This window comes from Gallinula chloropus, assembly GCF_964237585.1.
Source record: "Gallinula chloropus genome assembly, chromosome: 1".
Lineage (NCBI taxonomy): Eukaryota > Metazoa > Chordata > Aves > Gruiformes > Rallidae > Gallinula > Gallinula chloropus.
This window is the reverse complement of record NC_140085.1, coordinates 200,147,238-200,290,151: the sequence shown is the minus strand read 5'-3', so window position 1 is coordinate 200,290,151 and position 142,914 is coordinate 200,147,238. Positions and strand designations below refer to the sequence as shown.

Sequence of the window (142,914 nt, the reverse complement as noted above, 5' to 3'; positions counted from 1 at the left end):
AGGGAGCACCTGGCCAATTATATCTGAGACTGTGGTACATTTTGGAGGCAGAAGAGAAGTTTTGGGGCTCTGCAGGGCTGGCAGGGCTGATGAGGTGCAGGTCAGACCATGAGGAACAGAAGGAGATACAGAGGATACAGGTAATGAAGGGCATCAGTGGCCAGGGCAAATGGGAAAGAATCTCATCTCTGCTGCTTAGCCTCACTGTCTCCATGACATTCACAGCAGATGCTCACTTGTCTAGGTCCTCTCTTTGCTTTGGAAATTCATCACCCTTTCTCAACTCCATCATGTCAGCCTGCAAAAAGCCTGCCTCTGTTTTAAAAAGGCAAGCAAACACCTCCCACGGCCATATGTGGGGTGGAAGGAGAGCAGATCAAAGGGCTCTTGGGAACTTCTGCATCACAAAACCCAGCCCAGAGATCAGGCAGCCCAAGGTGAAGACAGGGATATAGGATCTCCTGCCTTCCCTGCCTGCAACCTCACGGTTTTGGCACCTTGTCACCCCACAGAAGGCAAATGAGCGTGGCAGCCACTCTTGCTCTCGTGGGACAGGGGTGAGCTGTGACTCAGGCTGTGTCCAGCACCTGAGAGTCCCATTCCCACCATGCTGGTCTGGTACTGCAGCAGCTCCTGCTGTGGTGAAGCATGCTGCCAATCTTCCCTGAGCCCAACAGTCACAGGCAGCTTGGAGCTTGCTACAGGAGTCCCCGTGGTCACTGCTGAAAAACCTGAAACATGGCAAGATAAAACCAAACCAAACCAAACCAAACAAAAGAGATAAGGACTACTGGTTCTCTTAGGGCACTAGGTGCCCTTTAAATATAACAGCCTGACGGACTTGCCTAAGCATGCCAAGTGTCAAGGGAGACAAAAACCCTCAGTGGTTCAACGCAATTCATTTTATCCTGTGCACTTCTGACTCAACTTGTTGTCCTGAAAGTGGGATGGTTGCCCCGTGTGCAGTGTGCCAGTACACACACGGTGTGGGGGTGTTTGCTTTATTCCCTGGCTGCGCAGAGGTGGGTGCTGGGTGGCCATTCCACAAAGCCAGCTCACACAATCTACAACATACTCATCTCATTATGGGGTTAGAAAAACCCACCTAAACTTGCGCTAATGGGTTAGTAATTATCACATCATCTAGTATTGGTCAAGCATATTCAAACTAGCAAGTGTGCTCCTTGAAAGGTGTGTGTGGGTCATTTGCACAGTCCTTTAATTGGCTGGGTGGTCCCAAACTCCCCCCTGCCACCTTTACCTTCCCCCTCCTTACTACCCATTTTTGTTGCCTTCAGGCCTCCCTGGATATCCCCCAGCTCTGGCACCTGCTGGGGCAGGAGGTTTCCCCTTTATCACTCTTTTAGCTCTTCTCCTAGGATACTTTTTAGCAAAGTGTGCTTCTTATCAGCCCTTCGGCTCTTCTTCAAAGGCAGAGCTGCAAGCAGAGCAAGGTGGTACACTGAACCCTAAATTAATCAAAGCTTGAGCATTAACCCAGACACACTTCTGTACCTGTGAAGTAAAAAATTCTACTTTATAGACATCAAACTGAAGCCCTCATGCTCCAGGACACGGCAACTCATTCCCCTACTACAGTCTGCAACACAAGGACACAACAAAAAGCTGCAGCGTCAACTTGGTGACCCGCAAAGGGATGTTTTATCCCTGCGCAGTGAAGCTGAAGAGCTCGTATCAACACTGCGATCACACTGGCAACAGAACGAACTTCAGCTCGACAGGGTGATGTTCAACCCTGCTCCCCACCAGCGCTGCTCCCTGCCCCGGGTAGCCGGCTCGGCAGGACAGGCACATCAGCTGGTGTCAAAGACGACTCTCCTCTCCCCTCCCAGCTTTCATTAACAAGCCCCGTGGGACAAAGACGTATTTGTCTGCTCAGTTCCAAGCACAAAAATAAGTTCTGCTTGTGTTAAATCAATATCACAGGAAGCTCAAGGAGCAGAGCTCCTACCTCCTTTGCAAAACCCAGAGGAAACATTCCCCAGGAACGCTTGCTTTACAGCAAAGGAAAAGCTGACTTACCTGTGGCTCGACCAGCCAGTTCTCCTCCTTGTTTTGGGCTGGCTTTGTATACTTAAAAGCTGAATACAGAGGGATTTTGTCCTTAGTGCTGTAGAGGGTTGCGAAGCGTGGCTCTCTGTTGTACTGCTGACAGATTTTCACGTGGAACGGCTCCGTAAATCCTTCGGGTGGGAATTGTCCGGGGAAGAACACATTACACTCAGCAAACCCAGCTTCACCCTCTCCAACAACTCTGCTCTGGGAAAAGCCGGGGAAAACCGAGAGGCAAAGCAGGAATACAACTGACGTCTTCATGGTCCACTCCCTGGAGCCGAGGGAAGCCCCGTCTGCCTCCGCTGCGTACGGCACAGGACCTGCGCTCTGAGTCCATGCAGCAGCCAAGCCAGAAGGCGTCTGGAATTCGGGTGTAGCGTGTGAGGGAAATGAAATACGAAACCACAGCCGATCCCTGCGGGGAGCCAGAGCCTTCCGCAGGCAGCGCGTTGTGAAACCAAACGTGCGCCGAGCTGCGCTGACACAGGCTGCGGACGGCGGCTGCCCGCAGGAGATAATGCCAAGCAGCCTGAAATCATCAGGGCTGGCTGGGGAGAGGAGGCAGGAAGCTGACGGTGGTGGTGCGGGGCTAGAGCTGGGCAGCACCCGCTGTCCGGGCTGGGGCTCAGCGCCCCTGGGGGTGTGGTGTGCTGCATTGCAGCAGAGTCCCCGGCAGGAATTTTGGCTGACGCAGACAGAAATCTTGCTGGGGCTGCCAGGGGGGATGCTGCAAAGTCAGATTCACCACCCCTGAGAAGGCGTTAGCTGCCCCCTCCAGCTGCCAGCCCCACCAAAGGACAGGAAGGGAGAGTGAGAAGAGGGGTAGTAGGGTTTTGGAACTGCTGGGAGCCCGCTTTGCCCTGTTTTGGGGGGTGGGGGTGGGGGGGTGGTGGTGGTGGTGTCTGTCATCACTATTGCTGCCAACCACCTGAGAAAGGCAAACTCCTCATGTCTCTCCTGAAGCTATATGGGCATCCAAACCCCTCCAGCATCACCTCAGCAGACTCTCCCTCACAAGAGATTAAAAGAAGACCCTTGGATCACATACCTCTAAGCAACACTCACCTCCGAGTATTTTGGCCAGACTTACAGAACTGGCCAAACAAAAGATCTACATAAAAGTGATGAAACTTCCTCTGAGTTTATGATCAGCAGAGCGACCATCTGCTGCCTGTGATGCCTCAGCTACTGCTGGGTAAAAGGCTGTGTTCCTCCAGTGGCTGGGAAAATGAATGTTTTCTGGACAGTGGGATGGAAAGGAGACTGCAGAGCAGTTTTCCAGCCTGAAGAAAATGTGCATTTTCCCACCCAAGAAGTTAGATATGATCAGCAGTGTTGCCAGCAACAAAACAAGACACAGGGCCCTTTTATAATGTGATTTCCAAGCAAAAATCTCCAAGTGCTACCAAAGCACAAATGCTTTGCAGGAGAGGTACGTCCGTATGACAAAATGGGACAGCGAGGGGTTAAAGTGTCTGCCCAAGGTCAGAGAAGGAGCCCGTAAAAGCACTAAAAATAGAATGGACTCTAAGACTCATTCCTCTACTCAGAGATGACTTTTAGAAGTATCAAGGCAAGGAAATACGTCAGCACCCCTTGGCGTGGTGGTATCAGCTGGGGGAGACAGAGCGGGGCTGGGCAGGATGGGGAACAACAGGAAATTTAGTAAGTGGGCTTGGTTTGGGTCCAGCCAGATGCCTGGTCACCCAGCCCTGACAGAAAGAGTTAGTCACGTTCAGGAAAGATGATGGAAATGAAAGCACAGGCACAGCCTGGCCCAGAGACAGCAGCTCCAAAAGACAGGCTTAACATTTCGTTTTCTTGGATGTAAAAAGGCTCCTGGGAAAGCAAGAACTGAAGCCAAACCTCAGCTATTAGATGTTTTTCTGATCCCAGGCTCACAATTACCTGGGTAGCAAAAGAAAACATTTTCAAGAGCATGGTGAGCCCCGCTCACCAGGTGATACCTTTACACACCCCACCCCAGGCTGACACGTGTCACTCCAGGATAGGCACTGTCCCAATCCCGTTGGATCTCATTGGCAGCATGAGATGTCTCTAGATGGGCATAACAATGACTGTCACACTGAGTGGATCAATAACTTCCACCAGGAATCCAGCCTCTATCCTGGACCTGCTCATCAACCTCCTGCCTCAAAGTGGCACCTCTGTCTCATGGGACACACAGCCCCAAGCTGTCTTCAGCACCTCAAGGGCTTTTTACCCGCTTTTGGGAACTCTGAGCAGCTCTTTCCCTTCAGGCTGTGAGGTTGGGGTCTGCCAGCCTGCTGGGCTCTGTGTTTACCAGCAGACAGAGAACCCTTGATTCAGCCTGAAGAGCAAGAGCCTCAGGCTCTCATCTCCCATGAAGAGCATCAGTATGAAAGCCAGCATGGACTTCCATCCTTCTACTCCCAATCCCACTTTCTCTCCAAGCAAGGCTGCTCTCAGTTTCTACCTCATTGAAGACAGCTGTTGTGACCCGTGAACGTGGAGCTGTATATTTTTTTCTGTAACATTACTATTACTAACAAGACCAGTGCTATCATCATGGTGTGGCACTCACTGTGCTGAGAAGATAAGGCCAAAGGACTGCCCTGCCCAGGAGGATCACACTCTCAGCCAAGGGATCGCAGACAGAGGAGTCAAACACAGAGAGGTGGAGTTGGTCAGAAGTTTTGATGACTCAGTGCTCCAGCAGCTTATCCTATAGGCAGCAGTAGGGAGTGATGCCTATAGGGACTAATGCCAAGGGGAATATTAAGATCAGATCCAAAACAGCCCTAAGGCTGTTGATGTGAGCAGAAGGGCTCTGGCAAAATGAAGACAGGCTGTGAGAGTTGGGCTTGTTCAGCCTCGAGAAGACTCTGGGGAGACCTAATTGTGGCCTACCAATACTTAAAGGGGTCCTACAGGAAAGTGGGAGAGGGATGGTTCACCAGGGAGTGTAGTGATAGGACACGGGGTGATGGCTTCTAGCTGAAAGGGGTAGGCTTATGTTAGACATTAGGAAGAAATTCTTTACTATGAGGATGGTAATGGCCTGGCACAGGGTGCCCAGAGAGGTTGTGGAAGCAGCATCCCTGGCAGTGTTCAAGGCCAAGTTGGATTTGGGCAACCTGGGCTAGTGGAAGGTGTCCCTGCCCATGGCAGAGGGGTTGGAACTCAATGGGTTTTGGGGTTCCTTCCAACCCAAACCAGTCTGTGGTTTTGTGATTCTATGAAAAGGCATGGTGGGCTAGAAGTGGGCAGCATGAACTGGTGGCAGCAGCTGGATCCAAACCCAGCAGTGCCAGCAGAGCGGGCAAGCACATGATGTTTGACATGGTGGAGGTAAGGGAGCCCAGGTAAGGTGCAAAGATGCAGGTGATGTGGTCAAAGGGACGTGTGAGAAAAGCGAACTCTTGGCAGCAGGCAGAGCTATGTGGGATAACAGAAGAGGCTGCAGGCAATAGGTTGTATGGACACAGAGTTTGCAAGGCAGACCAGAGATAAAGTGTGTTTGGGAAAACAAATTAAAGACAGAGACCGGAGAGAGGGGACGGCAAGAAAAGGGGGCAGGATCCAGAAAATGGTGTTGACCAGAAGGGAAGGAGGATATCTGGCAGAAGTTACAGTTGAGAAGGATCTGCATTCCTTAAAAACTGGGGCACTTAGGAAGGGCTAAAGAGAAAAATGAATCGAAATAGGTGTGAGGAAGCCCAGTAGGTGGATTGTGATGTGTCACGTGAGATGAGAACAAGCTGAGGAAAGCTGTCTCCTTCTTTGGTAAGAAAATGAGCCTAAAACATTAGGAGGAGGAAGGGGGAAGGAGAATGACAGGAGGATTTCATCCATCTTCATTGACCATGGACGACCAGTCCTCCTGTTCCTCAAGTGTCTCAAATACCAAGTCCAATGTCTCAAAGGAAAAAATGCCTCCTTGCAAAACAAACCCAAAAAGCATGGCAGCATCCAAACCCTCTAGCCATGAGGGAGCTGCGGGCTCATTCATGGGCTTTCCCACAGTGTCCCTCCAGCCCTGTCCCTCTGTTCACACGGCCAACACTGGAGTTGCTACAAATAGCAAATCTTTCTCCTCACATGCCTGACCCCTCCAGTCTAGTCTTTCAAAACATTCCTGACTCCAAATATTTTTCTAGGCCAGATCTACTCTCTCCTACCACGACCCCTGGGTGGGACCCCAGTGCTGTATGTGACTGTCCCGTTCTGTTGAGAAGGAGGGGAAGAAGAAAGCGTCTCCAAGGACAAGCAGTCCTAGAGGAGAGGCTTCATCTGATTTAGTGGAGATGCCGAGGACAGGGCTTGGAGCACAGCAGTGCTGGCAGGCATGCCACAGCATGTCAGAGAGCACATCTGCCTACTCATTGTCTCGTGGGGATACAGCCTCTCTTTTAAAATTAGCTTAAAAACTTGGTCTGGGAAAGGAGCCCAGTGCTGAGCTAGGGAGAAAAGCAGGAGTGAAAGAATTTTCCTATTAAAAGTAAGAGTTCTGAGGGCTGGCCAGGCAGAAGGACAACAAAGTCTTTGTGGAAGAGCTTAGTAACATGCTGTTGACATTTAGATTCCCACCAAAAAGCAGGTCTTGATGCCAGTCCCTGCTGCCTTCTTGCTAGGTGTTCACATGGATGTCTTCACACCTTTCCCACGATGCTGCTTGTGCTGGTGAGGAACCAACCATGCTGCTGTGCTGTCACCTTCTGCCGCCATGGTCACAAAGAAGGGTGGGCATGTGAGGGCACAATAGCTGCCTCACGCTGCCAGGGATGCTCACCTGAGAAAAAGGCAGGGAGGGTTAAACCACAGAATTATGGAGGAGGTTGTCTGCAGTGCACAGTCAGAGGATGATGACCAGGAAGGTTGAAGCACCCAAACATGTGGCTCTCCAGGCAATAACACTGTTAAGACAGGGACCGGTTCTGGATTTGTGCAAAAAAATTGCGCAGTGGGAGCCTGCCAGGGACTTTGTAAGTCATGAAGAACAAATGCATTGCACAAATGCTGAATAACATTAATAAAATCTGGAGGCTACATACCCTGGCACTTTATCACAGCCTTCAGGCTCAAGAGATCTCTGTTAATCTTCAGGCTGTTAGAATCAAGCACGATGACAATCTGTACTTGACAGCAGAAGTAGGATGCATTTAGTAGTCCAAAGCCATGTTTTTAATAGTGCAAATGATTAACTACTGAAATGAGTAATTCAGAGATGTGCTGAAAGCTCCAACACTTCCATTCTTTAAATGAAGAGATGCTTTTTAACACACCAACAGCTACAATAAAAGACTTGATGCTTGAAATGTGAATCGTCAGTTGGTCAGAGCCACAGCAGTTCTTTCACACCTTCCATCTGGTTTGGGCAGGAAAGATACCCACTGGCACACTTTGCTTCTAGGTACTACTGCTGACTTGTTATTATTTGTTGTATTTTCGTTTTCAAAAGCGTGTTGTGATTCAGGCAATGCTGAGAGCTTGCCCTGCTACGTGCTGCCTGAAAACAAAGTGTGAGGCAGCTCCGACAGGCTGCATTGACAGAGGGCTGATGAGCGGGAACAGAATCAGATGTATGGGCTTGTTTGGCTTGCATCATCTCAGAAGAGGGAATGAGAAAGCCGTAATCCCTGGGAAAGTTAACCTGCTGGCAGGACCCAGAAGCTTTAATCAAGAGGCAAGATAGCAGCCGCACCCAGGACTGCCTGTCTCCAGTGTTTTGGACTGGGAGGAGGAGCAGCCTGTTCTGCATTTAGGCACTGGCCAGACTCAGTAGCTGAAGGTGAGGTTCAAGTGGTTCCCCAGATTTGATGCTCTCCATGCTGCTCAGATCAGCAGTGGAGATGCCTACATGGAGCCCAGTCATCCCACCAGCCAAAGCACAGAAGTAGACACTGCAAGGTCAGGACTGCATCATCCTACACAGCCAGGAGAGGTGGCATCCTCCAGATGTGCCTCTGTCTGCTGTGAAGTGAGCCCAGGATGTCCTCAGATGGTTTGACAAACATGGGGCAGGACCTAACGTACTCCTGCCACCCCAGGGACTTAGCCTGTGAAACATCAAGTGTGTTGGCTGCGCAAGAGAAGAGAGAACAGGTCTTTCTCCATTCTTCTTTCAGGCCTTAGCCTTGCTACTGAAATACATCTTGCAACTGCTGCTAGGCATGAATGTAATATCACATTTTCCACATAAGCTGCTCCTTGGCCAGAACTGCCTAGGGAAGGATCCAGATGTGAAAAACAGGTCCCAGGATCCCGTCACTGCTGTGAGCACAGGACACAGCTTCTGCCCTCAGCATTCACAGATCAGCATCGGTGTGTCCCAGCCAGGACAAAGTATTTCCCCTGAAAACCGAAAGCAGCAGCCACAGTCACGCTGACAGCAGGGAGGAAGGAAGTACCAGCCTTAAACTAGTGCTTTAGATAAATGGGTGGCTAATTGGGACTGGAGGTTAAACTACAAGTGCAAAACCCAAAGCCCCTGGAGAGCAGACCTGGGAGCCTCCCGATTCTGAAGACAGCTCAGAAGAAGAGAAGAGTCAGACTTTGCAGCGTCTCTGCTGGGGTCTGCTGTATACCTGTCTGACTTGACTTTCTTGAGAGAGGGTATTAAGTTGCCTGTAGCTGTGTAACACTTGTCATACACCGGGCTGAGGAACAGGCGGTCCCCAAACACCTCTTCATCGGATGATGTTCAGGGTACACGTAGCGTCTCACGTCTAGATCTCCTTCCCCACAGTAAAACTCAAGATCTTGGGGCTGGTGTTATTGCTCCCCAGGGGATGGACAATAACAGAAATCAGGGAAGCCAGCATAATGCACAGGGACTCTCATAATCTAGGCAGTCACTAGTGAGAAGACACAAGGCTTTGGCACTGCTTTGCAGGAGGAATTAAAACCCTGCATATCCTCATGATCTGTACCCATGAGTCCTCTCTTGGACGGAGGCACTCAAGAAAAGGTAGCTCTCTCTCTTAAGCTCAGTGTCAGCACGTAGGAGATTGAGGTTTTAGTCTTATCTCCATCAGGAGGCAAGAGAGGTGTGGGGTCAATGCTATCACGCTAGCTCCAGTCACTGTCCTGCTGCCCTGAGCTGATTGCTATTGGACTTTGCACAAATAAACACCTATTCATGAAGTCAGAAGGCAAAACACCACCCGCCCTTTAGTTCTGTAGTGAAAGCACAATGGCAAGAGACTCACGGTCCAGCCTGGCCCATGCTGCTTAGAGTCCCTCTGCACAGCAGCCCCTGCCACACCACCACACTCTCAATCTCCTCTGTGCAGCACCCAAATGAACAGGAACCCCCTGGAGAGTACCCCAGCCCCCTACCCTTCCCCCAGCCCAGGCAGTACATAACCAGCCCACATGTTTCTAACTGAACACCTGACAAGAAGCGCTTTGAAGTCCACCTAGCACAGACCATAGAGCTCATAGCTGGCAAAGACTGGAAGAACTGGTGTTGTTGAAGTAGGCAGGCTGCAGCACAGTGAAAACTTGAAGGGGCAGCGACGCAAATAGCACAGAAAGCACATCCAGCACACGCCAAACATTCCTGTGCAAGCCCTACCCCCACGGGCACCAGATCTGCTGCTGCTTCTCACCACAGCTGCCCGTCCACCCACTGTGCTGCGGTGGGACTTCCCACCGGCAGGATGCACCACCTTGCACAGGACCAGGAGCCCTCCCTCTGCTCCTGCCTAAAGTTTGACATGCAAGGATGGCAAAACAGCGTTGCTAAGGGCATGCTAATGTGGTACAGCAGAGGAGCGATGAGGTGAAGCTGCTCCCTGCACGTGTTTTTCCATGTGAGCAGCATGGGCTGCAGGGACAGACGTGCGATGCGGCTGCTTGTACCACGCTCATAACAGGCAACAGGCCAAGGAGAGTAGGAAAGGGAGGGAGGGAGGGGACCACAGTGTTTGGTTTCAGTTGCTAATCCTCAGCAGCAATGATACAGAAGCAGGCAGAGTCTTGACAAGGTGAGTCATGTCTGCCGACGCGCTTGCAGCACACACCTTCTCGCTGAGCCCCGAGACTGCAGAGGAGCACCCAATGCCCTGTTCTAAAGGCCTCTGATTCTGCAGGCAGGGTCTTGCTTACACCCACAGCAGAGCCCCATTTTCAGCTAAAGGAACTAACTGCCTGCTGCAAATCCCAAATCAGACAACTCCGCTAATTGGGTTTTGACACTCCCAAGAAGCACAAACCACTTAAACTTCAGCTTGACACTTCCCACTCCAGCACCCAAACCACAAAACACAGCTCAAAACCCAGGAAGGGAAGATGTTTTCCCATGCTCATCTTGTCCAGGGAGGGCTTCGGTCCAGGTTACTGATGCTGTAGAAGCAGCTCACCTCATCCCTAGTCCATGGCCCTCAGTACTCAGTGTACAAGCCTAGCTCAAACAGAGGTGAAGGTCTGGTGGTAAAATTATACAGCAAAGCCCTCTGGGCTCTGTAATACAGCAGATCACATGTCACAGCCTGCTGTTACAAGGGATATTGCATCTACAGGTCACAGAGCAAAACCCTTCAGTCCGTTATTGGTGGTTTTGTAAAGAAGGAAATGTGCAGGACTCAAAGCCCCAGCAGCTAAAATATTGTGAATTTGCGATGCAGAACTAAGGGAGAATCAACCTGGCTGATCTCCCTTGTGTGTCGGGGACTGATTGTTTTCCAAGCTCTTGTTCTTTGTTTTCATCTGAATCAGAGCAAACTCGCTTCTGCCCACGTCTGAAGGAAACAATGCGCGTTTAAAACCCCTCCAGTGCCAGAACTGCCTTGGTACTGGGCAAACCCTCTGCACAGTGTGCTAGTTCAGTAACTAAAGGATAACTGCAGGCATCAAAGACATCTTCTTGTTGCTCAGTCCACTGCTAAACAACCTTCTTCCTAGTTAATTTCTGCAGAGGGCACATTAATAGCACCAGATGTGGGATAAAAGTTCTGCAATACCCTAAAAGTCCCAAGAAGGTCTGTAAGGGTTTCCTGTGGTTGGTACACGAAATCACTGGATGGTTTGCTGCACCTATTTTGGTATTTCTTGAATCTGTCCATGCCAAATTATTCCCAAAAAAATTGTACAGTGGAACCAAGACCCTGTATTTTCATTTGATTAATTACCTAACTCGGTCCTGTAAACGCATCTTCAGCGATTCGGAAGTTGCTTCAATTTCTTGTTGTGAGTCTGCCATAATCAATAGAGCATCAAAACATGGGCTCCTCTCTCCATGGGCTGAAGGTCCTGCCAGAAGCCTGCTCCAGTGTGGGCTTCCCATGGGGTCACAGCCTCCTTTCGGTGCATCCACGTGCTCTGGTGTGGGGTCCTCCACAGGCTGCAGGTGGATATCTGCTCCTCCCTCATCCTCCATGGGGTGCAGGGGGACAGCCTGTCTACCATGGTCTTCTCCTCAGGCTGCACCTCCTGCACCTCCTCCCCTTTCTTCACTGACCTTGGTGTTGGCAGAGTTGTTCCTCTCACGGCTCCTCACTCCTCCCTCTGGTTGAATTTGCCCCTTCTATTGGGTTTTTCCCCTCCTTTCTTAACTCTGTTACCCCAGAGGTGCTGCCATCACCACTGATGAGCTTGGCTTTGACCAGCAGCAAGTCCATTTGGAGCCATCTGGCATTGGCTCTGTTGGACATGGGGGAAGCTTCTGGCAGCTTCTCACAGAAGCCACCCCTGTAGCCCCCTGCTATCAAAACCTTGCCATGCAAATCCAAAACACTAGCCAAACATTCCTTTCTGCTGATTTGGCATCTTCCAGGTCCTGTCTTGCATTGAGATGGCAGGTAGGGTGTTGGTGGAGTTGGTGGAGTCGGGGCAGGGGGCATCTGGCTTTTTTGTGTAAGCCCTAACTTTGTCATCGGTGAAACACTTCTGATGTTGTGACCTCATCTGTTTCTGAACGTGGGATACCAGCTTGTGAAAGATCATTCCACATTTGTTTCCTCATCAACCATACTGTAACCCCTTTTGGTTTTGTCAGCTTTCTTTTTTTTCCTGCACCCTAACAGAAGGTCCTGAAATTACAGCCCTAATTTCCCACAAGATATCTGCTGCCCCAACATTTGTGCAGGAGGTTGTGATTCCACCACCTCCCTGCCTTTTAAATCAAACTTAGTCTCAGAGTCTGAGGTTTCACTCAAAATATTCCCATCCTGTTCATAAGGATCCCATGAAGGTTTTGCGGTGAGGGCACAAATTTGGGAACCCTTACTTTTTCCATGTCTTCATTTGTTAGGGATAGGTGCTACCCACCACTCTGTCTTGCAGTCCACAGCACCGCTCTGCTTGAATAGTAATTACAAAAAGCAAAAGTGATGGTAATTACAAAAAGCAAGAGGTCCTGACTTCCCTTTCCAATTCTTTCATTTTGCTCTGTAATGCAACAACTTCACGGTCGAGAGCTGTGGGATGGGTAACTAATAACCACCCCAATCTCCCCGCTACCTTCTGAGAAGAATCTGATGCTGCTTTCCACAGCAACATGTGCATAGTTGTTCCCATTGTCCCCAGTCCCTGACTTTATTGCTGTTCCTGGATCCTGCCGGCTACGCCAGCGTGTGAGCCAACACAGGCAGGATGCAGGAACAGCCACAATGAAAAGGCACAGAGAAAATGTACTTTCATTACCTTGCAAACTGGGGGACCCCTGAGGCAGCACTGGGGCCGGGGTACACAGGTGGGAATGTGGGCAGCAAGAAGCTTGGCCTTTGCTGGAGAATCACTGACCCTGCTGTTACTGCCCGCCAGTCAGGGGCCTACACAGCCGTAGCTTGCCCCTGTGCTTTGATCCTTCTCACAGCAGGGCAGGAATCTCAAGCATGTTCAAGAGGGTGGCTTCGAGTCTATCACGGGCCCATGTTACCTAAACACAGGTGGATGTGGGGATTGATCCTATGGCTGAACTTCTTTCCAATGAGTTTGAGGACTACACTATTGAGATGTTTCTGGAAAGGAACCTGAGTTGGGTTTTAACTTCTTCAGAATGATACTTAGCTGGTTTTTTAATTCTTCTTATAAACTCCTTCTTGTATTCCTGGTTTGGAGACTTGAGATAAATTAGGAGAGTCTGTGTTTTCACACTGGCTGCTCCATTTCTTACCCCTTCATTTATACAAAGTACTGACCTGCATCTTGAAGGTTCATCAGACACTGCAGACTGGCTCCTTTGTCAGCCAGTGAACGGGCTGGACCAGTGCTGCAGGTCCAACGTACTGGGTTTGAACGCACGCTCTGCTTGGTGTGGTTTTCTCTGCCTGCTTCCCTGTGTGCTCAGTAACACAAACTTTAAATCCAGAAGGATCTCATCTAACCTCACCTTATGCTTGGAACAAAACTGCTTACATTGTTTACCCTTGCAACCTTGACATCTCCTGCCTGCCTTTACCACACAGTAATGAAACACAGGGCAGGGTTTTCTGAGATTCCCGAAGACAAGTGAATCACCTTCCAGAGGAACCTGTCATTGTCCACTGAATAGAAAAGGAGCCTTCAAGCCTTCCTAGGCTAGATACCTCACTTACCTGGAGCCCTGGGAGAGTAATCCTGAAGTTAAGGGTGAGCAGAACATTAACTGAGAGCTGACTCAGACAGAAACTATTGATGAAGAGCTAAAATGGGGGGAAAAACTCATAGACCCATATGGTTACCAGCTCCTGATGATGCTCTTGCTAAAAGTCACAGCTGCAGCTGGCTCTTACAGAGACCAGTGCCTGTCCACTCCCTCACGCCCCATAAGTTCACTTGAGGGATACTTCAGTGGTTTCTTTGTTCCACATCAGCATGGAGAAGACAGGGGGGAAACAAGCAAGTCCAAAGCCACTGCAGTGGCTTTGGATGGGTGGCCCTTCCTTCTGTACAACACTGGCTGTTCAGAGTCTGGGCACGGTGCTACTGAGGCTCCTCCCAGCCAGACTGAGTCATCACCAGCCAGCATTAAGAAAATGATAAAATTAGCTTAGCCATTAGTAGAAATGTTTGGCTAATAAATAAAACAGTGGGACATTTTTGCTTAACAGTGGATGCAACGATAGCCAGAGGTATGTCCTGGCTGCTCGCCTGGATGTAAATACTGCACAGCTAAAGTTATTTGCTTTGTCCGAGCACAAAGAAACAAAATCGATTCAGGAGAAACAAGAGAGCCTCCGTGGAGCCAAGCGTGCATCCAAGGCTGCAAGGCCAGGAAGTGAGCTCTGTGTGTCTTGGGGCGTCACTTGTTCCGCCAGCACCCTCCCTCCCCATGTCCCCGAGTGCCTTTTGGTTGACATCACTTGAAAGAGCGCTGGGATCTCAGCAGAGAGCGCACAGGGAAGAGAAAAGCACAGTAAAAAAGCATTCAGACCCAGTATGTCGGACCTGCAGCACTGGTCCAGCCCGTTTTTGATGAAGGTCCTCACTGGCTTGGGCAGAATCCAGATCAGGTGCTCACCCTGTGCCTTTTCTTGCAGGGAATTCCTGCTGACTCCCCATATTTTCCCTCCATTATGAGTAGGTCATAAGGTTTCTTCCTCGCTGCCAGCAGGAATTCACGCCCACTCAATCCACTCAGGACCGGAGCACTGGAGGCATCAAGGGAGACTGCAGCCCAGGGGCTGTGATGGAGCTCAGCAGCACTGAGCTGGAGAGATGGTGCAGTGGGAGGTGGCGGGGAAGAGGTTAAGGGCCACGACGACTTTGTGAGCAGGAGAGGCAGCAGCACAAGGTTTTTACAGCTCCATGGCAGCAGGGAGGGTGTGACTGTGAGCTAAACAGCGCAGGATGGCCTCATCGGAAAGCAGCCCCCACTGACTCACCGCTGAGTCACAGCCATGCCCAGCCTCTGTTCTTTTCCCAATCAAGGAAACAGCAACTTCCCACAAACTTCTTTTAAGGCTGTGTTCAGATGCTGAGCATTCCTGCACCAAGCCTCCAGTCCTGACAATCCCCTGCGCCCTTCCCTCTCTGTATCCCAGCGGGAGGCACAATCCTTCAAAGCACACAGCCTCCCGAGGGAGGAAACGTGCTCCCGTCTCTCCTCTCTGTAGAAATGGGCTTTGGAGCCGCTCAGCCCATGCAGGCTGTGCCCTGGACAGCAAAAGACAGGCTCCTTCAGGAAGGGTGGCAAGGGGAAAACTCCGGCTGGGAGATTTCCACTCTGACACTGAAGCTCTGCTCTGCTGGAAAATGCTCTTGTTCCCGGACCACGCTGCTTTGAAAGAGGAGATTGCACACCCTGATGCTGGACTTTAAGAGTGGGCAGAAGATAGCCCCCGAGTCTGCAGCGGGTGACCCAAAAGTTCAGGAAAGAAAACTGCCTCAACTAAATCCCCATCTGGATTCAGAATCAATCAGTGAAAGCAACAATTAAGAGTGATGTTACGAATGGAATAAAAGGGAACCAGATAGCAAAGAGTATAGGAGAGAAGCTTTAAAGAACAGAAAAATGACACAGGAAACAGGGGAAATTCCCAACGTTGGCAAGGCTAAGAGAGGGTTTTTAAAGTCCATTAAGAAAGTCAGCAACCTTTACAATGCTACAGGCCAAGGAGGAGATGAGAAAAACATTAACAAGGCTCCAAACAGGCACACGGTTTTTATAAATGCTTCTGTTCTCTTTCAGGACACGATGTCTTCTGCAGTCTTGCAATAATCTCAGAGAAAGACCAGCACTTAGGAGAGACCTGCATCCTAGAGCGCCGAGACAGCTGAAGAACACCAGCCTCCTGAAGGGATCCAGAAGCAAATATGAAATTGCACTGAGCATATGTGCAGGTATGTATTGGGTCTGCATGGCACGGGGTTTGTAGCGGGGGGGCTACAGGGGTGGCTTGTGTGAGAGGCTGCCAGGAAGCTCCCCTCCTGTCCAACAAAGCCAGTGCTCCAAAACACACCCAACGCTGGTGAAGGCCAAGCCCATCAGCCATGGTGGCAGTGACTCCGGGGTAACCAAGGTCAGAAGGGAGGAAATAAAAACCCAAAACAAACCACACCAGGAGACATTTCAGACAACTAGAGTGAGAAGACATGAGAGGAACATCTCAGCAGACACCAAGGTCAGTGATGAAGGAGGGCGAGGAGGTGCTCCAGGCACCAGAGCAGAGATTCCCCTGCAGCCCCTGGAAAAGACTATGGTGAGTCAGGCTGTCCCCCTACAGCCCATGGAGGGTGAGGGAGGAGCTCAGAACAGAACAGGTGGATGCCTGAAGGAGGCTGTGACCCTGTGGGGATCAGGCTTCTGTCAGGACCTGCAGCCCATGGAGATCAGAGCCCAGGCTGGAGCAGGTTTGCTGGCAGTACTTGTAACCCTGTGGGGAACCCACACTGGAGCAGTCTGCTCCTAAAAGTCTGCACCCCATGGAAGGGGCTCATGCTGGAGTAGTTGGTGGAGAACTGCAACCTGTGGGAGGGACTCATGTTGGAGAAGTTCATGGAGAACTGTCTCCTGTGGGAGGGAGGGACCCCAGCCTGGAGCAGGGGCAGAGTGTGAGGAATCCTCCCCCTGAGGAGGAAGGAGCAGCAGAGACAACGAGTGATGAACTAACCCCAACCCCCATTCCCCATCCCCCTGTGCTGCTGGGGGGAGGAGGGGGAGAAACAGGGAATGAAGTTGAGCCTGGGAAGAAGGGAGGTCTTTTAAGATTTGAGTTTATTGCTCATTACCCTGCTCTGATTTCACTGGTAATAAATTAAATTAATTTACCCAAGTTGAGTCTGTTTTGCCCATGAGGGTAACTGGTGAGTGATCTCTCCCTGTCCTTATCTTGGCCCGTGAGCCTTTCACTCTCCCCTGCCCAGCTGAGGAGGGCAGGGATAGAACGGCTTTGGGGGGCACCTGGCCTCCAGCCTTGGTCAACCCACCACAGGTTACCATAAAGAATCGGGGCCAGTGCCAAAAAGGTCATGCCAGGGACACCAGCAAGTGATTTTATTTTCAAGACAGATGCCTTTAACACATCTCAGCTCAAAGACCACAGAGTTTTCCCATGCAGAGAGCAAAAACCCCAAGGAGCAAAGAGCCACCATGGACATACACCTGGACTCAAGCACTCGGTGTGGGTAGAAAGGCCAGTGTGACCCTCAGACAGACACACCACCATGTAGAAAGATTGGGCAGGATAGTTGTTTTATCTCTAGTTCTTATTAGTAGAATGGGTGCTGAAACAGCTCTTACATTTTTGATGTTGACAAACTGGATAAAGTGCAAGAAGAAGTCCTCAGATAGCTGGTGGGGTGAAGAAAACAGTTTCAAGAGACTGTAAGAGCCCAGTGTGCTTACCAGATCCAAAGGCAGTTGCAAAACTGGATTACGAAGGATAAATACTTGGTGAGAAAAGAGGCTTTTACCTTTACCAGAGCCAGGCAGTGCAGGCACCTGTGGCTGGGAATACAGCCAGCTGCAATTAGAAACAAGGTGCAGTTTTAAACTGCGAGGGTAATGCATCACTGGAGGAAATGACCAAGGGAAGTGGTGACTTCTCCTGTTTCTCACACTTTCCATGCAATACACAACACCCTTCTAAGAGCTGCCACAGCCAAATCGCTCCACAGAGGCATAGCTGAGGGTGCAACCTCGATGCCAGTCACTGTGTGCACAGAGACCCAGGGCTCAGCGTGCCATGGGAAGAATTAAGCCTTCAGCCTTGAGCTGTTTTGCAATTTGATCTGCCACGGGGAGGGGGAGACCTGGGGTTTTGTCCCTGTCTGGTTGCTTACATTGTGTGATGGTGTTTTAGTGCTCCTGGAACCCAGGATTTCCCACTTGCCTTCTGTCCCACAGGACTTGAACTGGTGCTCCCATCTACACCCTCTTTCTGATGAACCTTTAATTCCTTCTTTTATGCTCAGTCTGCTTCAAAAATGCAGGGAGAACGTCCCTAAATATCCAAACAGCCTAGAGCTGCCCAGCTGTGGCCCTGCCTGTGGCAGGGAGGTTGGAACTCTATGATCCTTGGGGTCCCTTCCAACTCAGGCCATTCTGTGATTCTATGATTCTATGACTGACAGGGCAACGATTCTCCACATACAGGGTCAACCCTGCTCAGGAAAGGGCAATAGGATGTGCCCCAGATGGGCTGAGAGCCTGACAGTGACACCCATGACTGCTGGATGTGCTCTGAGAATAATTATTAGGTGAAATCTCTCTGAGCATACAAGCTGGGGGGTGTATCTCTTAGGCTTTGTTAAGAACATGATGCTCATGGCTTCTCAGACCTAGACTAAGTCCAAACAAGTTTAGATTGGGCTAAGCTCCGTATGTTTAGAGATCTTTACACCCAAAAGTTGTGGACCTGTGAGGGTTAGGTGCCTCTGCAACAAGACCAAGTAGGGATTTTCAGGAGTCTGGACCCAGGCATCTCCACTCCACCAACATCCTTCTTCAGTGCTCAGATCTTCAAAGGAATCCAAACCCTTGTCCATAAAACATGTCTGTAGCTATCTGTGCTTCACCTGGATACACCTGAGCAGGAGGAAGGGAAGCACCTTGCAGGTGTGGGGAACAACTTTGGCCAAAGTCACTAAGCTGTTCCTTTACCATTTGAAGAATCATTTTATCTGCTCAGAGCAGGGACTCCACTACTTTTTTAGCTCTCATCTTCAATTAATCCTCCACACAGGGAACGCTTACCATTTACTATAAAGCAACAGCAGGAGAAACATCTTCAGTTCTTGAGGTCTTTAATCAAGGGTTGATACCTTCTGCCAGATGGGTATTACAACTGAACAGCAGACATAGCATTCGGGACAGGTTACTGAACAAAACACAACATTCTGCTGCACCACAACTGTCAAATTAGTGTAACAGTGTGTTGTAGTTTTGCGTGGTGGGGTTCTGGTGGAGGAGGGGGGCTGCAGGGGTGGCTTCTGCAAGAAGCAGCCAGAAGCTCTCTGCAGGCCCGACAGAGCAAACACCAGCCAGCTCAAGGCCGGAGTCACTGCTGACCAAGGCTGAGCCCATCAGTGATGGTCACAGCACCTCTGGGAATCACATTTAGGAAAAAAAACCCCACAAGCTGCTGCTTTTTGCCCCCAAAGAAGAGAGTGAGAAGATGTAAGAAACTGTGCAGACACCAAGGCCAGGGAAGGGGGGGAGGAGACGCCCCAGGTGCCAGAGAGAAAGATGCCTCTGCAGCCCCTGGAGAAACCCATGGTGGAGCGGGTGTCCCCTGCAGCCCATGGAAAAGGCCGAGACCCCACCTGCAGCCCATGGAGAGGCCCCAAGCTGGAGCAGGTGGAGACATACAGGAGATGCTGTGACCCATGTTGGAGCAAGCCCCTGACAGCACTTCCATGGGCAGAGTGAGAGATGAGTGCCAGAGCAGGTTTGCTGGGGGGAGCTTGTGACCCCCTGGGGGACCAGGCTGGAGCAGTCTGGGCCTGAGAGACTGAGAGACATTCCATGATTGATGGCTGCACCCCATAGCAGTGACCCACGCTGGGGCAGCTGGTGAAGAGCTGAAGCCCCGTGGGAAAGGACTCAACGTTGGAGAAGCTCATAGAGGACTGTCTCCTGTGGGTGGGACCCCACGCTGCAACAGGGGAAGGGTGTGAGGAATGCTCCTCCCTACTTCTCCCCCCGGCTAAGAAGGAAGACAACTTGTGAGGAACTGATCGAGACCCCCATTCCCCCAGTCCCTGCCCCTCCCTGTGCCACAATGCAGGGAAGAAGGGACTAAAGGGACTAAAGGGACTAAAGTGAAGTCTGCTCAGAAGGGAGGGGTGAGGGGAGGTGCTTTAAGATCTGGTCACATTTCTCATTACCCGACTGGTGTCCCTGGCTGTGCAGGGCAGTGTCATAGACTAGAGAGTTTTCTTTCCTTTATTCCATGTTGAGTCTGTTCTGTCCGTGCTGCTCACTGCGGAATGATCTCTCCCTGTCCTTATCTCAACTCCTGAGCCTCTCAACATATATTTTCTCCCCTGTCCAGCTGGAAAGGGGGAGTGACAGAGTGGCTTTGGTGGGCGTCTGGCCTCCAGCCAGGGTCAAACCACCACAGAGTTCCTCCTGGTTCAAAGTCCACAGATTTATAATCTATGAATAACACCACCATCATAGGATGATGCACTGATTTCAGGCTGCTGTGATCTGCAGCCCAACAACACTGCATTCCTGACTGCCCAGCTGGGAAGCCAGACTCCTCTGCCAGGTTTGATCTTAGAGTATAAAATGCCTGTAGTGAAGGAAATCATAAACCCATTTCACAGGGTGTGGACTGAGGCTTGCAGATAAGAAAATGCAAGTGTGAGTATTTGCCTACTGACAGACACAGGTCTTAGCAAAGGACACAGAAATTATTGTTACTATTTACCTGACTTCTGAGTAAAGCTGAAAATTTATGACAAGTTGCTTAAAATAACTGGTTTCTTCGTACACCGAGGGCCCACTTCTTCCAAGTGCTTTCTCCCGTGGCTCCCTAAGGGGGTAATTACCCCCTAGGGGCAATTTACGCTGTTGCTACAGCTCCCCGGATAGCAGTATCTTCGGGGACCTCTTGTGGGCTCTCTTCTAAATTGCACGTTGGATGAAGAGCACTCAGGAAAATGCTGTCGTGTTAAGCTGCAGACACATCAAAGAGCCTTTCACTTCACATGCGTCATACGTATTCAGTTTGATAATAAAATGCATCTAAACCCAACATGAAACACAAGAAAGGAACTGCGTTTAAAAGGGTGACTTTAATCCCCGAACGATGCTCATTTGTGCTTTGTCTTCTTTACAGAGACAGAAGTGAGCATACAGCATGTAAACAAGCTTTCTGTAAGGGGGCAGGATGCGCACACGACTTGCTGGCTGACAGCCGAGCTCAGGCTAATGTTGCTAATGCACACCTCTGCGTGGAGGGAATGACTGAAGTGCTCCCTTGGCCACTGTTTTTACACTTCCCCGCCACCCCTGTGAGGAACCCAACTCTTACCTCCAACCCCTGTCCTCTTACATGGCCCTTCCCTCACACTAACATCCAGGGCAAGCACTTTAAAGCCACCAGCTGCAATTTCACATAATACATAACCCTTTTCCAAGCCTTGTACATAAAGCAAGCAGCCTCTGGGGTGACTTGTCCGACAAAGGCCCCTTGCAAGATATTAACCAGCTAGCTTGTGAGAGAAGACCTGACAGCAGCTCACACTAGCAGGTTACACTTACTGGCTACAGTGTGCCCTCAGGCCCTCACCCTCTGCATACCCACACCCTGGCCCTGCCCCTGTGCCCAGCCAGTCCCCAGCGCTGGGGAGAGCCCTGCAGGCTGCAGGGAGGCCTCACCTGGGCAGGACCAGCACAAGGCCAAGGCCTGGTAGCACCACAGGGCTATTGCCTCTTCCAGGGCCACCCCGAGCCCGCAGGACAGGCGCCCCAGGCTCTCTGTTCCAGGCTGGGCACACAGGACCCCGCTGTGAGGAGGAGGAAGGCAGGAATCACAGAGTTACAAGGTTGGAAAAGACCTTTGAGATCATCGAGTCCAACCATTCCCGTCCTGTGCTAAACCATATCCCTGAGTGCCTCATCGACCCGTCTGTTAAACACATCCAGGGTCGGTGACTCAACCCCCTCCCTGGGCAGCCTGTTCCAGCGCCCAACAACCCTTTTGCTGAAGAATATTTTCCTAACATCTAATCTGAACCTGCCCATGCTCAGCTTCATGCCATTTCCCCTGGTCCTATCTCCTGTCACCTGGCTGAAGAGACCATCGCCCACCTCTCTACAACCTCCCTGCAGGCAGTTGTAGGTGGTGATCAGGTCTCCCCTCAGCCTCCTCCTCTCCAGGCTGAACACCCCCAGCTCCCTCAGCCGCTCCCCACAGGACCCAAACGCCAATGTCACGGTGAGGAGCCCCGCACTGGGCACAGCACTGGCGGAGCCGCGGCCCAGGGCGCGGCCACCGCCCCGGCCCCGCCGGCGGCGCCGCTGCCGCTGCAGCCCCAGCAACCACCGTGACGGGCGCGCGCGGCACTCCCGCCTGCCCTCTCTATGGTAAGTCCTCCGCGGGCAGCCGCTTCCGCCTCGCCGTGCCCATGGCTCCCGCGCGGTGCCTTGTGGGTGCTTGGCGGAGTTATGGTGGCGGCGTAGGGCCGTAGGGCTGGGTTGCGCGGGGCGGCAGGAGGCCGACAAGTAAGTGCCTGCGGAGGCGGCTGGGGATGCGCACGGGGTGGCTGTGGCGGGGTCCCTGAAGGGGAACGGGGCGGGTTCCTGGCGTGGGGACGGGCTGGGGCGTGGAAGGGTCCGGCCCTGAGGGGCAGCCGGGCGGGAGCGTGTCTGAGGGGAGGAGCGGAGGCTGCCTGGGCTGAGGCGGCCGGCGGGCCTCGCGGCGGGGCTCCAGGGGCCGGCGGCAGCGCAGTGCTCCTGCCCTGGGCTCGGGTGTCCGCGGGGGACGCGCTCCCCCGCGAAGGCCGCTTCCTCACAGGGGAGGCGTCGGTGTGAGGATCCCTGAGTAGCGTCAGGTTTGGGTCCTTGCAGCCCAAGCGGAATGCAGGCCGAGTGGAGGGAAGCAGGGACCGTTCCCAGGGGGTTTCTTAATGTTTCTTGAAATGATGTAGCCACATTGGGTCTGGTTCTTCACCTGAATTCACACGCACAGACACACACCCCCACCCCACCCCCCGTTAAAGGCAATTAGCACAGCTAAGGTCTGAGAGCAAGTGGCGTTCTTCGATCGTGGGTCCTACAGAGTCAGTGCCGAGGCAGAGCTGATGTGTCTCGCCGAGCTCCAGCTGACTCGCACCGTGTCACTGGAAGGCATCGGCAGTCCTTAGTCCGTAAGCCAGGGCTACTTACTGCCTTGCTTCTTGTTAAAGATGTTTGTGTTAATTTTGTTTTTCTGTGTGGTAGTTCCGTGTGCTCCCTGGTGGGATGTTGCTTGGAGCAGCCAATCTTGTTTTATGATTTTAACACTGAAGTCGTGTGTGTTGTGATATCAGTAACAGTGAGACAGTAACAAGTGCAAGCAGAGCATCAACAGATAACTCTCACTGGTGATATCACAGAAGCATATGGAGCTTTTTAATATGGTTTAAAATATATTCTTGTCATCCTTTACCAGCCAACCTTTTGGTCAGTAGGACTGGTGGCTTTATCTCATAGGTTTAAGGTTGCACTGGTTGATGGTGCGGCATTTTGGTGTTGGTTGTTGATGTTAAATTCTTGTTATGGTGGTTTAGGATCGCTTCTCTGTGGCAGCACTGAGTGCAGTGAGTGCTGACAAGGTGCCCGCACGGCTGAGGATGTGGTCAGGGTCTGTTTCACTCCTTTGCTGACAGAAGAATCGATTGTAGCTGCTGGAGCTCTGCACAGGTCAATCCCAAAGGACTGTGCTGCAGCGTTAGTGATGGGGTTGTGCCTGTACCAGAGAGCAGAATGGGGCCATGGAGAGGGCTGGAGCATTCAAATTGTGTGATATTTATCAGTATTTAATTATCAATACCATCCTAGGCATGGTATGGTCTGCATCAACCAGAGGTTCTGGTGATGGTACCTAGGTGCAGTTTGAGGAATACTGGAGGGATCGTTCCCCATAGGCAGTCATTTTTAGCGGTCGTTTTTCAGGAGGGGAAAGAATTTAGTTACAAAATGGCACCCTTTACCTAAGGGATAGGGGACCATCTCCTGACCAACTTTTAGTACTTCATAAATGTAGCTTCACATCCCTGGTACTGTGTGTCCCTTTTCAAGCAAGTTGGAATAGACTTTTCTTTGAAAATCTGAACAGTCAATGAAAAACTCCTTCAATTTTGAAGCTGATGTGGCAGGTGATAACTGGTGTTGTGTAGTGGGACTTGATATTGCTGCTATAATTCTAGGAATGATGTAGCTTCTGGTGAATATTTTTGACTCTAAGTTGTAGTAACAACTTTTTATATCCTTGATTCTGCAGTAGTTAAAATGACGACAGCGGCGAGGCCAACGTTTGAACCGGCAAGAGGAGGAAGAGGGAAAGGTGAAGGAGACTTAAGTCAACTATCCAAACAGTATTCCAGCAGAGACCTTCCTTCTCATACTAAAATCAAATACAGGTTAGTATTGTGGTTTTTTTTTCTGGTCTCATGGCAGAACAGGCTGGGAAAGATTTTTTTTTTTTGTTACAAGCAGTGCTCTGAAACTTTCCCCAGTAGATGTTTGTGTGTGTGACACTAAGCGAGCACCAGAGGCTGTGCAGGGCACTGAGTGGGCTGAACATCCCCAAGGGAGACTTAGGAGATTGAATGCATTGCAAGTAATTGGAGAGGTTTAATTTTAATGGGATTATTGCTGCTCCTCGAAGTAAATTGTCAGAAGAAGGTGAGCTTTGGACACCAAGTATTTTGGGCAGTTGGGTGGAAAGAGAAAGTTGTCACTGGGAACAGAAGGAGCCAGCTGAACTCTGGAGGGTGCTGTCACTTGTGGAGCAAGATGGGATTAGAGGAACGACGTTGAGCACGTCTTTAAAAGCAGGAAAACCATATGATAGTCTGGCAAAGGACTGCTGGGGAAGGTCACTAAGAGGAGTCAGGGAATCAAGGAATAGCACTCAGGCAGTAGAATGTGTTGAAAGAGCTGATATTAAGTGCTGTGGTTGGTTCATGCAGGTCCTGGGAGTGAACATTGCTTTAATCAGTGAGAAAGAGAATGGGTTCTTAGGAATATTTTCCTTTTCTTGAAACACATAATAAATCCTGGTTATCCTTTTTGAAAGATTACATGAGATCTGTAGTCAGTGTGATACAGATACTGAGAATTAAATGTCAGCCAAAAAATGGTTTGTGTTTGGCTTTTTTTCCATCTAACTAATGTTACTCTTGTCAGTGAAGTTGCTGTTAGGTTTTATACTCCCACTTTTCTGTTCACCTCTTCCCTACTGCCCCTTTGATTTTGAACAACACGTGTGGATAATGGAGTCAGAGTGCCTTGGAGAATAGGAAACCCACAGCACAAAAAGTGCTGCCAAACGCCTTTCGCTGTGATGGGAAAGCTGCTGGTGGCTGGTTTCTGTAGACAAAGCAGGGCCTGAGACACCAGTCTGGTGCTTTGACAGAAGTGTGTGAGGACAGGTATGTACAGGAATATACAATGCATGTTTTAACAAATCCCTCTGTTGGCGTGCGAGAGGGATGGAGAGGGCATTGAGTGTCCTCTGTTCTTTCTCTCAAATACCTCATACAAAGTTGTCTTTGTTGAATTGCCAGGACTAAATGATTGCAGGAAACATTCAGTGTTTCAGTCCCACTCATGTTGGCTTGAATGACATGGGGTTTGGGGGGATTTTTGCAGCTATATCAGGGATTCCAAGCTCAGGTTTTTAATTACAAAAGCAAATGAAATACTTCATCATAAAGACAAGCTGTGCACACAATGTGTTTATAATGGCTCAAGTCTGGGTTTCTTCCAGACACTCTTATTTCCAGCACTGGGTTCACAGAAAGGTGAAAGGAATTGCTGCTTGGTTTTAGTTTTTAGTTCTTTTCAAGATTTCCACAGAAAATTCAGCACACTGTAGGTGGAATTTAGTGTGGCATAAATATAAATAGTCTGTTGCTTTTGGCCAGTGGGTATGGTATAAAAAAGGGGAAAAAAACCCATGTATTTACAATATGTTTCACTAAAGCTAGTGTTTTGCCTCTCCTTCTAACCTTTTATTTAATGGTCTGGAGATGATCTGGTGTGTCTCTTGGAGGGGAACAGGTTTATAAAAAGTGTGTTCTAATCTTGGGCTTATCTGTGAGCCTTAGAGGCTGTGTTTGCTGCAGCGACTTGGGCTGCTGAGCAAAGTTGCCCATGATGCTAGTGGGTGTCTGCTGGGACACTGGGCTTGGACTGCTGGAGAGCAGAAAGTTTAGACATAGCTACAAGAGGTAGATGTGGCCATTCTGGTTTTGTAGGAATTTATGTAGGGTGTTTTAATCCATTTGAGAGTCACTGAAAGGAGTGTGTGTGTGTAATGCACGTAGAGAAGGGGGCTGATGAAAAGAGAATAAAAAAGCATTCATATACTTGGTACACAGTTCTTTATACTTACCTGTTCCCTCCAGGAATTATTGACCTCCTTCAAAACATTGCAGACTGTCAGCTTCAGCTTTTTTTCCCCCTCCCCTCATATTTAGACAGGCCACTCAGGATGCCCCTGAAGAGGTGCGTAACCGTGATTTCAGAAGGGAGCTGGAGGAGAGAGAACGGGTTGCTGCAAGAGAAAAGAACAGAGACAGACCAACCAGAGGTAAAAACAAAGAAACAAAATAAATTTAATCACAGAGTGGTTTGGGTTGGAGGGGACCTCAACGTCCATCTAGTCTTCACCTCCTGCCATGGGCAGGGACACTCTCCTCTAGCCCACGTTGCCCAAATCGCCATCCCACCTGGCCTTGAATCCTGACAGGGATCCAGAGGCAGCCACAGCTTCTCTGGGCACCCTGCGCCACATCCTCACCATCCTCAGAAGGAAGAATCTCTTCCTCACATCCAATCTAAAGCTGCCCTCTTTCCGTTTAAACCCATTGTTCCTTGTCCTATCACTCCCTACTCATGTAAGGAATCCCTCTCCAGCTCTTTTCTTATGTTGATACCTTTGTGTTGTCACTGCTCTTGCACAACACTTGATGGTGTAAGAAGTTTGCAGGATGCAGACAGCATGTTGGGAGAGCAGAATTTCAGGCATTGGTCTGAGAATTGGGACCTGTTGACCTGCAAGTGAATGTCTGCTGGCTTCGTGCTGGCAAAGGTAGAAGAGCATAAGCCATCCTGCAGGCCAGCTCGGACTGTGTGATTTGTAATGAGCTGGCAGCAAGTGTGTACAGCTGATAAAGGGCTCTTTTTGGTATGTGGACAAGAGAGATGGGAAGGAGAAGGGGAGTGATTCATCTTCTAGTGTTACAGCATCAGTCTAACAATGTGTTTTTAAAGTATGACATTCTTTTGGGTTTAGCCTAAGTGATAACTGGAATGAAAATCAAAAGGGTTTTTGGGAAATTCTAATTTTCAGTATTAAACTTGACAGAATGTAGGTGCTTTGGGTTTAGGTGTGAAGGTGGTGTGAGGCTTCCAAATTCACAGGCAAAAGCAGATGTGATTTGGACCAAACTAACCAATAGTAATGCTTTGGAGTGGTCCTCAGTGAGACCCCTCCATCTGGCTGTATAGAACAGTGATATTTTTTTGTTGACTTTTCTTCTTTCTTTTTGAAACAATGACTTAAAAACCTTTCAGAGGTCAAATTGTTATTTTGGGGATGTCACTGCTTCCCTTGAGGGTACCTGAAGGGATGCGGTTGGCGTGGGCATTAAGACTGAGAGCACAAAATAAGGATAAATTTGCATTTCTTACCCCAATGCAAGCCAAATTGTTTGTGAAGTTTTTTGCTTTCTGACATCAGATGTTTTTAAATGAAGTGACTTAGTCCCTTTTTTTTCTGTAAATCTTATTCCATAGAGCACACAACATCATCTTCTGTGTCTAAGAAGCCTCGGCTAGACCAGATTCCTGCTGCAAATCTTGATGCAGATGATCCACTTACTGATGTATGTATCTTTTTTTCTTTTCCCCTGCCTTCTTTCACTTTACTATCCTGCCTTCAGGATTTGCTGTAAATAGAATAAGTACTTTCATTTTAGGTCTGCTGAAGATTTATTTAAGGCAGGTTCTGACATACATTCCTTTTATCTAAAGTGGTTCTGAGGGTTCTGGTCCATGCTCTAGTGATATTGTTGGAGAGCACACAAAAACTGGGGAACTGAGAATGCCACTTAAAGTGTGGGGTGTGGGTGGCTTTTTGGACTCTGTCAACTACTGGGTCAGTCTGAATTCCCCTAAGGTAGAGCTCTTGAGGAATACTGACTGTCTGCATGAGCAATGGATTCTTGCTCTTTGCTCCTCTCATGCTGACATCTGGGAGTTAGGTCTGAGCCTTGACAATCAGCTGAGGCTTTTTTATTCTGTTATATTTGGTCATGACAATATTGGACAGGGTATTTGGGCACACTATTGTAGTGACTTACATTACAATGATTAGAAAGTGGTTGAGGACAGTTGTTTTGTAGACTGGCAGCTACATAGCATTTGAATTCTAAAAAAAAATTAATTGCAGTCATCCAAAGATCAGAAACATTTTTTCATCTCTACTTTTCTGTACAAGAGCAAATTATTTGTATTGTATTTGTTGCTGTGAGCAGCAAAGTACTTCAGAAATTAATCAGCAAGTTTAGCCTTAGCTGGGCAGACCAGGACTGTTTGGGGAGAGATATGTATATGTATTTATATAATTTCTTTTGTTTTTTTTACATACTGTCTGCAGTAAGCTTCAGAACTGAAAACTGGTTTTGTTAGTTGAGATGCTTCTTGTTTCCATTTCCTATTAGGAAGATGATGAAGATGAGGAGTTGGAAGACAGTGATGATGATGACACTGCAGCTCTTCTGGCTGAGCTGGAAAAAATCAAGAAAGAACGAGCTGAGGAGCAGGCTCGGAAGGTAAAATCTCACCCACTAAAGAGCATCTGCTGTTTGCAAACTGGTGTTTATTAAAACTGGGGTGCCTTCAGCACTTCAGACAAGTGAGAACTGCCAAGGTAAGTGCCCTTCAAATCGACTCTGGATTTGTTGTCAAGAATTATTTTCTTTAGTAGACAAACTGAATGTTTTACTCACTAGAGCATTGTATTTACTTCCCCAACCCTTTGTAAATGTGTAAAGTCAAGATAATCTTGTTTTTCTTATACAAGTCCTTCTATGAAGAGGATTATCACAACTAACCATATAGTGGAATTAGCTACATTATCCAGTGCAATTTCACTTGTTAACTAACTTTTATAGAACAGGAAATATGGAGGGTTACATTTATTAAATGAAATATGCTTTTTGATGCTTTTTCTCATGGCTGCAAGTTTTAAACCATGATTGGTCTTTAGCAACACTGATTCTGTGTTGCCTTGGCAAGGAGCACCAGTTGTTACTGGAAGAGGAGAACTTTTTCCCGTGATTATACACCAGCAAGTCTATTTGAAAAATGCAAAAATCAATTAATATGTCACTTAGTCTTTTCAGAACATGGAAAGTCAACTCGTGCATATCCTTCATGCCCCCCTACAGTCACTCTCCCTACAGACAGAAACACCATGTTCTACCCTTGAAGAGAGAAAGGAGTCTGTGTAGTTAGAGATCGTTTTCCCATGAGCGGGATCAAATCCAATGCTGTTGGCTTCCTCACCTCCTTGGTGTACTGTTGCTTGCTGGGATGGAGCGTGTTAGCAAAATTCCTGCCAGATGAATGGGCTTCTATTCCCAGAAACAGTCCCTAGCCTGTGTTGTCAAACTCATCAGGATTTAGGATGAAGTGTACTAGCTCTAATGTTGCATGGCAACAGGTCAGAGTCCAGGTATTTCATCTGTATTACCGAAGTGCTCTGCCTCTGCTGGTGGAACAGAAGTGGTAGATGTGCAGCATTCCCTCTGCTGCTTTTGGGCAGCTTTTTCTTTTTCTATTTGTGCTTAAATCATTTTAGTGCTTTTGAAAATGTGTTATACATCTTAGTCTGAGTAGTTTTGTATGTTGTTATATGTAGATTTTGTATTAGTGTAAGAAGAAAACCAAGCACCAACTCTGTCACCTTAGCATAACATAATCTGAGGTGGTTTTAGAACGTGCTACATAAACATACTAAATGCTGATTGGGATCTTTGCTGCTGTGACAACTTAATGTTTTGGTTCCTCTGCACTACTAACAACCTTACCACAGTCTAACGTACATGCTCCTGGTTTAAGGTTTTTCACAAGTGCTGTCCAGCAGAGACAGCTGGCAGTAAACAGGACATAGGATCCAGCACAGAGCAGGAACAGCCAGAAGAGAATAACATTTTAAATGCTGTAGGCAGCAATGTGCTTGACCACTCCTGGCTGACAGTATAACAATTTACCTTAAGAATCAGCAAGGCCTGTAAAACCAGCATGCGCTCTGCAGCTCTGGAGTTGGGTAGTTTGGAAGGCTGAAAGCTGTATGTGCTGTTTCAGGGCAGGAATTTTGCTGGAGAAAACTGTTGCTGTGTGTTTCTCCATGTTGATACTCCATCTGCCCCATGAGTAGTCTTTATAAAAGTGTTTGAAAATGTCTCTCATGTCTCTGTCTAGGTGTTTTGAAGCACATCACGCAGACGTGAAATTGTGTTCTGCAGTAACAACATGGTGAAAATTACTTTAAAACACTGGCACCAACTCTTCCCTGAATTCCTCTTGTGGAATGTACCAAACTATAAGTTAAGGGAAAAGATTCTACTGCAGCTCTTGTGCTCAGCTTACAATGAAATCTTAGATCTGTATGAGGTTTTCCCTCAGCCTGGTAGCTGAAGTTCTGTGTGTAAATTAAACAGCAAAACTTGTCACACTTCAGCGTGGCAAACTTGCATGCAGAAAATAATGGGGGTAAATTGCATCACAGCCAGCCAAGTGTAAGGAATGTTGTCTTCTCCGTGAAATTCTTGCTTTGTCACTAGAGGGTGCCAAAAAGCTATGAAGTATTAGTGTACTCCTTGGTTTATTTTGCTGTGTCTTCAATGGCATTAGTTTTTACCTTTCTGCAAGCTTCTCCCAGATGCAGGGTTTGTGGTGTCCAGCACTGTATGCATGCTGAATACATGCACACATATTTGAACTTAATACATCTGTTTCTTCCTAAAATTAGTATTTGCAATGGTGTATGTAACTGCACACCCACTACCTGCTCTGTTTATCCTGTCACTGGTTGGCAGCAGGTAGGCTCTCCTAAAAGTTGGCACCTTCAGTAAACAGTGGGTGCTCTGCAGGTAGTTGAAATTTTATTTTCTTGGGGTTTTCTTGGGTTGGGGGTTGGACCTGATGGTCTCTCGAGGTCCCTTCCAACCCCTACAATTCTGTGATTCTTTGAGAGTAGGCAACTGAGACTGCATTGACTGGAAGAAGTCAAAGTGAAGGTGGAGCACAGCCTAAAAAGAGTCTTTGGGAGTAAGGATCTCCCCAGGAAAGATCGATTGTGTGTGTTGGCTTTAGGGGTGCAGTCTGTTTAGATTATGCCTTGTTGCCCACAGCTGTGAAGTGAGGCATTACCAGCAAAGCATTTTATAGCCATTTAATATAAATCCCTTTTCCCTTCAGGTGTGTGGGATATCATATTATCATGTACTGCAAACCGTAATTTAAACCTAATTTTGTAAGTAGCCATGTGTTAGTCATCCAACTGCATTCAGAATGGTCTTAATTAACACAGGGATGTTTTATCTGCTTAAATGCTGTTGTGTGTAATAGGCAGCAGCAGTGGCAAGGCAAAGGGAAACTGCAGAGTGAATGCCTCTTCACTCTTCCCCATGTCTTTTTCAAATCTCTTTGTTATGCAGACAGGTTAATGTGTCTCTGCATCTTCTTGGAGCATGCAAAGGTCTTTGCAGGATGAAATGGGTAAAATACAGTAATATATGCCAAATTTGTGCCATATCTATTTTTTTCTGATACTTTAGTTATTTTGATTTATTAAAATGCTAGTCCAGTTATTTTTGAGACTTCATTTAAAGTAATCTGTATTCTTGTTAACTGATTTCACTCATTGCTTTGGTGTCCAGCATTTAAGTTCCCACAGGAGGAGGACTGCTCCTTTTAAAATGAGTGTCTAGTGAGACAGTGGTTAAAAACAAAAAATGACTTTTTTTTTGGTAAGATCATCATGCTTTCTGTTACATTCCCTTATGTGGTAATACCAATTTCTATAGAAATCCTCTAACTCTGATTTTGACAAATATTAGTGTTAAGAGGTTTTAACTTCACAACGAGATTTCTCTGTAAGCTGTGAAGCAAATAGTTTGTCAACCAAATAAGGAATTTCTGTCAAAGCCTGTTAACTTCTCAAAATGCTTAAATTCCCTTGAATTATGTAGCATTATTGAGCAAGTGCTAGCAGTGTTTTTTAAAAACTGAACATGGGGGGAAGTCCTGACTCTTCTCATGCCCTCCACAATTTTAACCTCCCAGGTTGTTTCTGGTAGACACTAAGCTGACCAGGAAATTTTAGTTCTGAAAGCCATTTCTGTGGAATAATTATGGGTCTGTCTGAAACTGTACAAACACTAAGTCTGTTGTCCCTGTGAGCTACCCACAGATGGCTTTCATGGAAACAGTTCAGTATCCCAAATTCAGCTGGATCCCAAATTCAGCATTTCAGTGCCCTCGATGCTCAATTTTCAAGCACTTCCTTAAAAGGTAAATTGAAGTAATTAAAACCAAACCCCAAACTAGTGAGCAGCTGTGTGTATGTGTGCAGTTTCAGCAGAGCTGTTTTAACATCCAGTCATTTTATGCTTATCTGAGAACAGGCTTAGGTTTTTTTGTTTTTCTTAACGGTTTTATTTCACACTGTTTCTCTATAACTCTGTTACTTTACTAGTGGTCAAATAACTCTGTCCTGTGTTTTCCCACATCACAGGCATTCAAATAAAACTTCAGAAAATGAATCTTGATAGATATTAACCTTTCCATTTAATTTTAAGGGTTTAACTAAAACTAGACTATCAAATCTGTGATCAAGAAAGAATTTCAGTAGAGGCAAAAGCAGATGGCAGATAGGTTTCTTCTCTAAATGTTTGAGACGTGCTCACAATCCTTACCCTTGCCAGGAACTAAAGATAACGTCCCTTTCCTTGTGGTCAGACTGAGAAGTCTGCACACAGGCCCTGCAGCTGTGATTGCTCTGTGCTCTTATTTTTTTGGAGTTTGAATTGGTTATTTGAATCGCTGAATTGCATGGAGCTGGCACTTCGCATAGGATCCAGTAACTGGGGAGGATCTCGGTGTTACTAAGTTTTGTTCCCTGCTGCTAAAGGCAGTGCTGTCAAAAAATTAGCATTAAAATAAGGCTTTGTGATGTTATTTTTTAAAAAAAATATTTTTATTTTTGCAGCCTTCAATGAAATGTGGGTGTTTCAGGTCTTCTTTCAGCTCTGCAGGATCTATAAAAGCTGGGTAGGATAACTTACTGTAACACAGCAGAGTCATTTCAGGAATTCCAGCACTTTCTGTAAAAGTCATCTTGCTCTGTGCTAAGGGTAGTGACTGTACTAAAAAAATAACCATGGTAACAACAATGTTTTTCTTTCCTTTGCGGTCTGAAACAAGTGTGTCAAGGGACTGTTATTCTTACAGCAAGATAAGGAACAATTGTTTAGTTAAAGTTATATAGCTCTGCATCCACTCCCCACGCCCTGGCTGCGATGCCACACAGTGAGCTGAGTATCCATCCGCTTCCCCGGGGTATGGGGTTCCCTCTGCCAATCCAGTCTTATTCCTCACACTGTAATATTCCTGTTCTGTTGCCTGTGCCTCCAACGTGGTGGTTACAGCATTGCTGGTGCCTGATTCATCTCCACAGATTGTGGGTGCAACAGGCCGCTATTGAAAAGCGCAGCACTGCTGCCTGGACTGCTGGAATAACCCAGCAGTTGTTTTTACTTTTGCTGAAAGGGCTTGGGCAAAGAGCTGTATGCCTCCTCCTGCTGAATGGAAAGGCAGGCAAGGAGGAGTCATTTTGGAAAGGGTGGAGTGAATACAAATGATTATTTTTCCCCTTAGGCTTTTTTTTTTTTTCTGTTGTGGGTTTGTTGTATCCATAGTGGTTTAGCTTAATAAGTCTTTGTTCCCCCATTTAAAAGAGCACTGTAGGCTTTGGAGCAACTGGAGCTGCTGATTTTGTGAACAGCTGTGCTGGATCGTGCCTCAGAGGTGTGAAGCTCAGACAGCTATGAAGGTTATGTCTGGGCTGTTTGATTTGATACAACCCATGCTCCATCGCCTGGAGCGTCCCGGCTTTCAGTGGGGGAGTGGGCAGTGGAAGATTTATGTGGAAAATTCTGAAACATAATGAAAACCTCTTTTGGCTGGAGATGAGCATTTCTGCAGCTCTGGCCAGTGTATAACTTGGCTTAAGTGTAGATATCAGCTTTACACCACTGTGAGTTACACCTAGTATCCATGTCATGGCTCCTAATAAACAATATTTACTAAATTACATATTTTTTTAAAAAATAAATCTTGAACACCTTCTTTGGGAGGTTTTAGTGAAGGTAAATAATACAAAACAAAATCTTCAAGGCTAAGCTTCAGAACTGGCCTGCTTCTTAAAATTTGTAGCAAATATGTTGAAATGTCATCCAACCTAGAATAGCTTTGAAGGACTGAATTCCATAAATAAATTACCATGCATGCCAGGTCGTCTTTGTAAAGCGACTAACACTGTGGTGCCTGAACAGATCTATTCCCTGCTTGCTTTCAGACTCTTAATCTGGTGACCTTTAATGACAAAGATAAGCTTGTGCAGTTCTTTTACTACTTCTAGTCACTATGCAGATCTACGACAGCAGAGTTGTGTTTGTGAACAGAGCTAAGAAGCAGCCAAGGGTTGCACAAAGTGCCCAGGGGCTCTGCAGCATCTCTTGCTGTGAATACAGAAAACAAATGTTTAAAAACAGGATTCCTGGATGTTTTCTGGAACTCTTGTCACTGTAAAAGAAGGTTTGACAGCTTCTGTGTTACGTTCGTAATTGCTTTTAAGGTGCAAAAGTAAAATGTAATCATTTGAAATTCCCAAGGTTGCCTTTACCCCTTCTTTTCATCATAGTGCAGGTTTTGCTGCCCTCCAGTCCTCTGGAATTGTAGTTGCCTTGAGTGAATGTAGCAGTTTTAGACAGAATTCAGGTTGAGCTTGATGTGCCAAGTTGTTGGGGTCAGTGTACAAGTTATGTATCCCAGCTTCTGTGGTAGTGCAGTGGAGATGTGGTCAGTGAAGCCTGGATGGTGTCCTGTGTGTGTGAGATAGTGTGAGCAGAAGAGTTTTCTTCACTTTTTACTGTTTTCTCCAGATCTTGGGCCTACAAGCAGATGTTGAGATGTAGGTGTCTTAATCTGAAGCTAAGTCCTACTCTTAGTCTTGTACTACTGCTTGTAACGTAACACTTGTTAAAAGTGTTATTTCAGTTTTGATTTTCTTATTTTCTCTCATCACTTTTTGTCACTTCAGTCTGGTAATGCTTTTTTCATGATCAGAAAGCAAACTGTGTCAGGCTAATTGAGGCTGAAGGCTATTACATGGGTTTTGGAAAGCAGTTAGGATGATGCCTATCATGCCTTCATAAACTCTTATTATGGAAAACCTGGATGTGCATCTGTGTGTAATAAGAACACTGGAGTGCTGTATGCATATTTTTAATGAATTTTAATATTGGCTTTGTCTTCTTCTAGCGAGTCTGTTTATGACCCAATGACCAAGTGCTTTTCACTTCTCCCCGTGCATGGTGCAGAATGTTGGAGCCATCAGCTTTGTAGGAGCTGTAGAGACTAAATCTGAAATGCAGGAGGGGAGGGAGGAACTGTAACTTCCCCCCAGAGATGCTCACTGACTCCAGGGGACTTTTGGCCGTCAAAGAAACGCGGTGTGTGCAGTGCACTGTAGGTCTGCGTGTGTCAGCGGTGTGTAGCTGCAGTGTCATGCAGCGTGAACAAACCAGCAGAAGATGGGATGTGGGCGGCAGATCAAGTGGTGCCTGATGCAGGGGGTCAGTGACTTTGGGTCACAGCCAAAGTTCATGTCTCAGAGATGTGAGGGTGAGAGCGTGCCACGCTCTGCGCGCCGCCTCCAGAAGGGTCCCCCGAGTTCAGCTCTGAAGTGGAAAGCTGCTGTGTCTGTTTGCATATATAGGGCTTGGAAGAAGTTCTCTCTACAGAAGCATTTGTCAACAGGGGAGTATTAATTTCTTACAGTGCTTTTTATAGTGCTACCTTCTCCTGGGTCTAGGCCAGTTTGCATTTTTGGTTTGCAGTGTTCCTACATGCTTCTGAGATTTGTTCCAGACCTCTCTGTTGTTTCAGAGCCTCGCTGCTAATGGCGCATCAGAGATTAAATTTAACGAGGCAGAGCCCGCTTCACTTTGGACAGCACAGAGACCACTTCACATGCTTACATCCTGTTGTAAATATGCCTCAGGGGCTTGAACAGAACCTGATCACCTCTTGGTGATACTGATTTTCTTTTTTAAATTATTTTTTTGTTTGTTTGTACCGGTATCTTAGCTCTTGCTTGGGTTCAGATCAGTGCTTTGCATGCCTGTGCTCTGCTGTAGTCTGAGGGCTGCTTGACTGCCAGTTGGGAGCACAGCAGAGACTGCAGCAAGCTGGATTTCACTGCTGTCGGTTCCTCTATCTTAGGAAGAAAGAGGATGGTAAAACAAAGATTGGCATATTGTGAAGAAGCTGCATACATTTCCTGTCTGTAATCCACAGAGGAAAGAAATGTATCATTGGAATGTGTATTTCTAATGGGGAGGAAATTGCTGTTCCATATCAGATATTTTTACTCTGTTTCCTTATTTAGTGGGGTGGTGATAGCAGCTGAAGTTGGAACCAGATTTGGGTTTAGAGTGATGTTTGAAAACTCAAAACTTTGCATTAGTAACTCCAAACTGCTGTGGTTTGTGTTAAAGCTCCATGGAAACAGCAGCAAGGGCAGGTTTTGCCTGCACATGTTTTAATAAGGGCATAACAGGACGGTGTTGTGCTTAGGCAGTGCATCCTTTTGGGGAGTTTTTCCAATCCCTCTGGAAATTAATTGCAACTGCCTCTGAATGTTGTGTGTGTGGAGCAGTGTAATGGTAGGTGCTTTTTGGTAACTAAAGCAGGAGTAGATTTTCAAAGCTAAAATCTTTCCTGGTGATCCTGCATCATCTGGTATTCGTTTCTGTCTTAAGCTGGTGTTGCTCTTAAGAGGGTTGGGGTGTTTTATAGGAATATGCCATGTACCTGATCAGTCCAATTAAACAACCTTGTAAATTGTAGATAGCTGTAGTAATGCATCACTTGATATTGATTAAATGTCTGAAGCTAGACAACTCTGGGTAGCACCGATGTCCAAGTTCAGCCCTTAAACCTTGTAGACGCTACCACCAAGAAAAAGATTTCCTCTTCTGGGATCCTATAGCAGCCCCCAGCCATGAATTTTATGCAGCTTGGAAAGAAACCCAACCAAACACTTTCTGATCTCTTTGTCTTTAGTTTATGTCATTTTTGAAGGGGAAGGTTTGAGTCTCCTGTAGTGCTAATGAGACTTCAGTGCATTGTTGAAGTAGAATGTCTTCAGATCATACTTCAGTGCATAGGGAAGAGGAGACCTACTTAGTTATCCAAGGTAAAGAATTTGGTGTTTGGGGTTGTTTTTTTTTCTGGTACTTTCATCAAAGAGCATTCCTTGTAATACTTTTGAAGGGCTGTGGAAAAATATGTTGCTGTAAAGTGAATATTACTTATTCATTTTGAAGTCTGCAAATGTTTAAATCACTAAATGTACTAATGCAGCTTGGAAGCGTGGGCAGTGCAATCTACTTTGTGTTGCCTGTGGTGCTTCACTTCGGCTGAGTTACACGCTTTTGCCAATACAGGGAGAAGAAAAACTTTCTGCCTCTTAGTATTGAAACTCTTAAACAGCCTTATGACATCCACTGCTCAGTTTCCTCTTAAAATTCCTCAATATTCTTTTGAACTGGTCCCTGGGGAAGTTGCAGTTGTAAAACTTCAGCAGATAGCTGAAGGTGATAGAGAAGTTTCAACATGCTGTAAGGTGTCTTCCACCTAATGAATGTTGTATGATGTGCTTTCTCATGAGGATAAAAAATATCTCTTCATCTGTGTACAGATTTTAATGTAATAAATATGTAAATGGTAAAACTAGAATCTAACTGAATATTTGATGGAACATCAGAGGTAAGTAGAGCAGATATGAGTGTGGCTAGATTGCCAGTTTATTAGCAATGTTAAGCTCTTTAGAGTATCTTTTGTTTCTATCCTTATTCTTCTCACACACCTGTCAAACACTGAGCAAGGAATTAAAGCTCTGTGTGGGTGTTCACACTTAAGTAATGTTTATCTTTATCAACTAGATGAGGAAAATGGCCCAGAAAATTAATGTTTTCATTTCTGGCTCTCAGGAACAAGAGCAAAAGGCAGAAGAAGAAAGAATTCGAATGGAGAACATTCTGAGTGGTAACCCCCTGCTGAACCTTACTGGCCCAGCACAGCCTCAAGCAAACTTCAAAGTGAAGAGGAGGTACTGTGCAGTCCGTGCTGTGACACCCATCCCCTTGCTCCCTCTCCCTACTCACAGTCTGAGAACATCACCGCTGCCTCTAGTTTCTATTCCCTTCCTCAGATACTGGCACAAGTGATGGAATTGGGGTACTGATGCATGTAGTGATTGTCTTGTGCATTTCTCTGAACCTATCTCTCTGTTTCACTTAAAAAAGAAAGAAAGGGTGATGGAGAATTGTGTGTGTCTGATGTTGTTCCTAATGACACAACGAGACCAAAGTTCCTTGAGAAATGTGGTGTCTTGCACCCCTTTAAAACCTGTCTCGTTTCAGGGGTTTGTTTCTTTGGGGTGGGTTTTTTTTGGTATAACTGGAATTAATAGCAGCCTTTTTCTGAATACAGTTCTTGTTTGCAAATATTCCAGTTAATCTTGTGTTTATCAAAATTTAGATTAAAGGTTTGTTTCTTCTCTGTTAAATGGTCATTAGGACCACCTGTCTTAAGGAGCCTGCTTTTGGCAGGGCGGTTGGACCTGATGATCTCTTGAGATCCCTTCCAACCCCTATGATTCTGTGCTTATTTTCTGTAAAAACAACCTTTAGTCTACTGATACTCATCTCACTTCTGACTTGGGAGCATGTAGGAGGTGGATTAGGTTTGAAAGAGAGATTTTATTACTTTTTTTTCCCCTTGAAGACCAAAATCTGACCCTAATGACTAGCTGTTCCGTACATTGAAGTCAGAAGGCCTAACTTTTTTTTGTGAATTGCACCTAATTTTCATAGCACTGTACTGAAGTGAAACTTTTGTTTTCAGGTGGGATGATGATGTCGTCTTCAAGAACTGTGCCAAGGGGCTAGATGAGACCAAAAAGGATAAGAGATTTGTGAACGATACCCTGCGATCGGAGTTTCACAAGAAGTTCATGGAAAAATACATCAAGTAGTACAGTTTTATGTGCAGTGGTGCTGAAGGACTTGGAAGGTTGTTCCTTCCCCCTCCCTCAGACTTCAAGGCTGAATCCTGGGTTGTGAATTCCCAAATGCTTTTCCAAGATCATCAACGGCTTCGTAATTAATAACTGCAATGTGTCTGGAGTTTTTATTCCTGCAGTCTGTTTTCCTTTTAACTAAACCAGATTGTGTTTCATGGATGGTTTTCTGTTCATGTGCATTCACTTTTAGTGGCCACCTTGTAAATGGTAGAAAAGAGAAGTTGGTTCTCAATAAATCCTTGTAATTGTTTAAATTGCTTTCTGGAACAACCTGTGTTTGTAGTGATGGTGGTTTGATACTTGTGTGGCTTAGACAAATGTCAGAGTTACCAAAGGAGGGGAATAGCTGAGTGTGGTCAGTGTGAACTGGAGAGCTGTACTTCTTGCAGCAACTGGGCTTCCTCTTAACAGCTGGCTAGAAACAAAGATAATAATCTTCCTTTTCAGCTTCCTCTGACTGCCAGCTGAGTTGTGGGTTGGTGGGGTAGCTCTTGTTCTTGGCAGCCTCGCTTTCTGGGCTCTCTTGGCTCAGCACCTCTGGAGCCATACCATGTAATGTGTGGGGGAGCCTTGAGTGGGGAGTGCTCTGTGGAACCACTGGGGCTTCTTCCAGCTTGATAAACCATTGCAGCACTCAGTCCCCCAGCCACAACCATGAGGCTGCAAGGTTTGCTCTGTGTGTGCATGGCCCAGGAGTACCAGTCCTGTCAGAAACTTGTAAGTGGGATTTTTTATTAAACAAGTGATCTCCCTGAGGTACCATAGTACACTGTTTTAACTTCTGAAACATCCATTTTGACAGTATAAAATCTGAATGCCTGAAAAAATCTCTGTTGTGAAGGGCTTTATTTTTCCTTCCTCTGTCTTCTGAGCTGCGTTTGAAATCTTGGCTGAGTGATGCCCCGGATATGAACCTAACATTTGCAAAACGTAGCCACTACCTAGAAGGTAACAGTGACAAAACTCTGATGTTTTCAGGTGCAATTCTTGCCCTCTTCTTTGCCTGTATTATACTCAGTCTAGCTCATTCTTACAGATGTTGTTTCATGTTAATATTATTTCCAGTATTATTTCCAAGCTCTTAAGTGGAAAATATATCTGACTTTCTTTTTAAGGGAGTAAGTGTAGAGCACAGCATTCCTGATTTGTGCTGGGTGTGACTGGTATCTTGATATCAGAGCTCTCATTAGCTGTAGGTGCCTTTGCCACCCCTCCATTAGCTACACACAGTGTGCTAATGCCAGCAGCTAATGCCCATATTTACTTGGAAGCAAGATTTTCAGCATGCTTAGGGTCATGTGAGCTCCTACAGCTACTGGAGGAGTATGTATGTGTTTGTGTTACTTCTGCCACCTGCCTCATGATAGGGGTGATTCTTGGGAAGCAGAAAAATGGCTGTAGCTTGTGTTTCTGTAAGTTGGAACTACTGAAATCGTGGTATATAGGCAATGTATTTAGAAGGGAAAAAAAACCCCAACAACAACTGCACTTGTCAGAGCCTGGCAGTGGAGAAGCCAGCTGCTGCTTTAGGTCTGACCTAACTGCATAGTTGTCATGGCAACAACAAAAAAAATACATCAGTCTCAGAGTATTGCAAGATGAAATCGCTGTGCCAGAGCGAGCCAGCGAGCCTACAGCGTGTTGGAGAGGGGGGACACAGCTGAATGCCTTCAGGGGAGTTGTAAGAGCCTCATGCCATCATTTGTGTTCTGGAATCAACATAACCCTTTGTGTGGGGAAAATAATACTTTATAAAGTCAGGTGGCTGGGGCTGGATGAGCTCCTCTTCAGCTCTGCAGGTGGTTGGAGCACCTCCCCTGTGAAGAGAGGCTGAGGGAGCTGGGCTTGTTCAGCCTAGAGAAGAGAAGGCTGTGGGGGGACCTCATTGCAGCCTTCCAGTCCCTGAAGGGAGCAGAGAAACAGGAGGGGAATCAACTTTTTAAAATGGTAGACAATGGCAGGACAAGGGGAAATGGACTTAAGCTAAAGAAGGGAAGGTTTAGATTAGGTATTAGGGGGAAGTTCTTTACAGAGAGAGTGGTGAGGTGCTGGAACAGGCTGCCCAGAGAGGTAGTGGATTCCCCGGCCCTGGAGGTGTTCAAGGACAGGTTGGATGGGGCCCTGGGCAGCCTTGTGTAGATCCAAGCCTGGAGGTTGGTGTCCCTGCCTGTGGCAGGGGGGTTGGAACTCAATGATCCTTGGTCCCCCTTCCAACCCAGACCATTCTCTGATCCTCCATACCCAGAGGAACATCCCTGTCTTAAAACTTGCACAATGCATAGGTGTACTCAGTCATTTTTTCCAGCAGCTCTTTCCCTCCCTTGTTCTGGAGAAAGAGCTGTAGGGGCTGTGGAGCTCCAGGCTGCAGCTGTATTTGAGGTTTTTTCTTGGCATTATTGTTCAGCTCAACCACAGATCCTATCTCTAGCCTCCCCCCTCTGTGCTTTTGTATTTTAGCCTCCTGCAGTGTAAGCTGACCCACAGTCTGAGGACTCAGCAATACACAAGCACAATTTAATGATTAAGGAATCTCAAACCTTATCTCTTGGTGGGTTTTGCATCATTAACTACTGATTTTCTCCACCAGCACAGGAAAAGTGTAAAGTGCTTGCTGCTTTTTGTCAAGGAAGAGCCCTGTCCTTTCACTATTGATGCTGTCTTGATGTCTGATGTTCTACTCTGCTTCTTGCACTTATCTAGGGAAGGACAAGCAGATTTTTTTTAAGCTGCAGTGTGACTGTGAGTTCTTTAAAAACAAAACAAAAAACCCATTCCAAAACCTTCCAGGCTGGGATGTTCTATACCTCTGCTCCTGGCACATTTTTTTTCCAAGAACCTCTGTTCAGTATGAAAAATAACTTGGAACAAAGGCAGCAGAGCTGGCAAGGTCTGTTCCCAGGAGGTAGAGTGGAAGAAAGTTAACATTTGGCACTTCAAGGAATGTGATGCTTTATGGTTTCTAGCGATGGCGACTGTTTAATCCTGTGGTTTTGCAAGCAACACCTGAACTGGCTGTAACTGGTGGCTTGAAACAAAGCCACTTGCTTCATACAGTTTCCCCTTGTTGATGGTTATTTTTTGGGGTAGCATTACCACTGAAAAATGGAATCTGTGTTCTGTAGGGACCAACAGTTAAACTTCTGCCTTGTTGTGTGGGTTTTTCCAAGGGAAAAAAAAAAAAGCTTTGTCTTTCAGAATTTGTCTTGGAATAGGTTTTATAATTCTAAAGGGCTTGATAGCATGAGGAAAAAAAGCTGGAAACAATTGTGCTCTGTGTATACGAGGTCCTAAAATGTTTAGCACCTATTTGTCTGCCTCAAGTAGAGGCTGAATACTGAAGGCTTCTCCTTGCAGCCAGTGTAAGTGTTACAGGCGGTTTCCAGTGTTCCATACAGCCACAGGTACTGTGCAAGCACCCTATGAATGCCTGGGAGGAGGCTTTTTGTTACTTTAAACTGGTGTGCTCTGGTTGCTCTGTTACCTTTTTGTTTGAAATAAACAAAATCCTGGGGCAGAGGTGATCTGGTACTTTCCCTCTTTGCCCCGTGGGCCGCCCGGCTGGCGCCTGGTGAGGTCACAGCCTCTGTCTCCTCTCAGCCATGCATGTATCCGTCCCCATCCAGCTGTTGAAACATCTCCCTGCTTTTTTCCTACAGCTACAACTACCTTAAAGCCTCTTGTGCTGGAGAGGCACAGGGTCAAACCATCAGTTGGGTGTGGGACTGTTGCCTTGAAGCTTCAGCTCAAAGGAAGAGCTGTAGGATTTGGGCCTTGAAGGGAGGTGCTGAGGCTTAGGAAGTGCTTCCAGCTGAAGCATTTACATGTATCTGCAGCCAAGTGGCTACTTGGAGCCTGAAGCCTTCTTTCTCCTGCAAGGAAAGTCAGAATCACGTGGAGGGGCTTCCCTGGTTGTGTTTATGTCTCAGTACCTAGTGCTCTGCAGTACAGATTCAGAGAGAGGGCAGGAAAATCCCCACAGAAGTGTTTCCAGCCATGGAAGTCCTCCTTCCATCTGTCAGCTTTTAGAAAGAAATTTCATTAGTTGTTGGCCAAGAGCAAAACTCCCTGCCAAATTTTGTCTTGTTAAAGATGAAAAAATTTGGGATGCTTTTCCCAAAGAATTGAAGTCTGTGTTCTAAGTTCAGCTACTATGTTCCTAGGCAGACTGACATACTGTCATGTTTGGCCATAAAAGCGAATGCAGCCTTGCTGCCAGCCTTCATGTGCCCCAAGACATGGCTCAAGCAGAACCTAAATTGGTTTGGGAAAGTCATGTTCCCTGAGAAAGGCTTTTCATGAGCCCCTTTTTTATGGAACTGGGGATAAGCAGGATGGTGTTTCCATTGGTGTCCAAGTCAGTTGTTATAATAATAAAATAATTTCTAGATTTCTTACATAGTTGAATTAGACTTTATTGTTGTGCTGCTTTCTTCATAGAACCACGGACTGGTTTGGGTTGGAAGGGACCTCAAAGACCATGCCATTCCAACCCCTCAGCCATGGGCAGGGACACCTTCCACTAGACCAGGTTGCCCAAAGCCCCATCCAGCCTGGCCTTGAACCCTGCCAGGGATCCAGGGGCAGCCACAGCTTCTCTGGACACCCTGTGCCAGGGCCTCATCATCCTCACAGGGAAGAACTTCTTCCTAATGTCCAACCTAACCCTGCTCTCTTTCAGCTTGAAGCCATTGGACCTTGTCCTGTCTCTGCACTCCCTGGTGAACAGCCCCTCTCCCACTTTCCTGCAGGACCCCTTTAGGTATTGGCATTCTTCCTTTGACTGAGCTCATCAGGCTGGATTTTAGGAATTTCAGACTGGACTTTGTTTTCATTCCCAGGGAAGATGTATCCTCAGCTGTAACTGAAGGTGAGTGGCTGTGCTGCTGTGACTGGGAGGAGAGTAAGACCAAAAATTAAATCATGTTTGCATCTCTGTTTAAAAATTGCTTCAGTTCAGAAGAGTCTAAGAAAGAACCTTCTGAAGCGGGGGGGGGGGAGGGCACTGTGCAGGGGGTAGAAAAATTAAAGTTAAGGGCTCTCTTGAAATTGGTAGCATCTGGATAGGAAAAGATTGTTTCTAAATTGCACTATACAATTATTTTGTAGCTGATGAGATTTGTTGGGATAGGTTTTGTGCAAACGGAGGCTGAAAGGCACAGTGCAGGCTGAAGAGCCCAAATGCTCCCAGGCTTGGGTGAAGGACAGGATGGAGCCAGGCTGTTCGGTCACACAAAGTTGTATTTGGGAGCTGAGGGGTGAGCCCTTCTCACAATTCACAGCACAGTTGGGGTTGGCAGGGACCTCTGGAGACGTCTGGTCAAACACCCTGACAGAGCAGGATCACCTACAGCAGGCTGCACAGGGCAGCATCCAGGTGGGTTTTGAATGTCTCCAGAGATGGAAACTACAACCTCTCCGGGCAGCCTGTCCCAGGGCTCTGTCACCCTCCGTAGCTGCCCACTGCCTTGCCCACAGATCTGCCCCTTCTTTACTCCTGAACTTATTCCCAGGGGACAGGATTTCCTCCTCCAGCAGGACAGAGGGACTTTTCCTGTGCTGGGAGAACAAGTTGCAAGTTAGATCTGCCAGTTGGTTTTCTGGCTTCCAGATGGGCTCCCTGGGGGTGATCTCTGTCCTTTGGGGTGGCCCAAGTGGACTAGGTGGCACACGAGTTGTTGGGACTGGTGCAATGCATGGGTGGTACGCTCTGCTGGAACATCAGTTCCTGAGCCATTGCTTGGGTGGATGATTGAACCCTGGTGCTACACTGTTGGATATTTTTGATGCAGGATAAATTCTGAAAGAAAAGTCTGTTCTGACCAAAATTCCCAGGACTCCTTCCTCTGGGGTGCAGGCATAGACATCCTCGTGTGCCACAGGTAGGAGCCCCCGATGTGCTGCCAGGGTGAGACCAGCATGATTGGGAGTTCTGTGGGTTCTCTTGCTGAATTCACCCTTCTGGTGCAGACCAACATCATGGGAACATCACGGTCCCAATGAGGACAGGGTGACAATGGCCCTGAACAAAACCATTTCTGTAGCCTAACTCATGGCTTAGTTTTCCAAGGCCGCTACTCCTGTGTGCTGTTTACTAGCCCTCGAGCTTAGCATGGGGTGGTCTTGGTCTCCTCCCTTGCTCTGGAGAGGGACTGCAGCCAGAGGCTGCCCTGAAGCCAGGCAGCAACAGAGGCTGTCAACACCAGACAAGTGTGGATGAAGTTAGGGTCCTGTTGGCTTCTTTCTTCCAATGAAGTGAGCTGGCACTTGCACCTCTGAAAGGACTCAGTAAAACCACCCTTCCCCAGCAAAGCCCAGTCCCACCAGCAGTATATGGATTCATCCCATTTCTTACTGTGAGCCTTGTTCGGGGCAGTGTGGCCAAGCCAGCAGAGGTTGTGGTGTATTTTTAGCAGATGGTTCTTCACTGGAACATCTTTCTGCTGTAAAACATTTATGGCTGAAGTCGTGTCAGTCAGAGGCACAGGTAAGCTGATGGGAACAACGAGTCAGGTTTTCTGAGAGGTTTAGAACTTGTTCATAGGTGTTGAAATCCCTGGCTGCTGTATGCCCAGCCCTTTTCATGTGTACCTGCTTTTCAAGCACCGCCTTTAGAAAATGTATATTCCCTCTTTCAATGCAACCACTGAGAGAGGAAATAATTTTGGAAAATTCCAGAGCCAAAGAATTTTGGCAACTTAAACTCCTCCTTTATGTAATACCCATTTCTGCCACTTGTTCCAATAAAGAATAAAAGCAAGAAGGTGCAATGTAGACGTTAGAGCAGGGATGGGAATCAGGACTCCTGGAGTCTATTTCCAGCCACTAACCCAGGCTGGTGGCCTGGTTTCATTCCCCTTGATGGACTTGTGCTGCAGGACTACATTATGTGTGGGGCCAGGCATGAAGCTAAGGGGTGAAGCAATGATTTAAGCTCTACTTGAGATGTGAGGAGACCAGGGTTTGGTTTGTTGGCACTGCTGCAGTTTGTGTCAATTTGGAGGGACATCTCAGGCACGTAAAACCTTCCAGTCCTAAGCCCGGATCTGAGCAATGCCTGCTGCCAGTCTGGCTGGAGCACCAAAGTAAGATGAAGCAAATGTAGTCCCTGACACAGAAAGGTGTGCATTGGCATCGACAGCACGTCATGGTGAGAGACACATCTGCCTTCTGGCACTAGCCCATCTCAACTTGGGCATTCCAGGTCAAATTCCCACAGGAGAACAGAGCTCGGGATGTACGTTCATCTGTCGAGCTGCCCATGAGCTCAGGCATGGCTGCACCTAGCCTGAGAGTGGGGAGCTACAGCCTTCACCATTGAGGCTTTATTGAAGTTATGCATTGTCAAAGGCAACTTTCTGGTCAATTAGCAGTGATCTGTCTCAGAACCATATTTTAAATTTTACTCTTACTAGATGAAACAGGAACAGGCTGTCCAGAGAGATGGTGGATGCCCCATCCCTGGAGGTGTTCAAGGCCAGGTTGGATGGGGCCCTGGGCAACCTTGTGTAGATCCAGGCCTGGAGGTTGTCCATGGCAGGGGGTTGGAAGTCTGTGATCCTTGGGGTCCCTTCCAACCCCGACCGTTGGGTGACTCTGTGAAACCTGCTAGCAGCCGCTGATAGCAGACAGGAGAGTTTATGGATGAAGCCTGGTCATGCTGCTGCAGCTTGGCTGGCTCCTCCTCAGCATTCCTTGGTTTGGAGTTGGTTTGCTATTTTCTTTTTCCCCGGTAGTTCCTCCTTGCCAAGGATATCAAATCTGAGACCCAGGGAGAGTGTTGCAAGAAAATGGAGACACACCTTGGTACAAGGAAATGCAAGGAGTGGTTTGACAGAAGACCTGGAGGGCATCTGGACCATGCTCAGCTGGAGGTGGACACGGTGCAGAACTAGCAGATGCAGAGATTTAAAGTAAAAGAATTAATACAATTAGGAAAAGAAGCGATGGGAAGAAATCAGGAGCATGAAGGATGAGCAGGAAAGATGAGCAGAGAAACACTGATAGGGAGAAGCTCCTCCTACTCCTGTACCGTGCGGGAGCCAAAGAGGTGATAACTCACTAACTAGGACCAGATGGACTTGTTTGCCTGCCCTTGACAGCTCAGCAAAACTTGTTTCAGCTGCCACAAGAGAAGAGCTTCAGCCTCAGCACCGAGTGTTGGTCTTTTGACAACTGGTTCAGGGCCTGTCAACGGGATTTCCAAAGCACTCAACGTCTGCTGGAAAATGCTGAGCGACGCCTGAAATCGCGGTCAGTTCCGAAGCGTCTGAGAGGGGGCTGGGAGCTTTTGAAGATCTAATTTCTGCCCCGGGATGCTCTGAAACCAGGGCTGTGAGATGTTTATCCTGTGGCTGGCACGGCCCTGGTTTTATCCCAGCATTACACCACTGGCTGCGGTGGAGTTATTCTTGGTCTGCACTGCTATAAATGGGAGAGTGAGGCTGAGATGTATCTAAACACTTGGAATTCTTTCTCTTTTTTTTTGTAGCAAAATGTTTTTTCTAAGTGGGAATAACAGTAAACCAAGGATTTTTTTATTTATTTTTTTTTAAATATCCTGAACTTCCTCAGCATCACCCACATCTGCTGCTGCCGAGTGCAGGGAGGCTGGTGGGACGAGCTGCCCCCACCAGCCACAGGGACAGGGAATGACCTGAGAGCCCGGCTGCAAAGCGGGGGTGGCAGCTGGGCCCCGGAGGGATGGGTTGATGCTGACTGGCATCACTGTGGGCCTAACCCCACAGCTGCACTTCCTAAGGAAAGGGATCTGTCAGCAAGTTGAAAGCTCCCCACAAGTTTTCTTTGCCGATGCAGCAGAAGCAGAGGAGGTGTGGTGAGAGCAGGGTGGGGGTGAGAAGGACGTGGTGGGACCAGCACTGGGTCTTCAGCTACGCCAACTTCTGCCAGCTGAGGAGGGAGTATAAGGCTTGATTTCTACTCCTGGCTTTTAATTCTCTTCTTTCCTCAGTTATGCCCAAGTTTTAAGGAAAGGCAAAGCAGTGGAGTTACAATCTTTTTTAATGTTTTATTTCTTCCAGCATTCAGTAGGACAAGAATATATAAAGCAAGATCCGGGGGGCTCCGACAGTTTTCTGAGCTTTTTCTGCTGTGAGCTGAAATCCAGTTGATACCGCTGGTGCTGCCTCGTGTGAGCCAGCATGAGTTGGTGCTGGACACCACAGCTAGAGGGAGCTCTGCTGTGACAATCAACGCCCATAAACTGAATGTGACAGATGCAGTAGGAATGGCAGCTCCAGCTCATACCTGTCACCTTCCATAGCAGATGTATCCTTGTCCGCTGGTGCTTCCATGCCAGTATTATCATAGGCATGATTGGAGGGAAGGGATGAGGAGGAAACATGAAACACCCACAATCTGAGGTCCTGAACTTGTCCATGGAGCCGCTGCCAAGCAGAGTGCTGACACATCTTGGATCTGGAGCAATGGTTGTCTTTGTGCTTTGCAGTTTGTTTGCTACTACCCACTGCTGCCATGTAACCACAGCCCCATCATGGGCTGCTCATCCTTTGATAGAGTTTCTGCCTTTGGATGGGCCTCTCCAACACTGTAGTTGTCTTTTAAGGCTGTCTGTAGGTTGGCTGGGGTAGAGAAGATACCCCTGTTTAGCACGAATACGCTGAAATCTAATCCAGTCCTCTAAAACACTTGTAAGCACCCATCACTCATCCCAGTGAACATGGTGTGCAATTCTACAAGTCTGCTCTCCTTTCCACGACGAGGAAGCTCACAAATGGGACCCAAGATACACCCTTGCCCAGGATTTCTGTAGCTCCCCAGGAGTGTGAGAGCGTCACTGACACATGTGAGTGAGCATCAGACGGGACAAGGTGGCTGCTTGTCACGGGGGGGGATTATCTGTTCAACATGGCCCTGGCCCTAACAGAGTTTCTGGGAACTTCTGGGATGCTCCTTGGCTTTGGCAGGGCAGCACCATTGGCTTCATGCCTCCTTGGAGGTTTACACTGATGTGGCACTAAAACACAGTTCCAAGAACTGGCTTTTCCTGAAGTGTACCTGGCCAGAGAGGCTGAAATCAGCTCCTCTTGTCTCTGCAGAAGGGCTGAGGTTAACGATAAGACTTGCTGGTTGCCCTCAAAAGCAAAGACGATGTGATGGTGGCGTTGAGAAGGGATCGTGGTCGGTCTGGCAGAGCAGAGGGGGAGCTTGGGGGTTTCACTCATTGGCAGGTGTTGGCTCTGCCTGAGTGTCAAATACTGCACCTCTGGGTAAGGAGCAAAGCCCCCTCCTCAAACCTGCCACCTATTCTCTCCTCTGCTTTGCTGAGTTTCTTTTATGGGAACTAAGGAGCTCTCGCAGGGCTGGAGAGCTGGAGACAACCCCCCAGAAAGGGGACTTGGAAGGAGAAAAGAAAGTGCATCTGTGCTCTTCTCCCTGAGACCTTTGAGTCATCACTTCAGCTTCAAGAGGAAGAGACTGTCCAAGCTGTTTTCCAGGACACTGTACCCCGGAGGGCAATGCCATTCCCTGGGGACATGTGCCGAAGTCCTGCAGCACGGAAAGGGAAACCCAGCACCCTGCAACCAGCCCTGCAGACCTGGCTCCCCACCTGTCAGGAATACTCATTTTCAAGAAGTTCCTTTCAATCCCTCTCATTTATTTCCCCCTGCCCACTTAGGTATGACATTTTAACGAGCTTTGAGCTGGAGTCTTCGAAGAGCCCCAAGTCCATGTGTTCACCATTGTGCCAATACCTTGTTTCTCCTCAAAGTGTTTTCATCCAGGGCTAACTACTGGGTTTCCATCAGCCAAAAGCTGATCCCCACAAGGCTCCCACCATAAGCAGCACTCACTGGGGACAACCAGGAGGAAAAAAGCCTGGGTGAAAACATAGGGATGCCCTTCTCCTCAATGCCAGGTGCATGAAAGGAGCCCAGTGCTCATGAAAACACCTCAAAACTTTCTTCCTTGCCTTGAAACAAGAAGTTCAGTTCGAGAAGGACTTTGAACTTTTTGAGAGTCCAGTGCAGGGCCACCATGATGATGGAGTGGAACACCTTCCTTATGAGGACAGGCTGAGGGAGCTGGGCCTCTTTAGCTTGGAGAAGAGGAGATTGAGGGGTGACCTCATTAATGTTTATAAATACATAAAGGGCAAGAGCCAGGAGGATGGAGCCAGGCTCTTCTCAGTGATGGCCAGTGATAGGACAAGGGGCAGTGGGTGCAAGCTGGAGCAGAGGAAGTTCCATGTGAATGTAAGGAGGAACTTTTTCACTGTGAGGGTAACAGAGCACTGGGACAGGCTGCCCAGAGAGGTTGTGGAGTCTCCTTCTCTGGAGACAGTCAAACCCCACCTGGTTGTGTTCCTGTGTGATCAGTCTGGGTGATCCTGCTCTGGCAGGGGGGTTGGACTAGATGATCTTTCGAGACCCCTTCCAACTCCTCACGTTCTGTGATTCTGTGGAGCACTCCGATCCAATAGCCAAGCCTCGGGCTCGCTCAGCAGCATCTCTCCAGCCCTTTAATGCTCTCCCAAGAGGATCATGGTGAAGACAAAACAATCTCCCCTGCTCATCAAGGAGCATCTTGCAGCAGCATCTTTGTTGTCCCAGCCCAGGGGATTCTTCCAAGTTAGGGGCTGTAAGATACAGCACGATGGGTCAAGGCAAGGCCAGAGATCCCAAGAGAAAGAAAGGAAAATAAGCTCCTTTAATATAAACTATATGTTTTCTCATCCCCACTCGATTTACACGCTGCATTTTTGCCTCCTCTCTGGCAAGCAGTGTTTATCTGGCAGGGGATGACTCTCATGAGCAGTGAAGGGCAGCATCAGATTTTTTTCTGTGCTTTGTTTAAACAGTATCTTTTGCTTGTGTTTTCCATTTAAAACGATCAAGCAAACATCTCAAAAGGAACTGAGGCAAGGCTATGGCACCCCAGTTCCTCTCCACGTACCTCCAACGCTTTTAAAAGCTGAGGGGAAAATAAAATATTGAGTCAAATAGGATGTTGAGTCAAGTAAAACATTGCAACTCACTGATTCAGAAGGGTCAGAGAAAGCCCATCTCCAGGAGAGAAAAAAGAAGTGAGCTTTCAGCTTCTGTCAAAACTTCTGGCTGGCACTTACGAAAAACTTGGGCCATGGTAACAGAGATTAATATTTTAATAATATTTAGAATAGTCTCTGTTTACTCAGAAGCCATGTTTTGTGTGGAGGTCATCTCCATTAAGTCAGTATCATTTCCAGGAATAGAACTCTCTTTCCTCAGAAAGCCTGGAGAAAAATGCAGAAGCTGTAATTTACAGAAAACTGATCGGTTCTGGTACCTTCTCAGCCCTGGGGTGGCTGAGGGCTGGAGGGGCAGCAAGCAGGGCAGCCACTGCTCGAGCAGAGCAACCATTGCCCCATTGCACTGGCCCACACCCAGCCCAAAACCTTCCCATTACCTCCTTGTGCCAAAGAAATGCTCTTTTCTCGACTCATTTCCTCTCCCTGCTCCCCTTTGATCATGCTCTGGAGCCGAGTGTCCGGCCCTGGGCCAGCTAAATGGGAGGGAAGGTTTGCTTTGTTGGCTTTCAGAAACAATGAGCTATTTTCAGAGCTAAAGGGACTACTGGCAGCCCTGGCATCTCTGCCAGGAATCACCAGAAATCACCAGAGGCAGTTCTCATCCCCCTCAGACCCCATCCCGCACCCAAGTCCCCCCCTGCCCATGGGGCACAGCTCTGTGTCCTCAGTCCCCCGTGCTGGGACTGCCCAGAGAGCTTGTGGAGTCTCTGTCTCTAGAGACATTCAAACCCTGCCTGGATGCAATGCTGTGCAACCTGCTCCAGGTGATGCTGCTCTGGCATGGGGTGGGGGTAGGGGGTGATGGGTTGGACTGGATGACCTCGCCAGAAGTTCCTTCAACCCCTCTCCTTCCGTGGTTCTGTGGTAAACTAATGGCTTACCACCTGTAAACAAAAGGCTCCACAGCATTGCTCCTCCTGCATCTTCCTTCTCCTCCTCCCTTAGTGCTCCCTGTGTGTGCTGGGGGCTTGGCTTCCCCCAAGCCCCCAACCTCCCTTGGCTCCTGCAGCCCCTGTAGCCAGACACTTTGTGCCACCACAGTCCCCACCTGCTGCTCCTTTAGAGTAGGCTTCATTGGGCCATTTTAATAGCTCAGGGAAATGCCCACACGTGCTGGTGGACCTGGGGGGATGTGTCTTGAGTGCACACTGCCCAGGTAACATTCAGGGTCTGCTTCCCACTGTACTTCCTGACCAAGATAATAAGGCTGGACTGGTGCAATGGGATAGACAGATCCTCCCAGCAGGACACAACTCGTCCACAGCGGCTGTGCCAGATGATGGCATGTCTGGGATGCAGGGGAATGTCTGTGTGCCCTAGCAGGAGGGGAACAGATGCTGTGGATGCTCCCTCTCCTCTGGTTGTTTCCCATATGCAGCCACATCCCAGTTCTCCCCCACAGCACTCCTGGTGTTCACAGGCATTATCATACTTTTGTGGGGTTTTTAATTTGTATTTGAGGTTCCACCATGATGTGAGGGATGTGCCTTCATCTGCTGCTCCAGGGCTTTCCCAGCACAAGGCTGAGGAGCGTTGGGTGTCCAAGTGATGGTCACAAGCAGAGGTGGGTGTTTCAGAGGATGAAGTCTGCTGCAGTAGTGCCTGAGGAGTGTGCAGGGCAGAAGGAGCCAGGCTCTGCCAATCTGGCCCTGTGCCTACTCAGCCCCTGGAGTGTGCCCAGGGCTGGGCAGTGGTCTCAGTCTGGGCAGAGCTGGACAGAGCTTAGCTTGGGACATTGGAGATGGCCAACGGGCAAACGCTGCGAGCAGTCAAGGGTCCATCCTTTGAGCTTACCCCCTTGCCCGCTTGCTTTGGGGGTGCAACTTCCCAGGTGGGGCTGTGGTAGTGTTTGCTCCCAGCTGGTGGTTAGGTGTCTGCCTGCCTCTGGTGCAGAGGGAACTCCTGTGTCTGGCACGGAGGTCTCCATGGGACAAGGTGCCCCAGGCTGCACATGGCACATGGTGGCTGAGGGGACACCTGTACTCGGCATTGGTGAGGCCACACCTTGAGTACTGTGTCCAGTTCTGGGCTCCCCACCATAAGAAGGACATTGAGGTCCTTGAACGAGTCCAGAGAAAGGCAGCCAGGCTGGGGAAGGGGCTGGAGGGCGAGTCCTATGAGGAATGGCTGAGGGAGCTGGGGATGTTTAGCCTGGAGAAGGGGAGACTGAGGGGAGGCCTTATCACCACCTACAACTATCTGAAAGAAAGTAGGAGATGGTCTCTTCAGCCAGGTGACAGGAGATAGGACAAGGGGAAACGGCACAAAGATGTGCCAGGGCAGGTTTAGATTAGATGTTAGGAAAAAGTTCTTCACTGAAAGAGTTGTCAGGGCCTGGAACAGGCTGCCCAGGGAGGGGGTTGAGTCACCATCCCTGGATGTGTTTAACAGATGGGTAGATGAGGTACTCAGGGATATGGCTTAGCACAGGACAGGAACTGTTGGACTCGATGATCTTAAAGGTCTTTTCCAACCTTGTGATTCTATGTGACACCAAGAGGTGATGTTTCTGAGAGTGAAAAGGAAGATCCCAAACCTGGAACCCCTCCAGAGCTCTCCAGATCCTCTTCAAGGATTATTTCTGTGGCTCTGTGGATGAGCCATGGAAGGCTTGTGACTCATCCACAAGCTGGAGGGTGAGCCAGGGAGACACTTGGGCCAGACTCATGGACAGCAAGGCATGCCATTTAAGCTGTGGGTTTCCTTCTGGCCTTGCTGCCTGCCCTGAGGCCTGTTGGTGTGCGAGCAGGATCCAGGACTAATTCCGCACCTTCCCAGGGCCGACACAGATTCAAGGGTCCTGCTCTGAGCACCCTCCTCCCTGGGTGCTGCAGAGGTCGGGCCCTTTGCCTTGGGGAGTGCTCAGTCACCCTTGGGTGGATTTTTGCTGTGGAAATGTTACATGTCACGACGCATTCGGGACTCCCTTCTCAGGTCTGCTGTGCCAGGCAGCAGATCTCATCGCTGAGTTGCCTAGAACAACAGCTCCCAGTGGAAAACAAGCTGGCTGTGGCAAATGGATGTGTAAGGATGGTTGATATTACTGTAATTATTATTACCATTATTTGCTATTGCCATCACCACTGTCATTACTGTTTTTAGCTTTGGGGGCCTTGCAGCAACTGGTTTTGGCTAGGGGTGCAGTGGTGTGCAATTCAAAAGCAGGATCACCCAGGCAGCACCTCCTCAAGCCTCGGGGCACAGCGCTCTGGGGCAAAGGGACTCAGGTCACAGCAGATCTGCTTTCTCTCCTCTTGCTTTGACAACTGCTTTTCTTGGCAGGGATCTGGTGGGAAGAGGCCTGCTGCATCAGCAGGGAATCCTTTTTCCTGGGAAAAAACCAAGAAAAATAACATGTGTCAGTGTGTCTGGGGCAGTTGGACAGGCTGCGTGTCGTGCTGCTGGTCTCCAGGGACTGTGCTGCTCCACGAGGTTCCTGCTCACAGCCATTGCTGCCTGACAGGCAGATCAGAGGGTTTTGGCAGAAAGTGCCTTTGGGTGGGCTGAGCTGTGCAGAAGTGGCTTGTGGTGCAGGATGTCCTGGTTTCTGGGCGACCCTCTTCTGGTTATTTTGCTCTGCTCCTGGTTCTCGCTGTGATGTGGTGTTTCGGGGAGCTCAGCAAAGCCCACGGGTTGGTGCGTGGTGGGAGAGGTCCCTCCTCACGGGCTCTGTATCCAGGCCATGGTGAGCTGCCAAATACTAATTAGCAATTAACAGTTGGTTTCAGAAGGGGTTTTTTTGAGGAAGAGTATCCAGTGATTGGGGGTGGACTTCGTCCTCATAAGCTTTCATTTTTGATCATTTTCCTGTTGACCTTCAAGCCATTTTCTTTCCTCTCTGAGGCTGAGGTTATACATCCTTAAAAGAAGGATGTGGCTCTTGATCTCTGTTCCAAAACACTTGGCAGGCTCAGACTTCCCAGGTGAGGTCAGAAGTCATTGCACCAACCCCCAGCTTTCCTGGGATTTCAGGTTTGCAGCACGTTGCCCAAATCCCCTCAGAGCCTTCTGAAAGGAACCCAGAAAAGCACTGAACTCTTCAGGGCAGCATCTCCTGCTCCACTGCCCCAGGATCTGTTGACCACTGCAGAAGTATCCACCCCAGGGAAGGTGGAAATGGGACCACCCAAGGTGTGGTTGGTCAACACATTCTTGCTTCAAAGTAGAGAGGATAAAGCAACTCAAACAGACTTTCAGTGGTTTCCATCCAGTTAGTGCTGGTTTCTACTATGACATTTCCCTGCTGTGGATCCATGGTTGGTTATACACTGCCCGGTCCCCTTCTGAGTCTGGGGACATCCCTGGCCAGAATGGTCCCAGGAAGGAGACAGGGTTTTTACAGCTGGAAATGCCGGAAGAAAATGTGATCTTTAAGAGAAGCAAATCCCAGGAGTTCCCCCTGACCTGTCCTACTGGAAATGAAATGAGAAGAGACAGGTTGCTGTGGCAGGGGATGCTCCTGACAGCTTCTCCATTGGGCAGCAGTGACAGGGAAGCAGGTCCTGTTACCAGGGCTTCCCAGGGCTGAGCTGAGCACCACATGGTCCAAGCACGGTGCATCCCCCAGCCTCACTGGGACAGCTCAGGCAGCTCAGCCAGGTGAGAAGCACAGGAGAAACCTCGGGGTCCAGTTTGACACAAGGTGGTAGGCTTCAAGGGGGAAGCTTCAAGTCTTTGTGATCTCAAATTGCACACACAGCTTGGTTCAGCATCTTCCTGCTCTGTAACATACAGATGGCAGAATTAACCGGGGGACAGGCAGATGGGGACAGATCCATCCCTGAAGGACATTACTTTTGACCTTCCTAGAGCAGGCTAGGGTGGGAAATGGAATGCTGCAGGAAATGAAACTGCAGCTGCAGGGCCTCATCCCAAGGGCGATCTCATAGTTCAGCCTCTCTCCAACCCTCAGTAGTCAGACTCTGATAGAAGGCAAAAGCGTCCATCGCCCCCTGTCCCACAAGCTGGAAGCACCAAGACACCACTTTCTCTTTTGGCATGCCCTGTGATGCTTCACTCAGCTCAGGACCTGTCCCAGTTTAGACTCCTTGAATGTGGCTGTGCCATATCCCCCACTTCATGGGTCTTCCCCCCAAAAAGCAGGAGGCCATTGTTAAGTCCTTGAAATTCCTGTGAGCTGTGAGGATACTTGGGTTTGCCAGGATACCAGTGTGCCAATGTCTCATCAGCATCTCTCTTCAGCATCTGAAATCAATGTATGTGTATATGTATGCCTGCCTGCTAGGGGACATTGCCATTATCCATGAATTCAGGCTATTAAATTTCATCCTACATCTACTAAGCCACTCCGCAGGGTTGCTCAGTCCCTCCAGAATGACATACAAATCCTGGTAAAAATGAAATCATCTCTATGTTACCACAGAGTAATTAGCATATTATTTCTTGTGCCACTGACAATGATAGAAACACTAAATGATCTGTCCTGGCTCCAGCCAGGCCAGAATTACCTCCCCAAGCAGTCAGCACAGATGAGCTGAGTCAGCCTGGGCTGTTTCCACACCACCTGACATCACTCCCCCATAAAAGGGGCTGTCTGGGGAGGGGTGCACTTGGGTGCCTCCAGTCTGAGTGTGGATGGATTGTCAGGTTGGTCCTTGTGTTGTGCAGCACTCTGTTATTGTTGGGTTGGTAAAGTACTCTGTGTTACCACCAGGTGAGAGTGTAATTTTCCAGGGGCTGTTATTGTTCCCCTTTCATGGTGCTTTTGTCAGCAAGCTGCCCTTATCCCAACCCAGGGACAGGCTCTGTCTGTTTCTCCTCTGGGAGTGAGCGAGCAGCATGTGGTGCTCAGTCACTTCTTGGGGCTGAACCACCACAATCCCCAAGGTGATGTTTGAGGATCAGGAAGAGTTATCTCCCTGCACCCTGAAAAAAACCCTTATGGGGACACAGTACTGGTGTCTGGAACTGGAGTAGTGGTGGAGGCCTGGAGATTCTCAAGGTCAGGCTTTGTGGGGCTCTGAGTGACCTGATCTAGTGAAGATGTTCCTGCTCACTGCAGGGGGGTTGGACTAGATGGCCTTTAAAGATCCCTTCCCACCTAATGCATATGATCTTCCTTAGTCTGTTTGCTGCCCGTGTCACAGCTCTCTCCCACCAGGAATTGTCTTCCCCATTTTAACTAACAATTTCACGTGGGACACCATAAAAACAGTGCTGAAGGAAATCAGTGATTCAGGAAAGCTTGTGGAATCCTCTGGCACATACGTAGTCTGGCAGACCTACTGCAGACAAGTGGAGCTGTAGTTGCTTGGGGCATCTCTCTTGTCTTTCTTAAATTACCATTTTCCAGCGCCACTTCTAAACTGCCATAGATTGATTTCAAATACTTGCTGCTGAACTTGCAACTTCATGGCCTTTTCTCCCCTCACTCTGAGGTGGAGCTCATCCAGTTCCTCCAATTTGCATGTATCCAGCTCTTTCAGATTATTTCTTTCCCCTTTAGACATGGTCATTCCCATATCCTGATGTCCATCCATCCGCAGTTTGGCCCAAGATTCAGCATCATCTTTCTTTCCAAAGCCTGACACCAAACAGCCACCTCATTTGAGGGATGGAGTTTTAGTATCTTTAGACTCTGACACAGCCTGGGCATGCAGAAGCCACATTTCTTTCTTCTTTTCTCATTTATGGCTCAGGAACATTTTTGCTAGTTGTTTTAATTTCCTCTGCAAGATCTAATGCAGATTGACTTTGGCAGTTCTTCATGTTACCCCTGCACTGCCTGACCTTTAACATAAACCTCTCTTTGGATAATCCCTTTTTCCACCCATTGCAGGCTTGTGGTTATTCCTAATATTCTTTTTGTGGTAATTCTTCATCCAATTAAGGCTTTGGCCTTTCCCCTGAGAGTTTTCCTCTCCTGCCTGGGATTGTGTTTCAGATTGTTGTAAGTTCAGATGATTTCCCTGGTTAATTCCCTTAATTTCTCAAAATTTCCCCTCTGAAAAAGTTAGCAACAAGCTAACTTATTTTTAATTTAATTCAAAATACCATGAGAGCAATCAATCCAAGACATTTCCCATGACAAATTCCTTTCTGATGTCCTTAGTTTTTACCAAGCCAAGCAAAAATGTCTTCCTTTAATTTAATTAATGACACTTCAGCAAAGAAACCAGACTGTCATGTCCAGGAGCAGCCACATCTCATCATTCCTAGCAGCTTGGTGGGAAGTTAAGGTCTTTGTTAGACACCACGCCCATGCTGGGCAGGTCTATGACAACAGCACAGCAACCCCTGTCTATTCCCCCACCCGATCCTAAGGGGGGGGGACATGCCAGGGCTACCCTGTATGTCCTGTTGACATGCCTGTCTCCCTCTGGTTGCTGCTGACACCTGCTAGATGTCTCCTAGCTGTATTGGGTCTGCATGGCAAGGTTTTGGTAGTGCTGGGCTACAGGGGTGGTTGCTGTGAGAAGCTGCCAGAAGCTTCCCCCATGTCTAACAGAGCCAAAGCCAGCCCTCTCCATGACAGACCCGCTGCTGGCTGAGCAGCAATGGGGGTTGTGACTCTAGGGTAACAGAGTTCATAAGGAAAAACCCCTAACAGCAGGTTTTGCAGCCAGAGAGATGAGTGAGAAGATGTGAGAAACAACTTTGCAGACACCAGTATCAGTGAAGAAGGCCAGGCTGGTGAAATTGGTGGAGGACTGTCTTCCGTGGGAGGGCCCCCAGGCAGGAGCAGGGGCAGAGTGTGAGGAGTCCTCACCCTGAGGAGGAAGGAGCAGCAGAGACAATGTGTGAGGAACTGACCCCAACCCCCATTCCCTTGTGCTGCTGGGGGGAGGAAGGAGAGAAATGGAGGGTGAAGTTGAGCCTGGGAAGAAGGGAGGGGTGGGGTCTTTTAAAATTTGGGGCTTTTTCTCATGATTCGGGTCTGATTTGGTTGGTAATAAATTAATCTCCCCAAATTAAGTCTGTTTTGCCCATGAGGGTAACTGCGGAGTGATCTCTCCCTGTCCTTATCTAAACCCTTTAGCTGTATCTTCTCTCCCCTGCCCAGCTGAGGAGGGCAGTTGAGGAGACCCTACAAGGTTTGCTTACTCCTTGCCAACCCTGCTGCTGAGTTGGCTCCCACACACACCCCCAGCTTGACTCAACTGTTTGCCTGATCTTCTGCAGACTCAGTCTGGAAGCTGCCATGAGGAACAGCTGCTTCACTTGATATAAACTCAACCCCTTTGAAAATTATTCTATTGACTTTCCCTTTCCTTCACATGTCTAAGTCAAATCTAAGCTCATTGGACTGGAAGTGTCTGTAGGTACTGGGTTGGAAACTAGGCCTCATCCTCAACCTCAAGGCCACGGGCAACTCCGACCTAAGTTACCTCTGCACTCATCTTGCAGGTAACTTGGCCTCTTCATTGCTGTCATCTTGTGAAGTCTGAAATCCTCCTAATCGACTGGGACAGGTGCTTTGTCAAGTCACCCTGCTGATTTGAGGCCCAAAGAAAGATTAATGTGATTGAGAACAATTTGCTTCCTCAGTCTGGAAGGAAAGGTTTAGAAGAGACTGGCGGGGTCCGACAGAGATGTTTCTCCAGCACAGGGGGGGTGCCTGCAGTGCTCGCCCCATCAAAGCCCCACGCTGCCCAGCCAACAACGCATGTTCATATGTGTCCCTTCCAGTTCTCCCTCTTTCTCTGATGGTTTGCCAAGGGAAACCTTCAATCCATACAGCATCCAATGGGATGGTCCTTGCAAATGCATTTGGGCATGCATGGACACTCCACAGTGCTTCCCTGATGGTCCCACAGGCTGGCACCAGGGACAGAGCTGCTGGTCAGTGCCTGGGCAACCCCAGGGCTGCTGTGCCCCTTCCATGCCATCTCTGCTGCGATCAGGAGGGACAAGCCATGCATCAGGATCTTGGAACAAGATGATAACACCACACTGCTGAGGGGGTCTGGGACCCCATAGCATGTCCCACTGATGGATGCCCAGCTCAGTGCCACACTGGAGCTGCTACCAGGGCAGGCCTTGAGATGGTGCTCCCCTCTCCAGTGAGCTGGGGGAGAGCCTGTGCGTCCAGAGAAATCTCTTCCACTTAGGACATTAAGTGCATTTTTCACGTGGGAAAAATCTTGGTGCTGGTGAAGGATCCAAGGAGAAAGCTCACATGTGCCAGGTGAAGGCTGCCAAGTGCTGGGAAATGTTTGTTCTAAGGAGGTGTATTAAATGCCTCTCTAAAACAGGAATGAACCTGGTCCACAGTGGCTGCTTTGGGTCTGAACAGATCACCTGGATGATGAGGCAAGGAGGACTTACACACCCAGAGGCTATGTAATAAAGAGTCTTCAAGTGCAACCTGGTTCCCACGAGTGCAAGGTCCTCTTTTCTCCAAGCAAAATCAAAGCCCTGTGCTTGGGTTGTGCCTTTCACCCAGAGAGGTCTAAGTTTGAGGTGTCCTGGCCACAGTCAGTGGTCACAGAAGGATAACAGGCATTGCCATGCAATAAAATTCTCCATTTTCAAACCCTTCTTTTGACAACTGTGGTGAATGAATTAATTTTTTAAAATTATTATTCTTACTGATTTTCTAGTTCTCTGTGATTAACTGAACATATTTGTATTCCTATTCTTAGAATCACAGACTGGTTTGGGTTGGAAGACACCTTCAAAGGCCATCTAGTCCAACCACCCTCCCCCACCGTGGGCAGGGAGATCTTCCCTAGCTCAGGTTTCTCTTAGTCTTATTGCTCTTGCTCTAGCTCTTCTCTTCCTCTGTTATTCCTATTACTGCAATTACTGTTCCTGTATCACTATTGCTGTTAGCATCATCACCACCATTACAGGCTGTTGCCACCTTTCAGACCAAAATCCAACTATGCCATGTGCTCCACAAACACAGAATGCCCGTGAGCCCCATCTTGGAGCCACTCTAAATGCCAGGGAAGAGAAGGTAGGACAGGGCAGCAGGGGTGGGAGGCTCTGGCCCATGGGCAGCACCCTCACTGTTGGATGGCTTTGCACAGCAGTTGGCACATGGCTGCTGGGGACCAGTTGGTGGATGGGGAACAGGACCAGAGAGGCTGGTGGTGCAGCCCCAGCCAGGGTCAGGTAGGAGAGGAGCCACTGCAAACAGCCACCTGGGTAACACGATCAGGAGCTCAGGGCATCTAAATAAAGCCCTGTGGTGGGGCAGAGGCATTATTTAACACCTAAGGGGAAGGGCTCTCACTTCTGGGCCAGATTTAGGCTTTGGGAACGTCTACAACGATTCGTTTGGGAAGCAGAGGTGCATCAAGCTGGTATGCAGCTAAATAATAGTGTTTATTAGTAGTATTTACAGCTTGAGAAAGTGCTTTTGGCCCCACTGTGCAAGGTGCTGTACAAACACCTAAATGAGGGCAACCCCCTTGCCCTTGCCGCTCAGTCTTCAAACTATGACATGGCGGCACATGTGACCTGAGTGCCTGGGTCTTCCCTGCCTGCTTCTGGCAGGCCTGAGTCAGAAACAGACACAGGAGGCAGCAAGGAGGGCAGTGGGATGGAGCAGAAAGGGATGCATGCTGTGAGGGTGAGCCCACAGCAGAAGCATGGAGGAGCAGTGGGGAGCAAGGACGTGTCCTACAGAGGAGCAGGGCATGGAGGGGAACTATGTCCCAGCAGGAAAACAGGACACACATGGGGTTGTATCCCTGTGGACCCACAGTCCCGGGGAGGCTCCCCATCCCTGCATCCTGCTTCTCCCAGCAGCAAGGAAGGGAGAGGCTTCCTGTGAGCAGGGTATGCATCTGGATGATGGGCTGATCCCACTCCTTCGACAGTCCCAAGGCAGCCAGTTCTGGTGCTCCATGTTTCCTGTGGGGTCACCAGGTCCCACCTCCCCTTTGATGGGCTTGGGGTGAAAACAGCACCAGTGCAAAGGCATGGTGGTCACTGGTCCTGCAGTAAGAGCAGAAACCCACTGGCTCTGGTTCTGGCCTGCTCATTTCTGAGTGTTCTATGAATTCAGGTGCAATTCATCCCCTCAGCACCAATTTATTGTTTTTTTACACAAAATGACAGTTCAGTTAGAAGAGCAAGCCTACCAGAAAGGATCTTCTAAAAACATTCTGAATAATGAGACCAAGGTAGGGGACCTCCATGACCTCATGCCCAGTGACACTCTCTCCCTCCCAGCACTTCCAGTGGGTTTTCTCCTGCCTGGGTTGATCAAGACCCAAGCTGGGGACTGCTGGGGGAATGTTGGCTGCTTCCACAGTCCCCTGTCCTTGCCCCAAGCCCAGCTGTCCCATGGGAAGTTTTGCATGCCTGGAGGGACAGTGATGGTCCATGCTGCTTCTGCAGGGATCCAAGTGTGCTCCCAGGGCACACGGTCATTGTGGGGGAAGTCAGAGGCCACCGAGCAGCCAGGAAAGCCAGCATGATGGCCAGACATGGGCATGACCTCCTAGGAGAGGCGGTGGCACTGCTTGCTGTTAGCTCCACCATTATGTCTCCTAAGGGTAACCTGGAAAACACAAGTTCCCATCCAGCCCTGAGCTTTACCATGGGTCCTCAGCCCCATGTGAGATCAGGGGCTGATGTCAATCTGGGTCTCATCTCTCACCACTGCCCTGCTTTGCATCCCAGGGCACTGGGAAAGGCCCGAGGCCCGAGGCCCGGGCTGCGGCAGGGCCACACAGGGTTACTCCGGAAAATATGCATGCTGAAATGTTATTCATCTGAAGCTGAAGTGGCCGGTATGAAAGAAAATAGCTTGTGGTCTTTCATACCTCGAGTCAATGAATTCCTGGGCCTTTTATAGCTCAGGAATGCCGGGCGCTCTCGGATGGTTTTACAAGGCCATGAAGCCGCAGCGTAAGGTCTGGATCGGCATTAATCACCAGCAGAGACGATGACAGCTGCTCGTGTTTTACCCGGCTTCCACGGGGTATGGCAGCTCTGCACGCTGCTCCCTGTATCCCCACAGGTCAAAGGCACTCGCTTTGGTCTGTGTCTCTGTGTGTGTGGGTGCTGCCTTCAGGCTTGTGGAGCTACTGGCATCACCAGTTTTAGTACTGGGGTTCATGGGTGGGTCCATGCCCAGCACGCTGGTGCAGCGCCAGCACGGGGTGCAGCTCAGCACTGGCCTCAGGCACATCCCTGCACTGCTGTTTGAACAGCACTCCTGCACCATCGGGTTGAGGAGGAGTGGTGCCCAAATTTCCATGATTTAAGAGCAACAGAAGATGGAGTTTGGGGTCCATGTGCAGATGGTCTCATGAGCCCCCATCGCTGCAGGGTGACGGCTAGGAAGGGTAGCCCAGCACAGGCCCCTCCAGGTACCACCAACTCATTGGGGCTTTGTCATCCCCATGCTGTCCTCTTTCTGGGTAAGCAGCTCATCTGCCATAGGGTACCCAAAAACCTGAGTAAGGGGGTCCAGAAATACAGTAGGGTGCTCAGAGCCAGCCTGGCTGTATCCAGACCCCAGACTGGGGAGCCACATGACAAGCAGATACCTGGTAGCATCCTTCCTGGAGAGAAGGGATGCCATCAAGGCTTGAGAGATGGGTCTGTGTGAACCACATCAAGTTCAACAAGGTCAAATGCAAGGTCCTACACATGGGTCAGGGCAATCCCAAGCACAACTACAGGCTGGGCAGAGAATGGATTGAGAGCAGCCCTGAGGAGAAAGACTTGGGGTGTTGGTTAACTTAAAGCTCAACATGAGCTGGCAGTGTGCACTCGAGCCCACAAAGCCAACCGTGTCCTGGGCTGTATCAAAAGCAGCGTGGCCAGCAGGTCATGGGAGGTGATTCTGCCCCTCTGCTCTGCTCTCATGAGACCCCACCTGCAGTGCTGCATCCAGCTCTGGGGTCCTCAGTACAGGAAAGACATGGAGCTGTTGGAGTGAGTCCAGAGAAGGCCATGAAGATGATCAGGGGCTGGAGCACCTCTACTATGAAGACAGGCTGAGAGAGTTGGGCTTGTTCAGCCTGGAGAAGAGAAGGCTCAGGAAGATCTTATTGCAGCCTTCCAGTACCTGAAGTAGAGGAAAGCTGAAGAGGGACTGTTTGCAAGGGCAGGGGGTGATGTGGCAAGGCGGGGATGGCCTTAAACTGAAGGTGGTGAGATTTAGATCAGATGTAAGTTAAGAAATTCTTCCCTGTGAGGGCAATGAGGCCCTGGCACAGGGTGCCCAGAGAAGCTGTGGCTGCCCCTGAATCCCTGGCAGGGTTCAAGGCCAGGTTGGATGGGGCTTTGGGCAACCTGGGCTAGTGAAGAGTGTCCCTGCCCATGGCAGGGGTTTGGAATGAAATGGTCTTTGAGGTCCCTTCTAACCCAAACCAGTCTCTGTTTCTGTGATTCCTTGCCTGTTTTTTTTTCCTGGGGTTACTATGCAAAATGTACTTTAACTTCTAGACAGTGTTACAGCGTGTTCTCAGTTTCTGGCAGGAGCATCCATGGTGGGGACACAACCTGAAAATGGGTAAAACACCTGTTTATTATACCTGAACACAGCTGGCCATGAGGCTTTTCCCACCCTAATACTGGTTTGGCCTCTCTTAGTTTCTTTTCTCCCATGGCCTTGAAAAACCAAGCTAAGCTCCAAATTTTACTTTCAAGTCTCAACCTGAAGAATGTTGAAAAGCCACAATCCCAGCAATTGCCAAATTTTTGTTCCTGGTGTTAAAGAACCAGGGCACTACAAACACTTCCAGCTGCTATGCCTTGAAGGGTCAGGCTGACCTGTGCTCACATGGGCAACATGAGGTGTGGGATGTTAGTGAAACCGTTGCTTGCGTTTCTGCAGCCCCCTGGGATCTTTGCTGACCCATTCCTGCCCAGGGCAGACTGGCTTTTTTAACTTGTGTGAGCACCTGTGGAGAGGAGATTGGGACAGGCAGAGGAGAACCCGGAGGAGAGAGATGCCCTCAGTGGTTTTCATACCTTTCATGCCTGCAGCTCCTTGGGACCCGGTTCAGGAATTTTCTAACAGACACTTTGGAGAGCATGTGAGAGCCTGCTGAGCAAACCTCCCTTACGCAAAGCCAGACACCCGGTAACGCCGGCTCCCCTCCCCCCGTTTATTTCAGTTCTGTGAGCAAACACACCAGCAGCGTTTGCACCGGGCCCGAGCACTCCCCTTGCCTGCACGACAGCTTGAAATGGGATCTGATCTCTGTTCCTCACCAACGACGTCAGTGTAGAGTATCTAGACCTACAAGGTATTTAGGAATCTCACTCACTCTGATCCAGCACCTGTCAAATAAAGAAGCCCCAGACCCTTCAAGAACAACGACGAAGATCAATGTGGGGGCTATGCTTAGCTGGAAGGTACATTTAAAGGATCTTCAGATCCTCACAAAGCATCCCGTTATGTTTCCATCCTGTTTCCTTGAGGTGAAGATGATCTCCCTGAAATGTGGCTCCTCATGCTTGTCAGAGCTCTCACTTTGTCCCTCTGCTTTGCAGACCTGCTGGTTTCGTGCCCACGTACACCTACCGACAGCGCCCGCTGCGGGGCCTCTCATCAACAGCTACGAACACCAGAGGAGACCAACCTTAAATTCCCTGAGGTATCACTTAGCACGCTGTGTGCAAAGCCTAGAGAAGCATTTAAAAAGTCCTTTTTCCTCAGGGGCTGAATACATTCACACTGGAAAAGTGAGAAAAGAAACATGTTTATACATTTATTATATACAATATTAAGGCACAAGTTTAAACAGCAAAGAATAAGAAATCTTTGGCTGACCAACAATATCAATATTTGCTGTGGGTGACACATAACGTTCTTCAGTTCCCCCCCTATGTACAAATAACCCTCCAGCTGTACAACACTGTACACCAACTTCTCTATACAACCAGCAACGAGAAAATAAATGACCGTATTTTACAACGAGTTACCAACATCACCTGGAATGGCTACAGCACAGTTTCCCAAAACACAAAACAGTTTGAAGAGCTGGGAAAACCAGCACAAATGGAGTTGCACTACTCTGCTGAGAGGGGCTGATTTATGGCAGTAGTGCTCCACACAAGTCCTGCTAGTGCTCAGGCTGGGAGGAGACCCACTGGTCCTCCAGAACTTCCCTCCAAGACAATTAACATCTCGAGTTCAACATAATCAGGAGAACAAACCTTTGAGTTTATTTGAGCTGGTACTCCAAAGGAGAATTGCTACACCGTAGTCTCTAACAAATGGTTTACTATATGTGATCATGAACCTAGGGCAGTGTCGGTTGTAAACACACCTTGGGATACCAGAAACTGGAGGGATGGTGGTCTCCACAAGAAGGAGGAGGAGGAGAAAGGAGGAGGAAGAGAAGGGGTGCTGTACTCTAGCTGACTTGGAGAAGCTGAGCTGTGCCACCACCAAATGTAACCAAAAGCCACATCACACACACTGATCCAACACCGTTTCCGCCGGACGCCCAGCTGGCTGGCTGTACACAAATATTAAATAGTTACAGCAAAAGGAATAATACAGCTGGTAAGAGAATGCTCAGGGACTTCCAAGCACCTGGCTATCCTTATTTCTTGGAGAAGAACGATGAAATGAAATATTCCCCACTGTTTTGCTTGTATTCCCTTGTTTTGTCTTCCCCCTGCCCCGCTGCCACCACAGACACTCGAGGAAGGGCAACAGAGGTGGGTCGGTGCTGCTGCCACACATGGGGCCCGGCTTTTCTGCAAACAATTCCAGCCTTTAAATTAACTTCAGAGGAAAAGAAAAAGCATAATAAATTTACAAGGCATATATTAAGCCACGTAACATCTTACAAGGGTTTTACACGCCTGGTTTCACAATGCAAAGCTGCTAATACTCCACACACACAGTTCGCTTGCCCGCACAACCTACCTACCGCTACCGCATTTAACAAGTGCAAAGATCAGAAAGAGGCGACACCAGCATGTGTCTAAGACTAAGTACACCAAAAGTAAGTGCATAATTTAACATAACAATTCTGGGTTGTTGGGTTTTTTTAAAACAAGGTATCAACCAGGCAGTATTGAGCACGGGGTGCTGGCCCTGAAGGCTCTGAGGTTGGAAGTTTTGAGTGAAAGCAGAGTTTGAAGCGCCCGGTGTTTTCACAATCAAGGGCTCTGATTGGATGCCTAAAGGTAGGGGTGACCTTGAGCCAGCTCTGAGCACATGACTACTTCCAGCACCCATCAATTTTCCACTCCAGACAGTTTCAGGTAAAAGCCCATCACCCTTTTTCCCCAAACCAATAGAAAAATACCTCAAAGAGGAACATTTCCCACTCAGCACGTGCAAGGTGTGAAGGAACCTCTCTGCCATGATGGGAACAGCTGGTGAGTTGGCTTTCTGACAGACAGCCACCACCATCAGGGACCAAGCTGAAAATGGGAAATGTTCCATCCTGGGTAAAATGAGGTGAAAAGCAGCTGTGGCTCAGCACAGAAAACAGATGACACTCATGCTTTGCTTTAGCCTTTAAACCCTTCCCAGCCCAATGCTGCACCCCTTAACATCCAGTCCCATGACAACTGGCAGGGACAGCAGGCAGTGAAAATGGCTGCAGGCATTGAAAATAAGGACAAGACCTGTTCTTACCACAGACACACTGATTCTTCCACTACCATGAATCAGTGCACAGTTAAAGGTATTTTCTGACTCTCTGATTCTGATCTTACACTCAAACCCAGCTTAACTCCACTGGAAACTTACCCATGCAACCCCCTCTGAATGGGCTCCTGCACTGCACAGCCCTTCGGGGAGCTGCTGGGGTCCACCCCCGACTTTCCCTCCTGAAACCTTCCCATCTTTACAAAAGGGATTGCTTCAGCAGGGTCCTCCTCCCCAACCCCACCCCCCCGCTTTCATCCTTCATGGGAATTCCAGCCAACAACTGCTCCTACCAAAAAAAGAAGTCTCAGCAAGCTCTGAGGTTGCAAGACACAAATATTTGCATTGTAAATCCAGCTCCAAGAGCAACACTTGTCCAGCCAGGAAAGAGGCACCTGACCTGCCGGCCCAGGAAAACCACACCACACCACTTCAAACAAATACTGACAAGAACCTGCCGTGCACATCTACGGACTGAAATTAAAGCAGTGAATACTTCTGAGAAGTGAACTGACACTGAGGAAGATGCAAGTGTCTCCTGGGTTATTCCGAAATCTCCTCTGGCCTCAAAAGAGCGGGATTTCACTCCCTGTCCCAGCTGCAGAGAGGCAGGAAAACAGAGCAGCAGTTCACACCCAGTCTGTAACTTTGCTACCTTCTCTTTACACCAGAAAATGCAGTTTCCTTTTCCCTCAATGATCCCCTTCTCACGCCACATTCCATTTTCAACTCCCCTTTCTGCACAGAAAATCCCAGACGTGCATTTCAATGCTCAGAATTCTTCAGCGTTCTAAACTTCTCGCCTGGTCCAAAGTCTCAATGTATCCGACTCAAGCTTCGTTTCGGGCACGCACTTTCTCCCTCCTTCTTCAAACTCCCAGGGTTAGTTTTTAAGGTTGGCACACTGAGGACCATCTTGGACCTGGCTGTATGCACACAAAACCCCCGAGATCCGGTCCTCTGCTCAGATGAGGACTTCCATCATGTCCGTATCTGGAAACTCAGGCTTGTGCAGCAAGCTACTCACTCTGCCTTTGCTGTCAGGCAGCTTCCCATGGCTTGAGTTTTCTGCAATAAGAAGGGAAAGTTGGTCTTCAGCTCAAATTCAACAGCAAATTGTTCCATGCAAATACAAAACCACTTTTTGGGGGTGCTGGAGCACATCTTAACTGTACATTCTGTGAGTATGTCACCCTGCGCAATGACAGCAGGTGTGTTGGTGTGCACAGACCCCTAAAGGGCAGGCATAAAGATGGGATTTAAGAGATACAGACCACAATGTGTGTCTAGCTGTCTATTTCTTTAACCATACCCCTCAAAATCTGCACTTTCTTCTTACTACCCCCACCTCCTCCCACCCCCAGCTTCCTTTAAAAATTAGGGAGAAAATGCTGCCTTCACTACCTATGGTTTAAGTTGAAAAACAGAAGGGTGTGAGTACATGAGCAGGTGTGGAATGTGTTCAAGGTGTGAAACTCTGTAATTTTATCTTTGGCTGCATGAATTACTGTGTGTGTTGGAAACTCTGCCCACCGCCTGCAAGCAGAGCTTTACAGAAGCTGTCAAGCATGAAGCCCTGCAAAACCAGATCAGGCAACCTTGTAAAGTTCTCTCCCTATGGATTCAGCTTCCCTAAAGAAACCTCCCAACCATCCTACAAACTGCTAAGGCATCACCCCTCCCAGCTCCATCACTACTGGGGTGTCCCTGGGGATCTGCTGACAGCCCTGGTGTTTCACACCCATGTGGGGATCTGGCAGAGCTCACCCAGTTTCTCGCTGGCCATTCGCGTCCCCGAGGGCCGTGGGGCCGGGCTGTGTGACGGGGTGGTACCCAGCCGCCCACGGCCAGGGAAGGAGGCAGCAGCGGGCCAGAAGAGTTCGGCGCCTTTGTCCGTCTGGGTGCTGCTGTCTTTGCTGCCCGTTTTCGCGTGGGAGGCTGCTGGCACCGGGACGGGCATGCAGGACAAGGAGGGCAGGGGAGGAGGCAGTGAGGGGCCCGATGGATGGTCGTGGTGCTCCTTCCCTAAGAGCAGCCCTGAAAACACACAGAGGTCAGTCACATCCAGGCTCAAACATAAGTGCTGTCCCCTCATCCAACCCCAGAGCTACGATGTGTCGGTCTGGATACGTCTCTAGGCCTTCAGCTTGGCTTAGCTTTTCCCCTTGACACTGCTCACTGCTCTTGTCCTGACAACCACATGGTACTTCCCTGCAACAAGAGCCTTTTGCAAGCAGCTGCCCCTTCCTGCATCCCCTTGTGCTCACCCGTCCCAGAGGTACCTACCCCGGCACATCCCTGTGTGCCTCCCAGTCCTCATCCCACTCATCTCCACATCGCAGTCCTGCACTCACCTTCCCATTCATCTGCCACATCGCATCATGCAGTCCTATCCAAAGGGATGCTCACCCTCTTGTTTAACCAGGATTTTTTTCTAGCCCCAGCTTGTTATTTACTCCCACAAAGTTGCAAACATCATCTGCATGCCTGGGAGGATTCCCACCCCCCCAGCTATGGCTTTCTACACCAGCACAGAACAATTAAGATGATTAAAAATATAATTAAGATATAATTCAAGGTTAAAAAATGACTAATTTTTTACTTCAGCACAAGAACTAATGTTCTTCCCACGGAAAGTGCTCTGGAAATCAGCCATCAGGGTAACATGTGCCATGTCCAGGGAACTTCTGCTGAGCTCAAGCTGCAGGATCAGGATGAAGTGACAGATAAGCCAAAGCCTGACCAAAACCCAAGCTCACCTATGCTTCCCTTCCAGATCTTCTCTTCCTTCTTCTCCTCAGCTATCTGGTTGCTGGTGAGCGAGGTCTGGCGTGAATGCACACCCGTAGCAGCAGCAATGGAGGGGACAGACCGAGCTGGTCGCAGGCTGGCGCTGTCGGTTTTCCCAGGGTCCTTCCGTGACCGTTGCTGAAGGACCTTGATCATGGCATCCTTCTCAATTATTTTTGCATGGAGATTCTTTATTCTGCCAAAACATGAATGCTCTGCTTACAGGAATGGAAGCAGCATTCATACAGGCTGCTCTCCCTACCCCAGCGATGCAGGATGTGTTCCTGGATACATGTCCTGCTGCTCCACTTGGGTAGACTCAGACAAGGCATCTCCCACCAGTTCCTTGGAGGATAACCATGCACCTCGACACAGGGAGCATTTCCAATTATGAAGCCAAAGCTGGGAACTCTTTTGTGCGAGGTTAACTGAACCCAGCTATTGCTGTGGCTTTACTGACCCAGGAGGAGCAATGAGGGCAGTATCTTGACCAAGCTGTGCACTACCACCTCCATCAGTACCAACACGCAGGCAATTTCCACCTCTGTAATACCTCAAGACCAAATCTGGAAACCCTCCCCTGGTAGGTTGAGATAACCCCACAATGTGGGTCTGTGGTCTCCTGGAGTAAAGATCTGCTGAAGCGAGCAGAAAGGTTCCCTTGGCTTTCTCTTAGCAGCTCTTGCTTCTCCCTCAGTGCTGCAGAAACAATCAGTGAGCAAAGCTTGCTGCTTCTTTGACATAGACCCCAGAGACTCTCAAATCACCAAAAAATAGGATTATCTGAGATTTTTCTCCAGGAATGATTAACAACAAATCATACCAAAAGACTATAAAACCACATCTACAAAAACCCCCACAACTGTACACGTACAATATGAGAGCCAGATGGCTTCAGCTCGATTGTGATGTACAAACACCATGTTTTGGGAAGCAGTGAAAGCTAAAATGCCACATCTGGAAAACCTATACATACAAGGGAGATAGACTCACGAGGCACTTCACGATGGCATTAGTTTTCATAATCAGATGTCTAATTTGCAATGAAACTACAAGATCCTAATCTATGTTTAATGAAGCCAAAGGCAAAACTCCATTACTTCAGTGGGAGCAGGATTAGTTTGCATCTGTGAGTGGAAAACAAAACCCAAACCCAGTAAAAACAACCAGTGATATTTTCCACAAGTAACAAGTGTACCTTCTTATTAAAGTGTCTGCAGACTGGTGGTTTTGTGAGGAAGCCAACGTTGAAGAACAGATTTTAAATATCTTTTCAGTAAAAACCTAGAGGAATACACAAACCTTTTCAAGGGATTTCTACTCATCAAGAGGCCACCTTCCACCAAGAAAGAAGTCTGGATTAAAAATACTGCCCAGATCTGTAAAAATACTGGCCAACCTCTTCTCATTTGTCTGTGAGGACAGGACAAGGGGCAATGGCCTCAAGCATAGGAAGTTCTGCACCAATATGCGGAAGAACTTTTCCACAGTGAGGGTGGCAGAGCCCTGGGACAGGCTGCCCAGGGGGTTTGTGGAGTCTCCTTCTCTGGATACCTACCTGTGTTACCTGTCCTAGGGAACCTGCTTTGGCAGGGGGGTTGGACTCGATCTCTGGAGGTCCCTTCCAACCCTTATGATTCTGTGAATCTGTCTAACACTCATTGAACTACAAGTCCACATGTCCACTTGTGTGCTGGAAATGCAGACGTATCTGCAACGATGAACATTACTCTCACCAACTGCCTGTGAGCTCCCCCAGATCCAAATATTTGGTATCTTGAACTACTTGGAAATGCACCTTTTTTGGTGGTGCTCCTGGTGCTACATTTTGCAGGTTTGTTCCCAAATGCCAATGTGACCATCACACAATACGGATGTGGGAAACTCTATCTAGAAGGTGCAATAAGCGAGACAAGGCCAAGCCCTCGCACTGCTGGTTATGTGGGAGTGGGATTACAACTCAGCTTTTACAACCTGACGCTCTTGTTTCCAGAGGGGGATTTTCACCGAGATTAAACAGGCATTCAGCTTCCTCACATGCCAACCTACTTTTCATAGTGGAACAGCCTCTGTTCTGTAAGAAGGTCGGTTTTGGCACAGAGGAGGTTTAACAGGAAGGTAAGGAGGAAGTTATCTAACAACAGCAACCCTTTAGTCCTTCTTTTGATGCCAAAGAGCAAAACTAAGTCAAAGTGAAGCTAAAACCATCCTTTCCAGGCTGAAGGGCATCCTGGTTTATCCGACCCCATCCCAAACCCCACAACGAGCAGGTTCAGCACAACAGCCTCTTACGTGTACTCCATGTCCTGGCAGCGGCGGTTGGCTTGCACGATCTCCTCCTCCTCCTGCCAGCCCCGCACCTCCAGTGCGCTCTCACTGTAGCTGCCGTTGCGCGAGTGGCTGGGGGCCGAGGCGTCCCTGGCAAAGCAGTTCCACACGGTGAGTCAGGCCCCGCAGACCGCGAGGGTGGCCTGGCATGTGAGACTGGTGCTTGCAAAGGAAACCTCAAATGCATGTCCCAAGAGCAACCTAGTGATGCCTGCCTGCCAAGTGGATGGCCATCTGGCATTAGGCTGTCTTGCTGCGGGCTACTCTTGGCTTGGGCTACATTATTAACACCATTAATTAACTGGGCTGATGGGAAAGAGAGCATGCTAAAAACATGGGTGACACCCATGGAGCTGATGACCGTCCTGAAAGGCAGGGTTGGACATCAGAGGGACTCAACTCACTAGGGAAATGGTTTCAAGTCAACAAGACTACACTGCAAATGAGAAACAGAACTGTACACTTGGGAAGGTGAAAACCATGGGAATTGCTGCCTAGACTGGAGTGCAAAAGAGAAGGATCACCCCGAGTCACACACGGAACTGCATTTCAAAGGTAAAGCTCATTTTCATGCCTGCAAGGCTATAATCTTAGTGGCACCAAGGAAACGTGGTAGGATGGCTCCCATGACTGGAGTGTTGGGATGGAAGGATACAGGCTCTTTACAGGCAAGGGAGTTGAGGAGGGAGTGTCACTCTACATGCCAATGAGCAGCTGGAGTGCATGGGGCTATGCCCAGGGATGGATGAGTGAAGTTCCCACTGACTGGAAAAGGGGAAACACAACCCCTATTTTGAAAAAGGGAAACAAGGAAGACCCAGGGAACTACAGGCCAATCAGTCTCACCTCTGCCCAGTAAGATCACAGAGCAGATCCTCCAGAAAATTATGCTCAGGCACATGAAGGTGATTGGTGACAGCCAACTTGGCTTCACTAAGTGCAAACTGTGCCTGACAAATTTGGTGGCATTCTATGACAGTGCTGGTCGGTAAGGGAAGAGCGACTGATGTAATCTGCCTGGACTTATGTCAAGTATTTGACACTGTCATAGAATCAGTCATACACTCAACAGTCACACTCAAAGAATTGTGGTCAACCGCTCAGTGTCCAAACTGAGACCAGTGGTGAGTGATGAGTCCTCTGGGGTCAGTACTGCGACTGACACTGTTTAAAATCTCTGTTGGTGACATGGACAATGGGATCAAGTGCACCCTCAGTAACTTTGCCAACTACACCAAGCTCTGTGGTGCAGTCAACATGCTGCAGGCAAGTGACGCCAAGAGGGACTTTGACAGGTTTGAGAGATGGGCCTGTGCAAACTGTCTGAAGTTCAAGACCAAGTGCAAGGTCCTGCACATGGGTCAGAGCTCTCCCAAGCACAACTACAGGCTGGGTGGAGAATGGACTGTGAGCAGCTCTGAGGAGAAGGACTTGGGGTGCTGGTGGACAAAAAACTCAACATGAGCCAGGAATGTGCACTTGCAGCCAGAAAACCAACCATGTCCCGGGCTGCATTGAAAGTGCAGCCAGCAGGTCAAGGGAGGTGATTCTGACCCTCTGCTCTGCTCTCATGAGACCCCACCTGCAGTGCTGCATCCAGCTCTGGGGTCCTCAGTACAGGAAAGACATGGAGCTGTTGGAGTGAGTCCAGAGAAGGCCACAAAGACAACCAGAGGGATGAAGCATCTCTCATATAAGGAAGACAGGCTGAGAGAGTTGGGCTTGTTCAGGCTGGAGAAGAGAAGGCTCTGGGGAGCCCTTATTGCAGCCTTCCAGTACCTTTTAAAGGGGGCTCTAGGAAAGCTGGAGAGGGATTGTTTGCAAGGGCAGGGGGTTACAGAACAAGAGGTAATGGGTTTCAGTTGAAAGAGGGCAGAGTTAGATTAGACATTAAGAAGAAATTCTTCCCTGTGAGGGTCCTGAGACACTGGCACAGGTTGCCCAGTGAAGCTGTGGGTGCTCTTGGATCCCTGGCAATGTTCAAGGCCAGGTTGGATGGAGTTTGGGCAACGTGGGCTAGTGAAGGGCTCCTTGCCCATGGCAGGGGGGGTTGGAACTAGATGGGCTTTGAGGTCCCTTCCAACCCAAACCAGTCTGTGATTCTATGACTTTAGGATGTGTTTAAGGAATTTGTCTTTGAAGAAACTGGCTTAAATAGTTATCCCATCCTCCTTATTGCTGGCAGGCTTCACTGAAGTGCTTCCTGTGCTTCTGGGTATCATGCTTGGACAGAAACTGGAGACGGTCCAAGCAAACACAATGGGAATGAAAAGGAGTTTACACTAGGACATGTGAGGAGCGGCTGAAAGAGTTAAGTTAGTTCAGGCCAGGGAAAATACAACAGGGGCTTTCTGTCTTCCAATATTTAGAGGGCTGTTGTCAACAGTCATCTGTTGCTCATATATACATGAGAAGGACAAGAATCAACTGAGATAATCTGCAGTAAGTGGTTCAGGCTAGCTATCAGGAGAACTTTTTCAATTTGAACTTAATGAAGCAGGGACTTACGTCACAAAATGTCCCTCATTACAGGTTTTTAAAACTAGGTTAAATAACTACATTGACCATGGGATGGATGCAGCCACATACCAAGGCTTGCTCTGTCGGTGTGATGCTGGAGACCTGGCTTTACCTATGCTGTACAATTCATCACCCCAAATCTTTTCTGTCAAGGCCATTTGCTTGAGTCTGGTACATGGATTTGATAAACTTTTGGACCTGGTCAGAAGGGCAAGTTCTGTCTTAACCAGCTATCTCACTGGCTGGCACTATGGAGAGGAGCATCAACCCTGTCAGCGTGACTCAGCATGGAAAGGCAAGTGAAATCCAGCCTTGAGAAAGTAGCTTTTCCTTATGATTCCCCCATGCTTTCCACAGTGAAGAGAGCTGCCTGCCTGCAGCAAGGCCATCTTACCTCTCCGTTGCAGCTGTGGCTGCAGCATTCATGGCAAAGTGCCTGATTGTGCTTTCCTCCAGGTACTTCTGCTCCCACTTGGTCATGTCTGCTTCCAGGGCCAGGATCCTCTCCTCCTTCTCCCGCACCAGCTCCATCAGGGCCGGGGCGTTGTGTTCCGGGAGGCCGCTCGCCTGGTAGCTGCCCTGCCTCTGCCGGTGGAAACAGTGACAGATAGTCACCCCTTGCCAAGTACAGAGAGCTGCGGGCCCTTCTTCCCCCACATCTTCTCTGGAGCTCACAAAGACATCCCCATGACTTCTGACAGGGGCAAGGAAAAAACCTAGGACTAAACCTCCCAGGTTGCAGGAGGACTTGAAGGTTCAGGCCAGCACACACTTCTCTGGACCATGCTGACAGAAGTAGGCTGTGCCCTGGATGTGCAGGGATTTCGGGGCATACCCAAGGGAAAAGGTAGAGGAAAAAAGCTGGTCGGAAAAAGAAGCAATGAAGCTTTAAAAGATAGCTCTTGCTGGGACTTCATCACATGGCTGGGCAGTGAAAACCCCAATATGTAACCTAGCTACATGTAATCTATTTAAATCAGAAGCTCAGAAAATACCCCAGACCTGAATTTACACCTGTCTCTTCTGGCACACTAGTTCTATGTGCCTGCAGGAGATGCTTTCTATGATAACTTTGTGACTGGAGGTGGAGAAGATCCCCAGGCACTGAGGGATGGCTCCTATGAGACAAGTAGCAACGGGCACAAAACCCTTTGTATCTACACTGTGAGGACAGCACTTACCCAGACAGGATTTACCCCTCCCAGTTCACGCACTTAAATGAAAGCACCTAAATGGCATGGGTAGCTAGCCTGAGCTCCACTCACTGCTGGTGGAGAGTTGGGGAGAATGGAGATCCAGCCCTTGGCTCAGCAGACATTGAGTGGGATGAGCCCACACTTGGGGGAGAGGCATGAACCTCTGGGAGAAGGCAGTAGGAGTAAATGGTTGTTTCGTGGTTGTGTTTTGTTTGGGTGGGGTTTTTTGTAAAATTAAAAATGCAGGAGATTCATCACACACCAAGGTGCACAGGGTTGTGTCAAAGGGCAAGCCATGTCTCGGGAGCACCAGTTTCTTATCCGTGCTTACACCACGAACTTCCACTGGCAAAGCAGTTCCCTGGCACTGTACCAGCACATCACAGAGCAAGGCCTGCAGCAGCTGCTTCTATTTTCCAAACCACATTTCCTCCTTCTAAACACTTATCTCCTTCTCACAGGAAAGCAGAGACACCAGGGGAGGGCTCTGGCTTTTGCCTTTGGTGCAGTAACGATGTGTTTGGAAGCCGCTTTCTGGAAAAGTGCAATATCCTCAGGAGCAACAGCTGCAACTCTGCTCCCACAAAAAACAGCACTTGCACTTCAAATATTGTCAAGTCCCTGGCAGGAAGGCAGTATGTTGGAAGCAGGATCCCAGTCTGTAAATGGCATCTTGGGACATTACAGGTGCATGTCATTTTCTCTGTCAGAACCTCTGCCAGCCCTGCATGCCCAGCCTGCAATGCTAAGTCACAGGGAGTATTTTGTCCTACCACACATCAGGGATAACAAAGATTTGCCATTTGGACTCGGTTATCAACAAGCCATAGACAGAAGAGCCTCTGGCACACTGCCTCCTTCTGCTGATTCCAGTAAAAAGGAGGAAAAAAAGCTCTTTTCCCCTCTGCATGAGAAGGTATTTCAGTAGATATAACTTTGATAACTCAGAGAAGTCAGCTCTGAAACAGAAAGTTGGGTCATTTTGAAACAATGAGATTCATTGCAAGGTTGTGGCTCATAAAACAGAAAGTGTGTGGTAAAAATACCCCAAAGTCTCCTTCCAAAGCCCCTAAAGTGAGATGTGAAGTCAGAGCATCTTCTTAAAACTTGTTAGAGGGAACTGGTGCAGGCATTGGAGAACTATAGCAACCCAAAATGCAGTTACTAATTACAGTGCCAAAAAAACTAAACTAAAATGATCCAATTTGTAAGTTACAGAGGAATTTTCTGCAAAAATGAGCAGGCAAAGCCTGAACATCCAAGACAAGGACTTGGTTGACAGCCCATCCCAGTTACTTCATACACTGGTCTCTGTATTCCAGCCCAGAGAACAAAACCTTTTCTAGTTCTAGTTTTACCTTCACTTGAATTTTAACTATATTTTCTCAAGTGTTCTTTCATTTACAACAGCATTGGTATGTCATACCTGATGTAATTTCTTTGCAGAGTTGGAGAGGATCAGGCTAAGGGGCAACTGAGGAGAGCTACTGGATGAAGACACCACGCCATGGTGGACAGGGTAAGAAAGACTTAATGGACTTATATGGGAGCAAGGAAGAGCCAGGATGGATGGGAAGGGTCTCCAGGGAGCAGCAGTGATAGTGATGCCATTGAAGGGGTGCTGAGGCTGCGGCTGCCAGGAGATGCTCACAGGTCTGTCTTGTGACCTTGTGACTCTGCAAACCACTGGTATTTCCCACAGAGCCATTTCCCAGCCACATCCAGCCAGCAGGATCAGACCCTCTGCATTGTGGCAGCACAAGGGCTCTGTAACAACTATTTTGGTCTCTACTAACAGCTCGTAAATAAGGCAGGGTTACTGTAGCTGAAGCATTTCTTGACAGACATGTAAGCGAGCCCTTCAAGAGTTACAAGAGCATCATGCTTTGCTTATGTTGCTGGTCTCCCCACAGGCAGCAGTTTGAGACACTCAGCACATTTGCACACCGGTGCCTGTGCATTCAGCACTCTGCCAGCTGGAGTCTGGAAATCCTCCCTGCAACCTCCTCATGCTTTTTGGTTTGGGGTTTTTCTTTCCTTTTCACAGATGACTGGACTTTGGTGCTTGGGGATGGAGAAGGAAGAGCAAAGAAGTAACTGTGCATAAAATAAAAGCATAACACTACCCTGCTGCCAAAAAGCCAGGGGACATGCAGAGAAATGGAAACCTGTACATCTAGACCATTTTAGACTGGGCTGATATGTAAATAAATTATTGTCTGAAGATGACACCATTTGTGTCCAGATCTTTCATGGGCAGAGGCTTCTGTGAACTGTGTACATCAACTTTGCCCAGAACAATGAGCAGTTCTGCATAGGGGACACATAAGGGCAAAGCTGTGTCTGCCCTTAGACAGGCAACCCAGGGTCTCCCAGGCCTGTGGCCAGCAAGGCTTGGCTGCGTCCAGCAGCTCCACTGCAGACCTCCCCCATCCTCCAGGAAAAATCATGAGAGGTTTAGGATGGAACCAAGTCCAACCCCCCTATCATGGGCTCAATCTTCCATTAGATCAGGAGGCTCAAAGACCCATCCAACCTGGCCTTGAACACTTCCAGTGATGAGGCATCCACAACCCCATCCAAAAGAAAGGCTTAGGAGGAAAACCCAACAACCTGTACCCCAAAGCAAGGTGGCACTTGGCAGGGCTGCAAGCAACTGTCCCCCTTTTAAAAACACCACCAAAGTCCCCGTGCTGGGTTGCCACACAAACTGCCCCATCCTCACCTGCTGCATCCGCAGCGAGTCCAGCTCCCGCTCCAGGCGTGTGCGCAGCCGCCGCTCCATCTGCTCCCTCTTCTCGCAGGCTGCCTGCAGCTGCGTCAGCGCCTGCTGCAGCTTCTCCACCTTCTCCACGTAGGCCTGTTTCCTGCGCAGCTGTGGGGGACAGGGAGTCAGCAGCGCCGGGGCGCGCCGCGCACCACGCTGGGTGCGCCTGCAGATACACATTGGGCACAAGCATGGCGTTCACCATTTGCTTGGCAAAGTGTCTCCAGGGGAAGGATGGTGCTGGTTTGGGACAGGGAAAGGGCATGCAGGCATCGCTGGGGCAGCTCTACCCCTGTCAGAAGGAATGCTGCCCAAATGTTCTATCCACTGGGAATCCACCAGCCACGAAGCCCCCTGGCTGTTTCTAAGCAACGCCAGTCACGCTGGTGGATACTCTTTGGGCAAGCACACAGACTGGCCTCAGCTAAGAGGGCTCCAAGGGAGTTTATCAGTTGGTGACACTCGACACAGTGTCTCCACCCAAACAGAGCCTCTGTTTTTCAGTGCTGTATATGGGCTCAATGCAGGTGGAGGAAGCAGAGTGCAAGAAGACAGAAGCACTCCATTTGTTCATGCCTTGGCCATGCCAATGTATAGATGTGCTGGCAGCTAAAGCCAGGCCCTCCTCATGTATATAAGACAATTACTGAAAGGCTAAACACGATACAAGGGTTTTGCAATACAGAGTTTTATGGCCACAGATGGCTTGAGCAGCATACCTAAGAAGGAATCTGCAAATGGACTGAAGACGCTCAGGGTGCTTACGGGCTCACCCCACTTCTGTCCTCCTTCCATGCCACCAGGCACTCAGTGACACTGCAGGGTATTGTGATCAGCAGCAACTGGCACGCTTGAGAGCCCTCAAGGAGAGGAGGATGCAGACACCAGACGTGCCAGGCATCTGCTGTGCCCCACACTAGATCAGGCAGCAAAGTTTATGGCAACCTGAGTCCCAGCCAAAACTTGGATCACACCGCCTTTGCCAAGCCTCAGTCAGACCCCATCTGCAACCTGGGAGTTAACGGGGTATGCTGAAGGTCACTGCCATGATCATGAAGATCCTATTTAGGACTTGAGATTCCCTCATTTATTTGTACAGTTGTTTGAGACCTAAAATTTTTCAGAAGCAAAACAGGAGGCAGAAAAACCCCAGTCAGGACTGGGGAAGTAGATAAGTAAGAAAGGCTGGAGAGATGCTGTGAGCTGGCCCAGGCCAAAACCATTTCCTGGTGCCTACCTATTTTTTAAGTTCTCCACAGAATCATGAGGTTGGAAAAGACCTTTGAGATCATCGAGTCCAATTGTTCCTGTCCTATGCTAAACAATATACCTGAGCATCTCATCTACACATCTTTTAAACACATCCAGGGTCAGTGACTCAACCCCCGCCCTGGGCAGCCTGTTCCAGTGCCAGGTAGCCCTTTTGCTGAAGATTTTTTTCCTAATGTCTAATCTGAACCTGCCCATGCTCAGCTTGAGGCCATTCCCCCTCATCCTATTACCTGTCACTTGGGTGAAGAGACACATCACCCATCTCTCTACAACCTCCTGTCAGGTAACTGTAGGCAGTGATAACGTCTCCCATCAGCCTCCTCTTCTCCTGGCTAAACAACCCCAGTTCCCTCAGCCATCCCTCACAAGACTTGCTCTCCAGCCCCTTTCACCAGCCTGGTTGCCCTTCTCTAGACATGCTCCAGGACCTCAATGTCCTCAATGTAGTGAGGGGCCCAAAACTGAACACAGTACTCAAGGTGTGGCCTCACCAACGCACTTACTTAGATCACTACCAAAACTAACTACAATGTGAGTTATGACACAGGAACTATGGTCATAAAATAACTGTGTCTACAGATCTAGGGGATGTAGTGAGAAGTTTGCTGTCTTGTTCCTGGGCACGTGGAGCAAATAAACCCCAGTGCTGGGTCCCCCTGGCTCTGTGGAGCTCCCCTTCACCTCTGCTTAGCCCAGGACTCCCAGGCTGCAATGAAATTTCTTCCCTTGTGTGACACTGGACACACCTCAATTAACCTCCCACTGATTACAATGACAATAAAAGAACTTTTTCTTGAAATTCCTCTTCTGCCACCCTAAACCTGTCCATGTCACAGGAGTAGTGAAACAGGGTCTTGTTCAGAACAAAAGCTAAGCTTGGCCTATGCAAACCTCCCCAGCCAGAGCCAACGACTGGCAGCATGACCTCCCTAGCCCTGCTGTGACCCAGGCTAACACAGCTTGCGGGGCTTTCCATGAAAACAAATGGGATTATAATCCCCACATGTCTCTGGTGGCAGCACGAAGACTGCATTCCTCAGGAGCTCACAACTTGCCAAGACAGACACAGCAGTGGCTTCTTGCTGAATGTGCTATTTTGGCAGTAGGAAGGTGCCTGTCCCACCTCCTAGAAGCACCAGCATGGACTGAATTGGGGAAGGGGGCTCCCGTGAGACCCCTCCATGGCAGCAGACCTCATCCACTCCCTTGTTGTGCCGGATGCACAACAGGGTTGTGAGGGTCCATCTGTAGCACAACAGCCAGATTTTGACTTTGGAGTAGCTCTCTGAGCCCCAGGGTTCCCACACACATGCATGAAGGCGCCTCTGTGCCTCTGGGTGCACACATGTCCAGCACCTTAGAAAACAACTTTGGCGCAGACATGCAACAGGAGAGTTCCCACATTCATAAATTTACAGGGAGGTTCTTGAGCCAATTCTGACTTCTCTATCCTGTCTGCAAGTTCATAAACAAATGATTCTCCCATACATTTAAGAAGCAAATACAAAATTATGTTGTTTAAATTAATGGGCTTTTCAGTGTGGTATGTATCCATAAGGAAGGGGGACTGCAGTCAGAAATACATGAATCTAAGCTCCCCTACCCCACAGACACTCACATTTAAAAAAGAGCTGGATGGCACCTGGAGAGGTACCAGTCCTTCCTTCTGCTGCCAGGCAGGATCAACTCTACCTAAAACCTGGCGCATGTCTCTCTAATCTGTTTACAACCCCCCCCCCTCCCCCCCCTCCCCCCCCCCCCGAGGTAGGGACACCACAACCTCTCCCTGCAAACTACTTCACGGCTTATTTTCCTTTACTGCCAGAAAGCTTGTACCCTAATGCCTAATCTGGCTTTCTCTTATGCAATTTAAGCAAATCACTTCTTGTTCTGTTTCCAAATCATGACCTACTAGAGCAAGCAGCACTTAATGAAACAATTCACATATTCACGAGATCAGCAAACTTGCCTGAACACTGCCCTTGTCCCATGGATTAGGAAAATAAAGATGAAGAAGAGCTAAAGCTAAAAGGGGATGCAAATAAATCTGAGTAAAGATGAGTGGGTCTTAGAAAAATATCTGCACTGGGAGCTCAGTTTGAGCTTTAGAATATTCTATAGATATGAGATTAAAGAGATGGAGAATCCATTATCACCCTAAGTAGGTTATTTCAGTGTTAATTACTCAGCTCTTTATTTCCAGCCTGATTTGCTCAGCTCCAGTTCCCAAACACCACATCTGATTACTTTTCTCTTACGTTAAAGAGCAACGTTTCGTCTGGCTGACAGCAATACCCTCTGCATGTTCTTGTGCATGGGCTAGAGCTCAGCCACTTCTTTAATTTTCACAGCAAAGAACAACTTCTGGGCCTCAAATAACTTTTACAGCTGTTTTCTGAACCCTCCCCAGTTGTTCAGCCTTCCATCCAAAGCGTGGACCAGACACACGACCGAGGCAGCAATCTCCTAAATGACACGTGGTGAGAATTCCACCTACATGTCTTAAAATCGAATCTGTCCAGCAGCAGACACACAGGACAACACAGATCTACACAGTATGTCATCTTAGCATCACTCAACTTAGCAGCTGCTGCTTATTTCTCAAGCCTTGTATTTAAAAAGCTTTTAAACTTAATAACATTCTGGTAGTAGAAGAAATCTGGGTGGGCTTACAAAGCAGCTCATGAGGTAGAGCTCTATTAACAGCAACAGGTATTTTCATTTGAGTGATTTTGTGTTTCCTTTAACGTATCCCAAACTGTAGTAAGAATCCCTGCTTTACAATGAATGTTCAAAATTTCAATGGCATCTGCTGCATAGGAGTCAAATTGAGCTCCAGAAACACTGATGACTGTTGAAAAGGTCAGAGGCCAAAATCAAGGGGAAGGGAGCACAGGAGCTTGGGCACATGCCAGTAGACATAGACTAACCACGCATCACCCAAGCTGCATGATACTGCCTTAAGTAATTAAACCATGGAGCTGGGAGAAAATTCATTTGAACTTCCCTTAGAATGAAAAGGTCAGTTAACCACTACCAGGTCAACATGGGTTTGCCCAGGCTGAGGGCTCTGACAAACAAACTCCTACAGATAGGGCTGCATCACCTCCACATGTTGTCACCCCTGAGATCTACCATGACCTGGCCAGGAGCTTTCCACCTCCATAACACCTACCATGCCCCAGGCCGGAGGTCAGCAGCTCTCAGGAAGGGAACATTTGTCCCCTCCTTAGCTTCACCAGCGCACAATCCAGAATCCAAGCTCCAATCCCCAGCAGAGGCACCTTTCTGTTGGATGCCTAGATATGGAACTGGCAATGGTAAAGCTCTTAAGAGACAGAGCCCTAAGGCTGCTGCAAACATATTTAATAGAACCTACCAGGCACAGAGTAGCTTCTTACACTACCTGCCTGGAAATCCACATTTATACTTCCTGTGCCTTCATCGGTGTGTATTCAGCAAGTGGATGCTACCTGCCAATACCACACTGACAGTGTGTGGAGCAGCCAAGGGCTAAACACATTTCTTCCCACCTGCTGCATGATGCTGGGAATGCAGGAGCAGGTGTTGCCACCTAAAACATTCCTTTATTCAGTCACTTTGTAATGAAATGCAAATAGAAACCCTCTGGTTGCCTTTAAGGCAAACAGCCTCAAGTGAATGATGTACAGATTAAAGGTGAGCTAGTTCCTGCAGCTGCCCCAAAGGGACTGCCCCAAATACACCAGGAGGGTGAGCAGGCTTCAGTCTAACAAAGGAGCAATTAAACTCAATGTGATCCTTTTCCTGCTGCTGAGTATATCTTCCAGAGGCGATGGAGTTTTAAAAATGTTTCTAAGTAAGAAGTCAGAATGATTTAATGGTCAGGAACAAAACAGCAATGCCTTCAGCACTTACAGATAGCACCTTAAATCTTCCAGGCTCTAAGTAACCATCAGTTACCCTGACAGGGGATCTGTCGTGCTGGATAGCCTGATAAAAAACATTCCAATATCACCGCAATTAATTCACCCTTCATCTTTCCAAGACAATGAACTGCACTTAAGTTACTTGCAGGTATTTCAGAAAGGGTTTTCCTTGCTCCTCACGAGATCCCTGGATCCCTGCACCCAGTGGGCTCCTGTGGATGCACTCCCAGGACATCCCTGGGAAAGGTGCAGGTGGGAAATGAGGCACTGAAAGGGAAAAGACCAGCCCAAGATCATGCCAGCAGTCTGTTTCAGAGCATGAACCTCTACCCAAGCCTGCCAGGTGAGCAGCCTTCCCCTCAGCAACGCCCTGCCCACTCAGATAGTAAAGATTATGGTTCTTTTATTCCACATGAAACATCCTCCTCCTTTGTTCGTCACATGGCTAGAGATTTTAGGGCAAAAGAGCCTGTTTTGAGTGTTGCCTGACCTGCCAGAGTGCACAGACTTTCAGTTATAAAATCCACATCTTCTGGTTGAAATTCTTAAGGAACAAAGTAAACAGAGACTCAGAGACCTCCAGCAATACAGAACTGACAGCACTTGTAGTTAAAAGCAAGCTCTGGGTTTGTGTAATTCCAGTGTTCAGCTACTAGAAGTTGTTCTGTATTTGTCAGTTTGAAGACCCCTCAGTTCCTAGGATTTCTCTTCCCATCTGAATACATGTTTTGACTATTAGGCTCATAGGAACCTTAAAGACCTCGTGGGGGTTTTGCACAGATGGTACTTCTTGGGTCTCATGCTATGAAAAGCTTTTTTACAGCTCTCACATGAAACCTGTGGCTCTTTGTAGCTCTAAATCATGGAAGGTCTGCCTCCAGCCTGATCAGTCAGTTCTTTTAAGACCATTGTTCAGATGTGAAGTTATCAAGCCATGCACTGTTGTGCACATCTCAAAAAAGCCTCCTGGCATTCTCTGAGGAGAAATGGGGTGCACCACCACCACATGTTCCTATCACAGTCCCAAGCCAGTGAGCAGTCAGCTTTCCATTTGATATTTCTGTTCATCCTAGCATTCCCTCAGCCACCAGCTATCCAAGTTTGGTGTTTCTCCTGGTTACATGTTGAAGGCTCTGTTCTGACATCACCTATGGCTGAGGTCTCCTTTGCTTGCCTTTTGGCACAGTATCGTGTAATTATGTATCTTCTTTTTAAAAGGGCCAGTGCAAGACGTGCTACACCATGGCTAGAAGAGATTCAGGGCTTGGACAGAGAAAGCTCTAACCCTGAGCCACCATTAGCCTCATAGCAGAGAAGTGTTGCCCATGCCTCACCTCCTCTTCCAGTTTGATGACCTTGGCTTGCGCGTTGTTTAGGGCCTGGTCGAGGATCTCGATGTGCCTCCGCTGGTCCTCATTGGCAGAGCGCACAGCTGCCAGCTCCATCTCCAGCTTCTCCTTCTCCTTCAAGTGCTCTTTGTCTGGAAGAAAGACAAGAACAAAAGCTGCTGCAAGAGGACAGCTCACAGGCCCTGGGCCATGTGCCAGAGGTACGCTGCCACGTCCCTAGAAAAGAAAGAAGTTCTGTGAAGCAGCAGCGAGTGGGGCCATGACAACACAGTGATGAGTACAGCGGGCGAGGAGCTCCACGGCCAAGGCTCAGCCCCTCAGTGCCCAGCCTTACACGAGCCCCAGCAGCAGAAACAAGCAGCAACTTGGGCTGCATCTGCACTGGCAGAGCCTGTGGACCTGAGCACTGCCTCGTAATTGTCCATTCTGCTGAACTACTAGCACGTTCCCCAGCAGAAGTTTGGTTTGCACCAGCTACTCCTTTCCCATGCAACGCCCAGGCGCTGCTTGAGGACAGCTTACGTCAAGGACTACTCATAGCTGCCAGCTTGGATCCTGCTGGCCTTCTCTAAGGGGCAAGGAACCTCAGCCATGTGGATGCAGGCTGCTGCCATGCCTGGTCCATCTATTTTTTTTTTTTAAGGATGGAGATTGTGAGATACAGAACATATGAACAAGCTAAACAATAAACACAGATCTGTGCTGGACAGCTTGAAAATGGAAAGAGGGAAAAACAATAAGGAAAAGTAAGATAGGAAGCATCTGAACAGGCTTTGACCATACAGATCAGAGGGGGACTGTGGGAGGCATTCCAACCCTGTGGGGGCCCTGGGTGACTTTCCAGTCCTCTTCTAAGAGTCCTGCAGCCAGTGCTTCTCCCTTCTTAAGTGTCTTAAAGCACCAGTAGCAAGACTAAAACATGTAGATAAACTGGGCTGAAAAATCATCCTGTTTAAAAAAAAAAAAGATTTTAAATTCAGTCACTTTTGCTCACATCTTTTTCATTAGCAACAAACTGCAGGCCCACCACTGACTTCACTAGGAAGCTGCCTGGGGAAAGGTTTGGCTCCATCTACCTCTGCCCTTCCAGTGCTGAGAAGCCACTTCAAGGAGCACGAGCATCACGGGATACCCGACATCAGACCACAAACAGTTAATGACTGGAGGGAGCAAAGGATGGAGGGTTCATTCAACGAAATCTGAGATTTCAAAATCTGGCCTCCATTCTGAATAACAACAAAAATAGAGCACTTGGCAAGCCCCCATGAAGGAAAATTTCCTCCAAAAATTAATTTGGCATCAAATAAACATTGTTTTGATTTTTAAATTTTTAAACACAGCATTACAGAAATTACGGGGTTTTTTTTTAACTGAAAACTTGCTCCAAAAACATCAGAACATGGAAAATCCGCCCCTAATATGCAGTCTGTCCCATCCAAGCATGACCACTCAAGCTGGAAGCTCCACCATCCACCACCCCTCAAGGAGGGTCAGGAAACTTCATTTGGTCAAAGCCAGTCCAACTCAGAGCTGAACTACATCCAGAAGGGCCTTATTCACCCTTAATCACAGGCGGGATGAGAACAAGTTTCTTTAGACACTTGGTAGGTGCCTGCAGCGAGGTGAGATGTGATCGAGCTGAGCCATGTGCAACAAGGTGAGCCCAAACCCACCTGGCCATCTTCCCATTTATCCCAAGAAGAGGAATTCAGCACCTCACAAAAACATTGGCTTGTGCAAAACCCACAAGCAAAGCCCGTTGCTGCGCAGGCCACACCACTGGCTGCCACCACCAGCCACCTGGGCCTTACTCTTCCCACACCAGCATGAAATTTTACACTGGACACGCAGGTCTCTTCCTTCAGCACAAAGACATTTACTTCCCATCGGATCCACCAGAAGGAACGTTGATATCTATTGTAGGAAAGTGATAATCTGGACAAATTATCAAGCAGCTAATTTCATTAGAGGGTGAAGAAGCTGGAAGATGAATGCAGTTTCAGCCCTGTGGCACTCCTGTCTCATGCTGAGATCACACTTGCTGTGCTCCATATTATAGGAGGCCTGTACATAGGAAAACAGCACCTGAGACCTTTTCTTTCAACTTTCACCCAAGGAATCTGAAGCACTCAGCTTGCCCTGCTGTATTGTCTTTCACCCACCCACAAAAAGGAGGACAAGGTGATGCTGTATGCAAAATGACCACTGAACCCACAGGAAAGCTGACAAGAGAAAGTAACTTCACAGCTCTCATCACTTGTCCACATCAGTTTCTCCCTGCAAAATGCTGCAGGCACATTTTATAAGTACTTTCCCATATTGCATTAATTTGCTCTGTGCTGAACATACCTTAAATTCTCTTCAAGTACATACAGGTATCCTTAAAGTCTAAAAATGTTGTTTAACTGAGCTACTCTTGCAAGTTCCTTCTGCCCAGGCACATGCTTTTTACCTAGCAGACTCCAGCTAATAACTACTTCTACTTTCTGGGGGGTTGCTGCTACATCCCATTACTGAGCAGTCCCCAAAAGGCTTCTCTGTTGGAGTTTGCAGTCATAAAATCAGCTTTCCACCCCCTGCCTCTGACTGCTGTACCTCAACACACTGCGGACATTGCGCTGATACTCTGCGGCAGGGCAGAAGCAAGAGGAGGTGAAGCCAAAAGCCTGCTCAGGGCTTCACAAACAGGCTTTTTGAGTTGTCAAGCTGGGTAGATGTACCCAGAGTAGACTGGTTTTGACCTGCTTTGAAGCAGAAACATTCACCCAATCTTGGGGGAGACTGAGGGGTGACTTTATTAATGTTTATAAATATGTCAAGGGCAGGAGTCAGAAGGATGGAGCCAGGCTCTTCTCAGTGATGGCCAGTGATAGGACAAGGGGCAGCGGGTGCAAGCTGGAGCATAGGAAGTTCCATGCGAATGTAAGGAGACACTTTTTCACTGTGAGGGTGACAGAGCACTGGGACAGGCTGCCCAGAGAGGTTGTGGAGTCTCATTCTCTGGAGACATTCAAACCCCACCTGGATGTGTTCCTGTGTGATCAGTCTGGGTGATCCTGCTCTGGCAGGGGGTTGGACTAGATGATCTTTCGAGGTCCCTTCAAACTCCTAACATTTTGTGATTCTGTGATCTCTGCCACCCCTTCACTACACTGAGATGTGAACCCCAGCTTTTCACACAGACCTCGTGCTTAACAGAAGGTTTTGATCTGGTCAGCCTTGAAAGGAAAACCAGAAATGTGTTTTATTGTACCATTTACCAATACCAGCTGCTGTGTGCCCTCAAAGCCACTCATAACTAAACACTACATTACAGACAGCACAGGTGACCCTGCATGCTTCACAACAAGCAGCTGCATTAACCCCTGCATCCCAGCTGAACACCAACACAGCTCCCTGCAGTCTCCTCCTCCAACAGTTGTGTTCACAAAGAGCACATTCCCAACAGCTCTCTGGAGTTTGGACCACACCAGCATCAAGAAAAGGCTGAGAAGCTGCAGGAGGCCCTTGCCCCTGAAACTTCTGCCTCTGCCCTGATTATTTCCTGCCTTAATCCTGAATGGCTCTTAGTCTGCCCAAAACCCCACTCTCAAGAACATTCACCATGAGCATTTTCCTTGGCTGGAATTATTTGATGTGCATCTTTCTTCCCCTGGGATATCTGGGATGGAGATATATGCACAAATCGTACACGGCACATCCACTGCATGCTCCCACACAGCACAAGGCTCCATCAACACACAGCCAAAACTGCCTACACACCCCCACTTATGGCTGCAGGGCCACATGGATGGGCACAGGCCTCGATCTACCTCAGACACCTGAAAAAAACAGTCCCTTAGAGGAAACCCTGCTCTGACAGAATGTCTGTTAAGTCCGGAAATCCCAGAAAAACACACAAAATACTTGGACAGCACCAAAACAATTTTTCCCTGCGATATGCCGTATCATAAGCTTTCTCCCTGCCCTAAGCCGTTCAACCTCTCCCTTTCCACAGCATCTGTCATCCTCCTTCTGCCTGGTTCTTCTCTCACCTAGAGAGACGAGGCCTTCATCGGTCACTGCTCCATGTCTTTCCTTAATAGAACCTTCTTCACTGATGAAACGTCCCATAATAATTATGAAGCTAATAGCGTGTGAGTTCTCTCCTGATACCACAGCAGCATTTTTCCTGGGCACAAATGCCTAGCACTCAACACTTTGCAGCATGCAGACTGGCTTGGCCTGCTGTTATTACAACAAGTAAGTTCTTGTCACCATCCCAGAGTGCCCCACCATTCTGCGCTGTTTCACTGGAGAGCTCTGTGAGGAACTGAGAAATGATCCCAGCACGTCCTGCCTTATCAGACTTCTTTTTCAGGGAGATTTTCCTATCACTGGAGTTTCAGCAAAGTATTAATTCTGAGTTTGCAGTATTACCAAAGATGAGCTTTAAAAAAAAGCCCTCATGAGTTTTATCTCTCCTTCTGTGCACTCGCAGCCCCCAAAGGCGACTGTGCCCTGGGCTACATCAAAACCAGTGTGACCAGCCGGATGAGGGAGGAGATTCTGCCCCTCTGCTACCTGTGAGACCCAACCTATAGCTCTGGGGTCCCCAGTACAAGGCAGACATGGAGCTGTTGGAACAAGTCCAGAGGAAGCCACAAATATAATCAGAGGGCTGGAGCACCTCTACTATGAAGACAGGCTGAGAGAATTGAGCTTGTTCAGCCTGGAGAGGAGAAGGCTCTGGGGAGACCTTACTGCAGCCTTCCAGTACCTGAAGGGGCCTAGAAGAAAGCTGGAGAGAGACTGTTTACATAGGCATGGAGTGATGGGACAAGGGGTAGTGGCTTTAAACTGAAAGATGGGAGATTTAGATCAAATATTAGGAAGATATTCTTCCCTGTGAGGGCAGTGAGGCCCTAGTACACGGTGCACAGAGAAGCTGTGGCTGCCCCCTCCCTGGCAGGGTTGGATGGGTCTTTGGGCACCCTCACTAGACCAGGGACTAGATGGGCTTCCAACCCACACCAGCCTGTGGTTCTGTGATTCTATGATTCTTCATCTCATCATGAGACTGGCTTAAAAATGATAAATTTTAGGAACCTGCTATGTTGGACTCTTTTTATATAACTTGGGTGTTAAGGGTCACGTTTTCCAGCTGTTTTCCATAAATACAGGAATCTGCTTTTGCTTTCCTAATGAAACTAAGATTTTTATCTACTAATATGACTTAAATAAGCTCCTACCCTTAGGAAAAAAAACTATCAGGAGTTTCATGACAAAACTGCCGCAACAGCTGATGGGAGTGCAAGTAGGTACCATTTTTTGTCTTCTAAAAATGACTGATTTGCTCTCAGCAGACAAGTGTACACACACAGCTAAAACAAGATGCACCCCTCCTCCTCTCTGTTTTCTGCCTGAGTATCCAATCAAAAGACATGAGGAGGATACAGACCATGCTTGCAAAATCCCCCATGTAGGTAGTGGGGAGCAACCCCAGCCAGGCTCTGTCCCTGCAGACTCACAAACATCAGTGTACAAATGCAGTCACTGATAGAGATTTCCAGGAACAACCCTTCAGAGGCTCTCTGAAACACAGGGGTGTTTCAGGCCGATACCCCGATACCGAGGTCATTGCTGCATATGCCCCAGCAGCCCAAAGAACATGACTAAAGAGGACCTGCTTTCCATGTGCCCATTTTTCTATTCTTGGAAGCACCCTGCATTGCATTGGTAACATTTAGCTCTCTGGTCTAGCCAGGAGACACTCCAAGCATCCAGTCCATCTTATGTGATAGGATCCGAAAAGCTATATTTGTTCGGAAGCCGTGAGCTGATAGCAGGAATATGCTGAGTGCACAGCGCCAAGTGTTACTGCTAGATATTTATCAGTAGAAGCTCAGAGGATGTTTATGTGCTGGAAAATGACTCAAACTGAGTCCATCCTGGGGGGTTTAACTCCCCCTTGTAGTTACCAGTACATGGGAACACTGCCAGGCTGTCTCTATAGGAGGATAGCAGACCCCAGTCAGCAATCTGCACTGTGCTGCTCACCCGGTTTGAACTCTTCCCAAGGATGACAAGACTTATATAGCAATGCTATTTAACTAACAGATCATCCCCTTGGACTCACAACAGCATCTACACACCCTTGTGGCATCTGCTAATATGGCAAAGCTAACAGAGCCATGGAAAAGATCTCTGGATTCTCCTCTGGTTTGGGCACACACACACCAAATTATCAGCGAACCTGCCGTGCTGGCAGCGTGGCTGGCAGTGGGAGCTAGGAGAAGGCTCCCTGTATTCAGGGTGGCTGGTGGATGTTGCAGGGCCAGTGGTGAGGCACACTGAGTGGCATCCACTGCTAATGGAGGTGGCCAGTTCTCCACCTAAGGATCTGCAGTTGCAGCTTATCTCCCAGAGGAGATCTTGGTGCAATAAATAAAGCAGTAGGATTGGCTATATACAGCATCTGGCTTTGACAGGGTTTAAGCCCACAAGGTACTACCCAGCGCCCGGGTGGTCAAGCCCCTCTGGAAGCATATGCTGAAGATGCTCAGGATGCACGAGAAGCCAGGTGCTGTCATGCAGCATCCAGGTGCTCGTGTCTTCGTTTGGCTGGTCACACGGAGCCGTCAGTGTGTGGCAGGGAAATGCTGCAGCACTGTGTGCTCTGTCATGACAGGAGCCTAAAACTTGATGGGAATGGGTGGTTTTCATAGCAGTAAAAGCTGTAAAATCTTTCCTTCTGTCCTTTGTGAAAAGGAGGGTCCACTTCTACTCTGCCTCACATTGGTCAACCCCTGTCACTGAGAACGAGTTAGCAGAGGCTACTCTGGTCTTATCCCAGCCAAGAGAAAAACTTGGCTTCTCAAAGAAGCATATCTCTCCAGAAATGATCCCCACAAGTAAAACTTTGCAATTTCAGATAAATATTTATCAAAAATAAGCTGAGTTGTGTTACCATTAACTCCCACTGCCTGGTTCTGGTGCTCAGAGAGAAAAAAAAAATCCCCAACAACTAGCATAAACAATCCAGTCTGCAGCTTAAATAAGAGTATGTGACAAATTAGCTGTAAAATCCAAGCCATTAGGACAGTAAGAATTAAGAGCTAAGTAATCACCTCCAGCCTCCACTCCAGCACATATATATGTGCGTGTGTGTATATATATATATATATACACATATATACACATGCACCTTCAAAACAGATCAGTACAGTACTCACTCTGAGTGACATAAAGGCCCTCTGTTGACTTCTCCTCGTGCCCATCGAAGTCTCTGCTGGCTAGCTGCCTATTGGCTGTCTCCAGTCGTTCTGCAAAAAACAGGAAATACTTTAAGTATAAATATATGTATAGAAAATTGTAGCCCAACCAAGAAAATAAGATGCATGCCAGCAGAGCAGTATAAATAGACTCTCTGAAGGAGGACATTAAAATGGAGGCTGACACATACATAAAAGATGAGGCCTGTGACCTCTACCATGAAGCTGTGCCATTCAGATTTACAGAATCTGGGGGAAAAGCTTCTGGTGTCTGTGGCTGATGTGTCTGATCTCTCACGCTGTCCAAAATGCACAAGACATTTGCCATCTGAATTGCTCAGCTCTGCAAGGCAAAGGGTGCCCTTCCACAGGGGAGTACGGTTCCTGGTGCAACAAGACACCCTGGGGGAAGGCAGCCCCCAGCCTGGCAACTCCCATCCTTGGGGACATCCTGGGAAAGGAGAAGTTTTCTGCAGCATGGAACAATTTCCCCAGGGAAGGGGGCCTGCCACTCTCCTCCAAAAAGATCCAGCCCCCTTGCACTGTTGCAGAAAGCATGAGCCAGCTTGCAGAAGGCATCTCACTGCCCAAAGACACATCAAAGTACTTTCATCAGGCACCTGGACAGGTAATAGCTCAAAGTCAAAGTCATAATCAAAGCCACATCTGAAGCTGTCTCTCGTATTTTGCCAGAGGGTTTCTTTGCAGCTAGGAAGGGAGGTGACAGTTTTGTCTTATGCCAATGAGCAGGGCCTGATTTCTCAACAAGTTTATCTAGAACATATGAACCCACTCCTTTAAAGCCTGCTGCTCTGGAGCTCATAAGTAGTGGAACACCATGTCAACCAGAGGTTAAAAAAAACCACACAAGCAAGTGTAACCTACCACGAAGATCCCTGTTGAAGTCGTGAAGTCTCCTAATTTCTCCTTCAAGTTTGTTCCTCATCGCTTTGTCCAGAGACTCCCTCTTTGTGGTGGTTTTGACCAGGCCCTCATAAGCTTCTGAAATCCTCTGAATCTCTATTTCAAACTGAAGGAAAGAGAGCTCTGGTTAAAGCCTGCTAGGAACTCATCCTACCCCAGCAGGTTTCGATGGGGTGCAGGAGTCAGGGCAATGCCCATGCCAAATGCCACATCAGGTGCCAGCTCTACAATGACCAATCTCCCTGGTGGAGGATGGCACAATGCTCCAGCAGGGAGTGATTGCTGGGCCCCTGCAAATGCCCCACGGGGCCGCTCACCATGCAAGAACACCCCGTGACACCCCACCTGCAGCTCCCAAATGAGCTTGGGATGGGCTGGGCTTGACCTAACTGCTCAGTTGCCTTCACTCTACAATCACTGTGGCTGCTTTAACACCATCCAAGAAGAGAAGCAACGGAAACAACATATTTGTGTGGACGGTGTTCTTTCCTATAAAAGGTCTTAGGAGGCAAGATGTATTATTAATCTACCAGATCCTTGAACCAAAGCTTCAAGCTCTGTGCTAACAGAAAAGCTTTAGACTCAGCTCTGACCTCACATCAGTCTTAAATTATTGCGGTTGACTTGTTTCCATCCTTGACAAAACACTGTTTCATACAGAAAGAACTGTAACAGAATAAATCAATTGTTTAAGGTTTTCAAGCTTGTTAACTTCATCTCCTTGAAATCCGTCTAACTGGAGGCAAAGGATGCAGAGGAAGCCCTTAGTGGTGAATTTACATCTTAAAACCCAAGCCCAAAACTGACAGCAGGATAGTCCTGGGTAGTTTTGCTGTTCAGTCAATCCCACCCAGCTCTTCTAAAAAGCTTATATCAAGTGCTTCACTGAAATCACTGCTGCAGGAATGATCAACACCAATGTGGGAATCCGCTCCTGCATGCCTGGTCCTTGTGTTTGTGGAGAAAAGCTTGATAATGTGCACAGGCTGGAAATCCAAGAGATATATATAGCCTCCCACATACCTTTCTAAATCTGGTGCTTTTTTAGCCTCTTGAATCGTGGTTGGGACAGACTAGTGATTTGTGAAGCCAGGGCACAAGCCCACCTCCCTTTGCCGTGGAGGTAGGTCCCTCTCCAGCACTTGTTAAGCCTGTGGTGCGATTTGCCAGCTGTGGCACATGCAGAGTAAAAGCTCCAGAGTTACTGGAGCTGCCACCCCACTGTGTGTAGGAAACCACAAGCCAGGCTCCAGCAGCCTGGACCTGTGCTTCCCACAATGCCAGGGCCCCCATCTGGATACAGACCATGGGCACGCTGCACCTCCAAACCACGTAGCGAGGAAAGCCCAGCAGAGCCCAATTGGGAAGTGCAGGTACCTTCCCCAATTTCCACCTTCAGCTCACTCAGGAACAAAAGCAAAAACAAGTGGCGACGTGCAAAGCCCATGGTGTGGCCCCTGTGACATCAGCAGCTCTGGATTAGCACCTTGCTGGGTATCTCATCACCTGTCTCACACTGGTGGTGATGTAACAGCTGGCAGCTATTTCACACACATACAGGCTGCTCCCCATACATATGACATTAAAAGGTACCGTATGCAGATTAGTTCTGAGTTGATAAACCTCCAGAGCTCTGAGAAGAGGGTGACCTGGCTGTATCCCACGTTACAACACTCCTTCTTGGGTGAACTACAACCTCGGTCAGATTATTCTGACAAACAAAACATTTTGTTTTTTTAAAGCAGGAGCTCCAGGAAACCCTGTTACCTTTTCCTAACCACATCTAGAAAAGCAGATCCTTCTTCTCTACCTTGCTGATGCACAGCCAGACACCAGGCACAGAATCACAGAATCATTAAGGTTGGAAAAGACCTCCAAGATCATCTAGTCCAACCGTCCCTCTATCACCTCTATTACTCACTAAACCATGTCCCTAAGTACCTCATCCAACCTTTCCTTGAACAACCCGGGGACGGTGACTCCACCACCTCCCTGGGCAACACATTCCAATGCCCAACCACTCTTTCTAAGAAGAAATTTCTCCTCATTTCTATTCTGAACCTCCCCTGGTGCAACTTGCAGCCATTCCCTCTTGTTCTATCACTACTTTGCTGTGAGAAGAAGCTCACCCCCAGCTCACCACAACCTCCTTTCAAGTAGTTGTAGAGAGCAGTAAGGTCTCCCCGAGCCTTCTTTTCTCCAGGGTAAACAGTCCCAGTTCCCTCAGCTGCTCCTCATCAGACTTGTGTTCCAGACCTTGCACTACCTTTGTTGCCGTTCTCTGGATGTGCTCCACAGCCTCAATGCCTTTCTTGTAGTGAAGAGCCCAAAACTGAACACAGTATTCGAGGTGTGGCCTCACCAGAGCTGAGTACAGGATGTACAGGTGCATGTTCCCATCACCAAGACAGCACTCTGAGAGGAACGCTGCATGAAACTAAACCTCTCTGAAATTCAGACTGAACCCTACTGTGGTTCAAAGAAAAGTCATTGCATTTATTTTTCCTCACGTGCGTTGCAACCCAAGCGTGTACAAAAATCTCATCAGAAAGTCTGAACTTTTTTTGAGAAGCTCACCCTGAGTCTGTGTGCAGTTCTGGGCCCCACAATTTAAGAAGGATGTGAAGATTCTTGAATGTGTCCAGAGGAGGTAAACGAAGCTGGTGAATGGGCTGGAAGGAATGTCCTGTCAGGAGAGGCTGAGGAATTTGGGTTTGTCTAGTTAGGAGAAAAGGAGGATGAGGGGTGACCTCATGGTTGTCTGCAGCTTCCTGAGGAGGGCCATGGTGCTGATATTTTCCCCAGGGTATCCAGTGACAGGACATGTAGAAAAGGTTCAAAGTTGCACCAAAGGAGGTCTGGACATTAGGAAGCATTTCTTTGCCAAGAAGGTGGTCAAACACTGGAACAGCCTTCCTACAGAGGGGCTCGATGCCCCAAGCCCTTTGCAAGGCATCTGGAGAATGCCCTTAACAACAGGCTTTAACTTGGTCAGCCCTGACCTGATCAGGCAGTTGGACCAGATGGTTGGTGTAGGTCCCTTCCAACTGAAATACTCTAGTCTAACTTATGACTGTGACCTACAACAAAAAAATCTGCTGACTTTGGATCTGTTACTCCAGTAACAGCACATCTTCAGCTACTTGATTCTGTTACAGCTTTTTCTTTAGATCAGTGCAACCTCCACTAGAAGAAATTTTCACTTCCTATAAGTAGTTAGAGGCTATATCCAAGTTACTTCACATTGCTCATTGCCTGTTTAAGCAGACCAAACTTCTCTCCCCTGGAAAGGAAGGTTTGGCTTAGAAAAAATACTTTTTAAAGCACTTTCCTGAATTCTTAGCTGCATGATCCCAAGCAGATGCTCAGTTGGGTATCAGCTGGTTCCTGTGCCTCCCCTCTCCTGGGTGAGCCACAATCTGGCGAAGATGCCAGCTTCAGACAGCTCCTACCACAGCAAAGCAGATTTGCCAACACAGCAGTGGGGTTCCACAGCCCAACAGCCCTGCCCAATGCTGCTGGTTACCACAAAGACTCTGCTCTGCCTGTTATCTGCCATTATTTCCCAAAACACATCACCATGCAAGTCTCCTGCAGCCCTGGAGCAAAGATTTGCTGCAGGAAAAGAAAGCACCTCCACCAGCACTAAACAAAATTACAGGGGAGCAGAAGTACAGTCATAAACTGCGTCGGCGTTTCTCAGCAGCTCTGGGATTTCCCTCCCCTTCTTCTACACAGGGGAAAGAACAGTTCAGCCTCTTCTCCACCTGGTAACTCCTACAGCTGACCCACTCAAAGAGCCCACAGACATGGCGTGGGGAAGAGCCAGCGCAGCCTGGCAATTAAACTTCAGCAAGGTAACACCACCCCAAAAAAAAGGGCAAGGAAAAAAAGGAAAAGAGAAGAAAAAGCTTGGCTTTAAATAAAAAAAGAAGTCTCAAAAAAAAAATGATGTGTACAATCCCTCTTTTCCTCCAACTCTTTTTAGGTAGGAAAACCAGACAATTTGTCAAAGAGAACGGGGATTAATGAGCACCTTGTGCCTCTCTGCAAAATGTCTGTTCAGACACGACCGAGAATTTGACAACCCTCAGGGCTGATCTGTTTGTAGGAATGCCCAGGGAGCCCTCCAGCTCAGCCTCATTTTCTCTAATTTCTTCTGTTCTGACAGGAATAAAAGTGATGAAAGGGTGGCCCTACTTAGAATAAGATTTTTACGCACAAACAAGACATACTTCTCATGCTCCTTCCAGGTTCACCAAGACAGAACAGTTTTCACACCCAAAGCATGTAATTTAAACCCCTGTCCTGTTTTCAGAGGTGATGTTCAGCTGAAACTGTGGGAACAAAAGATTTCCCTCAAAATCACAAGGTTGGAAAAGACCTTTAAGATTGAGCCTAACTGGTCCTGTCCTATGCTAAACCGTATCTATAAGCGCCTCATCTACCTGTCTGTTACACACATCCAGGGATGGTGACTCAACCTCCTCCCTGGGCAGCCTGTTCCAGGCCCTGACAACTCTTTCAGTGAAGAACTTTTTCCTAACATCCAATCTGACCCTGCCCTGGCGCAGCTTTGTGCCATTTCCCCTTGTCCTATCTCCTGTCACTTGGCTGAAGAGACCATCGCCCACCTCTCTACAACCTCCTGTGTGGTAGTTGTAGGTCGTGATAAGGTCTCCCTTCAGCCTCCTCTTCTCAGGACTAAACATCCCCAGATGATACAGGAAAAACAGCTTGGGAAGTGTGCTGTGTGCTAATTCTTTGGTTCAGGACATTTTCCTGAAGGAAGGACACACTTAAGCATGTGTTTCACTTTAATACTCCGCTGACATGCCCCCAAAGTCGATGGGACTCAAGTCCACACTCTGTTGACTGAAGTGAGACTTCAGCCTGTGCTTGAATACCTTTCTGTTGGTGTCTGATGCAATCAGCTTTGGGGCATCCAAGATAAAGAGAGAGCTGTTTCCAAGAGAGTAAAAGGAAATTGGGATATTTTTAGGGCATCACATTCAAATGCCTCTAACTGAACAATGCGGCTTTTGTAAAATTAATAGCTGGAATATTTCTTTTTGCCTATAAAGGCCACAGGGAAGTCAGCGTTAAAATCTCTGCAGATGTCTTCATGAACAGTTAGTGTTGCTGCAAAAATTTTTCAACTTGAGTGTAGGAAATTCTGTGAATCAACTCATTTGGGTGCTGAGAAGAAGGCTGCAAAGATGACAGCAGCTACAAACCAACAGGTCGCTTTTCTAACCTGTCTGAACTTTGCAGTCAGAGATTTTCCCCAGAGCTGAGCTTGGGACATGGTGTCTCAGAGCAGCCTCTCCTCCTGAGGAGAGTGCCTCCAAGAACACCCTGATACCACACAGCAGAGTGAAAAATGAGCTCATATTTAGACTCCTAAATTGAGGGAGAAAATACCTGCAGCCTAAGCCCATTTGTGTATAAGTGGTGGGAAGACATAACTGAAACATCAGTGCAGGATCCTAAATAACTTATTTTGCCTGGGCCCTTGGAACCCAAAGCCAGAAGATCTGGAGTGCAAGCATCTCTCTATTGCCTTCAGCAAGCTCTCATTTTTAAGCACCTTCTACCTTCTTCGATTTGACTCGTGTTCTTGTCACACTGAGCAGCGCAGGAGACATCACCCCTCCCCACTGAACATGCCCCACTTGCATACAGAAAAGATGGTGCAGGAGCTCTGTAAAAGGGTTCCTGTGGAAAATTACCACATGGTTCCTTCAGAGATAAGGGGGCAGTGCTCTTTGAACCAACATGTTCAAAGGTGGGTGTCTGACATCAGCTCTTAGAAACGCAAAGAGCAGTCACCAAAAGTGTCTGACAACCAAACTACCCATGTCCAAACTACAGGCAACATCACCAACAGCTGGTACACTTCCAAAGAGCACTGAGCACCACACAAGCGTATTGTGGTGGACAGACCACTCTGAACAGGTGTGTCCATGCTCTTCAAATGCTTCTCACAGGCAGCTCTGCAGCCAGGATGTGGCTGCCCCAGCAACAGACTCTGCCCAGGGAAAGCTCCTGTGAGACAAGCATGGAAAGATGGAAGGTGAAAATCCCCAACTGAGGGGCATGTGATGAGCTGCTCTGTTTTTCCCTAGAGGAAGGGAAGCCCCATGGGCCTTGGGGCAGAGGATAATGCTTCTGGGAGACCACCATATAGAGGTGATGGTTAGACATGGCCTCTGGTGAATCCTCATTGCAGTGATGACTATGAAGAACAGCGTGGGGGACCGAAACGCAGAAGCATCGAGACGGATGCCCTTCCCAGACCCTATCCACCCCCTCCACGTACCTTCTGCAGTTTGTCTGCCTTCTCGTAGTACCCCTCCAGCTCCTGCCGCAGCACGTGGTTCTCCTCAGAGAGCATCTCCACCATCTGCTGCGCTCGCTCCACGATGGCGAAGGCGTCGGGTGTCAGCTGCTGGCCCGGCGGTGTTGGCGTCGGTGGCTGGGCAGCGGCAGGGGCCGGGAGCGGTGGCAAGGCTCCTGGGAGCAGAGGGCCCGCGGCGGCAGTGGCGGCCTGCGAGGACATGGGGCTGTGCTGCTGGGCTGGTGGCGGTGGGAAGGGCGGCTGGCATTGTCGGCTGCAGGGAAGCACAGGCAGGGGAGGCGTTAAAGCCACACGCCCTCCAAACGCACGCAGGAGCTTTCGCCTAATGACTGCACATTTTATTAATAGGGTTCTAACTGTACGGTTGTGATTCCAGCCCTCAGTCACTCCTAAATACCAACAATTGCAGCGGGGACCAGGTAAATTGTCTCCTCACCCGCTCTTGACAGTGATGTATAATCTGGCATGAACGGATAAAGGAAGCATTGACTTGAAAACGGCATTTCTGCCTAGGTGTGCAGCTAATATTTCAGCAGCCAGCCAGCCTCTCCCTGCCCCTGCCTTGCCACAAACCCCACCGCTGAGAAGCATAAGCCAGCAGGCTCGAAGGAAACACAAGGGATGCATTACTCACCCCTCGAACACTGCTCCCTGCCTGGAGCGAGACCGGCTGGTCGGCCGAACGGGGAGGCGAAGGGAAGTGATGTGAGCGAAGCAGCGTCCCCGAGCGGATTTAGCAAGCGGCAAAGGGAAGGGCTGCTGCGGAGCTGCTGGAGGTACAGCCCCAGTCAATCACAGCAAACCACTACAGCCATCTCCCTGAGCAAGACCTCATTGTGTCACTCCCTGACTAACGGCATCCATCACGCACTGGGCTTCTATCAGGGACAGGTAAGAAATAAGCTGGTGATGGACCTGCTTGTGGGCTAGGCTTTCTGTCAGTGGGAGGCTCTTTAATTCCTCTGAGCCACAATCTGCAATGGCTGGAGGATAACCCACCCTAGCAGTGAGGGCAGCTCTGTGGGGTGGCCAGGTGGGACTGGAGACCCTTGCTCCCATCCCGCGCTTCAGCCCCGTGAGCCCAGGCAGTGAGACTGCCCGTTTCAAGAGGGGGAAGATGAGGTAGGGAGAACCCCAATGCTTATCTACACCAGATCCACATCCACCCACCACACAGGTGGCCTCGGAGCCTCAGGAAGGGTGGGCAGCCCCACACAGAGCCTCACTGCACACAGGCTGAGCCATTCCTCAGCCCACATGCCAAAGCTGTGAAATTTCTTGTCTAAGAGACTCAACCCAGACCACGCGGGACACCCGTGTCAAAGCCAAGTTTGGCTAGAACATACACTGGCTGCTGGACTCCACCTGATCTCTGCAATCAAACACTTTCTGAAAGTTGTATTTTAGCTTAACCACAAGCTGTTAGGCCTGCAGTAGCTGTCGTTGCCTTTGTGTCTGTACTCTACACGAGGCAGGAGACCTAAAGAACAGATGTATTTACCCCGTTTGGCCTCAAAGACCCATGAGTGCTATTATTTAGACAGACATTTTTGTGCTGTATAAATACATAATAAATACGATTACCATTGCCTTCAGCACCTACACAGCTTCTCAAAGAGGAGTTTTCAAAAGCTCTCAGTGTTGGCCTAATTTTCCTGATAATAACACGTCACTGCCTTCAACTGCAGAAGAACAAGATGAAAAGCAAAGGCAATTTCAAAGCCCTGCCCTAAAAGTGAGCAGTGCTGATCCAACAAGCTTATTCCCACCAAGCCACACAACAGCAAGGAAAACCAGGAATTCAGCCATATCTTCTGTCTTTTACCTGCACAGCAAAATAATACCTTAAGGCTGAGTAACCCCATGTAAGTTAAAACAACCATGGAGGCAGCTCAGGATCAAGGGAGAGGGGTCATGCTCACCAGGCAGCTCCCATGACCACGACCAGCTCAGCGCCAGGCATGCTACTGCTCTGGCAGGGACATAGTCTAATTACACAGGAGATAAACATCTACAGAAAGTGGATAAAACTTTCCAAAGGACAGTAAGGCAGGGAGATGCTGTATGACACCTTACATGTGGCCAGCAAAACATACAGAAATTCACAGAAACGTAAAATGCTTTGGGTTGGAAGGGACATCAAAGACCACCTAGTTCCAACACCCTACCATGGGCAGGGACACCTTCACTAGCCCAGGTTGTCCAAAGCCCCATCCAACCTGGCCTTGAGCACTGCCAGGGATCCAGGGACAGCCACAGGTTCTCTGGGCACCCTGTGCCAGGGCCTCACCACCCTCACAGGGAAGAATTTCTTCCTAATGTCTCATCTAAATCTACTCTTTTTCAGTTTAAAACCATTTGGCCTTGTCATATAACCACAGAGTGATAAATGATTTTCATATGAGCACCCTTTAAGTATTGAAAGGCCACAATAAGGTCACAGAATCACTGAATGTTAGGAGTTGGAAGGGACCTCAAAAGATCATCTGGTCTGGAAGCCTTCTCTTCTCCAGGCTGAACAAGCCAAACTCCTTCAGCCTGTCTTCATAGCAGAGGTGCTCCAGCCCTCCCATTAGATTTGTGGCCTCCTCTGGACTCACTCCAACAGCCCCATGTCTGTCTTGTACTGGGGACCCCAGAGCTGGATGCAGCACTGCAGGTGGGGTCTCATGAGAGCAGAGGGGCAGAATCACCTCCCTTGACCTGCTGGCCACACTGGTTTTGATGCAGCCCAGGACACGGTTGGCTTTCTTGGCTGCAAGTGCACACTGCTGGGTCATATTGACCTTTTCATCAATCAACACCCCCAAGTCCTCCTCTGCAGTGCAGCTCTCAATTCCTTCAGCCCTCAGCCTGTATCGATACTGGGGATTACCCTGACTCATGTGCAGGACCTTGAATTTGTCCTTGTTGAACTTTATGAGGTTCACACAGACCTACTCCTCAAGCCTGTTGAGGTCCCTCTGGATGGCAACACTTCCCTCCAGTTAAGCAAGTATACCACTCAGCTTGGTGTCATCTGCAGACTTGCTGAGGGTGCACTCAATCCCACTATGTTATTTTTGAAGACATTACACAGTATTCATTTCAGTACAGACCCTTGAGGGACACCACTCATCACTTGCTTCCACAGGGACATTGAGCCATTCACTGTAAATACAGATGCAGCCATCCAGCCAATTCCTCATCCATCTAAGAGTCCATGCATCAATCATTGGATTTCAATCATTGGTTTCTTTTCCAATTTAGAGGCAAGGATGTTGGGGTGGACTAAATCAAAGGCCTCACAGAAGTCTAGGTAGATGACATCCACAGCTCCTTCCTCATCCACTGACAGTTACTCCATTGTAGGCGGTCACTAGGTTATTCAGGCTTGATTTGCCCTTGGTGAAGGGCAAATTACTTTGGCTGTCTCTAGTTACTTCCCTGTCTTCCATATGTTTCAACATAGCTTCCAGGAGGACCTGTTCCATGATCCTAGTGTTTCTTATGAAACGCTTTGAAGTTTTGCCTGTTGTTGCTGGTGAAAGCTCTGCCCACAGTGTCCCCACTCACCTGCCCTGTGCTACAGTGTGCACCACAGTGACCCCACAACAGCACCGAGAAGCAGGAGAAAGGAAGCTACAGCAGCTACACAAAAACACCCCTCACCGACTGACATGCCAGCAGCAGCCAAAAACCACCTCAGCCCTCCAAAGGAGAGGATGCTACTGCAGCTTTTTGCTCTGTACTGATAGCAGCAATTTGCTGTGCTGCTCAACATGGCCTTAGCAGGACAGGGATCATTCCAACAGGGAGCATATATATTTAATTTCAGGATGTTAGGCTGCACTGCTCTCTTGCACTTCTCATCAGAAAGGAAAGGAGTGTGCACCCCCACCCCAGAGGTGACTTTGTGTCTCTGCACTGTGGCCTATAGATGGGGCTCAGCAAAGCCCAGGGCTGGACAAAGCAGCACATCACAACTTCCCCTGAAATCCCCTTCAAGCAGTGGGTTCAAGGTAGCCCCAGAGCTCCCAGACACCAGCACTGTGTTAAGGTAACAGCTCCCTGCTCACCTGTCTTTGGAGTTTACTGCTTCTCCAGCCTACCTGCTGCTGGGACCTCATAGTAGCATACCCTGGGGAGGGGGATCACACTGACCTGGGGGCTCTGATTACCTTCCTTAGACCAAACCTATGTCTCCCAGCAATGCCTGGCAATCCAAGGCCATGTGAGCCAGTGAGCACAGTGCCAACCTTTTGGTTTCAAATTGGACCAGGGGAGATTCAGGTTAGATATCAAGAAGAATTTCTTCATTGAAAAGTTTGTCAAGTATTGGAACAGGATGCCCAGGGAGGTGGTGAAGTCAACATTCCTGGAGGTATCTAAAAGGTGTGTAGATGTTGTGTTTGGGGACACGGTCTAGAGGTGGATTAGGCAGGGTTAGGCTGTGGTTGGACTCGGATTCTATGATTCTAAGCTGCTCTTCAAAATGGCCAGGACAGCCCAACGTGGACGCAGCTCTCTCAGTGCTCCTGTCCTCCTAGTGCCCCAACACATAAATCCCAGCAAGGGACTTCATGACCCTCTTGGGGCTGGTATAATTTGCTTAAAAATCTGAACAATAAAGGGCATCATGCTTGTGGAGCTCACTCATGATGGGATGTCACTCATGATGCCAAAGGTGCTCCACAAGCATGTGTAAATGCAGGCAAGCACACAGCACCCCCTCAGCACTACTCACAGCCAGCCTACACTTGTGTGGGCAATTAATTCAACTAAGTGTGAGTTCATTTGCCTTTACCAAGATAAAACCCACAGCTGATTTTATATACAAGTAAAAGCCTGGCTGGCTGGACACAGTTACACCACTGCCAAGACACAGATTTGCTGCAGGTACAGATTTTCTTACTTCTATATGGAAATTAGTTACAGCAACACAACTAAATTGAATTGAAACCAGTGGAGATAGAGCAATTTTTCTTTTTCATAATGAAGTAGTACAATCTTTCATGATAGATACACCTTTAAATGCCTGAAGAAACTCTTGACACTGCAACTTGAGGGAAATCTCAACCTCCCACCAATTTAAGCTCTTCACATGCACTTCAGCCTGCCTGGCTTTAAGCTACAGAGGAAGAAGATGTCCTCCAGGATCTCAGTTTTATTGAACTGCAAACCACTTATTGAGCCACTAAAGATTTACACCCTCTAAGTAGCAACCAGGTAGCAGAGTCTCAATAGCTGGGGTGACGATTCTTCAAAGTGTTATCCAGTTTGGAAACTAAAAGGGCAAAATCGACGTTCTGTCTCTTGAAGGACATCTGTTCACCACACCAAACACACTGCTGACTCCCCTTTCACTCGCTTAATCTGCCCCAAGTTAATTCTGACTCAGCCTAATGCAAAATCTCCAAGTGAATATGCAATGAAAGCACCACAGCGACTCACACTAACAGCCCAGCGCTGGTAGGAACAGGAGCATTAGGACATCAGCTTCGTTCCCATCCAACCACCCGCGTAAAGCTCCCAAGAACTGAAGCAATCAGGATTATCCTGAGCTCCTTCAGGCTTAGTAAAGAATGACATCCACAAAATGCTTCTAGTGTATTTTAAACATCGATCTTACTCAGCTTTAGAGCAGGTTAAAATCTTCCAGACAAACACGTTTTCATCAAAAAATGTCCTTAGAAACACGAAACTGTGGAACATTTTGAGTTCTGGGTATCTGCAACACTTCAGCTACATTTCTATCGAAGACCTACAAATTGTTGTTGACATTACTATAGAAGTAGGGTTCCTATATCATAGAATCATAGAATGGCATGGGTTGGAAGGGCCCACAAGGATCATAGAGCCCCAACCCCAGGCTCCAGGCCTGGATCTACACAAGGTTGCCCAGGGCCCCATCCAACCTGGCCTTGAACACTTCCAGGGACGGGGCATTCACCACCTCTCTGGGCAGCCTGTTCCAGTGCCTAACCACTGTCTCTGTAAAAAACTTCCCCCGAATATCTAATCTAAACCTTCCCTCCTTTAGCTTAAATCCATTCCCCCTTGTCCTGCCATTATCTACCCTTTTAAAAAATTGATTCCCCTCCTGTTTCTCTGCTCTCTTCAGGGACGGGAAGGCTGCAATGAGGTCCCCCTGCAGCCTTCTCTTCTCTAGCCTCTCTTTGCAGGGGAGGTGCTCCAGCCCTCTAATCATCTTTGTGGCCTCCTCTGAACCCTCTCCAGCAGTTCTACATCTTTCTTGTATTGTGGCCCCAGATCTGGACACAGTACTCTAGATGGGGCCTCACGAGGGCAGAGTAGAGAGGGACAATCACCTCCCTGTCCCTGCTGGCCACTCCTCTTCTGATGGAGCCCAGGATACCATTGGCCTTGCAAGCTGCAAGAGTACACTGCTGGCTCATGTTATACTTTTGTAATGCAAAACAAAGAATTAAAGAAGAATAAAAGGAGGAAACCATCTTTTAGAAGGGCAAGGACCATGAAGACAATGAGCTTTCCAAGGGCTACCATGCTAGGGTCACCAGACCACACCCTCTGAAGCAATGTATAGCCTGATATATATATATTTATATATACAATATATCTTGTAATGCACTGTCTTCAGCAAAATACTTGACTGTAGACCTCACTTTCATGAGAAATCCCACAGAATTCAGCAAGGCCACCGAAACCCCAAATTTACCGATTCACAAATTTGTAGGGGTTGGAAGGGACCTCTTGGAGATCATCTAGTCCAACCCCCCTGCTACAGCAGGATCCCCTTGAGCAGGTTGCACAGGTAGGCATCCAGACAGGTCCTGAATATCTGTCCCAGTGCTTGGTCACACTCAAACTTTGGCATGGTCTTAACACATCTGATGTACAGGAACCCTTGGAAACAAGAATGTTCAACACACAGGAAGGAAGGGAATGTGGGGGGGAATCTGTAGCTGTGTGTCGGAATAAGAAACCCTGAAGGGACAATTAATGATAAAGTCCACTTGTAGTTGACCAGCTGCTGAAATCATATACACAGAACAGCTATAGCTTAATAAAGCTGAGCAGTATGAGGAAGTAACAAACCAAAAATGTCTGTAGATGTTCTGAAAAGGGAAAGCCACCTCTGCCTTGCCACAGGTACAACGCAGCTCTCCTCTGTGTTGGGACAGAGAACTGCCAGTGGAGCAGGGACTTTGTTTCCAAAATACCATGACCTTTACATTCATTATTAAAATGCCCTCCTCTAACCTATTTAGCTCATCTTTCTCCGAACACTTTGCTTTCCTTTGCCTCTAGGGCAGACCAGCCTACTTCATCTCTGGAAGACTCGCCAAGGGACTCAATCTCACAACTTCACATCTACTGTGGATGCTCCAGCTGAGTCATCAAAGAGAAAGAGGCTTTTCTGGGGTGCAGTTCATTGAAGCTGCCTTAGGCTTTTTTACCTTAAAGTCAGAGTAAAAAGCGTGTGAAAGGTGCTTATTCCTGCCCACTGACCTGGACCCTTGAGTCTGGAGATACTAACCTCAGCCTCAGGTGTCTACCAGACTTCAGCTGTGCTTTCTGCAGACTGAAGCAAACTTCAAATGCTGTTCTTTGTAGCCACAAATAATGCAGAGGAATCAGTGCTGTCACCATGGGGGGAAAAGAAAATCCTGGGAAAGCCTGTAAGCCCCTTCGGATGGTCATGACTCAAAAAAAACACAGTTACAGACCCATCATTAAATGCTGATAGGAGAAATGGGAGAAGACTTTCCATAGCCAAGATGCAGCCCTCATGGTATCCCCTGGCTTACAGAACCAGCAAGGGTCACAACACCTTGGCAACACAAAGCTGTATTTACAAATCATTTTGCAGAATTCACTGTTTTGTTAGTGATGGTTGTTAGTGCTTGAAAGACTTGGCCCGTCTGCTCCAGGGGTGACTACATTAAACATTTGCAAGGCAAAATTATCAGCTGAAAAGACACTGGCTGTATTAAACATATCTTCTGTAGTTAAGAGATGGGGTATTGTGTTTCTTCACAGGGATCCACACTCAGAATAGATACTCTTTGTAAAGCCCAGCTGATACTCAGCAAAGGCAAAGGTGCTTCCCTCAACCTCTGTGCTCCTAGAAGAACCATCCAAGATAACACAGAAAGGTAAAGAGAGATGACATGGGCATCACCCAAGCCATGGGAATGGCTTCATTTCTCTGTCATTTATTTTTAATGAAAGGCAGATTAGACCATCAGGAGAGGGTACAAAGCTCTTCTGCAGGGCTGCCAGCATCCACATCAGCTGGGAGCACAGCCTTCAACCCACACTTGCGCTCGGGTTATCTTCACAGAGAATCACCAACAGAAGTCAACCTGGGTGTGACATCCCTTGGCTTAGCCATGCTGCCAGCACGCCTGCCTGACTGCCTGGGGTGTCTTGGGGAGGAAAAAGAGCTCTCTGTAGTCCCCTCAGCAGTCACAGACATGTGGTTGAATGAGTAAATATCAACAGGTTGTCTGAAAACAGCGGTAATGTGTGTAGGGGGGGTTTAATACACAAATAACCAGAGAAGCCACAGACTATTCCAGCAGTTAAATATAGGCTTCTACATCCAGGCAGGGTGGAATGTTATCCCACTAAAACCAGCCCAGATTTATTTTTCAGTTGCATGCTGTCTTTTGAAATGTATGGATTAGATTGGAATGAAAAAGTGCCTGCCATGAGAGTAGTCCCCTCGACAAGCAATGGTGGTTCCAGTTCAAGGCTTCACTGGCATTATACACACATTTTATTAACAGCCCAGAGAAAGAAATCATTCAGGATAAAAGCCACCTGGATCTGACAAGGGCAGCTGGGACCAATGAAGGGGATTCACTGCATTGAGCGATCTGGATCACTGCGTAAGCAGGGCACAGAGAAACAGTATGGACTTGAGCAGGTCCAACTTCATCCACCCAGGAATAAACACAGCAAGCAAGGGTGGGAAACCTGACCCTGGGCTGTGACTACCCTCACATGCCTGACGGGGTAACAAGCTGGATGGGGAGTTCCTGGGGTACCACGTCCGAACCAGCAAGTGTTAATTAGCTACATAAAAGAGAACACTGAGTCGCACTGCAGAGGTGATACTGTATCTGAACAGCCTGTGCTGCAGTGCCCAGCTAGCTTCCCAGTGAAAAAAGGGGTTTGACAACAGCACAATAGTTAAGGGGCTCTGGACTCAAGCTGTTAGATGCATTAAAGGGCTGACAGCACTGGGTTCCTCACTGTATCTGACAAAGATATTGCATAATCCCAGTTGGTAACTAGAAAATACAAGCTAAGCCCAAGATGCAGACCTGTGCCAGAGATGTCAATTAGCTAGTGGAACAAGTCTGTAAAGGCCCTGATGGATTCTCCAGACAGAGAGTGTTATAATCACCCAGACTCAATGTTTTCCAAACTGGAATTAATTCACAGCATTGTGCAAACGACTAAATTAGATTATTCCAAGCCCTTTTACTTCACAAGCTGCAACTCTCTGAACATCTACCTAAGGAAAGTGAGCAAAGCCTCCATTCAGGAATAGCTGCACATCTAGGAAAGGAAAAGTTTTCTGAAGATTATTACACTTGGCCAACTAAAAGCATTCAGAAGTCATGAGTCAGGGCCCCAAGCATCATGCAACTGGCTTAAAAATACTGATATTTTAAACCAGGAACAAATATTAGCTTGTTTTTATTTGCCTTCTGGGTTTTCTTCTTTTTAAGCTTCAGCATTTAAGCTCTGCTGTGCAGTTGTGATGTCCACAAAGCAGAAGCCACTGAGTCTAATTTATATGAATGCTGAAATTACTGCAGCATCATACGACTCTGAGGTTTTCAGGACAATATCAAATACAGCAAAGTTGTGAGAGTTCACCACAGTGATTATAAAGGCAAGATTCCCTTTAAAACCAGCCACATGCAAGAAAACCCCCAAAACCAACAAAAAAAGACAACCAAAGAGCAAATTGAAAAGGAGTTTCAGCCATCCCATCTCCTTCAACAGCTCTCTGCCAGAAATGGTAGGTTTCAAACCACAATTCCCTCATCGCAGAAGGACCGAGGTGGGGGCGAGCGGAGGATTGGTGACCCTACAGCTCCTCTCCCTCCCTAGTATCTGTGGGTGCTTTCCCTGGACTGATACAGCACTTTTCCGGAAGGCAGAAGCCTTTTGCACAGGCCCTATCCAGAGGATGCCAGGCTGGATGGGTTGGGGAACAGCTATGGCCAGGAAATGCTGGGATTTATGAGATTCCCATCTGACCACGGGCAAAGCTCTGTTTCCATTAGCTTCTTTCCCAGGCCCTCCTAAAGAGATGAAAGCTGGAATTTCTCACCTCACTTGCTCCTCTAACAGAAAAAAAACAGCCTCTCCAGACCCTACTTTTCCATTAGCCATATGAAACCAGGCAGCCCCCTACCTCAACCTCTCTTAGCTCCATCCCAGCCAGACAGCTGGCTGTGAGCCTCCCCAGGGCCCAGGTAAGGGGGGAAGAAGCAGTGAGTAAGAGCAGCACAGGAAGGTTTGTGCTTGGGAGCCATCCTGCAGTGTAACACAGATCCTGGCTCTCCTCCAGCAGTGCCCAGGGGCTGCCACCCAGACAAGTCCTCTAGCAGAGATGGGGCTGGCATCCCCAGACAGGTAACCTGCCTTAACCCTCTCCATTGAGACAAACATTTGGGGCAGAGGCCATTGTGTGAAATTGCATTTTAACCAGACGTGGGCAAGCCCATCCCATGACGCAGCCCCAGACACGTACTGGGATGCACTGGAGCACAGCTGCTGCTGACTGAGAAATGGCAAGTGATGAGCACACCGGGATTACTGCCACTTCCTAAAGACTTTTGTCACCCAACTCTTCCCAGGTAGCAGAGCCATAAGGGGATCCTGCTGCCCACACAGTTATTAGCTGGGATATGGCAAAGGAGAAGAGACCAAACCAGTTCACATCAACGAAGAACAAGTTTGGGCAATGCCAGCACTGAGTATTTCAGTGCAACCAAGCAAAGTGAAAGGTTGACATTCGGGTATCACAGAAATAAAGATAAGGATGGAGGTCACTGCTTGCCAACATCTCCTGCACAGCCCAACGTTCCCCCCACAGCTGCTGCCGCTGAGCGAAGCAATCGCACAACACACGTTCTGCAAGTGAGCAACTGTCCTGCTAGTGCTAACTACCACATAAAACAGAGCTGGCAGGAACACACAGGCAGGAAACATCCTCCAAAATCCAGGTACCACAAGAAAGGAGCTAAGAAGGACCTGAAAATCTCCATCTTCATGCCATGATCCAGAACCTCCTTAAAGCAAGCTCAAGAGAGACCATACGCCTTAGACCAAACTTAGCTTTGGTGAAACACCCCCCAGCTGTGCCAACCTCCTAACCTGTCTCTGGAAATGCATGTTGGAAGAGCCAGCAAGAATATATGCAGACTGAGAGGTGTCTAGGACCTTGCCGAGCAGCAAGAAAGACATCAACCAAGGTTTTTAGTAAGTCTGCAAACTGCTCTGCCATGCTGCTAGTCCACTGCTGCACAACACATCCCACCAGTGCCCCTGAACTCACCAGAAGGGACGTTTCTCCACTGCCATGCAAAGAAAACAGCACGCAGGGGTAGCAGGCATCTGCTCTGTGGTGTGATTTGGGGGTTAAACCACGCTGCCTTACTGGGAATGAACAGTAACCACCATCATGAGCCAGAGGGTTGCTTGGGTGATCCAGCAGCACCTAGAGATAAAGCTGAGGGCTGGCCCACACTGCAGTGTGGAAAGCTCTGCTGAAGTCAAGGGGTTTCTCAGCATTAACTTTGCTGATCAGGCACCTGGAAAAAGTTTTGAAACTGGTCCTAAAGGGTTTCCTATTCAACACCAGTGCTGCTCCCAGTTAGCTGCAGCAGTGCATACAGCACCCAGGTCTTCTCGCTTACACAGACTCAGCAGAACAGACTCCAGAGGTACAGAATCAGATTATATTTCCAAGAGTAATGAAAAACCACAAACCAGCTCCTCCTCTGTGGGGATGACTGCATTCATAGAATCACAGAATGCATTAGGTTGGAAGGCACCTTTAAAGGCCATCTAGTCCAACCTCCCTGCAGTGAGCAGGGACATACTCACTAGATCAGGTCACTCAGAGCCCCATCAAGCCTGACCTTGAGTATCTCCAGGATGGGGCCTTCACTACATCTCTGGGCAATCTGTTCCAGTGATCCACCACCCTCTTACTGAAGAACTTTTTCCTAGTTTCCAATCTAAATCTCCCCTTTTCTAGTTTAAAATAGTTACCCCTGGTCCTATTGCTACATGCCCTTACGAACAGTTCTTCCCCAGCTTTCTTATAGGCACCTTTCAGGTATAGGCACCTTTCAGGTATTGGTATTCAGTGCCGGAGAGGTTTGTAGCACCACAAATGGCTGCAGCAGCCCCAACTTCAGCCCACTGCCCTTGAGTTCATATAGCTGTTTCTTAGCAAAACCAGAGATTTTCAACAAGCTCTTAAAAATATCATCTCGCTCTGAAGAAACTGCACAAACTCCACACAGTGGCAGGCTGGCAATCAAAACACGTGCGTAGCTGGAGGAAAGCCAGCAGGGCTCAGCATGGGCCCTCCGCTTGTCACAACTGCTTTGCAGCTTTCATCAAAGACACGCTCTGAGTTCCTCCCTGTCTTGACAGGAAACCCATCACTTCTGCACATATAGAAGGGCAGAGCTCTCTCTCCCTCATTTCATGCCTTAGAAATTTTGGAAAGGAAGAGCCAGGTCAGCTGCAGCATCTTTCTTCTGTGCCTGCGCTATGACAAAATAAGTACATGTAACTCTTATCAATGCTGACAGAATCTTTTGGGGGTTTTAGGGTCAGAAAAGACCTTCTGAGGCAGCTTGCGACATGAAAACCACCCACAATCACACCAGACAACCCCAGTCTTCCAAACCCAGCAAAATACTGTTTGGGTGGTCAAAGAGACAAGGAAACACTTGTTTTTAGGTACAGTAAGGAAAAGGGAGTCCTCAACACACGGGATCACCTCTGAAGGCAGCAAACCTGCTTGGGTGCTGGGGCAGGACCTACACCACTCACAGGGGATCAGCTCACAATGACTAAATGCTCTGGATTATTTTTAATGTGCTTGGAATAAACCCGTGCTCACAGGGAGGCCCAGCATGAGGGGCCTGGTACTGTGAAACCCCCACGTGAGCTCTGTTGGGAAGCTTTAAGTAGGGCATAAGCAGTGTATATGCTTTATATAGCCCTCCTGGAGATGTAGGTGCCTCCACCAGCCATCCTGTGCAGGCCCAGCCACGGGGCTATGATGTCCTCACCATATGCCTGAGGCTGAAGCTCACGGGGACAACGTCTACACAAGGCCCAAGCCCTATAGAAGCCATCTCCTCCAGCAAGGGCAGGATACGGCCCCTCCAGCAGACCCACCCCCCCTTGACAGCCATTACCTGCTGACCCCATACTCCGGGGGCGGCTGGTAGCGGACGAGGGCCACCTCTGCCCGAGGGGGCTGGGGGGTGGCGTAGGAGGCCTTGAGGACATCCTGTGGCGGCTGCTCGCCGTAAAAGAGCCCATGCTCCTGCACCTTGCTGCTGGGGGCCGTCGCCTTGCCTTTGTAGGGGTACTCGGGCGGTGGACCCCGTGGGTCCGTGGTCTTGCTGGGTGGCGGGGCTGCCTTGAAGCTCTTTGCACCCCCCGGGGCCGGGGGCTGCTGCTTGGCCCCGTTCCTCTCCAGTGAGAGCTGCATGATCCTCTCGCTCAGTGAGCGGACATGGCCCTGCTTCAGCTCCTTCAGTGCCTCGTCCTTATGTGCCTGCCCGCTGTTGGCCCGGTTCACCGTCGGCCTCCCCTCTGTCCTGGACTTCTGGCTGGATGTGCCATAAAAAGCCGGTGCGGCAGCAGTGGCCGTCGGTAGCGGCTGGCCTCGGAAAAACTGAGACTGGGCCTTGGCCTCCTCGTAGGTGGGGAGCTCCTCGGTGCCATGAGGAGGCTGCGGGGCCCTGGGCTGCTTCTCCATCACAGCACCGTCCCCCTGGTGCTCCTGCCCCTGTGGTTCCTGCCGCCCTGACGGCTGGACCATTGGCGGCTCTTCTGGAGCGAGGTTTTCTGCGGAAGAGAGAGTGCTGGCAGTGCTGTTGGAGGGGCCGGCGCTGCCCGTCGCCTGGTGCTGTATGGCCAGCAGGTTCATGTTCTCGCTGGGGTTGCCATACCTCAGCCGCTCCTGGATCAGGCGCTGCAGGACGGTGCCGGCTGCCACCTCGTCTGTCCCTCGCATCTCCGCCTCTGGGACCCGGCGGAAGCTGGGTGGGCGCAGGGTGCAGAGGGCCTCCTCGGCTGCCCAGGGAGAGAGAGTGAGGTCATTAGCGCTGCTGCCTGGAAGGTTCGGCCCCGCTCCCTTTCTGACACTCCTACACCCTATGGCTGCGACCCTCTGCCCAGTATGCCCCCCTGGGGCAGTGCCCTACCAGGGTCCCCCTGGAAATAGAGGGAACATGGCTGGAAGCCGGCAAAGGATGAAGGGCACTGCTCCCTGCTCACCCACCCCAGCTCATGCCTAATTCTGTCAGCAGTGACCCTGTCCTCCTCTCTCCACATTCTCTGTGCACCCCATACCCACAGCTCTAAACACCCCCAGCAAGGCAACACACAGTCAGGCAACATCACAGGGAAATTAGTCTTTTCTACGATACGCATGAGCTAAAACTCTCTGGAGATGCCTTGTGAGGCTCACCGAGGCAGCCTGTGTGGCAATGACAAACAAGATGCTGCATTTTGACAGCCAAAGTCAGATAAGTCAAATTCCATCCCCCCCAAACAAGTGCACCGCCTGCCACGATAAAAGAAAACACAGGTTGTGTCACAGAAAAACTCTGAAATGACAGTGAAAATAAAAGGATTTTAAAATGTAATTAAAGAGGAATCTGAAAGTCCCCAGTGCGGATAAAAGGGGGAATAAGCCCACAGCTCTGGGCAGAGTCCTCCCATGTTCCTAGGGAAGGAGGAGGTGCTGTTTTCAGTTCAGTTTCTTGAGGTCATTCTTGTCAACTTTCTCTCTGTCTCCCGCTGTTTCCAGTTCTCAGAGGAGTCTGTCAGAAGAACTTATATTCATTTTTTGGCATTTGAAAGTAGTTACTAAGCAAGCTTTCTCTTGAGGCCTGGTATTTCCCTGAGGTTTCATCAGTTACTGCACATGCTGTGGGATAACTTACATACAACCCAGGGGAAGAAAAGCCTTTGACTCTTAACTATGAGAATAGGTCACTTCCACTAACATTTTTGCGTCAAAGCCTTAAAGATGATTGTGGGGCTCGAGGAGGAGAGAAGATTCCCAGGTTGTTTCACTCCACACCTGCCCTACAAAATACACTTCTCATGTTTCCCCTCAGACAACGCTACTTGCCTGCCAGCCTGGCTCACTGGGGTTGCATCCTGGCCACCAGCTTTCAGAGAGTCCAACAGCTCCCTGGGCCAGAGACGCACAGACACACACCTTTACCTGTCTGCACAACATCCACCTACTTTATAGGTCTCTGCAGTTAGAGCAAACTCTTTGTGTTTTCTCCATGCTACTGCAGTGCACAGAAGCCTCACCATTCTGGACACTTGTGCAGACCTAAGTCTTCCCAAGACACCAGAAAGCTCACAGCCTGCTGTTAGACTATGCCTAAGATAAGCCTGAGGAAGTGGATAAAGCCAATGTCACATGGTCAAGGCAGCTCTTTATCATGCATCAGAAGGATTTTCACCTCTGTACTGGTCATCTGTTAGCATCCTTACATTTGGGAGACGTACTTTATTTGCCTAGCAGTTGAGGCCCAAAAGAAGTGACTACCATGAGACTTCCACAGACTGCCTGTGGTCCTGCTCCATCAACAAAAAGCTCTGGACCTCAGTCCAGGTGTGCAATGAAGAGCAGTCACATCTTGAAGGACAAGAGGAAAAGCGTCATCCTCCACAGGCAAAGGGGACAAAGAAGGGTGCATCATAACACTCAAAGGTAACTCCCCTTTGACTCTAGCAAGGATGGCCTTCAACTCTGTAAATGTTACCTGTAAATGGTCTAAACTGCTCAATTTATGCTTCCAGAGAAATCTGGACGGAAATACAGTGGTTTTGTATGGACGTGTGGCCAGGCACTTACCAGCTTTTTCTTTGGCACCAATTGTTTCAGCTGCTAGTAGAGAAACTTCATGCCTGCCTGCAAACAACTGGTGATCCTGGTAAAGAAAGCCAGCATCTTCCAGTACCTGGACTGGGCTAGTAGGCTTATAACAAACAGATGTGGAGCCTGCAAGAAAGAAGAATGAGTTGTCAGTAAATAAAACATCTTAATGACAAAATATAAAGCCATGACCTATGATAAAAGTCCAAGATGGTTTCTCGAGGATGGTTAGGTACCTGAGAAGCCACTGAGCCAGCCACCTAAATAACACATTAGCTCTGAGGAATAAGAGGCAGCCACCAAGACATCAGTCCCGCTTCTAGTACTGACCCAATCTGGCCTTGAGTTCTCCAGAGCAGACAGGGAAGGAAGGGAAGGAAGGGAAGGAAGGGAAGGAAGGGAAGGAAGGGAAGGGAAGAGGAAGGGGAAGGGTGATGACCCAGCCCCACATTCAATAGGGCTCAAGTCTGTGAAAGGCTTTACCACAAAATCTGCTCATGAATTACAGTTCAGTAACACAGAAAATTCCTGAGACATAAAATACAGTCAAGGCTGTCAAGGGAGGGAGTTTATAAATCACTTTGTCCAGATGTTCTTAATATGGTACGGAGAGGATGTAGCTGGAGGGCCATGGGAACATGTCCGGCAGACTGACTGCACGGGAGCTGCACGCCCAAACCCCGGCATCCCACAGACATCGACGTCTGGACTAGTTCCCCAGCCCCCTTCACAATCAGTGAGCAGGAAGCTCTCCTGGCAAGCAACAAGGCTCATCCTAAATCTGCTCTCAGGGCTGGCTTTCTCCTGCAGTGCTTGTTTTAAGGAGCTCCTACAAAATGCATCACAGGGGTGTTGAGACTGGAGTGACATTGGCTTGACCCCACACTTCAAGAAAGATAAGGGCAGACTGGAGAGGGTCCAAAGGAGGGCCAGGAAGATGATCAAAGGGCTGCAGAACATGCCCTGTGAGGAAAGGCTGAAGGAGTTAGGTCTTTTCTCTCTGGAGAAGAGGAGGCTCGGGAAGGATACCTCATCAGTGTTCCAGTACATAAAGGGCAGCTACAAAGAAGGCAGAAACCCTCTCTTCACAAGAAGCTACACGGAGAAGATAGGGGGCAATAGGTACAAGTTGTACTAAGAGAAGTTTTGTCTTGACATAAGAAAGGAATTCTTTACAATGAGAAGAATCATTCACCAGAACAACATCCTCAGTGAGATGGTACAGTCCCCATCACACAAGATTTTCCAGATGCAACTGGACAGGGTGGTAGACAATCTCATCTAGGCTCCCCTTCCCACACAGGGTTGAACTATGTGATCTTCTGAGATCTCTTCCAACCTCTGCTGTTCCATGATTCCATGATTTTCCACTTCCTACTTACTTGAGGTCCAAACCCTGGCGGTGAGCATCTCCTGGCCCCAAACACCCTGGTGCAGCAGGGACACAGCAGAATCACTCTACATTTACACCACCGTCTGCCATAGGTTTTACAGTAAGGGAATGGCCATCGACCTACAGCACTTGCTGCTGCTGAGGGACTTGCTTGTGCAGGAGGAGGGTTTGCAGTGGCACCATCCATCCCATCAAAGCATCTGTCCATCGCAGTGGGGCAGGAAGCCCATGAGCACAGGGACCATAAGCACCCTGCTCTGCAAGGGAAAAAGCATCAGCCATGGATTATCTGAACTTATTAATCCTTAACACTTGGTTTGTGCTCAGCTACCTGCATGCTCACTGGCATATATCACACTGGGAACTTGCTTTGCTCTCCTTATGTCATCACTAACCCTGTGCCCCTGCATGGAGCAGGGCAGCAGAGGGGTAGCATGGGGCAGGATCCACCCCATCCTCTCTACAGGCATGAAGATGCAGATACTATTTTCTCCTGTGCCCAGAGGAGAAAAAAAAATGGGCATTTCTACAAAATGTTAATGAATTCACCACTTCACCATTCATGTTATGCATGAATGTGTACAGTAGTTATCTATATTTGGAGAGAAAGAGGCAAAGATTGCTCACTTGAGTAGATCTAAGCTGAATATGTTCGTGAAAATGAGTAGGGTTGACTGGTCTGGAATTAGTGCTGATGTTGATAAAGATCCAATAAAAAAATCTCAAGAACTCTAATTTCCAACCTTATTACTCTATTTTGGTACAAAGTAACAGTAGAGACACCCGTCATTGTTCCTCCACACACATGGTCCTGCCTTGGAATAGGGAATTCTGTGTGAAACGGGAGTTTTGTGCCCAGGCGTGTTTTATGAATAAAAGGGGGATTGGTGTGAAATGAAGAAAATCAGCACATCTAAGGAAGATGAGCAGTTTCAAGCATTACAGGAGACCTGAACAGCCAGCAGCTACCAGCTCAGCCTGACCACTCACCAAACAGACCTTAAAAGAAACAAACAGTTACTAAAATTGTACACTCGCTTGCTGCATTTTGAGTCTGTAGGCAGCTTAGGGTCATGGTTTCAACTTTTCCAAGATGCAAAGTGGAGAATAAAGACCTGTTTTGTCTGTAACAAGAGCAGAAACTCCCCCCTAACTGCTTGTCTTTGGGGGCTATGGCCATAGCAAAGAAATACTGTACTAAAGTCAGGACTGGTAAATGCCAGCATCTATTAAACTGCTCAGCTGCATCAGAGTCAAAATCAAGTGGCTAGGATTCAGGCAGAGACCAGTGCACTTTGTTGCACCTATGGTGCTGTTTTATCATCACTTTGGTGGTTTGACCCTGGCTGGAGGCCAGACGCCCACCAAAGCAGCTCTATCACTCCCCTTTTCAGCTGAACAGGGGAGAAAATATATATTGAGAGATTCAGGAGTTGAGGTAAGGACAGGGAGAGATCATTCCGCAGTGAGTGACGTGGGCAGAACAGACTCAACACGGAATTTAAAAAAAAAATAAAATCTAATTTACTTCACTACACACACACAGTGAAACCAGAGTAGGATAATGAGAAGTACAACCAAATCTTAAAAATCCTCCCCCACACCCCTCCCTTCTTTGCACACCCAACTTTATCACAGATTCATAGAATTTTAGGGGTTGGAAGGGACCTCAAGAGGTCATCAAGTCCAATCCCCCAAAATGATTATTCATGATTTCTCTCCCTTCTCCCCCCTCCCAAGTGTCACAGGGGGAGACAAGGAATGTGGGTTTGGTCAGAATGGAGGTTTCAGTCAGAAAATAAGTTGTTTTCCTTCTTAGCGGGAGGTAGGAGACATTCCTCACACCTTTCCCCTGCTGCAGCGTGGGGTCCCACCCACAGGAGACAGTCCTCCATGAACTCCTCTAACCTGAGTCCTTTCTATTGGGGTGTCAGCTCTTCACCAGCTGCCCCAGAGTGGGTCACTGCTATGGGGTGCAGTCATAAATCATAGAATGTCTCTCAGTCTCTCAAGCCCAGACTGCTCCAGCCTGGTCCTCCATGGAGTCACAAGTCTTCCCCATTAATCTGCTCTGGTGTGGGCCTCTATCTCCATGGAATGCAAGTTCTGCCAGAAGCTTGCTCTGATGTGGGTCACAGCATCTTCCATGTTTCCACCTGCTCCAGCGTGGGGCCTCTCCATGGGCTGCAGGTGGGGTCTCGGCCTTTTTCATGGGCTGCAGGGGACACCCGCTCCACCATGGGTTTCTCCACAGGCTGCAGGGGCATCTTTCTCTTCAGCACCTGGGGTGCCTCCTGCCCCCCTTCCCTGGCCCTGGTGTCTGCACAGTTTCTTACATTTTCTCATTCCCTTCTTTGAGGGCAAAAAGCAGCTGCTTGCAGTTTTTTTCTCCTAAATGTGATTCCCAGAGGCACTGTGACCACCACTGATGGGCTCGGCCTTGGTCAGCAACGACTCCGGCCTTGAGCCGGCTGGTGTTTGCCTGGAGAGAGCCCAGTCCATAAACATCACCTCCTCAATTGCCATATACATGGTAACTTTTACAGCCAACCCTGTAAGACAAAACGACGTTTCTGTCCTGTTCAGTCCTTGCTGAATTGGGCAGCCGCTCCAGGCCTTCATTTCTGCATCTCTACTGACTCTCCCACTTCAAAATTATCATCTGACACCAATTAATTTGGGGTTTTTTGTTTGTTTTTGGGTTTTTTAAAGCTAAACATGCATTGCGCCACACAGAAGCAGACGTCTTACCCTGGAGGGTTACTAAACAGCAGCACAATTTATTTGAAGATTCAAAACTACTGCAGTGAATCATTTGAGAAGATCAACACCAGACAGTCAGCAAGGACCCAGAGACAGAGAAGCAATGCTTAAATATTTCCTGTTTCTGATGTGGTTTCAGTCTGGTTTTGAGAAGGATCTAAAGCAAAACCTCATAGGAAGCTTGCTGCTGTGACATTACGGGAAAGCCACAGTCATAGAGCAGTAACAGCATCCCCAAGCAGCAGATCGCCTCCTCAAAAACACACTTGGAGAAGACAGTTCTCTTACAGCCAAACTGTACTACTCTTACCTTCAGTAAAACACCAAAAACACCCATTATGCACAGACAGCTTGCTGCTATTTAGAGGCAACACCTCGAGGCAAAATTGGGGTGATGAGTTTCCGCATCACACTCTGCTGCCCGCCCGGGGACTGCTCTGTGGCACAGCCAGCACTGCTGGCACACACGGCTCCTCCTCTGCCACCCAAAATGCCACACAGCCAAAAAAAACCCCACAGAGCTCCTCCAAAATAATCCTCTTCCCATTTGTACCCTACTGACCTAGTGGTTCAAAAGACACCGAGGTGTCTCAAATACCATCCAAAGCAATCAACTGAAATTAAATAGTAAGTAAGGTGGCTTTACACTTTCCTATAAACCCTGCCGCGGTTTGTAAGGGAGGTCCAAGAATGACAGAACAAAAATGACATCGTTTCCAAGCCCACATCTGTCCTCCTGTTTCACAGCCAAGCCAGAAAGGAGTACAAATACCTTATTCCACATTTAAAGCATTCGCCCTGCCCTGCTGCTTCATAAAAGAATCACAGGTCAACAAGAAAGAAAAATAATTATTTAAGAGAAATAACAAAAGGATGGTTGAAGGGCTCCAGGGTCCCAGGGGCTGCCTGAAGGCCATGCCATGAATCTCCAAGGGCAAACCCATCAGTCCCTCCAATGGCTGCAGGGACTCTCCATCAAGGCTGGACAGCCATCCATGTACATCCCAGCCAACAAACCTTAGTTTCTCTCCCAAACATCAGCGCAGTTTCAAGAGGGAGTTGCCATACCATGGCCACATAGCCATGCCCCACTCTCAAGGCTGGGAGGAAGATTTGTGTTTCCTTTGGCTCAGAAAAAAAAAAACAAACAAACCCAACTTACTTGTCCTGTTTCTTGGTTTAGGCACTAAAAGTGGAGGCACTACTTCCAACAGTGGCACAAAGGATGCTCTCCGTACCTCCAGCAGATCTCCTCCAGTGGTGCTCCAACTCCTTTGCAGCCCCAGCTCTGATAAAGTGCAGGGGGTCAGGCAGGTGTTGGAGATCGTTTCCCATCATCAACTCCCTGAAGTTTTTTAGGTCATTTTTTGGGTTGGCCTCACACACCATAATTCTGCCTGGGAAGCTCACATCTACTCCCAGCGCTCCTCAGCCCCGCAAGGACTGTACAAGCATCGCTAGTATTATTTTCACGGGAGCAGAGCAACATCTTGCAGGACAGAAATCCAACCCAGATAACACACACCAGATGTGAGCAAGCAACACCTCTCATTTCCCACATGAAAGCCAGGGATCTGCCACATCTGAGCTGGGAGAAACCTCACTTCTGTGCCTGGCAGGATTCACCAGACCAAGCCCCCACTCCACAGCTCCCTGTCCTGGGGAAAGAAGTTCTCATCCTAGTATTAGCTCCAGGATCTACACTGTGCTGTTCCCTTGTTCAAGAACTGCTCCTGGAGTCTCCCAGCTCAGGTACCGACATTTCACTCTCCAAAAAGTACCTCATCCAAGAAAGCACTAACAAGACTAATGAGAAAAGGTGATAGAGGCAGCCAAATCCCACCTCTCCCAAGGAATTGTACTAACACATCCAAAGTTAACTGCCAATAGGGATGAACACTTTCTGTGAAAGCTCAGCCCCACGAGCTTATTTTCATATATGTTTCCCCTCAGAAAAAAAAAAATAACAACAAAGCAAGCAAGCAAAAAACCTGCAAGTGAAGTGAAGCAAAGGCGCCTTGAAAGCGGCTCCCAAACCTGGCACGAGATCAGATGGATATTGGAAAGAGCAGAGCCAATCTGCCTGCCCGGTAGAAGCCCCACGGATGCCCATGCCTCCTCACCTCCCCGACGAAATCAAGTACATGGGTATGTGGGGGCAAACAGTGCCCATCACAGCTCCTTCATCTCGGATGGTCACAGGTTTTATAATGTTAGAATAATCTGCTGTTTTTTTCCCCGCTGTCCCAGGCTCACCTCTGGAGGAGAGGCAGAACGTGGACAGTGTTTTCATCGCAGTTTCAGGCACGGAGCAGTTACCTGGGCATCAATTCTATGGAGGAAGGGGATGCATGTTCCTCCCCAGGTGGCTGCGCTAGGCTCTGCACAAACGTGCCCATCATTAGGGTCTCTGTATACTGTAAGCTAGAAATCTGCCTCTGTAGCTGTACCACTGAGCCTGCAATAAGCAGCCAGCCTAAATTTATTCACAGAATTGAATCAATAATTGAAATTTCCACCGTGATCAAAGTGCCAGCGGCAGAATGACGACTGACATCAGCATTGCTGCTCTGAGATAAAAGGGTAAGTATTATTCTGAGCTGAAATTAAGGGAAGGAACTCTCAGTAAAAAAGTGAAATACAAAGTCTGACATGGAGCTTGCGAGCGAGACGACACTTCTTCTACAGCCACACCACTTGTCAGCACAGCAAAGTGCCTGCAGACATTTTCACTATGCCCTAAATTCTGATTTACAAGCCATAAAAAAGAAAAAAAAAATAAAAAATTCCAAGATAAAAATTCATCCTGCAAACTCCTAGGGAAGGGCTTCTTTGTTCCACTGAGGAAAAAAAGAATCATAAATCGAGCAGCTATGACATACAGACAAGACACTCGCAAAGTGGGAGTTTAAGCTATGATTAACTTTGCTGTACTTACTGCTTTTAAAAACGATCACGTTACAGAAAAGCACCGGCATGATCCATGTCACTTGGATATTTAAGCCTTTCCATTAATTAACCAGAAGAGAAATAGGACCTAGGACTGTGGATCATTCAGTCTAGTTCCTCATTACTTCAGGCAACGGTATTATAAACCTCCCTTCTTGAACTGAACAAACAGCATCTGAAGACTATGGGGTTTTCACCCCATTTGGAGGAGGTTTCGGGATCCTCTTCTTCAGATACACACGAAGTATTCTGCTCGGTTCCCGCTCAGTCACTCACACCCCTCTTTATCCATCTATTTTTTTTGCCAGTGGTGTCCTTTAGGTTAAATAGCTTTCTCCCTGAGTCATTCCCACAAACTTGCAGCGTACAAAGGAGCCTGGGATAAGGACAGAACAAAAATAGTACAAAGACTGTACAGTACTCTCTAACCGAAAATGCAGGCATTGAACTCCATGGGATGGATCTTCAGATTTCCAGAGCATTTCCTTCTTCCCTCAGACAGGCAACAAACCATAGGCTAAGGATCCACGGCGCTTCATCTGATCCGTGGGAAGAACTACGTGATACCCCTACACCGAGTGGAGCCTTTGCCTTATTCTTAAGCGTCGCGTCTGAAGGAAGAAGAAATTAAACTGCCTTCCCACCAGAATATATATTAAAATTATGAGCCTCCCGTTATTATTATCATTACACACAATTTATATTCAGCCACTTTTAGAACGCAGAAATTTAATAAAGGTATTATACACAGAAGCGTTAACAAGATAATTGCCTTTAGTTTCTGCTCCCAGATGGCTGAGCTTAGATTTAAAACAGGGAAAATCACCGTAACGGCTGACAGTGTGGAGCCATCGCCTCCAAAGTCCCTTGAATATCGCCCCAAAAATGGTCATGGGCAGGGGGCACATGTCATCACTGGCAGGGACCCCCCGTCCAGCCCAGGTAGCCATCCTGGGAGAGAGGTACCTCTGAGAAGTGCCTCTGCGGGATGCAAGTGCCCAGCCCAGACCCCTGGGGAGGTCCCTGGAGCCTCCTGCCCTCCAGGCACCCTGGGGGGCCCCTGTGGCACCACTCAGCCCGGCAGGGCCTTCACTGACAGCCTGCTGCACGTACACATTGAGGGGGGATGGCAGAGGAATAACGCTCCTCTAATTATTTCCGTTGGGTTAGGCCTTAAATGGAGACTGACTTATGAATTAAAATGCTTTCAGTAAAAAGCTATTCATTAAAATAAATCGAATTAAATTAATAAAATAATTTCATTACCTCCCAGCCTGAGCCTTGATGACTGGAGTTTCTGCTGCCTAAAGCACACTCATCTTCCTGCTAACCATTACGGTCAGAGCAGACAATCCCAAGCACGGCCCAACTAGTTAATCCCAGGGGTTTTCCTGCCATGCAGTGTTCTCCTATGGATCACCCTGCTCCTCGAAAGGCGCTGCCTCGACACATGCCGGCCACCAGTGCCTGGCTTGCACAGGTAGGACCCACTACAACTCAAAGACGTGGTACAGGCGTGCGTGGGGACAAGCACAGCCGTGGGACATGCCGGGGCTGTGGCAAGGCCACCGAGAGGCCGTGACAAGCGAGCGTGCCAGTAAATACCACAGGACCCGCAGCTGCACGGAGGGCTGGCTTCACCGCAAGGCAAAGCTCCGCTCTCACCCGTGCTGGTCCAAATCCAGGGTAACTTCACCCACTTCTACAGATTTACTCCAGATTTACACCCAAGGCAGCATCCCACCTTCTGAAAAAGTCACTTAAAGGACCAAAAAAGAACAGCTACACTTCCCAAGCACAACGTCTCACTAGAAAAGTCGCCTTAACCAATTTTTTACAGAGGTGGTGGTGTTCTTGTTGTTATTAATGTAATTTGCTATCTACTTCCATCTATTCCTACTCCTGCCCTGAGCCGAAAGCAGGCTGTTCCATTTAAGAATTCAGGACACAAATGGGAACCAGATTACATCCATCCCAAAGCTGCCAAAAAGCAATTGCTGTATGAAACCAAAAATCCTCCCGGGATTTTTCCCAAATCTGCAAAATATTCCTGAACACTAAAGTTTCCACTGGGACTATTACATTAGCAGATAGTCTCTGTGTGAAAACCTGAGCATGCAGCAGTCCTCCTAATGGTTTCCAGGACAAGGAAGCTGCCCAAGGCACGTACTCCCACCTTCACACTGAATAACATTTATAACAGTTCTGGCCTTTAAAGCAGCTCATATAGGCCTATCAGTTCTTTAAAAAATGGCACTGGGGACTAGCAGGCGTTACTTTCCTGAAGGAAATCCGCAGTGTGCAGCAGTAACATCTCCAAGTCGTCCCAAAAAATAGAAAATGTGATTATATATAATATAAATATATATTTATATATAAGTATGTTTATAAGTATGTAAAGGGTAAGACTCGGGAGGATGGAGCCAGGTTCTTTTCAGCGATGCCCAGCGACAGGACAAGGGGCAATGGGTGCAAGCTGGAGCATGGGAAGTTCCATGTGAACAGGACAAACTTCTTCACTGTGAGGGTAATAGAGCCTTGGGACAGGCTGCCCAGAGAGGTTGTGGAGTCTCCTTCTCTGGAGACATTCAAACCCCACCTGGATGTGTTCCTGCGTCGTTTAGTCTGGGTGATCCTACTCTGGCAGGGGGGTTGGACTAGGTGATCAGCCAAGGTCCCTTCCAACTCCTAACATTCTGTGATTCTGTGAAACCTCCACATCCCAGAGCCTGGCTGAGCCTGACCCCCTGGGCAGCCCCACACACATCCCTCCCAGGGCTGCTACAAACCCCCTTTGGTGCATCAGCACCAAATAATGCCTTTAGCTCCGTGCAGATGCTTCCTCAGAGAGGAGCTCTTATGAGGAGCACCAGATCTGTCTCTGGGCATCAATCCCTCCATCCGGGATGCTACAAGCGGTTTGGTTCAAAACGCTGTGTGCAGCCAGGACCCCAGGAACTACCCCTGCACCCACCCATGATGCTGCAGGTACACGGAAATGAAAAACAAGAACAACCACCAATCCTGTGGGCATCAGGGTTTCAGAGGCAGCACATGCTTGCATCGCTTGAAGCTGCCCTCCTCCAGCAGCCAAGTGCTTTCCAGTGTAAGAGGGAAAGCAAAGTTCACCCTGCCAAACGTGCAGGCAGAGAGCAAAGAGGAGCAGTGAACAACAGGACAGAGGATGATAGACAAGGAGGTGATGGGAGAGCTCCCACCAGCCCCACACAGCCCAGGGAAACTGGGGGGCCCAGTGACTGCAACGCTGTGAGGCACATCCCTATTTAACAGCCTAAAACCAGCCCTGACTTTATCTCCTCAGGTGAGATGAGCACGGCTGGGCTAAGGCAGCACCCAGTGCAGGTTTTATCACGGGCTCACACCCACCTGATATTCCCTGTCCTCACCACTCAGGCATTTCTTGGTAACATATTTATGGGACCCTTTTAAGAGCTTTTCTGGCCATTAGTAATAGCTACATATATAGAAAAAAAAGTATAAATAATCAGTGTATTTTATATTCACATGTAGTCTGATATAGCTACATATTTGTAAATGCATAAAGATATAAAACGTAGAGAAATGTATACATATCTCTACATTTATGTAAAAATACATATAAAATACTATATATATTCATATGAATATACCTATCTCCATGCACACCTGTGAGCAGGAACAGCACTGCCAGCTAGCTGTGCAAAGGGAAGACCAGGGGACTCCTCACCTTCGCGGCCACCCCTCTCTCTCAAAGCTTTTTAAGGTTTATTTTTATACAAAGAAAAGACAAAACCTGAGCTGGGCGGGCGCCAGCCAAGGGCCTTGCAGACGCCTCAGTGGCCAGATCTGGGTCTGGCAGCCCCAGCGCTGCTCCCCACGCAGCTGCTCCCCGCTCCCGGGAGGCTCACGCAGCACCAGGAAAGACAAACAAAAAACCCACCTCTTTCCAGAGGAAAAAGAACAAGCAGCGACCTTCCTGTATTTCAAACTGAATCACAAGACCTGGCAGAAGGATTCGGGTTAAATTCACGTGGGGGGTTGTTGGGGGTTCCCCCCTCCTCTTCCAGTGATTTTATTTTTCAGGCAGGGGTTTATCTTTGTTCTGGCTGCAGGGGCAGGAAGGTTGAATGTAAGAGTTCCCTCTCACCATCCCCCTACAGCAACGACGTGAGAAAACGCTGTCCCGGCGTGGGAGGCCCTTCCTGCACCTCACCCTGCCGCCGGCTCGGCTCTCCCCACGCTCCCCGCAGCGGGACGCGGCCGCGCTCGCCCGGGCCTCGGCGGAGGAGCGGGATGGGATCCGCCGCCAACCCCGCGGGTGCTCCCGAGGCGGCGGGGGGGGGGGGTGGGGGTGGGGGTGGTGGTGGTGTTCCTCCGAGGCCTCTCCCGCTCCTACCGGGTCGCAGGGCCAGGACCAGCGGTGACAACCTGGCGCTGAGGGACCCGCGGGGCCGCCGCGATCGCTACTGCGGAAACACAAGCGGCTGCTCCGGGTCCAGCTGGAAACATTCCCCCTGCGGTCCCGGCCGATCGCTTCGCTCTACCCCGGGAAAGGACAACCCAGGGCGGCTTCCCCTCCGCGCCCGACACGTTCCTCCTTCGAAATCGACCGCAAACGTCCCGGTTGGACCGGGGGCTGCTCCGGCGCTAAGCCCGGGCTCGCAGCCCCGCCTGGTTTTGCCTTTCCGGAGCGGAGAAAATTCGCAGAAGTACTCGGGGAGGGCTCAGGGCGAGGAGAAACATGGAGTGTCCCGCGGCCGGCCGGGCCGGGCTGGGCTGGGCTGCTCGGCCCTAACGGTGCAGCGGGGTGGGGGGAGGATAAACTCGCCCCCGCTCCCGCACCGGGTGGGGTGTCCACGCAGCCCGGGGGTAGCCGGGTGTGCCGGGTCCAGGAGCCTGACGAGCAACGCCCAGGCCTTACCGTAACTGCCCCTCCGGGAGGCAGCGGGGCGCATCCCCGGCGTGCGGCGGGCCAGTTCCCGGGGGAGCTACGGGGCAGGTCCCGGGGGAGCGGCGGGGCGCCTCCCCGGGGAGCAGCGAGCCCAGAGCGGCCCGACACTCCCACGCAGCGCCCGCTCCAACGCACGGGCGGGTACGAGCAGGTACATCCCGCCCCGGCGCTCCCGTACACGCCCGTACGCACCCCGGCGCAACCCCCGGTACACACGTGGACAAAACCACACGCACTCCCACGCCCGCGGGCGCGCGTGTGCGCGCACACGTACGCACGGACACGCACCCCCGCGCCCCCCGCCGCCGTTACCTCCGGCTCCGCGCCCCGCCGCCCCCGGCAGCACCTTGGCCATCCGCGCCGCTCCCCGCCGCCCCCAGGCGCGCACCGCCGGCCGCCGCGGGCCGGGCCGGGGCGGGCAGCGCGGCGGGGGCGGGGCCAGCCTCCGGGGCGGGGCCAATCGGCGGGGGGCAAGGAAGGGGCGGGGCCGAGGTGGGGCGGGGCGGGGCCGGGCGCCTCCCGGGGGGGCAGCGGCTGAGTATCGGCCGGGCACGTTCCCGGGCGGCACGGCCGTGAGCGCCTGCTGCCCGGGCGGCGGGGAAGTCCAGCTACCAGGGGTGGGCAGCGGGCTTCGCTGGAGCTCCGCAGCCCCAAACGGAGCCGCTGAAAACACTTGGGTGCCTCACGCTGGGGTGAAGCTGTACGGCAGCGCGGCCTCCCTGCCTCCTGCCCGGGGGATGCTTGGGACGCCTCCTTGGGTCACCTCCTTGGGACGCCTCCTTGGGACGCCTCCTTGGGTCACCTCCTTGGGACGCCTCCTTGGGTCACCTCCTTGGGACGCCTCCTTGGGACGCCTCCTTGGGTCACCTCCTTGGGACGCCTCCTTGGGTCACCTCCTTGGCACACGAATCCTGTCCGAAACACAAACGCAAGCTCCCCGCATCCCACCCCCAGCAGCTACAGTTCCTGACTGAGTGGAGCATCTCCAGAGGTGCCCTTCCCTCCGTGTTGGTGTGCAAGGCGGGGTGACAGTTGGGTACCATCCCTGCAAGTGAGTGTCTGTCTGAAACATTGGAACTGAGCACAGAATGACTGGTTTGGAAAAGACCTTTAAGATCATCAAGTCCAACCATTCCTGTCCTATGTTAAACCATATCCCTGAGTGCCTCATCTACCCGTCTGTTAAACACATCCAGGGATGGTGACTCAACCCCCTCCCTGGGCAGCCTGTTCCAGGCCCTGACAACCCTTCTGGGGAAGAATTTTTTCCTAATGTCTAATCTGAACCTGCCCTGGTGCAGCTTGAGCCCATTCCCCCTCATCCTATCATCTGTTGCTTGGGTGAAGGGACCATGTCCCACCTCTCTACAACCTCCCTTCAGGTAGATGTAGGTGGTGATAAGGTCTCCCCTCTGCCTTCTCTTTTCCAGACTAAACATCCCCAGCTCCCTCAGCCTCTCCTCATAAGGTTTGTCCTCCAGCCCCTTCACCAGACTGGTTGCCCTTCTCTGGACATGCGCCAGGACCTCATATTCAGTCATCAGTCAACCAACACCCTGAGGTCCTTCTCTGACAGGTAGCTTTCCAGTCACTCTTCCCAACTATTAGATGCAACTATTTTCTGCATCCCTGAGGTGACCTCACCCAGGATGGGGTTATGCTCAAGCAGGAGAGCAGAGAACTGCAAATTCTCCCCCCTGTTTGAGGGGCACATAAGGGAACAATGGCATCCCTGGCCTCCTCAAGGGAAAAAACACAGGCTAGAGTGTAGGGTACCAGGCTTGGACAAGAGAGGGTGTCCTCTTTGAGTATCTGAATAGATTAGGTATCTCAGAGTAAATTAAACCCCAAATCCTGTTTTTGGATGCCTAAATCTTCTGCATGATGAAGTTGGGTGAGGGCACTGCTCACTGAGCCCAGTTCAAAATAGCAGCTCAAGTGCTGCTTTTTGTCACACTCCAGCTTCATCATTTGGTTGGACAAAATAGGACACAATATTTTGGTTGGCTATTTTGCTTCACAGCCCATGTCACGGGCACCTGGATGATTCCAGTGCAATCTGTCCAAGAAGACCTGGCCAGTCCAAGGGCTTATTTTATTTCTCATTCTGGCCCCACAGTCTATGCTCCCCTTTTACCTACTCCTGGATGATGTATGGTGATGATTTCGGTGCTAGAAGAACAAATATATCAAGCAAACGGATTAACTGCTGTCTTGTCTTTCAGTAGCATCACAAGGACCTTGTGAACCATGCCATTATGTTTCCAAGGAAAACAGACTTTTTTTTTCCCTTCTTAGGTCTCTTTTCCCTCACATTATTCATTTTCTGGTGCATGTTGCCAAGTGATGTTAAAAGTCTTTTTCCAGTTCAGCTCTATTTTGATTTGATGAACTAAGGATGGCAGATTGGAGATGGAGCTCTCTAATGCCTCTGCTGCTAGATGCACCTGATAACAACTGCTGGGGATCTGTGTCTGCCCAGGAGGGCAAAGTAATCACTGCTCAAGCTTCTCCATTTTGAAGCTCTGTTGATTTTATATAATATATATATATATACATATATATACACATATATATATGTATGCATATTTATCACACAGAGTCACCTCCAGAGAAGGAGACTCCACAACATCTCCGGGCAGCCTGTCCCAGGGCTCTGCCACCCTCACAGTGAAACAGTTTTCTTTATGTTCACATGGGCATATATTTTATATAGATAAAATATATTGTTCTCCCCATTAATTTTAATAGGTTAACTATTTTTATAGTTTTACATATACATATGATTATTTACATTTTTATTTATATTTATATATATTCAAATTTTTATGTTGTTGCTCCACTGATTTTGAAGAAGGAAAGAAGTTCACCTTTCTACCCTTTTTGGTCCTATCCTACTCATCTGGGGCCAAGCACCACCACAACCCGGGTTGTCAGCCCAGCAGAGTGGAGCACACAGTGCCATCTCACTTTGCTACCTCCCTCCAGCTGCTCCCTGGTAACTACAGACCCAGCAGACACACATGATCCATGAGCTGGAAGCTCATGTCTGTTATACCATGCCACAGAGAATAAACACCTCTCATGGATTTCCCACCCATTTCAGTGAGCTGTACGGGAAGGGAGAAGCATTTCCAGGTGCCTCCCTGGCTTGGTTGTTGGCAGCCCTCTGGATCACTCAGCATCCCAGCACCATCCCGAATCCCTGGCAGCTGGGAAGCTCTAAGAGGTTGGTACCACCAGACCCAGGGCTGGGTGGCCGTGGCCGTGCAGAAGGAACGCAGCCACCCCAGCCTGCAAGCACACCCGAGTTCAGACACTGCATTTGCACCCACCCATGCGTGTAATCCCACAGATTCCCCACACTGCAAGCAAACAAACAGTTGTCCCTCTCCATCTGACGCTGCAGGAACCCCAAATGCCTGCCTGCACTTTCACTGCTTGCTGTCACTGCTGCTTTTAGTGACAGCCGATGGGCAGCCAGAGAGCTACAGCCGCGTTAATGCCGCCGTCCGCGGCACCGGGGCCCACCACCACCCGGGATGGGGTGGGTCACCGCCGGTGCTGTGTGGAGACCACAACAAGAGCTGAACCAAGAACTAGGAATACACAACACAGAAAGCTTCACCCAGGTAAGCTCAGTACATGAATGCTGCAAAGCCTTTGAACATGACAGATGCCCTTACCATTATCTCAGGTGGAGATAGTCCTGTCTCTTCTGGATAGCCACAGGCTCCACCAGCCCCGCAGAGACCCTTCTACCCATCCTCAGCATCCTCCAAGCATTTCTAGCTACTGAGCGGAGGCAAATCCTCTTGCAGCGCTGGAGCAGCGCTTTCTAAACCACATCTGCAAAAAGGTTTTTAAGCAATCTTGCTACCAAGCAGGCAGTGAGCTCAGAGGCTCAGGGAGCCCCAAAGAATCTCATCCTGCTAAATTTAATAGCCCCTGTTAAGATCCCCACAATGACAACCGCGTGTATTTATCAGGTCCCCTCTGATAGGCACTTAACAGGCAGCGTCGTATTTAGAGGCAGCAGAAATTTCTCCTCACATCTGTTTTTCCAGTTCTGCCAAAGAGCTTTCATTTTTCTCTAATAACTTGACCTGTTTGGTTTCTGGCAGAAGGCGGCTAAAGCAGAGCACTCGCTCCCTGGATTCGCTCCAGGACGGGATGAGGTCAGGACAACAAAGAAAAAGGAACAGCTGGATGGCTGTGAAGCAGTGGGAACAAACAGGGTAGGGACCAGGGCTTTTTCTTTCTTTCCCTTTTTATTTGCCCAATGGGATTTCATTCCTGGGTGTATTTATTCCCTGGGCAGCTGGTATCACAAATCCATTGTTTCCGGCAAGCCAATCTTGTGGGGAACCTCCTCCAGCAGCCTGACCATACCCAGGGTGCAGGTATAAACAGCACAGCCAGCTAATTCCTCCTCTGGTCAGCCCTGGAGAAATGTGAGGTGCAGGTCTGAGGGGTTTCCACTGAGATATTGCATCTCCTACACAAGCATTTCCAGCTTCATTTTGGTGAGGTGGGGTTCATACCCCATGCTCCCAGATTATTTTTCCAGTTTATCACTTTCTCATTAGTCTGCCCAAAGCTTTCTGGGCTGGGGCCTTTCACCTGGCATTTTTCAATCAGTCTCCTTTCTTTTTTTCGGATTTCAGCTAAACCATCTTAAAGCAGCAAGCAGAAAAACAAATCACCAGTGAAGCAGAAAGGATGTGGAAAAGAGTAGAGAGATGAGAGAATGGAAGACAGGAAGAAGACATGCAAGCACAGGAGAGAGACTGCAAAGCAGTCTGCACATGTTCCCTGTTCGGAGAGTTTATTTCTCTCCCTGTCCTCACTTTCTCCACGGCCAGAAATTCCACCTCTGGATTTGCCAAGGAGACAATGCAGCATTCCTCTGCTGGCCCACAAAGCAAGTGTGAAATGTTCTGGTTTAATAATTTACAGAACAAAAGGAACACAACAGTCACCGTCTGATTATCTGATTCATATCTGCTGAAATCCAGCAACCAAAGCTGTGGGAGAGGAGAGACAGATGAAGAAAGGAAAGGGAGAGGAGGTGTGGGGTTGGTTTGGTTTGGTTTTGTCTTCTGGTTAGTCACTGTGGACTTAAGTAAATACAAGAAGGACCATGCTGGATTATACTGAAGTCCAGGAGCCCTTGGTGTTCTCCCTGACGTAGCCTCTGGGGGATGACTGCAGAGAAAATGCAAGCAACAGTACAGCTACAGATGTGGTTTCCTCTAGTACATGATCCTGTTTCCTTTCCTGAGCCGGAGGTTGTGGCTGAATCACCAGACTTAAGAGCCCTTCATAGACCTTTCTTCCATGATGTTTTCTATTGAATTTTTGATCCCATTCATACTTTTGGCACCCTGGACATTCTTTGGCAGTGAGTAGCACAACATCATTGTGTGTTGAGTGAAGACATACTTCCTTTGGGACGTTTTAAGCCTTTCCTTATTTCACAGAATCTCAGACTGGTTGGGGTCAGAAGGAACCTCTGGAGATCACCTGACTCAGCCACCCTGCTCAAGTAGGGCCACCTAGAGCCAGTTGCCCAGGACTGCATCTAGACAGCTTTTGCTTGTCTCTGAGGTGTGAGACTCTACCACCTCCCTGGCCAACCTGTTTCAGTGCTTGGTCACCCTTGCAGTAAAAAGTGTTTCGTGATGTTCAGAGAGAACATCCTGTGTTTCAATTTTTGCCTGCTGCCTCTGGTCCTGACACTGGGCATCACTGAAAAGAGCCTGGATCCATCCTCTTTACAACTTCCCTACAAGTATCAATAGATATTGATGAGATCCCCCAAGCCCTCTCTTCTCCAAGCTGATAAGATCTTGGCTCTCTCAGCCTTTCCTCATAGAAGAGATGCTCCAGTCCCTTCATCATCCTTGTGACCTGTTACTGGACTATCTCCAATGTGCCCATGTCTCTTTTGCACTTTTTTACTTCTAAGCCATTCATAGTTCTTGTACTTCTACTGTATCCTCTTTCAAGCTTCTCTTTTCCATGTCATCAAGTTGTAATTTACTCAGTGTCTGCTTTCATTGAAGCTGCTGTGTTCCTTTGCCTCCCTTGCCTGATACTTCTTCTGGGAACCCCAGAACTGTGCTCACTGCTCAAGGGACAGGTGAGCCATACACTGACTTACACAGCAGCAGACCACAGAGAGGTTCCCAAAGGCTGGGCATGGCAAGCAGAGCATGAGTCCTTAAGACAAGGAAAGAAAGAAGAGTTAGGAAGTGATCTCCCAATCACTGTTCATTCCATCCTTGGAAGCACAGGAATGACCAAAAGCTTTGCAACCATGTAGAAAAGGAGGATATGAGTAACAGGCAGTGTGGATTCAGCAAGAACAGAGCTGGTCAGACTCATCTGCTGCGATGAGGTAATAAACTCTGTAGACGAGGGGGGAGGTGCAGGCACCATATATGTTGACATATAAGTAAGGCTTGTGAGGCTGTTTCATTGGTATCACTGTAAGCAGGAGAGGGACACCTGGACTACAAGTATGAAAAGATGAATGCATGACTGGTGAAAACCTTTCTTGGAGGTTAGTTACTCACAGCACGAGGCAACACAACAAACCTCTCGTAAATCTGGTCCTGATCAGCATTTCCACGAGTGACTCAGAACCCAAGCACAGCTCTCTGCACTTGCAGTTGACAGCAGGCTGGGGCAAGCTGCCAGAAAGCTGGACACAGGACTAGAGGTCAAGTCAGACAATGAGCTGGAAAAAAGGGATGTGTTTCAGTGATCCTCTGTTCGGATCCTTCTCCAGCCCCCACAGAGAGGGCGAGAAACTCTCAGTTTGACCCATGGAAGGGCTTTTCTCTGCTTCTGTCTGCCTTTGGCAGCACAATGTGTAATTGGCTTAAATTACAGAAATTTAATCAGACTCCAAGAAAACCCTTCCAGTGCTGTGAGGCGCTGGGGTGGACTGCCTGGGGATGCTGCTCGGACGGGTTGGTCCTCCATGTGGGGTGATGGGTGAACAGGAGGCCCTGCCCTACCTTCAGGCAGGAGGGAGGCACAGCTGACCTCCCAAAGTCCCGCTCAGACCTGCCTTTCTGCGGTTTTTGTGGTGATGATGCTTTGTTACAATATTGATGTCTTGTCCTGGGATGCTGTCATTACAACACTACTTTATTCTCTGCTCCTCTACAGGAGTTACTACTCCTGCCCTTCAGGTGGCTGCTTGACCAGGGGTGAGGATTTTTCACCTGGTATTCTCAGGCCCTGGTTACCAGATTGCTTCAACACACCATAAATCTGAGATGCTACTGGGATGGTCTTGTCCTCTTGCTCCCCCACTTGCCTGGCACTGGAGACCTTGCAGCTGTGCATGACTCAGGTCAGGAGACTGATCCAGCTAAAATCTCACCGTCTGAGAGGGAGGCAGGAGGAGGGATCAGATTTCCATTACTTGTTCTGCTATGTCACATCCTTTGTCTGTCTTGTCTACCTTGGATGGAGCAATCATGTTTGTGCTGTGTTTGGAAGGCAGAGTGGAAATGTAAGGTGATACCAGCCTTGGTTTGAATAATCATTTCCAGACTGGGGGATTTCTAATACTGCTGTGCAGAGGAAAGCAGTGTCCAACCACCTCCAGCTGCCCCTCAGCTGGGAGCAAGGCTGTGGAGTAGCCCTGGGAGATGCCAACCGTCACCTCAGGAGGCAATGTATCACACTGGATGGCACAGACTACTCTCCCACTAGCACAAGGAGGATGCCAGGAAGCTGGTTGTCCCATGTTATGACCCTGATCTCTGCCCCTTGACCAGGGGTCACCATGAGCCTCATTTTTGCACATCTAAAACATCTGTATGGCTTTTAACCCATTTCTTTGCAATTCAACTTAAGCCAACTAAATCTTGTCACCTGGAAGAGGGAGCTTGTTCCTTGTCACTGAGTAAGTCTGCTCAGACTTTGCAGAAATTAGGAGAAATGGGCATGTGTCAGCCTGTCACCAGTCAAGGGAGAAAATGAGGAAGATCAAGAAGACAAGGAGCTGGTGGAAGCTGTGTCAGAGAAGATGCATTCCAAGGTCACATGACTGGTTTTAACAGCAGTCGGGCAATGGGAAGGCTCTTGGCTTTATTCCCCTTCCCTGTTGGACACTCCTCCGGGTGAACCCAAGTCAAAGCAGTCTCTATCCTGACACCAAGTGGAGAGAGCTCACAAATGCTCCTCTGAAATGCGACCAAGTGTGTGAGGCTGCCAGCGAGGGCAGCTGCTGGCCCAGCCACCCCTCCCAGCGCCACTCGAGCATCGTACGGTTTATGGGCATTTTTGTATCTGTGGGAATTCTCCCAAGATCCCGGCCCTTAGCAGCAGAGGTTTACAGCAGAGAGAGTCACACATAACAAAAACATCACCACTCTGGGCTCCTGCAGTTTTTACCTTCCTACCCCAAGTCTCCACCAGTGCTGCATGTGGTGAGCAGCTTGGTGTGTACACACAAAGAGCAATCTTACTGGGGTCAAGGTGTGCTTCCAGAGCAGCAGGGATGTCTCAGAATCAGAGACTGGTTGAGGTTGGCAGGGAGCTCTGGAAGTTATCTGCTTCAACCCTTCTGCTCAAGTAGGGCTACCTAGAGCTGATTGCTCAGAACCACATCCTTTATATATATATATATATATATATATATATATAATATATATATATATAATATAGCTTTTGAATATCTCTAAGGATAGAGAATTCATTGCCCTGAAAGTGAAGAGGAGGGTGCCTTTTCCTGGGGAGGAAGGGCTGGTGCTTAGTAGTGTAAGGTGATGGGTGTTGTCGTGTGCAGGGATGGTCCCACCATGCTGCTGAAGAGCACGGCAGAGTGCACAGACCTAAGCCTAGTGCCTCCCAACACAACTAATTTGCATTTCCCCTCATGCTCCATCTCCCTGTTTTCTTAGGAGGGGCTGGAGGCTTGATTCCCCCCTTCCTCACATGTCAGACCACCTTCAGAAGCCCCTCAGTATGTAGCTCAGGTCCTCACTCCACCTTACCTTGAGCACCTTGTAACTCCTTCTGAGCACCACATCTTGTTGATCTTGGCTCTGGGGTGGAGGGGAGATCACTGCTGGAGAGGGCTCTGCCATAGATTCAGCCTCTGAAGGATTCAGCTTCACATGCCCGCTTGAGGTTGTTTTCTCCCTGGGCATCTTACTCTTCACTCTTGTTTTACACACCTTTACTTCTGCCTCCTGGGCAGGACCCCCATCAAGTGGCAAGGCACCCCAAAGTCACAGAAGCTCCAGTGCCAGCTTTAGGCTAAACCTCAACCCCCCAGCCAAGAAGCAGGAGCATCTGAGAGCGCTTTGCACCAGAAAGTTGACACCTTCTCTCCCAAGGGTTAAAAAAAACTAATACAGAAAGGTCCTGAACACATCTAGTGTTAAGCTGTCCCATCCCTCTGATGGGTGGCATTCAAAAGCAGCATAGAAAGGAGGCACCAGTGATGATGAATTTATAAAGCATTCAGCAGCTGTCCTGTGTTTTAACTCGTCCCCTAATGACTCTACATAGGAAAAAAGGAAGAGGAAAATGTATCACACATGGACTTACCCATCTGATCCAGAGCAAACAGGGCTGGGACACCTTCAGAGAGCTCATTGTCTGAGGGAAGAAGAACAAATGCTCAGAAAGGTCAGCTGGAGAGCTTGGTGTAGAGAGCTGGGGTGACAACACTGATTTAATCATGCTGCAGATAAGCCCCTGCTCACCTTGCTTCACCCCTGACAGCTTTTATACGTGTGTTGTGCACTTGTTTTTTTAATCCAGCTGTTATTGAAAACCTTTGGAATCAACTCAAGATAGAGACTTGGCAGGACAAACCCCTTTTCCCCCTCCACTGAAGAGAAAGAGCTCTGCTGCTCCATCTCTGCCCCCGCTGGGATCCCCTGGCCATGCTCCTTTTTTCGGCTCTCCGCTCCCTTTCCCCAGCTCGCCCAGTTCTCAGGGCACAGCCAGGAGCATCCTGCCCACAGCAAAGCTTTCCTGCATGCTATGGTCTCTTCCAACAATGACAGAAAAATGCAGGTTGGGATTTTTCAGAGGCTGAGCAAACCCTTGAGTCACTTGATAAATATATTGCTGTAACTTAGGGCCTGTGACAGGTTAGATCATGGGCTGTGGAAACCCCTGAACTGGTGCCATCTCTCACCACAAGCTTGCAGGACGTTATCTTGGGTTCCAAGCCCAATCCCACCACAGGCCCACCCATCATTTTTTGAGACTGCACTTGGAATATTGTGTCCAGTTCTCGGCCCCTCAGTTCAAGAAGGACACAGAACTCCTTGAAAGAGTCCAGCTCAGGGTCACCAAGATGATGAAGGGAGTGGAACACCTTCCTTATGAGGACAGGCTGAGGGAGCTGGGCCTCTTTAGCTTGGAGAAGAGGAGACTGAGGGGTGACCTTATTAATGTTTATAAATATGTAAAGGGTCAGAGTCAGGAGGATGGAGCCAGGCTCTTCTCAGTGATGGCCAGCGATAGGACAAGGGGCAATGGGTGCAAGCTGGAGCATGGGAAGTTCCATGTGAACAGAAGGAAAAACTTCTTCACTGTGAGGGTGACAGAGCACTGGGACAGGCTGCCCAGAGAGGTTGTGGAGTCTCCTTCTCTGGAGACACTCAAACCCCACCTGGATGTGTTCCTGTGTGATTGAGTCTAGGTGATCCTGCTCTGGCAGGGGGGTTGGACTAGATGATCTTTCAAGGTCCCTTCCAACTCTTAACAGTCTGTGATTCTGTGATCCTTGCCTGCTCCCAGCCACAGAGCACAGGACACAGCCAGAAGGATCTGCAGCCAAGTGTTAAATGCCATTTCTGCCTTGCAGTTGCTTTCTTTACTTTCAAGCATTTATTTCAATGTCAAAATGCTGCTAAATTGCAGAAATTCAATGTAACTAAAAAATACATAAATCACAGAGAGTGTTTGATTTTTCCTGTTGGTTTCGTTTGGGGGGTTATTTTTTCCTCTCAGATCCATGACATTTGTTCAATGTGTGGTCTGGACTAAAAACCCAAAACTTCTGCTGTGGAAACTATGAACTGTTCCTAGGGTTTTCAAGGAGGATGTTTCAGAAGAGCACATGCATGACACCATGTAGTAAACCCTGCCTGTGATATTTCAAAGAGATCTTGCCCTCCATTATAAAATGCTATTAGCCCCACCACTTAGAGAAGGCTGTGAGCCACTAATTTAGGATAGCAACAGCTGCCTGTAAAAACAAAGGCCAATGTATATCTGCATTTAACTTTTGGATTTTTATAATCTCCCGCCCTTCTTTGCTTTACAGACCCAAGCACAGTGGGATCCCAAACCCAATAGTACAATCTACCCTATGGAGAGTAACACAGACCATGCATGTGGTGAAGAGTTTATAAAAAAAAACAGACACAGAGATTGTCCTGATGAGGAAAAAGGACAGACTGCAGCAAGCATCCCCATGTCAGTCCCCTGGAGCCACCCCAGGCTTGAGAACCTGCAGAGGAAGCAGATGTGCTCCCATATTGTGCCACCCCATGGTGCTTGGCTGGGGAGACTGAACCCAGGGCTGCTGGGTTCAAAAGCATAAATCTCCTTATCCAGTTCAGCTCTCATGGAAAAGGAGGCAAAGCCGTATCACAGGCAGTGCCTTTGTCCTTCCCCAGGCATCTGGGCTATCAGTGGGAAGCTGGGGGAAGCAGATGGAGATAAGGGAAGCATTTTACCAAAGCAAAACGCTTCCGTTCCCAAGGTGCTGTCATCTGGGAGGCTGTGGGTTTGGTGTAGTCTGGGGCACAGCGTGTGCCAGCCTCAGAAGGAGCTTTGCCTAGGGAGTGGCAGCTTGTGCTGGCCTGGGGGATGGGGGCCTCCAGTGACAAGGGTGAGCTTGTCCCAGCAGCTCCCCAGAAATTAGGTAAAGATGAATCAATGAGCAAAAAAGAGCTCTGCCAGCTCTTTCCCACTGCATCTGTCCTGTGCTTTCCTGGGACTGGAGATTTCTGGAGAGTGATGGACCCCAGCCTTGGGATCATGGTGAAACCTTGATGGTCCTGCATAGGGATCCCCACCCAGGGCAGCCCTCAGCCCTCCTGGCACTGCTGGCACTGTGTGTTTCCCTGCAGTCATCCTAAATTGTCCCACACAAGTATGACTGAAGAGTGGAGATGTTTTACCAGCTCTCCTCCTCATTCCTCCCCAACCACTGTCCTCTGCAGAGTCCTGCTTATGGAGGATGAGGGTGGTCCCAGCCAGCACAAACAGCACATTCACTTGCCAAAGGTGGGCTGGTGGGAATTTTACCTTTGCCTTTTTGCAAAAGGCCTCTCCAGAGAATGAAAACAAGCTGGAGACTGAGTGCCTGTGTTAGTCTGGCTGACACTGCACCTGTGCCAGACACTGCAGCTTAGGTCAGACCCTTCCCACCTTTGTACTGAGTACTGCCTTGGTCTGGACATAGCCCAAAAAACCCCTGGGACCACTGCCAGCACAGTGAGGGGCTGCAGCACATCAGGAAAAACCAGCAATCATGTCCTACCTCCTTTCACACTGGCAAAGGAATGGATCCCACCATGAGACAACCAGTTGGTTTCATCCAGCTTCCAGTTTTCACCAGAGTCCATCTCTGATCTGGAGCATCAAAGATCTGCTTGCAATGCCTCCTGCTGCTCTCTCTAGAGAATAACCAGAAGATACTCTGAGTGCCTGTTATGGTGCACACCATGGCCAGCTGCTGAGCAGCTTCCCTCAGCAGAGGAAAAGGTCTGGTCGATATTTCAGGAAAAAATGAAAAGGAAAAAAAAAAAAAAAAAGAGAAGAAAAATCTCATGGTTCACAGGGGTTTATTGGCCCAAGGAGTAGCTGACCCTGAGGAGCCTTGACTTGTCACACTGACAAGTTTCCCTGCTGTGTCCTATGCTGGGACCTCTTGTCAGTCGGACCAACGCTGAGAAATTCCTAATCCCTCATGATCTCTGCAGGGATGGGGGGTATATCTGAGCAGGGTGATGTGCCATGAGGGCATCCATTACAGGGTGGGGGTGTCCTGGGAATGTGTGCCCAGCCTGAACTGATCCCTGGGGTCCTGGTTGGAGGCAAGGCAAGGGGGCTGTCCCTGGCTCCTGCATCCTAGCCACTCCATGGACAGGAGTTACAGCTCTACATCACAAGCTGGTGCCACCACTGGCTGCTCAGCTCTCACCGCCTGCCCTGGCCTTGGACCTGTGGCTGTGAGCTGCTGGGGAGGGCGTAGATTACTGGGCAGTTAGAGCTGGAGCTCCTAACCCCAAAAACTCCCTTTCTGTTGCAGCCACTGAACTATTTTCCTGTCTGTTAGCTCTTTGGTGCTACCTACATGTTTGTTGCAGCTGAGAGTCCATGGGAATTTTCCTTCCCTGACCCCTTGGACCTGTGCATCCCTGGCAGGTAGGCACACAGCAGCATTTCATCCATCCCTACACTTCAGGTTTACATGGATTTGCAAAGGAATGGAGTCCCTCCAGTGTCAACAACTGCTAATTTATTAAGGAAGCACTTAATAGTGTTGGGACACAACAAAAAAGGCACCGCAGAGATTTTTGCCTCTGTGGGAAGATGCTGAAGAGAGGTGTCGACAGAGACTTTCCATAATGTTGTCTGAGGCAAACCCAGAGCCCAAATGATACTGATGGCAAGATGAAGCCCCTGGGACCTGTCACACTGGCAGCTATGCATCTCTAGTCAGCCCCTGATTTTCATCATCAGAATTTGTAGGAATTTGTTGGAATTTAGTGCTGCCCCAGCCCTGAATTCAGAGCACTCCTGGGAGGGATGGGCAGATAGTGATGGAGGGACACCATCACACCAGTGCTGTTTCCTTAGGAAAGGAGGCAAAGAAAGAGATGCATGGGTCCTGTCTCCAAAGGGAAGGGAAGCGTAGCCAAGCCTCATCACTCTGCTCCCAGGCACTGGTACCTCCCAGCCACCATCCCATCACAGGCAGGAGACACCAGAGCTGGTGGCATGGGGAAGCAGTACCACATTGATGTGTAGTCTCAGTGGTTCCTGGCACAACTCAACTTGAGCCCCTGCCTTGGTGCTCCCAAGTCTCACCAGGGTGAATCATGGCTTTGCCAGTGCCTCCCTGGCCATCCAGACCTGTGAGAGTTCAGTTCACCTGGTTTCTTGTTCAGTTCCTTAATTAATCAGAATTAAACACTTGTGCGTGTGCATTTGCTGAGCAGCAAACAGGACTGGTTACTGCTGCATGCAGCCAGAGCTTGACTGGGGATTTCTGATGCAACAAATTAAACTGAAGCTTAATTAAGAGGTACCAAGACTCTGGGTGAATCCGGATTGAATATATCATTATTTTTAGCTGAAA

At 48.8% G+C, this 142,914-nt stretch overlaps 3 protein-coding genes across 3 annotated transcripts in view; 1 reads left to right on the top strand and 2 right to left on the bottom strand.

Annotated features, from left to right (window-relative positions):
• The window catches only part of ENDOD1 (endonuclease domain containing 1), a gene marked incomplete at its 5' end in the record, with an annotated part of 7,778 nt that extends 5,441 nt beyond the window's left edge, over positions 1 to 2,337 (bottom strand). Inside the window, one exon of the mRNA XM_084267314.1 lies at positions 2,044 to 2,337. Within this exon, the coding sequence (XP_084123440.1) occupies positions 2,044 to 2,337 (294 nt within the window). The remainder of the gene's footprint in view (positions 1 to 2,043) is intronic.
• A 19,748-nt stretch (positions 2,338 to 22,085) lies between these two features.
• CWC15 (CWC15 spliceosome associated protein homolog) lies at positions 22,086 to 39,842 on the top strand. The gene is made up of 7 exons (XM_084267581.1): positions 22,086 to 22,159; positions 23,919 to 24,057; positions 26,122 to 26,234; positions 27,443 to 27,531; positions 28,369 to 28,479; positions 37,993 to 38,111; positions 38,909 to 39,842. The coding sequence occupies exons 2-7, from the start codon at positions 23,927 to 23,929 to the stop codon at positions 39,036 to 39,038; spliced, it is 693 nt and encodes a 230-aa protein (XP_084123707.1). The 5' UTR covers positions 22,086 to 22,159; positions 23,919 to 23,926; the 3' UTR covers positions 39,039 to 39,842.
• A 25,925-nt stretch (positions 39,843 to 65,767) lies between these two features.
• Positions 65,768 to 128,916, bottom strand: AMOTL1 (angiomotin like 1). The gene is made up of 13 exons (XM_084279213.1): positions 128,865 to 128,916; positions 116,476 to 116,622; positions 113,783 to 114,668; positions 100,311 to 100,602; positions 93,950 to 94,094; positions 93,026 to 93,115; positions 85,797 to 85,942; positions 79,241 to 79,390; positions 75,714 to 75,904; positions 72,764 to 72,889; positions 70,441 to 70,667; positions 69,449 to 69,718; positions 65,768 to 68,749 (listed from the first exon to the last, which is right to left on the bottom strand). The coding sequence occupies exons 1-13, from the start codon at positions 128,905 to 128,907 to the stop codon at positions 68,646 to 68,648; spliced, it is 2,817 nt and encodes a 938-aa protein (XP_084135339.1). The 5' UTR covers positions 128,908 to 128,916; the 3' UTR covers positions 65,768 to 68,645.
• Between the last annotated feature and the right edge of the window lie 13,998 nt (positions 128,917 to 142,914).

Bases quoted from the DNA above. Each gene is read 5' to 3' on its own strand.
- CWC15 (XM_084267581.1), top strand. From the start codon at position 23,927: ATGACGACAGCGGCGAGGCCAACGTTTGAACCGGCAAGAGGAGGAAGA. The intron at 26,235-27,442 runs GTAAAAACAAAG...CTTATTCCATAG, and splicing joins CAGAGACAGACCAACCAGAG to AGCACACAACATCATCTTCT. The intron at 27,532-28,368 runs GTATGTATCTTT...ATTTCCTATTAG, and splicing joins CAGATGATCCACTTACTGAT to GAAGATGATGAAGATGAGGA.
- AMOTL1 (XM_084279213.1), bottom strand. From the start codon at position 128,907: ATGGCCAAGGTGCTGCCGGGGGCGGCGGGGCGCGGAGCCGGAG. The intron at 93,116-93,949 runs GTAGGTTACACT...TGTTTTTTGCAG, and splicing joins CTTCAACAGGGATCTTCGTG to AACGACTGGAGACAGCCAAT. The intron at 70,668-72,763 runs GTAAGAGGCTGT...ATGTTTTGGCAG, and splicing joins TGCCAGGACATGGAGTACAC to AATAAAGAATCTCCATGCAA.